We start from the raw sequence: 126001 nt of genomic DNA, 5'->3' as shown, positions 1-126001 counted from the left end.
AACGGAAATCTTACTGATCAACATACAAAATAAAATGTAAAGCAATACTAATCGGCATACAAAATGAAAAGCAGCACTAATCAGTATATGTTAAAACTAAAAATCTATTTATTCAAAGAACGGTACTAAACCGCATACGAAATGAAAAGCAGTACTAATCAATATACAAAATAAAAAGCATATGAGAACAGAACAGAAGACTAACCTGGAGTTGCAGCCGTTCACCTGGAATTAGGATGCGATGAAGATCTTAGATTTTTTTTAAATGAGTTATTTCCAGGTAACTACAAAGTATCAATGATCAAGTTTATATAGGGTTGATGAATGATGAAAATTGATCATGAAGGATGAGAACGAATCTTACTTGCTTCATATTCGCTGAAAATATTCACTGATTTCTGATCAGATTCCTGATATAGGTTGAGTTGAAGGAACTGATCAAGGTTGAGTGAGTGGAAAGATCAGAGGAGAAATGAAGATCAAATATCTAATAATGAGATCAAATATGATTTGAGTTAGAAATAGAATCTGAATTATCTGACATTTGATAATGAATCAGTAGAAATGAGATTTGAGAGGAGAGGAGAGGAGAGGAGAGGAGAGGATAAGATAAGATAGAAATAAGTAAACAATTAGAAGGGTAAAACTGGAAGAAAAAAAACTTAGATTTTTACCTAATTTGGTCAAACATGGGTTTTTTAGAAGAAACTCAAGTATTATCTTTATAACCCAAAGATCAAACGAGGCCTAAATCATTCAAACTAAGGGTATGGTTGAGGGTCTGCCTACTATGAAGATTTCATAAAATAAGTGTTTCCACTACTTTGTGGGAAAACAACCCAGAAACAAAATACTGAGGAAGAGATTTTTTATTTCTTATCTTTTCATTGCATTAAAATAGAATTTCGTTACTTGGAGAACATCTGGAAGATTGGACTTGTTCACTCTAATATTTGTGGACCAATAACACCAACCTCAAACAACGGAAAAAAGTATATTCTTAATTTTATTGATGATTTTGTAAAAAAGATTGGGTATGTTTTTTAGTGGACAAATTAGAAGCTCTAGATAAATTTAAAGTATTTCTAGCTCTAGTTGAAAGAGAAAGTGGTGAGGTGGTGTCAATTCTCCGTACAAATAAAGATGGTGAGTTCACTTTAAAAGAATTTAACATTTTTTTGTGAAATGAGAGGTATCAAAAGATAATTGACAGTTGCTTACACTTCCCAACAAAATGGAATTACTGAGAGAAGAAATCATACAATTATAAACTCAATTAGATAGGTTATGTCAGAAAGAATGGTGCCAAAAAGTTTCTGGCTAGAGGCTATCAATTGACGCGTACATGTGTTAAATAGAAGCTACACTACTGCTCTTGAGAATAAACCCCTGGAGGAGCTTGAAATAATAATATACCATATGTCAGGCACTTAGGATATTTGGTTATGTAGCCTATGTACACATACCAGATCAAAAAAGAGTTAAGTTAGATGATAAGAGCACTAGTGAAAAATAGAGTAATAGCTAGTATTAGCTTCGATTGATTTTAAGACCAATGGCTATTACTTAAGTAATAACGATTGGTTTGAAAACCAATAGTTATTACCATGATTGGTTTGAAACCAATAGCTATTATCCCATTAAACCACGAATCGAAAAGAATGCGCCAACTATTGTTCTTATTATTTTTCTCCTCTTGTGTTTCGTTCTCTTAGGGTTTCAATAAAAAGAAGGTTACATTGTTTCCTTAGGGTTTCATTGTTTCCTTTAATTGATTGGTTCCGCTCTCTATTGTGTATCTTATTTCTACATTTACTAAGCGCCAATGCCGATGTTCGTCGGAGTCGCTACAAGGTCGTCATCGATTCTAATGAGGGACGTCGAAGGAGGTTGAGATCCGCAGAAATCCACTTCGTCGACAACCGATCTCAGGAGAAAACAACCTTATTCGCCTTCGTTGTTCATTCCTGTCCAATTTGACTATGGACATAACTGCAGTTGGAACGAATGGTACTTTGCAATCACTTGTCTACCTCTCTTTTATCAATTCTGCAAGTGCATCATCTCCTGCCATACTAGCAAATGCTGGAAGTACAGATTGGCTTGGTAATGGACAAGGTTCGAAGACCGCCTTGTCACTTGTTGGTTCACAACAGCTGTGGGCATCGGTGAGCACAAGTGCTTGTGGTTCTGCCCTTGGATCATCACGTTCCTCTTGTAGACCATGGGAAAGGAGTGATTTGCTCTGACGACTATCTACATTTAACCCTGAGAATTGGTTCAGAAAACCTAAGGTTTGTGTCTAGGACATTTATTTCCTTTAACATACTTTAGATTTGTGTAGTGCGTCGCAAGTTCTTTATTGAAAATTGTTGATGTCAACTCAGATTCAGAATCTATGTGTTGTGATCAGCATATAAGAAAACTTTTATTCAGAATGTTACGACTTCAAAATCATTTTAGGTTTGTCTATAATGATCTCTTAAACTCGTGATTTTTTTCCCGTTTTTGTGAATTTTTAATGAAATGACGCTAAGTCGTTTTTTCAAAAAAAAAATCATACTGTCTGTTACTTTATAACTAGTCATTTTTGTTCGATTAAACTAGCATCACAGTGGTTAATGTGAACTAATTATAAGAGAGTATTACATAAAAAATCTACCCAGCCTTTGGAACATTGTGTTTCTAGCATCTGTATGATGGATACTATTTAGCTTATTTGGAAGCAACATTTAAAATTGTACTTATTGCTTGTTTTGAGTTTGATTTTTTACACGTGTGAGAGATTTATGTCAAATAAATTTTAAATGCTTCCAAATATAGGCTTTTGGTTACTTCTAGATGAACCAATTATAGTTTGAACACTAATTGCGAAAAATGCACACATTTTTCCTTATGGTTGGTGAGATAGTGTTTTTTCTTATGATTTTTTCTACAACATTCCAATTAGTCACTTTTTAATGGGGTTTTTCACCACAAACTTTTAGTGACAAAGTTGATCTCAGCCAATACAATGGAATTCAATGGCAAGTTTTTAGTGAAATAATGATATTGTGCCATCAGGAACCTTCTTATCATACATCCATCTAAATGTATGATTGGTGTGCTAATATTTTGTAGCTTGCTGTTTTAAAAGATGAGAATGATATACAATACATCCTTCAGAACTCTTCAAAATGATAAAAATATCAAGAAATAGTTTAAAGAAATAATTTGCAGAAGATATGTGGTTTGACTAGTAAATATGTCTTGATTGATTTTAACAAATAATCAAAGGCTTATCGACTATATCATCCTAAGTCAAAAAGAGTGATAGTCAGTCGAGATGTAGTTTTTGAGGAAAAAGAAGGATGGAAGTGGGATAAAAATGAATGCAAAGATGGAGCAGAACATGAATAAAATGATTATGTGCCTGAATATGACTCTGAAAATGAGGAAGTGGAAGAAGCTATTCAAATTGGAAATAAAATTATATTTGCTGATATTCTTGTTGTTAACATTCCTCCTAGCTTCAGTCAAGAGTCTAGCTTTAATGAAGATTCAAGTGACTTAATTAACTCAAGTCTTACTCCACCCGAAAGAAATAGAAGAGTTATACTTGTTGATAATCCTATTGTTAACACTCATCGCTCATCGTAGCTTCAATTAAGATTCAAGCTATAATGAAGATTCAAGTGACTCAACTGACTCAAGTCTTACTCCACCCGAAAAAAATAGAAGAGAAAACAGAAGGACTTCCACATGGCTTCAAGACTATGTTAGTGGGGCTGATATTTTGACTGATGAAGTTGATGTAGCCATGTTAGAGCTGAACCCTTTAACCTATGAAGAAGCTACCAAAAGTTTGAAGTGACATATGACTATGAAAGAAGAAATTCAATCAATAGAAAAAAAATCAGACATAGTAACTTATGGAGCTACCAAAGAATGCTAAAATTATTGGTGTTAAATAGGTTTTTAAAACTAAGCTGAATGAGCTCGATGAGATTGATAAATACAAATCAAGGCTAGTGGCAACTCTCAGAAATATGGAATTGATTATAATGAAATTTTGCACCTATGGCAAGATGGGACACCGTGAGACTGTTGATTGCAAAGTTAGCCCAACAAGGATGGAACTTGTATTAAATGGATGTGAAGAGCGCTTTTTTCTTCACGGAAAATAAATTCAATTTTTTTTTGTTGATCAACCACCATGCTTCATAAAAATAAGTGAAGAACATAAAGTGTACAAGCTTATGAAAGCATTGTATGGCCTTAAATAAGCATCATGGGCATGGTATAATCGAATAGATGGCTACTTTACTCAACAAGACTTTAAGAGGTGTCCTTAGGAGCCTACCCTGTTTGTTAAAAAATGAATCAAAAGGAAGATTGGTGAACGTAAGTCTTTATGTTGACGATTTGATAATTACTATGAATGATGAAGAGTTGATTAGAGTTTTTAAGGAATCTATGAAGAAATAGTTTGAAATAACAAATTTGGGATGAAGTTCTTTCTTGGTGTTGAGATAGTTTAAAGTGATAAAGGTATATATATTAATCAACAAAAGTATGAAAAAGAAATTCTGGCAAGATTTGGGATGATGGATTGTAATTCTGTTAGAAATTTCATTGTTTTCGAGACTAAGGTTGAAAATAATGAAGATGGAGTTAAAGTAGATGCTACTAACTAACTACAAGCAGATGATTGGAAACTTGAGATACCTCACTGCGACAAGACCTGATATCATGTTTGTAGTTGGTTTGGTGAGTCGATATATGAAATCACCTAATGAACTATATTTGAATTTGATTAAGAGAATAATCAGATACATCAAAGTGATAACAAGTATGGACATTCTTTATAGAAGAGAAAAATTAGAAGAATTGATTGGATAAGTAGTTTCATGTGTTTGTCAAGCTGTTTGGATAAGAGGAATCTTAGAAATACTTCATCACTTTCAAAAGAAGAGTACAATCATATATTGTGATAATGTGTCCACTATTAGTTTGTCTAAAAATGAAGTGCTACACAATGGAAGCAAACATATTCATATACATTATCACTTTATTAGAGAATTTGTCTAGTAAACTTATTATGGAACTCGTACATTGCAGGACAAGTGAGGGAGTATGGGAGTCATTGATGTTAACTAGATGCTGATGCAGTCTAGGGGAGAAATTGTTGATTTATTATTTGCTTATTTAGTTAACAATTAGTTTAGAAAAGTTAAGACTTAATTTTATTTTTAATTAATAGTTTATTATAGGGATTAGACTTTTTCAAAGTTAGTTACTTTACTTTTTTACTTTTTTTTAAGTAATGATTTTGTGGCTTAATATTTTCTTAATTTGTATGATAGTTTGATAATGTTATGTACGTATTAAAGGACCAAACTATAATAGGATAAACAAGAAATATTTGATTGATTTTTTTAAGAGAAATATTGAAATAATATTATTGATTGAAATTTTAATATATACAATAATTTATTTATTTATAAAAGTATTGAAAAAGTTCATTTATAAAATTTAAGAATTAATTAATATATAAAGTCTAATTAATATGAAATCATACATTTCTCTAATATTTTATCAAGATCAAAAATTTGAATTAACATTGAATTGGTATTAATTCTTATTCAACAAAAGTATATATATATTAGGGAAGAATATTATCTTTATTCATGAGATTGTGTCAATTTTTCAAATTTATCCACACTTAAAAATTTATTATCTTTATCCACAATCTTGTAAATTGTGTCATATTTATACAAAGGAATAAAAAAATTTATCATTTAATAGGTTGAATCCTTGGATTAGTTAACTTAAATAATAAGAGAATCGCTCTATTAATGTTAAATTAATAACTATTTAAAATATATTAAAAAAAAATTATTAGTTAAACCTTACCAAATTGATTTGCGGCTGATTCAATCCGTCCTATCAAACGCCGATATCAAGTCAACGATTATCCACCCATATCTTATAATTAATTATAACTCGCAAACTCATCATTCTTCATCTCCATGTCATTCATTCACGAGCTATCTACAAATTATTTATAACTAAAGTCGTCGACATTATAAGCTTCAATCTAACACAGCTCTTTTGAACTCTTTAAAAATTTTACTCAATCCTCTCTATAGAAATAGTTTCAAACTCAACCCGTCTCATCTTCACATCCTTATCTGAAATCTCCACCCAAACAATTCTCGAATAATTAGAGAATGCGCCAACTCAATTTCGATATATGCTTGACGATCAATGTTCTTCCTTAAGAACTTGATTTGTTTTGAGAAACAATGGTATCCTATTTGGGAATCATCGACCGAAATAAACTATTTCTTAAATTAAAGAAGAAACAAAGTCACGTTGGAATTTCCCATTAAATGACTTAAATTAATAATAAATAAATAAACACACATGTCTAGATGGTTATAAAATAAATAAATATACGTGTCTAAATGAGATGACAAAAATTTATTGACCGAAATAAATTCTCTCTTAAATTAAAGAAGAAACAAAGCCACATTGGAATCCTCATATTAATTGACTTAAATTAATAATAAAAAAATAAACACATGTGTCTAGATGGTTATAAAATAAATAATCATACTTGTTTAGATAAGATGGCAAATTTCATTGACCGAAATAAATTATTCTTAAATTAAAGAATAAACAAAGCCATGTTGAAATCCACTTGTTAAATGATTTAGATTAATAATAAATAAATAAACACATGTGTGAAGATGGTTATAAAATAAATAAACATATGTATCTAGATGTCTAAATAAATAAACACACGGGTCTAGATGATTATAAAATAAATAAACATACGTATCTAAATGAGATGGCAAAAATTCATCGACCGAAATAGACTATTTCTTAAAATAAAAAACAAAGCCACGTTGGAATCCACCGATTAAATGACTTAGATTAATAATAAATAAATAAACACACGTGTCTAGATGGTTATAAAATAAATATATGTATACGTGTCTAGTTGAGATGGCAAAAATTCATTGATCGAAGTAAACTATCTCTTAAATTAAAAAAGAAACAAATCCACATTGGAATCCTCATATTAAAAGACTTAAATTAATAATAAATAAATAAACACTTGTCTAAATGGTTATAAAATAAATAATCATATGTGTCTAGATGAGATGGCAAATTTCATCGACCGAAATAAATTATTTCTAAAATTAAAGAATAAACAAAGTCACGTTGAAATCCACTTGTTAAATGATTTAGATTAATAATAAATAAATAAATACATGTGTATAGATGGTTATAAAATAAATAAACAAACATATGTGTCTAGATGACTAAATAAATAAACACACGGGTCTAGATGATTATAAAATAAATAAACATACGTGTCTAGATGAGATGACAAATTTATCGACCGAAATAAACTATTTCTTAAATTAAAGAATAAACAAAGGCACGTTAGAATCCACTTGTTAAATGACTAAAACACACTGTCTAGATGAATATAAAATAATTAAACATACGTGTCTAGATGAGATGGAAAAAATTCATCGATCAAAATAAACTATTTGGAATCCACCGATTAAATAACTTAGATTAATAATAAATAAACACACGTGTCTAGATGGTTATAAAATAAATAAATATACGTATACGTGTACGTGTTTAAGTCTAAATAAATAAACATGTGTCTAGATGCTAATAAAATAAATAAACATACTTGTCATGAGATGGCGAAAATTCATTGACCGAAATAAACTATCTCTTAAATTAAAAAAGAAACAAAGCCAAGTTGGAATCCTCATATTAAATAACTTAAATTAATAATAAATAAATAAACACACGTGTCTAAATGGTTATAAAATAAATAATCATATGTGTCTAGATGAGATGGCAAATTTCATCGACCGAAATAAATTATTTCTAAAATTAAAGAATAAACAAAGTCACGTTGAAATCCACTTGTTAAATGACTTAGATTAATAATAAATAAATAAATACATGTGTATAGATGGTTATAAAATAAATAAACATATGTGTCTAGATGTTTAAATAAATAAACACACGGGTCTAGATGATTATAAAATAAATAAACATACGTGTCTAGATGAGATGGCAAAAATTAATCGACGGAAATAAACTATTTCTTAAATTAAAGAATAAACAAAGGCACGTTAGAATCCACTTGTTAAATGACTCAAAACACACATGTCTAGATGATTATAAAATAAATAAACATACGTGTCTAGATGAGATGGAAAAAATTCATGACCAAAATAAATTATATCTTAAATTAAAGAAAAAACAAAGTCACGTTGGAATCCACCGATTAAATAACTTAGATTAATAATAAATATATAAACATGTGTCTAGATAGTTATAAAATAAATAAACATACGTATACGTGTACGTGTCTAGATGTCTAAATAAATAAACACGTGTCTAGATGGTAATAAAATAAATAAACATACTTGTCTAGATGAGATGGCGAAAATTGATTGACCGAAATAAACTATCTTTTAAATTAAAAAAGAAACAAAGCCAAGTTGGAATCCTCATATTAAATAACTTAAATTAATAATAAATAAATAAATAAACACACGTGTCTAAATGGTTATAAAATAAATAATCATATGTGTCTAGATGAGATGGAAAATTTCATCGGCCGAAATAAATTATTTCTAAAATTAAAGAATAAACAAAGCCACGTTGAAATCCACTTGTTAAATGACTTAGATTAATAATAAATAAATAAATACATGTGTATAGAGGTTATAAAATAAATAAACATATGTGTCTAGATGTCTAAATAAATAAACACACGGGTCTAGATGATTATAAAATAAATAAACATACGTGTCTAGATGAGATGGCAAAATTAATCGACGGAAATAAACTATTTCTTAAATTAAAGAATAAACAAAGGCACGTTAGAATCCACTTGTTAAATGACTCAAAACACACATGTCTAGATGATTATAAAATAAATAAACATACGTGTCTAGATGAGATGGAAAAAATTCATCGACCAAAATAAACTATATCTTAAATTAAAGAAAAAACAAAGTCACGTTGGAATCCACCGATTAAATAACTTAGATTAATAATAAATAAATAATCACGTGTCTAGATGGTTATAAAATAAATAAACATACGTATACGTGTACGTGTCTAGATGTCTAAATAAATAAACACGTGTCTAGATGGTAATAAAATAAATAAACATACTTGTCTAGATGAGATGGCGAAAATTGATTGACCGAAATAAACTATCTTTTAAATTAAAAAAGAAACAAAGCCAAGTTGGAATCCTCATATTAAATAACTTAAATTAATAATAAATAAATAAATAAACACGTGTCTAAATGGTTATAAAATAAATAATCATACGTGTCTAGATGAGATGGAAAAAATTCATCGACCAAAATAAACTATATCTTAAATTAAAGAAAAAACAAAGTCATGTTGGAATCCACCGATTAAATAACTTAGATTAATAATAAATAAATAAACACACGTGTCTAGATGGTTATAAAATAAATAAACATACGTATACGTGTCTAGATGGTAATAATATAAATAAACATACTTGTCTAGATTAGATGGCGAAAATTCATTGACCGAAATAAACTATCTCTTAAATTAAAAAATAAACAAAGCCAAGTTGAAATCCTCATATTAAATAACTTAAATTAATAATAAATAAATAAACACACGTGTTTAAATGGTTATAAAATAAATAATCATACGTGTCTAGATAAGATGGCAAATTTCATCGACCGAAATAAATTATTTCTAAAATTAAAGAATAAACAAAGCCACATAGAAATCCACTTGTTAAATGACTTAGATTAATAATAAATAAATACATGTGTATAGATGGTTATAAAATAAATAAACATATGTGTCTAGATGTCTAAATAAATAAACACACGGGTGTAGATGATTATAAAATAAATAAACATACGTGTCTAGATGAGATGGCAAAAATTCATCGACCGAAATAAACTATTTCTTAAATTAAAGAATAAACAAAGGCACGTTAGAATCCACTTGTTAAATGACTCAAAACACACATGTCTAGATGATTATAAAATAAATAAACATACGTGTCTAGATGAGATGAAAAAATTAATCGACCAAAATAAACTATTTCTTAAATTAAAGAAAAAACAAAGCCATGTTGGATTCCACCGATTAAATAACTTAGATTAATAATAAATAAATAAACACACGTGTCTAGATAGTTATAAAATAAATAAATATACGTATATGTGTCTAGATGTCTAAATAAATAAACACGTATCTAGATGGTAATAAAATAAATAAACATACTTATCTAGATGAGATGGCGAAAATTCAAAATAAACTATCTCTTAAATTAAAAAAGAAACAAAGGGAAGTTGGAATCCTCGTATTAAATAACTTAAATTAATAATAAATAAATAACACACTTGTCTAAATGGTTATAAAATAAATAATCATATATGTCTAGATGACATGGAAAATTTCATCGACCGAAATAAAATATTTCTTAAATTAAAGAATAAACAAAGCCACATTGAAAATTCATTTGTTAAATGACTTAGATTAATAATAAATAAATAAACACATGTGTATAGATGATTATAAAATAAATAAACATCTAATGTCTAGATGTCTAAATAAATAAACACGTGTTTATATGATTATAAAATAAATAAAGGTACGTGTCTAGATTAGATGGTAAAAATTTATCAACCAAAATAAACTTTTTTTAAATTAAAGAATAAACAAAGCCACGTTAGACTCAAAACACACGTGTCTAGATGATTATAAAATAAATAAACTTACGTGTCTAGATGAGATGACAAAAATTTATCAACGAAACATTGGAATCCATCTATTAAATGACTTAAATTAATAATAAATAAATACACTGGAATCCACTTATTAAATGACTTAGATTAATAATAAATACACGTATACATGTTTAAATAAATAAACACATGTTTAAATGGTTATAAAATAAATAAACATGTCTAGATTTGATGACAAAGATTCATACACCAAAATAAATCATTTTATAAATTAAAGAAAAAACAACATTGGAATCTACCTATACGTGTCTATATGATTATAAAATAAATAAACAAACTTGTACGTATTTAAATGTCTAAATAAATAAACACATGTAGATGGCAAAAATTTACCAACAGTTCAATTAAAGAAGAAACAAAACCACGATGAGATGACAAAAATTCATCAACCGAAATAAAATTATTTCTTAAATTAAAGAATAAACAAAATCACTGTCTAAGACTCTAAGTGGTTATAAAATAAATAAACATACATATCTAAATGAGATGACAAAAATTTACCAACATTTCAATTAAAGAAGAAACAAAATAATGTTAGAATCACATGTTAAATGACTTAGATTAATAATAAATAAACACGTGTCTAGATGATTATAAAATATATAAATATATGTATCTAGATGAGATGACAAAAATTCATTAACTGAAATAAACTATTTCTTAAATTAAAGAATAAACAAAATCACTGTATAAGTGGTTATAAAACGTGTAGATGAGATGAGAACATCAACCCAATTTACAAAATAATTATAAAGAAAATAGAAAAAATAGAGAAAATAGATTTGTATATCATGTTTAAATTTGAGAAATTGACCTAACTTCACATATAAATATAGTGTTCTCCCCTATATATTAATATTATATATAATAAATAAATAATGACAAAAAGAAAAACTGCACATATAGTTTAAGTAAAGAAAAATTTCAATCAGTTGCTTCAAGCAACAAACAAAACCGTCTGATTTTCTGAACAAAATCATTTGTAAACTTGTGTCCAATTGAAGTTCAGTTTTTCTGATTTTCTGAACAAGATGCTGTAAATTTGTGTCTAATTTAAGTTCAGTTTTTCTGATTTTCTGAACAAGATCATCTGTAAATTTGTAAACTTGTGTCTAATTTAAGTTCAGTTTTCAAATAAAAATCAGAAAGAAAATGTGTTTCCATTAGCCCCATTTCACCTGTTCCAACCGCGTCCACAGCTGGGCTTACGTTCACCTCTCTTTCGCTTCGCCGTCGGAAAACTGATATCCGATTCTAGGCCTACATTAACCGCCTTTGGTTGCTTCTGTTCTTCTTTAACATTATTTGAACGAAAACTTGAGTTTGATGCTGAAATTTTACAAAGATTGCTGCTTTCTCCACGTGCTAGGCCTACATTAACCGCCTTTGGTCCTTCTTTAACAATTTTCAAATGAAAATTTGGGTTTGATGTTGAAATTTTACACACATTGCTGCTTTCTCCATGTGCTAGGCCTACATTAACCGCCTTTGGTTGCTTCTGGTCTTCGTCTTTCCCATTATTCGGACGAAAATTTGCGTTGGATGCTGAAATTTTACAAAGATTGCTGATTTCTCCATGCACATTTGTCTCTGCTTCTGAATGCTTCTTCATTCGTTCATTCTTTATCGTTTCCATTACCACTCCATTATGTAATTGGACATTATCCATTATCTGTTGAGCACAAGAATAAAAATGAGAAATGATACTAAAAAATTCAGCTTGAATAATAATAATAATAATAATAACTAACCGCTTCAGTTGTATCTTTAACTTGCGTTTCATTTGTAGTGACATCAACATTTGTAGTGACATCAACCGAGGTCAACAAACCAACGTTGCTCTCAATGATGTCGGGAACATCAATCCCATTGCAGTTTTCAGCCTTTACAAAATCGTCAACTCGAGCACAACTGGTCTGTGCATCACTCGGGATATGAAGGCTGAAATTCTCCGATGATGAAAACATGCTAGCGTTCTCTGAAATCAAAGTCGCGAGTCCAGACTTGAGCTTCCGTATGCGAGACTGTGTGGTTTCGATCTTTAGTAAGATCGGTTCAAGATCATCTTTTGAATTATTAAACAGCCAATCCTCATTCATATTGAGTTTATCATGGGCAATATCAGTTTGTTCTGTAGAGAAGAATTATTCAATCAATTTAGCAGTTGAATACAAAAAGAAGCAATAACCAATATATACCTGGTTTACAGAAGAACTCTTCATCTGAAATGGAATTCTTATTTCCTGACATAAATAACAGAAATAATGAGAGTGTGATAATATAAATAGATAAAAGTTGAAATTGATTTTTACCAAGATAAGAAAAAAGGCAGTGTTGCGAAACATATGATTTCACGTCGATACTATCTTCAACTCTCTTTCGTTTTCTTCTCTTCATGATCTTTCTACGGGCCATCATGGCCCTCGAGGAAGATGTCCACGAAGAAGACTTGGATGCAAAACCAGGAACTTTCAATTGATCTTCTATTTTCTTCATCTGATCGTATGCTGCGAGTTCTTTGTCGTATTTGGATGCTTGTGACTGAATATCTTTCATTTTCAGCTCGGCCCACTTGCATCGCCACATTAACGGGCGTACGAAGTTCCTCCAGTGAGCAGTCATCTTCTTTTTCCTGATTTTATACATGTGTTATAATGGTTAAAAGTCGCCTAAATTTAATTTCCATGCAAATTGTTAAAATATCGAACCTCGAAGGGAATAATGAGCTGTTTTCGAGACCATCAAAGCCAAAGGTATTATTGTCGAAACAAAAACGTGAATCGACTTCAACATCGCTTGTGGAAACATTCTCTCTTCCAGATGCGCGACTGTCACCAAATGAGCTTGAAGCCTCTGTTGCATCTGGATCATCTTCTAGTTTCATCTCGACGGTATCAGGTTTACTCAATTCCATAATGTCCACCTCCATTTCTGCACCAACTCAATAAACATGTTAAATATGTTCTGCACTGAATCAAAATGATTAAGAAAATACCAAATCAAGACAGATATTATTAGATATATAGTCTTCTAGAATAATACCATTGTAAGATTTTTTATTTGTTTTGTATAAATTTATAACCTATTCTACTAATTTCCACCCATTATATATACTCTGTAAGATCTTTATAGAATACAACCATTAAATGGACCATTGGCCTTAAAGAATATAAATAACTCATGACAATTATCCACACAAAAAACTGCTCTAATACCCCTCAACAAAACAGTGTTGTTGAAGAAAGAATCAACACTTACTCCAGGTTACTTGAGCATCATTAATTACAACTCATATATATGCCAATCGTTTAATGGGAGAAGCTATAATCATTGTTGCGAACTTTATCCATTTGATCCTATTTGCTTAAAACCCTAAATGATGACATTAATTCCTTTTGTCGTTAGCTTGCCACCACGTGTATCAACATAGATGTAACAAATTAACTCCACAAGCCTTGAGATGTGTATTTGTTGGTTATCGATGCTATCATCCTCAAACTTAAGCCTAGAATGCGATTTATTTATCATTTGAGCAGGAACTTCAAGCATTCAATTATGATCAAAACTTCAAAGAAGGAAAATCTAAAGAAGTCACCGAAGAACAAGAAGATGGTGTGGACGATAAGGTCTTTTAGGTAAGTATTCTACTAATTTCCACCCATTATATATACTCTGTAAGATCTTTATAGAATACAACCATTAAATGGCCCATTGGCCTTATAGAATATAAATAACTCATGACAATTATCCACACAAAAAACTGCTCTAATACCCCTCAACAAAACAGTGTTGTTGAAGAAAGAATCAACACTTACTCCAGGTTACTTGAGCATCATTAATTACAACTCATATATATGCCAATCGTTTATTGGGAGAAGCTATAATCATTGTTGCGAACTTTATCCATTTCATCCTATTTGCTTAAAACCCTAAATGATGACAGTATCATTCCTTTTGTCGTTAGCTTGCCACCACGTGTATCAACATAGATGTAACAAATTAACTCCACAAGCCTTGAGATGTGTATTTGTTGGTTATCGATGCTATCATCCTCAAACTTAAGCCTAGAATGCGATTTATTTATCATTTGAGCAGGAACTTCAAGCATTCAATTATGATCAAAACTTCAAAGAAGGAAAATCTAAAGAAGTCACCGAAGAACAAGAAGATGGTGTGGACGATAAGGTCTTTTAGGTAAGTATTCTACTAATTTCCACCCATTATATATACTCTGTAAGATCTTTATAGAATACAACCATTAAATGGCCCATTGGCCTTATAGAATATAAATAACTCATGACAATTATCCACACAAAAAACTGCTCTAATACCCCTCAACAAAACAGTGTTGTTGAAGAAAGAATCAACACTTACTCCAGGTTACTTGAGCATCATTAATTACAACTCATATATATGCCAATCGTTTATTGGGAGAAGCTATAATCATTGTTGCGAACTTTATCCATTTCATCCTATTTGCTTAAAACCCTAAATGATGACAGTATCATTCCTTTTGTCGTTAGCTTGCCACCACGTGTATCAACATAGATGTAACAAATTAACTCCACAAGCCTTGAGATGTGTATTTGTTGGTTATCGATGCTATCATCCTCAAACTTAAGCCTAGAATGCGATTTATTTATCATTTGAGCAGGAACTTCAAGCATTCAATTATGATATCAAAACTTCAATGAAGGAAAATCTAAAGAAGTCACCGAAGAACAAGAAGATGGTGTGGACGATAAGGTCTTTTAGGTTGAACTACCAAATTCTCACATTAACCATCAAAATCTCCACTTATATAATACCTCAACAAAAAGGTGATCATAGCAATCATTCTGCATATTTTGTTCTCTATTTCTATTCAAGAGAATCCTACGGAAAATGATTCTCTTTTTCCTATCGAGCTAAAACAATATCTGGATCACTTTAGTAAAGAAATAGAAATGCACTTGAGTATATTTGAGTGGATGATGCAATTGATAATACACTTTACTCATTGTCTACTGAGTATGTCATTTATCGAGCAAGAAACCGAGCCAGTCAGAAAGACTAGAGATGTGTCTAAACCAACTTATGAACCTAATATCTCTAGTAAGATTATCTATCCCCATGAGTAACTATACACCTAACTATCATTTCTGAATCAAATGAGGCATCTGTGATTATCTTTTGTAGTTATTCCTATTAGTTCACAAAAAACCTTAGCTGATCCAAAAATGAACATTTTATATACAATCAAATACCAGGCAAATTGCAGTATTGAGCTTTTCAACGCTAAACTTGTAGCGAAAAGACACGCTCCAGTCGTAATAGTAGCCAAGATAGACAAAGCCCATATATTTTAAGGAAATCATTGTCAATCAATATGGAATGATTTGTGAAGATTTCCAGAATCCAGTTCAATATGATAACAAAAAACATCTAGAATTGGACTGGATGAAAAATCTGTGTAACTACCAATGATTCATTTTGAAGGTCAATTGACAGACATCCACTAAAAGTTGTCTTTTTCAAAAACTCAAACAAGTTGGGCACATGTGATATCTATACACCAACTTAAGGGCATGTTGAAATCATTGATCGACATTTGACTCAAAAAATACAAATCACAGAAGATATGAGTATATACCCATCATTGATTTGCTGTCAACATGTGTAGTAGGTTGAAATCTAACAACAGAGATATACAAGCTTTTAATTCATCAAAGGAAATCAACCCAGTTCATAAATCAGATGAATCAATCGAAAATAAGATAGATAGTTATAATCAAACGATCCACATTACTACTTTTTGATGAATGTTTCAGAGACAGAATTAACAGTTATTTGTACATGAATTGAAACACAATCAAAATAAGAACTCAAGACAGAATTGTTGTTTGAGAGAGAGATAGAGAAACCTGAAGATGAGGAATGGATACGGGTCGGGGCGGCGAGTAGACAAGTGGGGGAGAGAGAGAGAAGTACGGCGGCAGGGAGAGGAGATTGAGAAAAAAAAACCTAATTCATAATCTTTCTATGATTTTATTACATAATTGTATTATTTTATTATTTTTTTTAATTAAGGAAAATAATACAATACTTTGCCACCATTCAAAATGATCTTAGTGATAAGATCAAACACGTGACATTTTTATCTATTTAATTCAACTTTTAAAATTGATTTATTAAACAATTAATTAAAATTGAACTACTTTTTATTTTATTTTTAAAATTTTAGATAAAATTAATAAATAAAAGTAAGTTTTTCTATTTTTTTAATAATTAAATAAATAAATAATGAACTAAATTAAAAAAAATTAAAAATTAGGGTGTAATCTTAAATTTTATTTTATTTTTTTAGGTGGGTTTCCGCCCACCCGAGCATAGATCCGCCCCGGATAACAATAATATTTTGTTTTTGCGCTCATAAGGATAATAAGTCGTGCTAGAGCATCTCGGTTCGAATCCGAGCAACGACATGATTTCTTTTAAAATAGGTAAAATATATTTTATAATAAAATTAAATGATTCTGTAATGAAATTAAACGACTATTTTTCAAAATTTTATAATATTTTAAACTAGTATAAACAATTTGTTGGAAAATACAACGTAATTGTCGCAAAATATACGGATTTCTAAAGTTTGAAATCAAGTGGATTTATTTTTTATCTTCTGCGTAAGACACTCGATCAGTGAGTTATTACGCACTCTTTTAAGGGTCTGCTTTGTTTTATTTTTCTACGTAATCAATTTGTCATTTACGATTAATATATTATGAAGCTTTTCTTGAACGTATATATTTCTATGAGAAAATAGAATATTTGTTTAGAAGTTTATCGAAAAGAGCAAATGAAAGAACTTTTATAAAAGTTTTCGTAAAACTGAGAATATGTTAAAACTTGTGTTAATAAATGAGGTAGATATCAGAAGATAGTGGTTTTTATTTTATTTTTGATAATTATATCATTAAAATCTAGGAATTCCTAAAATCTATAATAAGCATTGAATCAATAATATTTATCATGAATTTTGATAAACCCTAACAAAAATTACACACAAAAAAAGTCCAAAATCCTAAAGGTGTATAAGAAGAAATTAAATCTCAAGTCATTTTAAATATTATCATTTTCTTTTTGTTTGAAAATACCTAAAATTTGAGTACAACTGAGTTGGAATATAAAAACTTTATTAATTTGTTAATATATATATATATATATATATAATTAAGATATATTTAATTAGAAAAAAAATTACATACAAACAATAAAAATATGTTTTCAAATAAATCTGTAACTTTTGCTTTTGTTCAAACTAAGATTTAGCTAAAAAGCTTCATATATGAGTGTTTTTAAACAAATCTTAAACTTACTTTTCTTTATTTTAGACAACTTGATAAATGTAATTAACTCATTGTGATCTTCTTATTATGGTGTTTAATAAATTGTTTTTTTAATTGCTCTTATGATGTATTTTGTAACAAAAAAAACTAAAAAATGGAATGAAAAATGTATGGTGGCTTCAATTTGATTTCTTTCTCACATAGATGAACAATATTTATATAAAAAAAACATACAAAGTTAATTCTAAGCTAGGTCTAAAACCTTGGAGTATTTACATATGGGGAAATGTTCATTGCCTAGACTAGCTAACAAACAACATTTTCTTTTTCGCGATCATGCGATTTTGCTTTGGTTTTTTCATAAAACCGCGAAGATTTTGGCAATCATCGTCCATATTGGAGTCGGTCTTGTGAACTCTATTGAATTCTTCTACTATAATTGCTTTTGGAATTGCTACGAGTTGGTTTTATCGTGAAACTATGACGAACATTGATTCGATGAGATTTTGATTCGCTCGAACAACTTCCTCGTATAATGACCAACAAAATAAGTTCCTTATCGCGGTTGTCTTCCGACCACCAGCTCGATGGAACACCATCACTATACTCTTCATGTGGCTCTTCATGGGCTATTGATATCTCGGTTGTTTGATCAGGTCCAATTAGACCAGTTGCCGGCATAACCTTAAAAAATCAAAAAACAAAATGATAAATTTTTAATCAATTAAACAATTATTGGTTCGACAAACGATTACCTGAAGCCAACGAGGGAAACCAAAGGAAGCCCTCGGGCGATAATCGGTCTCTTTCTCGTCTTCTCCCTTTACAATGGACAAGCCTTCGCACATAATTCGGAATGTGGCGTGATCATTCCCACTTTTATTTGTGATCTTTAAAGAAAACGCGTCTTGATTTTGAATTGTTATGTCGGTTGTGTTGACAATTGTTTCCGGAACGGATCGCATTGCTTCGAGCAATGAAATGATTTCTCGGTTTTTCTTGACAATGTACCCGGCCTCTTGTCTTCTAATTGATCTATCAACGTGTGAGATCTCGACGTTTAGTTTGCACCGAACCGGTTTGTGATCGCTTTCTATTACCTCCATGCAAGCCTCGTACCTATGTGGGATCGCATTTATAAGTTAAGTATAGAAAAGATCTCGGATTTTCGAGATGGAAGAAATAAGTAACATAACGTAAAATTAATAAAATGACACAAAGTTGTTTTCTAAATAAATAAAAGTAACATACTGTATTATAGAGGCAACGACGGGACATTCTAATCCACAATCGGCTGTAGAAGATGGTCGACTATCGCGATATAGTATCCTATCGCACCACGCTGGTATACGTTTCTTTTCCCCGGAATCATATCCTAGAAATCATAAATAAATATTTTACCATAAATAAATATTTTTGTTTTAAATATAGAAAATATATGGAACACTTTAATTAGGTTTGAGATTTTTGAGTTTTTTGGTAATAAAAGTTATGTTTCACTAATGTAGTTGTTTTTATTGTTGTTGTGCACAAACAAACAAAAAATGATGAGTTTGAACATGTATTTCAAATAATCTATCCAATGAAAAATATTTATTTCTCATTTGGATTTAAATTTGAATGAGTAAAATGTTTACCTCCTAAACCGGGTTTTCCTTTTTCGAATTTGTAAGTAGGTGGAAATTTGATAAGTGCTTCGTGCATCCCTTGAAAAACTCTTCCGGCTTTCATCTCGGCTCTAAGTTGATCTTTCTCCCTGAGCCAGTCGAATGTTCTTTGCGATACGAAGTCCCTAGCCTCGTCATACGATATGCCAAAGAGTCGATAGTTGAAATCCCCGAGGAAAATGACCAAATCAGCCTCGCCCAAGTCCGGCCTCATCTCTTCTTGACCAATATTCCCTTGTGACTATTTATTTGAAAAAAAAGATATGCATACTTAGAACATTGCCCCACCAAAAAAAGCCAATTAGATTAAAAAAATGTGACATACATTCGTGCCGCGAGCCATTTGAACCGCGGTTGAAACATTACCTATGTAAGAATGAACACAACCAAAATGAATAATTATATTTATATCGATTGAGAAGACAAAGATGCACGAGAAGAACCAACATACCGGGAATTGTATTGGATAGGTGAGACGAGCGGGTGAAGACCATGGTTCGATAAATATGATCGAAATCAGCATTCCTACGGTTAACTGCTTCTAGATGTGCGGCCAAATGACAATTAACAAAGCACATAATACGATCATATACTCTCAACCTCAATCCAACTCCTCCCTATTTATATATAGAAAAACATATAATCATTTTCTTTTGTTCCTTTGTTACTTTCGGACATTGAATAATAAACAAAACACAAACCTTGTTACCGATGGCACGACCCAAGCCACAAGCGACGGCTGCAACATCGAGGTCCCCGACATGCGTTCGAATGCTCTTTCTTACCCTAAATTTTGGAAAACATATTAAAACCTAAAACTCTTGGAAGAGAATTTGCCTTGTTTGTAGAATTTTACACTAATAATTAATTACCATATGGCAATAAGCAATGCTGCTAATTGTCTTGACCCTACACGTTCAAAAGTTGTCCCTTCTTCTAAGGCCTTGCCTATGGCATCCTGCCACCATTGGCCAGTCGAGCTCCCTTCAAGTCCTACCTACAATGACAAGATTGACTTCAATTGTGTGCAATATGGAGTTAATTACACATTGGGATTATTTGTAAAGTTAGGGTTAATTAACCATTGAATCCTCAAATCTATAGAATATTAGAATGGGCATAGAGGAAAACTCTTTACTAAACCTAGTTAAATCTTTTAGATTAGGCATTATTCGATTTTGGTTTATTTTGGACGAATTTCAAATAACTATTTAATATTAAATACTTTTTTATTATATATTCTACTCTAGTATCCCCTCTTCTAGTCTAACGGTAACAAGAGATGGACATCCCCAGTTTACTTGAGAGATCTTGGATTTGAGCCCGTTAGACGTCAAGTTCTACGTTTTGTTAAATGGTTAAGTGTGTTTGTGCGCTAGGTGTCTAACTCATTGTGACTACATTTTTTTTTATATATTCTACTCTAGTCTTAAGAAACAAAAAAGTGAAGGGTTCAATTCTAACTGAAAACGTTTTGAGTTGAAACAAGGCAAGTGGGTTGTAAGTTAGTTCTCTAGTATTATTTTAACGTATTAATTCAATAAACAACAAACTTAGTTTTCAATTAGCGTTTGTAGTCCAACGGTTAGGATAATTGCCTTTCAAGCAATAGACCCGGGTTCGACTCCCGGCAGACGCATATTTTTTTTATAAAATCAAAGTGTCAAATTTGATTTTAATGTACCTCAACTAGATACACTCTTAATATATGAAACTTATATTACCTTAAAATAATAACTTTCACTGTAGACAAATTTAAGATTCATAATATAAACTAACTTATTTAGAGGAAATATCAATAATTTATGCAAATATCAATAGTGGAATTGATTGGATTATGGATACACTCATAAGTATCAAGTTTGAGTATAATAAAAACAAATTGATTAGACACTCTTTAAGATTGATAATATAATCTAAGTTATTTTTCCATATATAAATAATTTATGCACAAATAGTGGATATTAGACGCATTTGAAGATTATTTTTTTGGTTAAGATTGTTGAAAGGATAATGAGTTATTTTGATCAAGAATTGCATATATAAATAGCGGGATAGATCTTACGGTTTCCTTTGCAGCCGACATTGCTAGAAAACCCGCGCCCATCTCAACTTCTTGACAACCGACGACAACAATACCGATATCGGAGACAGCCGAGCCTAACCATGTCATGAGTGCCTCATGAGAGGCTCTTCCTTGAGCAACATTCCAAGTCCCAATCAAAATCCTAACATTTTCTTGACTCTTGTACATATTTTCCTTCCTAGCCACTTCTAACCTAAGTATACTATCCATAGGTCCCGGTGACGATATGTACCATCCTCGAATACCACCATGAGTCGCCAAACTAAAAATGTAACTACTCCCAACAACTAACTTTATAACCGGACCATTATGCGCTACCCAACTCGCAATTAAATTCCCATCCAAATCCAACAATTGAACCACGCCACTAACGTAACCAACCCATAACCTAGTCCCGGTCGTGCAAAAGCATTGAACCGCGCATGGATGGTGATGGAAATCTTGCAAACGGTTTGCACTACCATCCCATTGTACTAACAACCCGTTCGTGCAACCGCTCCATATCATACCATCCGCAGTCATGACTATAGCTTCGTTCCTTTTTGCATCTTCTACGAATGCGCTTGTTCCTTTTGTCGCTACTCGTCGAACCGCGTCCGCAGCTCCCATAATGGCGTTGCGAGAACGTTGTAAAAAGCCACCTTGAGACTTCTCCTTTTTCGATTTTGAAACCAACTTCACGTTCATCTCGTCTTCAATGAAGGGAGGTTGTTCTTGAGTTGGACTTGGTATGTCGACTCGGTTCTCCGTATTTCCTTCCACGTTGTATACTTTGAGAAGCTCCCTCGTTCGAGCATCCCTGTCGATATTTAAAAACATTAAGATAACGTTGTTTGTTCGCCGCCGTCTTCATTGGAATAACCGAAAAACATACCATAAAGAGAAAGACAAAGATCCGGCTGCCCATATTTTAGATCTAACTGTATCGGCTAACAAAGATTTAACATCGGAAGATGATATATTACATACGCCATTAACGGTTACTTGATTTCTAAGATCAATGCCCGATCTCTCCACCAATAAAGCCGCCATATGTCTTTCTTCCGATGAAAGTGAAAGAGATTTTTCAATGGCTTCCCATGGCCATATCTTTATAATCCCATTTTCCGAACCCGACCATATGTCCCCTGCATGATCAAAATCCACGTTCAAATCTAATCATAATGACAAAATCATTAAAAACACGAGTGTTCATGACTTTATCATCAAACACTTTCCAACAACAAACAAACAACCCTAACATAAAATATAGCGTTATACAAATTCTCATGTATTGTTAGAAAATGAAACAAAGAAAAAAGATACCATGAGAGCTAATGGTCATGCTAAGAACCGAACCACGATGAGCTTGCCAATATAGACCTTCTTTAAACGGAGAAGATTCATCCATAGCTTGATCTGTTTTCCATGACCTAATCTTACCATCTTTATGTCCCGACCAAACTAGCTTATTTCCCGCATCAATCACTAAACAAATCGTCGGAGAAGTACTAACCGATTCATAAAAAGGCGACGCATCTTCATCTCCCCTCCTCGCTCTCCCACCAACCCCAACCCCAGGCTCATAAGCATCCGACAAATTCCAAACCCTAACACCCGATTCTTGCCCCGCCCAAAGCTGTCCCTCCGTACACGCAATAGTTCTCAAGAACTTGCCCACTTGAGTCTCCCTAAGCGGGTGAGGTCTCAACTCGAGACAAGTCGGTCGCCCAGGGTGAACCGCGGCTCGAGTTGGGACCTTAAAGATTCCGGTTCCTCCATTTGCAACGAACTCGGGGAGAGCATTTGAACCGCCTTCTTCGTTGTCGGTGTCGCTGCGATACTCGTAACGGTTGCTTCCGCCTATGATTGAGGGAGAATTGATGGCGGCGGAAGTAATGGAGGAATCTGGTCGGAATCGATCTATTCCTGTTGGGATGAGGTCTTGATCTAGGCTTTGGTTACGAGCTTGGTGTTGACGTTTACAAAAACCGCTGGTATTGTTTCGAAGTTGTTGGCTGTATGATTTTCTTGGAGGGAGTGGTTCGGTTGGGAGAGACGATATGGCTTCCTTGTCGTCGGATTCATCCATTTGAAAAAATGAAAAACAAACAGATTGGAAGAAGAAGAAGAAGAAGAAAAGAAGAAATTCTGATAATGATTAGTTAGAAGAGGAAGAGAGAATGAGTCGAAAATTGAGAAGAGAGAGAGAGCAAAAGATTGGTAGTTTGTACGGATAGAGATGTCCTGTTTCTTCGTAATCCTTTGGACCATATGTTTTGTCTTGTTGTTGTCTATTCTCATTTGACAAAAATTGAATCTTACTTCAATACTTAATTGTATTTTATTCTATGTCGGGTTGACATGTGTAATCGCATCTAAATATAACTCTTAATAAATTATCTAAGGAAACAACTTTTTTTTCTTTTAAAAAATGATATATATTTTCATGAGAAAATAGAATAACAGTTTATTGGATAAGAAGATTAACAAAAACATAATATTTTTTTTTAAACAAATCTAAGAATAATAGATTATGTAGCCATTGTAGGTAAGAAAAAAAACTTAACAACTCAAATACTTTGTTTGGTTTGAATTTTGGTTTTTGTCTTGTCCTTTTAAATTTCATTCTTAACATCATCTGTGAATAATCGGTGATTGACTAATCAGGTTTTGTTAGTACTCTTTGAAATTGTGCATCCATTCCGTTTCTCTTGACTATGTTGGGCATGTCGACGGCAAACACTTTTTTTTATCAACTCGATGACACTTGGTTCTCATTTTTCGGTTTTGTTGGGCGTTAATTTATTTCGGACTAAACATCAGCTTAGTTGAGTATAAGACTCGTCCATAACAATTTTATTTTGTTGGGACTATTTTTTTGTGTTTTATTTGTTTATTCATTTTATGAAATGAATTTAGTTTAAAAAAAATACTCTCAAATATTTTGGTTGCATGGACGTCGTCTTCCAAATTCTTTCATTCTCTCTTCATTTTATCCGTTGAGTTATTTTAATTCAGTTCGATTGTCGAGGATCAAATTCGTCAACATCTCGCTTCAATTAATTAGGTAATTAGTGAGAAGTAGGTTTTGAATTTGTTGAACGTTAAACTCAATTTAAGTTATTGGTGAATCAATTTCTTTGCATTTCTTTGCAATCTAATGTGTCGCAAAGTTAGGTTATCTCTTAATACAAGTTATTTTAAAATCTTTGTTGATTTCTAGAAATTTAAGAATGTCTATTTTTATCGGTCTCGCGCTCTAGTAGGTGTTCGATCAACTTTGACGTTTCGAAATTTCAATTGACAATTATAAAATATAATAACATCATTGAGATGTAGTTCATCCTCCATTTTTGTCGTTAGTCTTAAAATCTCAATTTCAATAATTGTGACATCAATACCCGCAATCATTTTTGTCCCTTTATAACAATTTGTACACTTGATAGTCAAAATATCACTGCGGCATTACTTTTTCTTCATGGTTGCATCTTTTAACTCACTTTCATCTTTGCAGTTTTTTAAGTTAGTTTAGTAATATATTCGGAATCCTTATACAGCTTGTAATAATAAAAAATAATTCGGTCTGGTATATAACAATTAAGAACGTAGGTTACACACTCCCAAAAACAAATATAGGTATACAAAACAAAAATAATGAGAACAAATTAGGGTAAAAACACATTTTAAAAAACTATTAAAGTCAAAGTATTACACAAATTAATATGTAACACTATTAACATTCAACCAAAATAAAATCAGCAACACTAGAAAAATATAATTTTAATCAAATCAAAATATTAAGATAATCTCAAAAATATTTAAAAAAATATTTTGATAATTAGTATTTAGAACTAAGGCCCAATATGGCCAAGACATATTCTTGTGGGCCTGTGTAAACAGAACTAGTTAAGGGAACAGTCGTATCATTCCGGCCCATTTAGTTATATAGATTTAAATATAAATTCATTATACAAAATTTAGGTTAGGTTAGCTTAGAAGTTTTAAAATTAAATTGTGATAATTTGAATCTATTAACCTATAATTTAAATGTTAAAAGTCTTGTTTAAGAAATTAATATTTCAAATTTAATTATCACTAAAGATTTCTTAAAAGTCTTGTTTAAGAAATTAAATATTTCAAATTTAATTATCACTAAAGATTTCTTAGGGTTACATTATTGTGAGGAATAATGATATGTTCCTAAATTAAAAAATAAAATAGATATAAGTACATATATTATATTATAATTAAGATAAATTATTATTTAATACAATGAAACGAAAATATTTTTGACAAACATTGTATAAACTATTCTGTTTGAGATTCCTCAAACTGAATGTACTATAATGGAAATATAAAAAGCCTTAAAAACCTGTCCCTCAATTGTTATTTTTTCTTTTTAATTTATAAAAAATATATATATATAATAAAATAATTTTGTTTCATCTCGTAATTAGATTGAGGGGTGTTATAGCTATTTAGTCTAAACCGAATATCCGATCGAATTCGAATTCACTTCACCGAATTCGAATTTCATTTTCGATTTTTGAATCGAATTTCAAATCATTTTCGGTTTGATTTTCGAGTTAAGGTATTATCTCGAATATCAAATTCGAATTCGGTTCGGTTTTCGAATTTGCTAAAAAAAATAAAAATTCGAATAAATCAAACCGAGGACCTCGAATAATTCGAAAACCGAACCGAAGAACTCGAATAACCCGAAAACCGAACCGATGAACACCCCTATATATTATATATATATAATTAAGATAATTTATTTTTTTATAAAATGAAACAAAAATATTTTTGACAACCATTGTATAAACTATTCTGTTTGAGATTTCTTAAACTGAATGTACTATAATGGAAATATAAAAAGCCTTAAAACCTGTCCCTTAATTGTTGTTTTTTTTTAATTTATAAAAAAATATATAATAAAATAATTTTGTTTCATTTTGTAATTAGAGCGAGGGGTGTTAGAGATATTTGGTCTAAATCGAATATTCAATTGAATTCGAATTCAAAATCACCGAATTCGAATAAACAGAATTCGAATTTCATTTTCGATTTTTGAATCGAATTTCAAATCAATTTCGGTTTGATTTTCGAGTTAAGGTATCCACTCGAAACCAAACCAAACTGAAAACCGAATTTATTATTTATTATATTATATATTTTATTAGATATAAATTAAATAATTGTGTATTTTATTATATATTAAATTAAGTAAGTTGCTAACTCTTTCAAATTATTATAATAAAGTATGATTATGCAAGTGTTTTCAATATTTGACATGAACTAAATATACGACTTAATTCGAATTCACTAAATTCAAAATAAATTAAATTCAAATTTCAATATTCAGTTCGCTTTTTTAATTTACTTAAAATTAAATAAAATTTTAAAGAGCCAAATAAACACCCTATTTAAGGTGTTTAAATAACTTTTGTATCTCTAAATTTATCAAATAAAGAGATTAACATAATAATTAATGGTCATATGCTCACTTTAATATTATGATATTTTATTATTTTAATAAATATAAGACTTAGTGTTATTGAGTTGTTTTTTTCAATTATTTAATTAATTAAAATATTATTATTTTATCTTTAAAAAATTAAAAAAATTAATATAAAAAATTATAATAATTTAACCATTTAAAATTTAAACAACTTATTTCTTTAAACAATCAATTTTTTAAAAATAACCAAAGGGATAAAAACATAAAAGAAATTATTCTATCTACAAATACTCTAATTTAAAAGTGAAAAATTAACTACAAGTGGGTGACAAATTCAGAAATTAGTTTTTAAAAAAAAATTGAGCTGAGTTTAAGAAAATATATGAAAAATTATATACAAAACAATTAGATAAACTTAAATTTTGTCATTTTTTTAAATTGGAAAAATAAATAATTAATTAAATGGTAAAAAAAATTAGGAGATCAATTCATGACACCTTTACACTACAACAAATAATATTTTTTTTTTCCATATGGGTGAAGTGAAATTCACATGAACCCTAACAAAGATTCATGTCCATAACTATACACAAATATATTCACTTACAAACAAAATAATATTAGTCAAACATCAAAAGTTGGACATTGATCTATCATATAGAACAAAACAAGATATGTTTTTTTATTGTTCATATAAAACTAAACATATGAATACACTTAAAATATATATATTAATAATAAAGTAAAAAAAAAAAAAGAAAAGAGAGATAAAAGTAAATGATGAGAAGATTGAAATTCCTTTATATGTTTCCCCTTTGTCATTGTTTTGCTGCCAAAATGTAAAGCAGAAATAGACATTTCTTGTAAAAATTAAAAGAAGAGCCCAAATTATGTTTCCCCATTTCACCAGCATTATCTGTTATTTACTGTCCCACCCACCCTCTATACTATTATTTTTTTACTTTTTTTTAATTTTTTTTACAGTGTTAGGTTAATTTAAATAGAACAAGGCCTGGTCTGACCATATCAATTATGACTGTTTTCACACATTCTCCCTGTCACAACAGGCCACCATTTTAAATCAAAGTTTCATTCTCCTTCATTAAAGTCTATAGACAACAACTTTTTATTTATTTATTTATTACAATATCAATTCATTACAACGAGATCGTGCTAATCTTCTCGAGTAAAAACCTCGGGACCAATCGACAACGAGAGGGTCGACGATGCTTCACTTTAGACTAGAGGATTTGACCACGTGGCTGAAAATGGGTGCATACTAGGGGGACCGATATCGATAGCACTTGAACTTAGAGTTGATAAACGCGATTAAAATTCGAGTTTTCAATGAAAAAAAAAGTTAGTGGGCTTGGATATTAAAAATAAAGTTGAGGTCAGTTTCATGGCCCACCTAGAAAGAATGGACCAATATCATGAAACAGACAAAATAAATAAATAAATAAATAAAGCAACTTATAAATAATATTATTGTTGTTAGTTGCCTTTAGCTTTTTCATTGTTTTACTTTTTACTCATTTTTGTCTCTTCACAAACACAAGTGTTGTCTCTATCTTTCTTTCATAATTTCTGTATTTTTTTTGAAAAAACAATTATAATACAAAATGGGCTTCAACTGCTCAAACAATTAAAGAATCTCCTAGCTAGATATTCTGAAATCGCTCGTATCCATTCGACGAGAACATTCTCGTCGAGAAACGAGCAAAAAAAAAGGGAATTTGACTGCAAGACCCACGCTACGATCAATGATGAAAGCTCTCAAAAAAAGCAAAATTCGGTATATCCATTTGAATACGAAGACAATAGTTCTTCGGCTTCAATCCTAGAGCTAGAGCTCAATCGAGAACTTGCACTTTTCGTTAGTCGGCCTTGATATGACTCTGCCTCCGCCCAAAATATCCCATAAACTGGTCTATGATCCGAGAATCTTGATTCTCCTCTAACGTATGATAATTGATGAACCCCCTGCCCAAACCATAAGATCCTATCGCACCTAAAACAACATTCAAGAATTCAATCAATAAACGTGTTCATTTGAACAAATAAAAAACACACTAGGGTGGCTCAATTGTACCATGCAGGAGTGCGTCGTTTCTCTTTCGAGTGTAAATTGTCCCCAGAATATCGATCCGAATTGTACGAGTACTTGTATGTTGGCGGAAAGTATATTTGCCCTTCTTTCCAACCTTCGAATACGCTACCCCTTCTTTGTTCTGTCCTCAACTGTAAATGGTAAGACCTTATTAGTGAGTCTTTATGAGTCTACACTCAATCAGTCACATTCGAGAAAGAGTCCAATACCTGGTCTTTATCCAACAACGCCCTCCAGTTCTGCATCTCGATGAGCGCCTTCGCCGACCGATACGAAAGGGCAATTCTGTAATTCAGATCGCCTAGCCAAATAATTCGACTACAGAAACAAAGTCAATAATTAGATTATTCTATATACCAACAAACAAATATTGACTCATCTAAAAACAATCCAGAAAGTGTTCAAATGGGAAGTAGTTAAGCTAGTGTCATTACTCGTGCTCAAGAATCGTTTCGGGAGATTTCACATCTCCCATTTTATGAACTTTCGGAAATCTCGTCTTCTTCAAAATCTCCAAAACATCAGCATTCCTTCTTAACTCGTCCCCTTCCTTCTGCCCCGATGTCAAATGACTACATACAAAGCAAAAGCTTGTTTGATGCAACAACATACTAACCGAAATCGATCCCTGCAATTTCCACACATACAAATAAACCAATAAAAATCGCAATCCAAAATCTTAATTGATTCGAACAAAAACAAAAACGTTATCAATACCTTATTACCAAGATAACCCATCAATCCTCTACCAACACAAGATACTTTCATGTTACTAACATGTTCCCTCAAATCGCTCTTAACCCAAACCGTGATGAAAATTCCAACCATTTGCTTACTCGCAACCAAACAATATCTAGACTGCCTCGGAACCGACATTTTGTAACCGTCCTCAGTCGGAATATAACCGCTGCTAGACGTCGGCGAGAACACAACCGTGCTCGGAGAATCAAACGGTTTTCCATCGTCGTCTGAAGAACCCCACCTCGAAAAATCACTCGCCCTCCTCCCCGACGAATAATCACTCGGTCGCTGCCCGGAGGAATAATCGCTCGGTCTATGACCTCCGCCGGACGAGTAATCACTCGGTCGCTGACTCGAAGAAGAATCAGACGGCCGATAATCACTCGGTCGACGACCGAATATAACACGATCGCAAACGCTGTATCTCCGGTCAAGACGCGGCTGCGAACCAGAAGCATCGTACTCGTTTCTCCAGCTCCGGGGAGCTTGAAACGACCGGCGAGGGAAAAGAGACGATTTCTTGTCCGTCGATCCTTCAAAATCAGCGTCGTATTCAGCTACCGGATTCGGGATCGGAGACGGAGTATAACACCGGTTACTTCCTCCGGCGGCGGCGGCGCTGCTTCCGGGGAGATCGTTTAACGTTCTTCTGATTAACGACAGCCATTTCTTCGCCGGACCATTATCTTCAGCCACCAGAATATTACCGGCGTTTAAAGGAACAACTTCTTGAAATCTAATCAAAATTGTTCGATTAAATCGTGTGAAAAGTTAAAAACAGATGATTAATTGATAATTAAACATACCCAAGAACATATATATCAGCTGGTGGTGCTGAATGTATGAAATCATCGAAATTAAGATCGCTTGAAGGGGATCTTCCGGCAACATTCCATGTAGAAACAAAGAGACTGTAATTTGATGAAATTGAAGAAGATTCAACAAGGGTTTTTCATGAAATTTGATAAGATTTAAAGGGTTTCAAAAATCAAACCTATAGTTTTGCACATTGATGATTTGGGGATGATCAAGATTAACTTTACCACGACGACTGCGGTCAGTTTTCTTGCTTATCTTCTCTGTTAATAATGGAAGGATGACTGAATTAAATGAACTGTTTGGTTTGGTTTGGTTTCAATTTGGAAATGAACTTAATTAAATTAAAAGAAACAAACCTGTTCTACTCCTCTTAAGTGTAGAAGAAGAAGACTCTGATTTCTCTGTGAAATTATTTCTCCATTCTGATTCACCGCCTGAGAATTAATAACCATTTCAGAAACGAATTAAAGAGGAAATTAAATGAAAAAGTTACTCACCGCCATGAACAACATCATCCGCAAGCTGACAATCAGATTTAGTCTTAATGTTGAACCATTTTCTAACAAATTTCTTCGACCAAGAGAGCTTTGAAGACACAAAATGACAGAAAACAGTCAAGAACAAAAATGGAGGTCGACCCATGAAAGAGAAAAAAGAGAGAGAGAGATAGAAAGAGAAAAAACCTTGCTTTTCTTAGAATTAACATCATTCATTGTTTAAGAACTTGTGGGTTGTTGAGAAGACTGAATTCCATAAAAGGGTTTTCCCCAAATTTCTCGATTTCTTCAAGGAAGTAAGAAATTGTTGTTGGGTTTTCTTTGCTGCATGCAGGTTTAGTCTCTCTTAAGCTCTTAAATGTTTGTTTGTTTCTTTGTTTATACCCCCAGATCAGAAGAAGAAGAGAGAAGGGCTGTTCTTCCTTTAGGTTTTCTTTTTGACTAAGAGAGAGAGAGAAGGGTATTTGAAGCTAAAAGAAGTAGCAAATGCAGAGAGGGAGCTCAAGGAGGAAGAAGAAGGAAGGTAGAGAGAGAAAGAGAGAGATGTTTACTTTCTTGGAATCTGGGTCTGGGCTACAGAGCAAAGTATTGATTTGAACAGAATAAAGCGGTGAAGACCCTCTTCTGCTTCTTCTTCTAATCTAAAACCCAAAGCCGGGGCCGGCAAGATTCAGGCAACCGGCAATATCTGATATTTTCTTCTTTTCTCTTTTCACTTTTAAAAGCTAATTACAACAACATTATTTTCTCTTTACTTTTTTTTCCATTCTTATAATATTCATCTTTACTTTCGATTTGCTTATTAATTACACAAATTAAATTTAACTAAAACACTAACAAAAGTTCATTTATATTTCTTATATTAAAAAAAAAAAAAGTTGAACTAATAAGTATTAACATAGTAGACTATATTGTGTACATTCCATTAGATTTGATGTATCATATTAGTTAAGTAATTTGTGAGATATGGGTTTGTTTGGATTTAAGTTTTGGTGAAAAAGAACCATGGGGGATGATTTTGAATAGTTAGATATTTGTTTTTTTTTGTTAGAATGAATTATAGCTTGTTTGGATTGGTAAGAATGAATTATAGCTTGTTTGGATTGGGGTTATTTGTATAATTTAGAAAGAGAAGAAAATAATGATGGTTATAATTTTGAGAAAGTAATGATTAATTTTAGTCAAAACTTTAAAGTGTATTAATATATATAAATAAAATAAAAAATAATAATTTAAAATAAAATGTAATTTAGTATTTTAGTTAATTAATTGAGTAACGTGTTGTAATAATGTTTAACTAGTTTGAGTTATTTAAATAACTTAAATTAGATATTTTTTAAAAAGGAAAATTGAATTATTTGAAAAATAATTATTAGTGTTAATTTTAAGGAAATAAATAGAAGAGAGAGTATTTTAGTATTTTAATTAATAAATTGGATTAAATAGAATAGAAGAATGAAATGATGTTTTTTTATTTTAGGTTATTGAAATAATTTGAACTGAACAATAATTTAAATTTCTATTAATATATAATAATAATAATAATAATAGAAGATAGAAGATAAAAAATATTTTAATAATTAAATTAATGAATTAAGTGTTCAAAATAAAACTAAAAAATATTTAATTATGTTAAATTATTCAAATATCACAATTTGAATAAACAAAATCATATATAATAAGTTAAATAATATGAACCCAAATAATAAAAATTGTAACTGTATATATATCACTAATTAATATAAAATTTATAAGAATTATTAATAAATTATTACTTTTCTTATTTAAAATATTTTAAGTTGAAGTAATTTAAAAAAATATTATTATTTGTTTTAATAAAATAAAAAGACATTAGTTATTTAACTTAAACTTTATAATTAAATAAATATTGATATTAGATAGACCATAACTAAAAAAAAAAGTCTTTTAAAAAATAAATACTTAAAATATATATTTATTAAAGTATTTAAAACAATATATAGATAATAAAAAGTTAATATTTAAATTATTTTTAAAAAATAAACTCTAACAGTAAGAAAAACATAATCTATGTACTTACTTCAAAATTTAAAGTTGATTAATATTTGTAATTTTTTTTGGTTCAAACTTAACATTAATATATTTCATTAATGAATATAAGTTTAGGATAATTATAGATAAATTGTTTCAACTATTTTAAAAAATATATATTTAAGTATTCATTAGATACTTGAAAGATTGATTCTAGATTTTAATTATTTATCATAATATATCAATATGTATTATATAATTAAAAATACTATATATGGATAAGATTGGTCAGACAGATTGAAGGGTTGATGGTTTTAATAATCATATATATTGTACTAGGATTGATTATTATTGAAGCATTAATTTTCTCAAAATAAATTGTTTTATTTATTAGAATAGTTACACTCACAAATAATAAATAAGTATGTACTTAAGTTATTTCCATAAACAATAATTTATTAAAAAGTGTATATAGTGGGTAGTTTGAATAATAATAATAATAAAAAAAAAAGTGGAAGAGATGGGTAGCAATTAATCCAATTATAAATATATATTATTATATTATTAAAATTAAAATTAAAATTAAAATTAATATATTAATATTATTATATTATTAAAATTAAAATTAAAATTATTATCATATATTTATTATTTAATGTATTAGCAATAATTAAAATTATAAATAATTAAAAAATTAATAAATAATTAATAAAAGTAATACAGAAAATAATTATTATTAAACTCATATTTCTATTCTATAATTTATTTATTTTATTTAAAATTATATTATTTAAGTTAATATTTTTAATATTGTATTTTAGTATGTTTAATTTTAATTATAATTATTATATTTATAAAATTAAAAAATTTATTCATTGAATAAAATTGTAATAGGTTTAGAGAATGTTAATTTGAGTAGCTTAAGTCATGTGACTAATTGTGTTTATGTCGTTTCGTGTGTATACCCGTGCTCGTGTCGTGTTTATATTTGTGTCGTGTCTATACTCGTGTTGTGTCTATGTCGACTCCTAACCGTGTTACGATCGTATAAACTTATAATTATGTCGTGATCGTGTTGTCTTGTGCTTGTATTGTGTCAACTCAAGACCCGAGTGAGATAATATCGTATCGTGTTCAGTGTTCTAAATGGCGGTCGAGGCGCCTAGGCGGTCCAACACCGCTCCGCCTATACATGAGGCGGTCAGATTATTTAATTATTTATTATTTTTAATTAATTAATTACTAATATTAATATATGTATATATATATTTAAAAAAAAATTTATCACCCACTATTTATTTAAATTTTGAAATAACTCTTTACATTTCAATTCATTTATCTTCTTCTTTTCTGTTTCTTATCTCATTCACCTCACCTCCTTGATCATCTAATCATTTATCTCTTCTCCAACTCGTCTACATACTTATTTTTGTTAAATGTTACTATATTAGAGAATATTAATTTGATTTTTTAGTAAAATGATAATTATAGAACATCTTTATTATATTTATATTCAACCGCTTAGACACCGCCTAGGCACCCGAGGCAGTAGGCAGTCACTTACCGCTCCGCCACCGCCTACTGCCGTTTAGAACATTGATCGTGTTGTTCCGTACAAATATCGTGTTGGATCGTGTCGATTCGTATTTATCCAACCAATTGCCCAGCTCTAGCCATAACCTTATTTTCAACTTAAACATTCTAAGTTGTAATTGATTTCGTGACATTTAATATCTTAAAATTTAATATATTTTTTAATATAATGACACATTATAAAATATCATTTAGTATAACGGTTAAGTTTATTCAACCACTATTTTTTTTTCTCTTTAAGAAAAGTAATTAAAAACGACAAATAAATAAATTTAGTGAACGACAAAATCCAAAATATAAATGGTGAAAATTTTAATTTTAATTTTTTACATTCAAGATTACTAGCATTACTCCCAAATTCTTAACCTTTTAAATTGAGTAATTTTTTTGGTTGAGAATTACAAAAATATACATTTATCAAGTAAAGTAAAAGAAATATTTTGTAGAGAGATGATGCAAAATTTGATAAAAATCAGTGTTCAAATGGTGAAAAAAATGCATAAACATGGAAAGTTCATAAGACAAATATGGATTAAAAAAAATGGTGGGCAGTGGTCAGTAAAGGGCTTGAGAATTGTGGCTGCCTTCTTTAGGTGCAGATTTTCTTACCATTTGGTCTTCCCTCAAAAGAGAGATAAAGCAACTCAAATTAAAGATTAAAGATTCAAAGAAGATAAAGATAAAGAGAATAATATGTACAATGTGCATAGATGCACCATTAGCAAGTCATCAATGATCTTTCAATTTTTTATTTTTCAAGGAATAACTGTTGTAACTACTTCCCCTCCGAGATTCACTACATGGATTATTCTCTTCTTACCGCTTTTTATATATGGTTCGAGAACAAAAACGTGAACTCAACACCACTACAAAATGGATGATTCTCATATCTACTTTTCTTTTTAACATAGGCTAGAAAACAAAATGTGAACTTATAAGTATACAATAAGACGACTTAGTATTTATCTCTCTATATAAATAAATTTCAAACTTGTTTAAATAAGTTTCAATTGGATTTTATTCATAAATATAACCCTCCCCACACTATCATTAACCTCCCTCCAATGTGTTGCTTCCATTTATATATGTGAGGGCCATGTTTGGTCCCAATTTCTTCAATGAGATCATTGAAAATCTTGTGTAAAGTCATTTCCTTGTCTTCATCAGTCAAAATATGGCCTAGTTGATTTGTACATAAGGACATAATGATACAAGGATAGAGAGGTCATAAATAACAAAATAATTGTCTATTTAAGATAATTGATCGAGTTTAAGCTATATAAGATCAAATAAGTTGAAATCGGACTTAAACATTATTTCATTCCCAAATAATGTACAATCGCACTAACAAGGAAATTAAAAACCATGCTCACAAGATAAGAGGCATATTGCCGACATATTATTCACTAAGAATGAAATGTCGTGTTATACCGCGACAACAATTTAACATGACACGACTATATGAACAAAAAAAATAAATCATGGGTGTCTATCAGAATCAAAGAATCATAAGACAAATAGAAGTATGACATGCACTTATCAAGAATATTTTATTTAGATTGTATTTATGATAGTATTTTGACTATGATCATTACAAATAAGAAATGATTATATGATGAATTTGAAACATTGTTAGTTCTCTTAAAGTTGTCTCGTGTATTTTTTCCACTCTAATCAAATCAATGCTATCTAATCACCCAAATTTTATCAAACCCTCATGATGTATGATGTGTAGGAAATTTCATATATAAAACTTTAATTCTAGTGCAATAGAAACATATTTTCTTTTAAGTTATCATTCCGACCTAACCAACCACGATAGCATATCAACATTAAGTTTATGTCTTATCAAATCCCTAATTATCTATAGGCTATAATACCATTTTGGTGAGATTTAAAATCAATTAGATTATCATACAATGATCAATAAAAAAAATAATCAACTAAAGTAACATTAATTGATTAATTAGATGTGAAGAAGTAAGTTAGGACATTAAGGGTTAAATAGAATTTGGGTTTTATGTTTAAGAGATGAGAGACTTAAGGATAGACATGCCTGTAAATTCATAGTCACCAATGTATTTGATCCTTGAATTCATTTGACAAATTGGTAATGAGTACTATTTGACCTTCATAAGAAGGTCTTACAAATGTTATTATTGTTTAAATTAAATAAGAAAAAACTCCACTTGAATGATTTACAATAATAATAAGAAATTTGAAGTCCTAAGGACAATGGGCCTACACTATGCACTCCTTGTGCATATACTTTTCCTTTTTGATGATTAGGGCATTTTTCATGAAATGAGAATTTTATTCTACAAGGAATGAAAATTTTATATGTAACTCATTGAAGTAGGGCATGAGTATGAGCATGACTCAAAAAGGAATAAGTTGGAATGATAAAATTCATCTATGCCTCACTTCAAGGAAGGAAAAAAGTGGGAAGATAATGATGATGTGATACCACTTTTACTTTCCTCAATCTTTTATATTACAAACCCACCACCTTCATTCAATTTTTTATTTATTTATTTTCCTTTAATTGTTTTCATTTTGTGGGTCTGATAAACCAATTTAAGTTGAACCCAATTAATGAAACTATATTTTAATTTATATAAATGAACATTTATAAGATAAAAAAGAATCACCATTTTGGGTCCACATTCATATTAGAATTTTAAAAAATATTTTTGGATAAATTGTCACCTAGCTAGTGGCCTTTCAACATAATGAAAAATGTTATCCTTTTTATTAAATTCAAGAATATGATATAGACTTTGTTGGGAAAGACAAGTTTTCTATGTTGCTATTTGGATTGTCTATTTCATTTTTTTAGTGAGAAAGTTTGAGAAAAAGAAAGGAGTGTATTATCAAATTAACTAGAGGTTCTCCAACAATTCCAACAATTTAAGGATAACAATTTCTCATATTTATATTCGTTGGTCTTGAATGTTGTAAATAAGAATTTGATTAAGTGATTTAAAGAAGGAATAGAACGGTAAGAAAGAAGAAAGAAAATAAATAATAACACGTGATTTCCTATTATTTTGATAAATATGTCACGTTTTTTTAACTTCTTAAACATAAATTTGAGACATGTTATCTAACTTGGTAATAAATATGTTAGGTCTCTCATACTTAATGAAGAAAGAAGTTAGAGTAAATGATAATTGATTCCTACTTATTTTCTATCTTAATCTATAATTTTTATTTTTTTAAAATTTTAAATTATGTTGAGTGAATAGTATAAACTTAGATAACTTATAATCACAATATGATCCATTTTAAACTTTGACCTGTTGAGATATAGATTGTTTTGTATTATATATTTGTACTAATTTAATTTGGCAATTTTCTCAAATAAGAATTTAATCATGTTTACAATTTTGTATTTTGTTGTATATATAATATAGTTTATCAAAGTGGAAGAAAAGGGTCAAAGACATTTCGATTTGGTTCACTTTAAATTAAAAAAATTATAAAAACTATCATGATCTCCGAATCTTTGCAATTTAAATATTATTATTATTATACAAAGGTAGCATGCATTTTGGGTTTAGGCCCACTTTAATTTTTTTTTTTTTTGGCACTAATTATCTTTTCGCCACATTTTGAAGTATATAATTCCCTGTTTTGTTCGGTTATTTAATTGCAATTTAAGTAGGGTTATTACGAGAACTATTTAGCTAGAAAGAAATTAATGTTTCGATTTATTATTATGATGTTTTCTTATGTTTGTTGTGAGAAATTTATTAAGTCTGAGGGAAGAGTTTATCTATTTTTTTTTTTTAAATTTTCTTGGTTTCATGTTTAGTTTCGTTTGAAAAAAAAACTTCTACTTTTCATAATACAAACCATTTTTTTATACCCGAATTAATTTGTCCACTCTATATAAACTATACTCAATACCGGAAAGTGTTTCTAAACCCGAATTGAATGAGGACAATCTTAATACATCACAATGAGGATTTGAAATCAATATGAAGAAGGATAGTCACACTTCATTTTTAAGTACTTAAACATGGAAATTGGCAAAGAACAATGTTATGAAATTGATTGAACTTGTTGACAAGCTTCAAAAATACATCAAAATGTTAGAAAATTGGATATAAAGGAACATATTAACAACAACAAAGAATAGTCTTAGGTTGTTTGCAACATATCAACATAAGATTACATAACCTACATCAAAATCACTAACTGATAAATCTGGAAATCATATGGAGAAATATTGGACAGACAAATCAAGAATCCAACAAAACAAAACCAGCAAATTCCACCATTTGGGAAATCAAATCCTCACCTATTATCGAGATCAATTCAGTACAGATGGTGAAAAAACATTACCCTCGATAATGATTTTGCATAAATACACAGTTTGCGATCAATGTAACATACATTCATATCAAGAAAAAAAACAGTAATTTTGAAATCCAATACTATAAATCAAATCAGATAATTCTGAGCCAAACAAAACAACAAGGAATCCATCCAATCCACTATCCATTTACTACCCTCATTCATATTTATTTATGAATATAGAAACCATCCCAAGTTTCTCCATTAGAAAAATAAATTATAAACCATATGAATACACATTAATTGTCTGCATAAATATAAAACAAACCTTAGAACAAAGTAAAAAAGAAAGATATTTAATTGAAACCGAAGCAAATCAAGGGCCTCGAGTGGGAGCAAAGCAAAAACAGCCGCCACCTTCCCCTTCCGGTATCATCCCCCCTCCTTTGGTCGTATCAATGGCTTCAAGAAGCTTCACAACCTCATCCATATCCGGCCTTTTCTCTGGATTAGCATCCCAGCATTTCTTCATAATGCTCGCTAACGAACTAGGACAGCATCTCGGGATTTCTGGACGCAGATTCTGTATCATATATTTAAACGTTAGAAAACATCGCCAATGATCACATGTTATTTCAAATAATCTCAAACAAATCAACCATCATTTTCTCATCATCATATAACTCTATTCATAACTAAAATACTAAATACCATCTATTTAAATCTTTTTATAGAAAAACTCATTTTCTTAATATCTCGACCAAACAGATTATTTAAATTAAATAATCCCATGAAGCATTCAAATCTCTAATAGAAAATAGAAAGAAATAAAGGAGCCTCACTTGTCGCACAACCGCATATGAAATATCAGCAAAACTACGATCCATATAAGGAAGATCGCAACAATACGTTTCCCATAAGCAAATTCCGAAGCTGTAAACGTCACATTTCCTATTATAAGGCTTCCCATCTAGAACCTACACGAAACACAAACCTTCAATCAACCTCAATTTCAATAGAAAACGTGTATAAAACTAAAAATAAATAAATTATTACCTCTGGGGCCATGTAACCGAGGGTTCCAGTTTCACCCGTCATATCCTGAGGATTCTGCGCTTCAACACGAGCAACCCCAAAATCCGCAATCTTCAAAGTTCTCTGCGTATCTAACAGCATATTCTCCGCCTTCACATCCCGATGAACAATTTTTTTTGAATGGAGATAGCTCAATCTGCAAAGGGAAGGACCATAATGTAAATACTAATGAACTATGATTAGCGAAAAATAAACTAGGCTTGGCACCCACCCACGGGAGAGGTCTAGAGCAAGTTGGATAACGATCTTGAATGCGAGTTTCTTCTTCCTATTCGAATAAAGAAGCTTCTTTAGATTCCCACCAGGAACATATTCAACAACCACACAACAAGCCCTCGACGGAAGTGTATTCGAATCGCTGCTGGTTGGATTCTTCGAAGGGATCTTTATATCAGATGTTCCCATTGAAGCACCAATAAACTGCATTCAATATCAACAATCAATTCTCAAAAAAAAAACTAGCATTAATAAGATACTGAACAAGCACAATTCAACATACTTTGGTAACATTTGGATGATCAAGTTTCTGCCAAACAGCAACCTCTTGACGAAAAGAAGCCCTTAAAGCAGTCGTTTCCGCGACAGTAGACATACCATCCTCTCCCCAATCCAACAATTTAACTGTAATATCAAAAAATCTTAAAACTGTTCATCATAAACATAAACAAAACAAAACAAGGGGTACCTGCAACATCTTGAGAATCATAGGTACCGCGATAAACTGTTCCATAAGTACCCTGAGCAACTAAGTATCGTAGATTCAATTTCGAAGGGTCGATTTCCCATTCTTCTTTTGGCTTCAGGGCTTCCTTGGACCAAGCTCGACTCAACATCTTCTCAAACCCGATATCAAGATCCTTGATATCAATCTTATCTGCTCTGAAAAACATATCTTTGTTGCTGAAACTTCCTACAGATTTACCAGCCAATGCCTTCTTCTTCGCATCAGTTTGATTAAACATATCCCTGTCACTAAAACTTCCTATAGATTTACCAGCCAAAGCATTCTTCTTCGCAGCAGAAACATCTCCTCCTTTAGAACTCTCTTCTTTAGAACTCGCCTCCATTATATTAATCAAATTAATCCAATCAAAAACCGAAAAGCCACAGAGAGACAAGTTCTTATCTGAGAAACAAATAATAAAATACCAAAATCAATTCAATTTTTCAGATTAAATAATCATATTAATTACAATCAACAGATACAACAGGACCCGGATAACACCAACAACCCTCAAACCCAATTCTATTTTATAATATCCATTATTGACCAGAAATAGGTCAGCAAAACAAAGCTATGAGCATGATGAATATGATCATGATGATGTTAGCAAAGCTCTAGAAACCCTAGATAGATTCAAACCACCGATTCCAACAAACCCATCAAACATTCTTCATTTTAAAACAAAACCCATGATTAAAAACATAGAATTGAGAAAAGGAAAGAAGAGACATTACGAATCGTGACCTAAACTAACCGTCGTCGTTCGTCGGGAAGCTGCCGATCAAACAATTTGGTGCTTAGGATTGTATATAGATAGGGGAAAAAGGAGAATGGTGGGAAATTATCGATGGCGTTTGGAGAAAAGAGGAATCGATGGTGTGGGAGAAATGTGAAGATGAGAGGAGAGAAAGAGAAATAAATAAATTTAAATAAAAATGAAAAAGATGAGAGACAAAAGAGCGGAGATTACCATTAAAGTTTGAACAACAAAATCGAAAGCTTTCGTATAATCCAATTTGAGAGAATCAATGAAAGTTCTCGTTCAAAGACCGTACCTTTCAGGATTCTAATGTACTACGTAAAAATTCCTCAATTTTATTTACCAAAATACCCTCCCCAATTCTTTAGATTTTTTATTTTATTTTCCAGGTCGAAATAGCTGTTTTCTTCACTTTTGTTTTAGGGTATTTTGTTTTTTATTTTTTTATTATTTATAAGAAAAAAAAAATTAATGATAAAGGATGATTTTGAAAAGTTGATGATTATTTTTTGATAAAAAGATTTAAAGGTATCTATCTATATAAATAAAAATTTAAAATAAAAGGTATTTTAATATTTTGGTTAATGATTTGAGTGAGGTGATTATTGAGAAGTGATTATTAGAAAATTAATTTTTATTAAATTTTTTTAAAACCAAAAAAGAATAGAATTTTGGGGTTTAAATTCATATGGGTGTTTTATTTAAAAATATTGAATGTTGACCATAATTTTGAGAGATTGAAGATTTTTTTTAGACAAAAAAATTTAAAGATATTAATATATAATAATAAAATAAATTTTATTTTTAAAAATAAATAATATTTTAGTATTTTTTTAATGAATTAAATAATATAATTGATGAAAGAACGATAGAATTATGTTTTATTGTGATTGAATTTAAAAAATAAAAAGAACCAAACAAGTAATATTGTTTTCTATTTAAATTTAAAAAAGAATATTTTATTTATATATTTTAAATTTATAATTTTATATTATATTATTATCATTTTTATTATTTAAAATAAATAGAACTCGTCTGACCATTCATCGTCATAACTATTTATTTTATTTAATTCCAAGCGCTTTCCATGTAAATTTAATATACGGAGTCACTTTAGTGGACATATTATTATAATTTAAATAACTTAAATAATAAAATAAAATATTTTTATTAAATTTAAATTTTAAATATAAAAAATTATTTTAAGCAAACTTTAAATAACCTATTAAATAATTATTTGTAGCCTCATCAAAAAAATCTCAAATAACTTAATCCTGGTCAATTATTGTTAATTAATCAAGTTATTAAAATATTTTTTTATCTTTTAAAAATTAATTTTTTATATATATATTATTGTCCTTTACATTTTTCTTTATAAATAAAATGACTAGATTGCTTTGATTCAAGGGTTATAGTTGGATTTATACAATTTATGGAGTTTGTTATATTATTTAGAGGGGTTGACTTAACTATTGTAAAATTATTTTGATTAACAATAAATTGTTTTAAATTATTGATATTTTTTGTATGAATTATTTTGTTAGAAAAAAAAATAAAATAAAAATATTTTATGATTTGTTGATATCAAAATACTTATTATTATTATTATTATTATTATTATTTACTTAAATATTATTATTATCTCAAACTATATATTGTCAGCTATTTTACTGATAAACTGATTTTGTTAATTTATTGTTAAAATAGTCAATATAACATTGAGCATATTTATAACCGATTTAATTAGGAACAAAAATATTTCTAATGTGCATGATGTGTGTATGAAATCAGATAAGAATTATTTTGTTGATCTGTTTTATAATCGATTTAATTAAATTTATAAAACAATAGATAATTATTCATTTAATATAATTATATATTTTATATTTAGTCAAAAGTATAAACAATATATATTTGAAAACACCCAAAAAAAATTATCTAAATATTTATTTAATTAAGATAATATTTTAAAATTTATATATATTAATAAATTTAATTTAAAAAAAAACGTTTATACAGTATGATTCCAACTCCATTTATTTTTTAATAAACCTAGATATGAGTTTGGAAAAAAAAGGAATAAAAAACAAATAATATATAACTATAACTATTTAATTTAATTTAAAGATTATATATATCTGAATTTCAACTGATTTTTATTCAATGTAATAATACACCAACCAAGTCAAAGGTTTCCATATTAATAGATATATTTATTATTTTTTTTCCACTTATAGAATTTCATAGACTAACCGTGTGAAGGTGAATGGAATGATAATGATTCCTAAATGAAAATAGATATGAAATGAAACATTATTTGAAATCAATATTGTTTCGTGTCTAATTGTTTAAACTCGCAATCTCATATAAAAGACAAACTTATTTGACAGGTAATAGTGAAAAAACTTATAACAAACCGGTGAATTTTTTTATGTAACAACAATTTTTAAATCGAGAATAATGTATTTCTTAGATTTTAGAAAAGCCATTTCTTAATTAGAAAATAAGAGATGTGGTCTCTATTTGTTGTTGGGGTCAACTGAAAATGAGGTAAAGGAGCCTTTCATTTTCAATGGAGATGAAATTAGAGAATTTCTTATATGTCCCTTTCTAGGTCAAACTTTGGCCAAAATTGACCATGCAAATTCAACTATTAAAGGAGAAAAGAAGCAACCAGAACTATCATATATTATATTACTTTTAATTTATTCTATAATAAAAATATGTTTGTTAATAAATTTATCAAAAAAGTTACATAAGTTTTGTAATCATGTTTCTTTTAATATCAAATGAGGACTCCTTATGTAACCTCATCTTTATACTAATATAATATGTAAAATACAGTATTTTAATTTTTCATTGATTTTTTTTTAAAAAAAATGGGCTCATATAATTACCTTAGGGTTCCCAAAAAAATGAAATATGACATGTCAAATTTAAAAATTATAGTTGATACAATACAAACACACTTAATTTTACCACCCTAAACAGATTAGTATTCTAACCGTATCAATATTTATATATATAAAAGAATATAAATATTGAAATTATGAATCACATCTTTCCAAACTCAAAACCTTACAAGTTTATATTAAAAATTAATAATAATAAAATTGAGAAATAGGGATAGAAGAAATTGGTTTTTACTTGAAAAACAAAACTTTGAAGATTTATTCAATTAATTAGCCCTTATATCACCATATTTGACCCGGATCAGTATAATCAACTCTAGCAACAACTGAGTTATCCCTTATACCACTATATTGTTGACGCCGACGACGGAGATAAGTATAATCGGTAGGCAAAACAAGTTGAAATATATTTTTTTAAGTTTGGCGTTGTTGTACGATTTGTAGGTTAAATATTATAATATATATATATATATATATATATATATATATAAATATGTAAAATTAAAATTATTAACCACCCAAACTCAAAACCTTAAAAAGTTTGATATTACAAAATTAATAATAATAAAATTGAGAAATAAGGATAAAAAGTTTTATAAAAAAAACTTTAAAGGTTGATGATTCAATGAATTAGCGGTATGATTTATGGCCAGATGAAAACAACTTTATGACAATTGAATAATCAAGAGCCCTGTTATACCGAAAAGTAGGTAAAACAAGTTAAAAATATGTTCAATTGATACTTTATGAAAATAAAAGTAGGATTTAGATACAAAATTATTCTCAAATTTGAAAGACTAAGAAAAAAAATTCAAATAAAAGACCAACAACCCAATATTTTTATACTCACTTAACAGGTCGTGCCTTGTGATGCGAGAATTGTAGTTAAGTGTTATTATGTATATATAAATATGTAAAATTTAATATTTTTATTTAATATATATTTTTTAAGGGAGGTGTTTTTCTCACCCCTCCCATATTCCCATCCCCACATTCACTCCACAATTAATACCCAAATTACTTATTTATCCTTATCATTTTTATATATTTACCTTTCTTATTTTATTTAATTTACTTATTTTATTTAATTTATTTATTTTATTTTATTTAATTATTAAGTTTTTTTTATTAAATATAATTAATTAATTAATTTTTAATATGTTTTTTAACTTTATTTATTTAATTAAAAATACAAAATATTTTTATTTTTATATTATAATTATTTAAAATATATTAAATATTAAAATGTGTACTAATTTAATAAAATATAAATATTTAATATTTTATTATATTAATTATATATATATATATATTTTAAAATACTTATAAAAATCAATTTTTTTATAAATAAAATTATTTAACAAATAAATAAGATAAAGTCTTTAATATATTAAATATTAATAATTAGTAATATTAAATATAATGTTTTACTTAATAATATAAACGATAACATTTACATAATATTTTTAATAATATTTTTTATTAAAATATTTCATATTTAACTTTTTAAAATATTTATTTTATATAAAATTATTATTTTATATAAAATTATTATTTTATATAAAATTATTATTTTATTTTAATTAATTTATTATAATTTTATTATTAATATATAATATTTAAAACGAATTATATATCTTTTAGATTTTTTATTTTTTAAATAGAAAAAATATTAATAATTAATTAATTAATTATATTTCATGATAAAAAACATAATAATTAAATAAAATAAAATAAGTAAAATAAATAAGATGAAAGGTAAATATATAAAATTAATAAGGATAAATAAGTAATTTTTGAGATAATTAAGGAAAATAAAATAAGTAAAATAAATAAGATGAAAGGTAAATATATAAAATTAATAGGGATAAATAAATAATTTTTGAGATAATTAAGAAGTGGGATGAGGGACGGGAATATAGGAGGGGTGGAAAAAGCAATTTGCATTTTTTAAATGGCCTCATAATAATATAAAAAATAATAAAATTATTTTATTTTTTCAATCAATTAGATGCGTCACATGATTCACATCATTCTCTCGCTCAAATTTCATCTTCATTTATTTATATATATGAATATTAAAATGATGAACATATCTTTACAAACTCACAACCTTAGAAGTTTGATTTAGAAAAAAAAATAATAATATTAATAATATTGAGAAATACGATAAAAAAAAAAAAAGCTTGGAGGGTTAATTCAATTAATTAGCCGTCAGGACCAAATCAAAACTAAATAGAACCAACTGAGTTAACCCTTCTCTTAAGACCCCTAACTAAATAGAACCAACTGAGTTAACCCTTCTCTTAAGACCCCTATTGATGACTATTGTTAACGACAAAGAGGAGTATAATTTGTAGGTAAAAAATTTGAAGAGAGGGACAACCGTGAATTCAGATATAAAAACTAAATTTTAAATAAGTTAATAATATAACCCGTTTATACTAATGAGTCGTGCGTTGTGACGCACTGCGATGACTCAATGATGGTAGTTAAGTGTTGTTATGTATATATAAATATGTAAAATTCGATATTAATTGTATTTTCTTTTGTTGAGAATAAGCACCGTCAATTATTTTATGGTTAATAAAATGAATGAAACATAGAATGCCAAATTTAAAAATGATAGTCATACAATACAAACGACAAATGGTCAATTTTACGACCCTAAATATTTTAATATTCTAGAATCAATGTTTATATGTGTATATTTATATTTGAAATATCAATACTAAAATTATGTATCACAACTTTATAAAATTATAGCCGATACACAAACGACAAATAATTCAATTTTATAATCCTAAATAGTTTAATATTCTAGAGTCTACGTTTATATATTTAAAACATTGATACTAAAATTATGAATCACAATTTTCCAAAATCAGAACCTTAACGTTTGATTTAAAATATTATTAATAATAAATTTGAAAAATAGTGATAAAAAAATTGATTTTTTATCAGAAAAAAACAATACTTCAAGGACTAATTCAATTAATTAGCCGTTTGGATTTAGGGCCAAATACGATTTAGCGACAACTGAGTTAACCCTATCGTCTCAAAACAGCCTTGTCGATGACGACCAATTATAGGTGAAAAACTTTTAAAAGTGAAACAATGGAAAATTCAGATACAAAATCATTCTACCCACACAACCAGTCGCGTGGTGTGAAATGTGATTTGTAGTTAATTGTTACTATATACAGAGATATGTAAAATTCGATATTTTTCATTTAATATTTTTTTAAGAACAAACATAAATGAAATATAACATGTTAAATTTAAAAATTATAACTGATAGGACAAAATTTTTTATAACCTAAATAGTATAATATTCTAGAATGAATGTTTATATATATATTGAATATGAATATTAAAATTATAAATCACATCTTCCCAAACTCAAAACCTTCAAAACTTTGATTTAAAAATATTAATAATAATAAAATTGAGAAATAGGGTTAAAGTTAAATGTTTTTTTATTGAACAAAAAAAACTTTGAGGGTTGATTCAATTAATTAGCAGTCTGGGTTTAGGGCCAAACGAAACCAGTTCTAGCGACTGCCTGAGTTAACCCTTCAATCTCAAAAACCCTATTTTGATGCTGACGAGTAGAATCTGTAGGCAAATCAAGTTACGTTGATACTTTCTAGAAGTGAAACAATGGCGAATTCAGATACAAAATCAGTCTCGTCTTTGAAAGATCAGGGAAACCAATTCTTCAAAACTGGAAACTATCTTAAGGCCGCCGCTCTCTACACTCAGGCCATCAAAGGAGATCCTTCAAACGCTACTCTATACAGGTGTGTGTGTGTGCCCGTGTCTGTCAAATTTTATATATACTTGGGCCGCTTGTTAATTGATAAAGCTGGAGACTTGGATTTGGGGGAAAGAGAAGTCTTTTGCTTTTGAAAATTTGAGTTCTATTTTCTTTGCCTTTTCTTCATAGGGTTCTCCAAATTTCAAACTATTAGGCGATTCTTTAGTTGATCTTGTTCCACACTCCTGAATGTAATGTTTGTTTTTGTATGGTCTATCCAGCAATCGAGCTGCTGCATTTCTCAATCTGGTTAAGCTGAACAAAGCACTTGCAGATGCTGAGACAACAATCAGTTTAAATCCCACATGGGAAAAGGTATATTAGTTCCCAAATTTTGATTTTGCATTCGGGTCTTATCTGATCAAACTCAGTTGGTTGTACTTGTAGGGCTATTTCAGGAAGGGATGTGTATTAGAAGCCATGGAGCGATATGATGAAGTGAATATCGTTATACATTACGCATCTGTAATGTGATAATGAATAAGTTCTGATTCTTCTTCTACCTTTAATGTGTAGGCATTAGCTTCTTTTCAAGTATCCTTGCAGCACAATCAACAAAGTTCAGAGGTATTAAGAAAGATCAAGAGGCTTGAACAGTTAGTGAAAGATAAAACAAGAGCCGAAGAAGTGAAGAGCTTGAAGTCTAATGTTGATATGCGGAAACAATTGGATTCATTGAAATCGGATCTGGTTAGTGATTTTTCAAACAATTGTATGCTTACAGATTATTTGCCAACGAACTCTTACCAATGTGGATTTATTTTTTAGTCTGAAAAGTATGGAGACGATGAGCAATGGAAAGATATCTTCACATTTCTTGTTGAAACGATGGAGAGTTCTGTAAAAACATGGCATGAAACTTCTAAGGTTGATGCTAGAGTTTATTATATGGTTGATAAGGAAAAAGCAGATACTGAAAAATATGCTCCTGTTGTTAACATTGAAAAGGTAATTGTGCTTCTCTGAATTCTTGGAATCGTATGATTTGTTTTATAAACTATTTACGTGGTTCACTTCATAATTTCCAGGCATTTGAGTCACCTCACACACACAGCAGCTGCGTTGAATTCCTACGACAGTATGCTGAGGATTCCTTCTCTCATGCAGCTTGCTTAGTTGTGCCGAAGAATATCATATCATATCCCCAGGTGATGAACAATCTGTTATAATTACCTTGGGGTTCTTAACAAACATTTTTCAAAAAATTATTATCGATGTAAAAATTGGTTTATTTGGGTCAAATGATTAAAATATACTTAATATTTTAAAATGTTATAAGATATTTTGGTAGAGGATTTGATGGAAGAAGTGATTGCTGATCACAAAATGGTTTATCGGCTTTGGGTTATTTGGATAGCAAGTAAGTTATTTCTAAACAACATTGTTTGGTATAGGTTATTGAAAAGTGGGTTATTTGGGTAAACATGTATTATGGCATAAATATACAATATAAAAGAAAAACATGTTCTCAGTGGCATCATGAACTAATGAAAAAGAGTCTCACTTTAAAATAAAAAAGAAAAATATATATGTATAATTATTGGTTGATGATTTGAATGATGAGATTGAGTAGATGCATAATTGGACGAGGGGTTATTTGAGACTAATCCCAAAAAACCCAAATCGAACAAGGCCTTAATCCAATTGTTTTTAAGACAAGACTCTTAATTGAAAAATGTGATATCATTTGTGATGAAGGTATGGAAAGGCCAGGGATCAAGGAAATGGAAGCATGGCCAGAGTGACGGATTCTTTGTTCAGTTTGAATCTCCTTTCTTGCGGAAACTATGGTTTGTTCCCAGTTTCTTGGAGAAGGGCCAAACTTTGTGCAAGTAATTTCTCACTCTCTCGGGACTCAATAATTGGAGCTTCTGTCGTAAATGATGACATGCACATGCTTTTGATATTTGACTATTTTTTTTGGTTATTTTTTCAGGGATCCTGTTATCTTGGACATCGCGTCACATGAACTTTTGCCCTTAATATTCAAACAAAGCTAGATTGCATGAGTTCCTGTCAGTTGAGTTTGGGCTCATCGCATCATGCTAACTGGTATGTTGGCGATCAATTTTATGTTCTTTATAGTCTGGTCCTATGTTTTTTAGCAGGCTTTCTTGATTTTCTACATAAAATTGTACTGTAGGCTGTTATATTTATCTTGGAACTCAATATTGGGAGGATTCATTTGGTTTTGGAAATGCTGTTTATTTTACAAATATTTATTATCATTCTCTTATTGTTTCCGCCAAATGCTATTGTATGAAATGTCGGATTTTATCCATGTATTATTAATTGAATAATGCACATTTTTGTCCGTTAAAAAGGTTACATATTCTGCTCATTTTATTTTATATGCTTTGTAAGTTCTTCTGTAAAATTTAGGATGTTTCTTTGTGGGGGAGTATTCACTGATAAATATCCTATGATTCTTGATTTTAGTTGTTTTCTTTTACAGTGTATTCAATTTCAAGTGACATGTCAGTTAGATGAGGATACAAAATATCGATATATACTCCACATTGAGACACTCAGTCTCGTTTTCACAGCATTTTCAAATGTTTTAGGACTACTGTTGACCTTGATGTGTTCCCAATTAGACATAGAAATATCAAATTTGGTAGCTCATTGAACTAGGTCTAGATGAAGTTGTTTCATCACCATGAATGAATCATTCTGTTAGTACATATTGAAATAAGCTGTTTTTGTTTGTTGATACCTTTCCAATCATAATCTCCTGAATGCGGATCTTCACTCTTGGGTCATATATTATGATCTATGAATCATAATGCTCTTTGGTGCAAATTTATCTATATGAACCAAAAGCATACTTTTTTAAGAACCAATTCCCATTGTTTTTGTTCAACTTTTCAAACTAATTTAGTTTGTTTATTTATTTCTAAACTAACTTAGTTTACTATTTAATTTTTTTTTAATTAATTAATTTATTTATATTTAAACTCATTATTATATATATTTAAATTATTATTTTATAAATTTGATATATTTAAATTATTTTTTGTATAAATTAAATTATTTATATTTTGATATATATTTTAAATTATTGTTTTAATAAATTTGATTATTTATACTTTGATATATATTTTAAATTATTATTTTATAAAAAAGTTAGACTAAATACTAATAAATGTATAAATAACTCAATAAAAAAATTAGATTAAACTACTTATAATAAAAAATTGTATCCAATAAATATTTATGAAAAATAATAATTTAAATATATTGGTATAGCTAGAGATGACAATGAGGTGATTCAGGGTGGAAAATACATTTACTATTTTTGCCCCGTTTTTATTTTGGGATTTTTTTATTACCTTCCTTGCTCCGTTCGGTTTCATGGAATTCTCATGGGGTACCATTTATAAAAAAAAATTTTTCAAAATAAAAAATTATACAATAAAATTATATAAAGGGATATTTTAATATAATATATTGAAATTTTATATTATTATAAAAAAATAAACTTACAACTCTTATAAAATATAATTATAATTTTATATATTTAATTGTGTTTATAGTGTTCAGGGCATAATCAGAGTGAGATCGAGAGGGTTGGAGCGAGGCAAAGGACAAACATACCTTCCCCGCTCCATTCTCATTCGATTTCGAGAAAAAACTATCCTAAACGGGATAATTCAGTTTGGGTATCGCGGGACAGTTTTAAATTGTTATCCTTAGTTATGGCAATAGAGAACATATTTTCTGAAAAAATTAGTGAAAGTGGTTGGTGAACTTATTAATTTTCTTATTAAAAAGTTATATAATTTAATAATTGAAATATATATATTAAAATATAAATAATTGAATTTATAAAAATAATAATTTAAAATATATATCAAAATTTAAATAATTTAATTTATAAAAATAATAATTTAAATATATATATAATAATGAGTTTAAATATAAATAAATAAATAAATTTAAAATTAAAAAAATTAAAATTATAAAACCTGAGTTTGAATATAAAATATAATGAATAGGTAAATATAATTATAAAATATAATGAATAATAAATATAATGATAATTTTATATATTTAATTGTGTTTATAGTGTTCATGACATAATCAGAGTGAGATTAGGAGGGTTGGAGCGAGGCGAAGCAAGGGACAAACATACCTTCCCCGCCCCATTCTCATTCGATTTCGAGGAAAAATCATCTTAAACGGGATAATTCAGTTTGGGTACCGCGGGACAGTTTTAAATTGTCATCATTAGTTATGGCAATAGAGAACATATTTTCTGAAAAAAAATTGGTGGAAGTGGTTGGTAAACTTATTAATTTTCTTATTAAAAAGTTATATAAATTAATAATTGAAATATATATATTAAAATATAAATAATTAAATTTATAAAAATAATAATTTAAAATATATTAAAATTTAAATAATTTAATTTATAAAAATAATAATTTATATATAATAATGAGTTTAAAGATAAATAAATAAATAAATTAAAATTTAAAAAAAAAATTATAAAACTTGAGTTTGACTAAGTTTATTTGTAAATGAATGAATAAAATAAGTTAGTTTAGAAAGTTCAACTAAAAACAAAATTGAGAATTTGTTACTTTTTCTTTTTCTTTGTGTTTTTAGTTCATATAGATAGATTTGAAAAAAAAACATTCAAATTTACACCAAAAAGTAATCTTAGGCTATCTCAAAATCTTTTTACCATTGAATATACTCCACAATATGCATTTATTTATGTCAATGAGAAAATTATAAAAAGATGGATATTTAACAAAGTTAAAATAATTATAAAAACCCACCTGGATTAAGAATATTATCTAAGAGACTAATTTAAAAATGTTTTAAATGGAAAGTAAAATTATAATATGATTAATTCGACTAATTTTATAAATTAAAAAATAAGAATTATGAAAAACTCGTCAAAACAGGTACACATATCTATAAGGGCGAGTTCATGGTTTAGGGCAGACCCAACCATTGGGCATGGGAAAGTCCAAGCATTAATTTTCATCTTCGTCAATTGGTCAAAACTACTATTCTTGACCCATCTCGGTCGACTACGGATTAAACCAGAGAAAATTGCACTTAATAGACAATGCAGACTAACCATCCATAAGAGCATCTAAACACTAATATGACCCGATCTTACCAAAATAAAATAAAATAAAAAAATAAAAAATAAATAGGATGATCCAATAATAAAAATTAGGAAATTGTTATAAATTCCAAGAACAAAATTGACGAAGAGGGTTCCAATTCTTGATACTATTTTCTATATTTCAAAGTTTGAAGGTCAATTAGACATATTACAAAAATCTGGTGAGGGTCATATTACATATTTCGTCGTCGTCTTAAACAAGGGAGAACGCAGAACGAAACAGGAAGAACACTGTATAAAATATTTAAGAAACATCAAATTAATAATATTGGCGCCATGAGATGAATCACTCTCTTTCTCATCTTCTCAATCGTTGTCGAAATCTCGCATCTTTAAGATCAATTCACGCCCGTCTCTTGATCGATTCCACAATAAACTCTTCAGATCTCGCCCTCAACAAAATCCTGCGTTTGTATTTCCGTTTCGGTGGAGTAGATTACGCTCGCAAGGTTTTCGAATCAATTCCTCAACCAAATTCCTTTCTTTGGACTTCATTGATTCATGGGTACGTTGAGAATCATCTCTATAATGAATCACTTGCTCTGTTTTCTAAAATGCGGGTTGAATTCGTTGAACCTCTCAACTTCACTATATGCTCTGTAATCAAGGGTTTATCTAGACAGACGAGATTACTAGACGGGGAAGCAGTTTACTCCCTTTCGTTAAAATATGGATTTGGTAATTATCCGATTGTTCAAAATGCAATGCTTGATCTTTATATGAGATGTGAGAAAGTTCAATTTGCTGAATTTCTTTTCTGTGAAATGCTTGAAACTGATTTAGTTTCTTGGAATACAATGATATCTGGGTATGTGAATAATTGCAGACTTTTTGATGCACGTAAGATGTTTGATAAAATGTCTGAAAGGAATGTGATTTCATGGACAAGTATGATTTGTGGATATGTTAAATCTGGAAACATGGAAGAAGCATTGAATCTCTTTAATTCGATGCCTGATCAAGACATGGCCTCATGCATTGTCATGATTTCCGGATTCATCGATGCTGGCGATCTCAATTCAGCTACCGTTATCTTTAATTCGATGAAAACTCGCGATATCAGGAGTTGGAATATAATGATTTCAGGTTTCTTTAAGGCAGGGGATGTTAAGACTGCAGAAGATTACTTTGCGAAAATGCCTAAACGAAACGTTGCTTCGTGGACGATAATGATAGATGGATATATCAAATCAGAAGACACGACGAGCGCTCGTAAACTGTTTGATCAAATGCCCGACAAGAAAAATCTCGTCGCTTGGTCATCCATGATTGGAGGTTACTCCAAAAACGGTCAGCCTCATTCTGCTTTACAATTGTTCGAGTGTTTCAAGAATCAAAATATTCGACATGACGAAACGTTTGTTTTCGCAATCATATCGGCTTGCTCGGCTTTAGGTGTATCCGATGCAGCCGAATTCGTTATTGATAACTACATAGGTCCTTCGCTTTTCTCGAATTTAAGGTTGGTTACAAGTATGATAGATATGTATGCTAAATGTGGAAACATTCAAAAAGCCTTTCAAATATTCAAAACAACAAATCAAAGAGACTTGCTATGTTATAGTACAATGATCGTTTCATTCGCTAACCACGGCATGAACCGAGAATCAATTGCTCTTTTCGATGAAATGATTCGGGCTGGAGTGAAACCTGATGGAGTATCGTTTCTCGGTTTATTAACCGCGTGTAATCACGTTGGCCTTGTGGAAGAAGGTAAAGAGTATTTTAAACGAATGATCGAAGAGTTTGGTATTCTTCCTTCGGAAAAGCATTTTGCGATTATGGTTAGCCTTTTAGGTCGGGTTGGTTCTCTCGACGAGGCCCATATGGTTATTCGGACTATGCCGATGGAGCCCACTTCGGTTGTGTGGGGTGCTTTGTTAGCGGCGTGTGCGGTTCATAGAAGTGTTAGGTTAGCGGAGATTGCGGCGGAAGAGTTGTTTAAGATCGAGCCCGATAATTCGGGTAACTATATTCTATTGGCTAATGTGTATTCGGCTCGTAGACAATGGGGCGATGTTGCGAGAATTAGGTCGTTGATAAGAGAAAATATGGTGAAGAAGAATTTGGGTTCGAGTTGGATTGAGATTGGATGTGTTGTTCATGAATTTGCTATGGGAGATTCTTCACATAAAGATATGGATGAGTTATACTCTATGTTGGAATTAGTTAACCAAGATATGATGTTTTTTAGAAAAGTGTAGTATTTATTGAAATGAATTTCAAATCTACAAAGGTTTGAAAATGTCTTATATCTGGATTTGGGATTAAAACAATTTTACTTTGATTGAGATTATGAAAAGTTAAGGTTATTTTTTGAAAATATTTAGACATTATTAAAGTGAAATAATAATGTTTGAATCTTATTAAGAACATTTTGATTTAAGTGGTGTATATGGAGATGTACAATTAATAAAATATGTTAGGCTAACATCCAACCAAAAATTAGGTTACAGTACTATTTTTTTTTTTAATTTAAAAATAAAGAAAAGCAATATATTAAAATGGACAGTTGTATAAGAATAGATTCCAAATTGAATATAATAATTATAAAAAGATAACAGACAAGTAATAATAGTGGTTAGAATAAAAAAATGTTTGTTAATTGAAATGACAGAGCACAAAAGATCCTTTAATGGCTCCATAAGATTTTATCCTTAAAGTTGTTCCCTTGACTTAGTCAATGTCCACCCTTTTCCCATTAACATAAATGATTGATATTTTTTATTTTTATTTTCTTTAAACAAATTAAAATTATATGATCAATACTATATATCAACTTTAAAATTAATTATTATTACTTGAGTTATACAAAATATCTTAAGTTTAAGTTAAAATTTATGATTATGAAATTGTGCTAATTTACTTAAAAAATTAAACTCTATTTTTTTTACAAACTAATTAATAATACTATGTCAAGATGTAATAATTATTATTAAAAATCAAATAAAACTAATGAACACCTAAATTGATATTTATAGTTTAAATAAGTTAACTTATGAATTAGCTTGAATATATTTAATATTATTTTATTAATTGAATTCATATACCCAAAACTAAATAATAATTATGTAAATCATGTAATATTGAAAATAATGTATTAATTTTAAAATTAATTAACTTGACAAAAACTAATGATTTTATAAACTAATTAACTCAGCTTTATTAATAACATTATATATATATATATATATATATATATATATATATATATATATATATATATATATTAATTGGTTGGTTGACCTATACATAAAACTTAGAGTGATTGGTCTTGAAATGTAACATATTGAGCTTAATAGAGTTTTATATGTTGAATTCAAATAAGTATGCTCAATAAAAATAAAATCTTTTTGATATTATTTGTATTTGTGTTTTAATTAAGTTAATAGAAATCATCAATAAATAAGAAAATAAAATGTTTGATCTTAAACAACAAACTATATTGTATACATTATAAAAATACAACATCAATTAAATATTCTTCTTAAACCATGGGTTTTCATCTCTTCCAAAGTACATGATATGAACAAATATTATAGAGACACTAATAAAAAACCTAAAACCCTTAACTCCTATGCCAAAATTGCCATGCATGGTCCTATCGAACTCGATCCATCAAATTTCCTTCGCTTCCATCCCTTTCACGATTCTTAATCTCTTGCACGATGACTTAAACATCCTGCATTATGTAATTAAATACGTTAAGTAATTATTTTTTGAGTACAAAAATTCGAATTATCTCTATAAGACATAAGATAATAAGACTTACTCCCATGGGACATCTCCGACCAACATCCAATCACCATCCTTATCTTCGTACGTTGGTGAGTATTCCGATCCCTTGTATCCTTCTCTCTCGGAATATTCTCCTATCGTCAATCTAAACATACTTCCCAACGCCTCCAAAAGTTGTGAGTAACCGTTGTACATTGCAAGATCCATCTTCCTCAAATAAGGAGCTCCATCCACACTCACTTTAACATAAATTCCTCCGGTTTCTATTTGATCAACCTTAGTCCTTTCAATAATCATGTTGTTTTTTCGGTAAGATCGGATTGGCGGCCATCCAACAACTTGTGCCCTAAAAAAATCATTATTTACATAACCATAAGTTTATTATATACCTAATATATTACTTGTGCCCTAAAATACCCATTAATTACATAACCATAAGTTTACTATAAACCTAGCTAATATATTGCTTAGATCGATCGAAAAGGAAACCATGAAATGGGAACTTACTTGGCCGGAGGTGGGGCAGCCGGAGAGTCTTCGCCGGCAACTTGTTCATCGCCGGCGTCAGGCAATGATCTTTTGTTGTTTCTGATTGTTGGTTTTTCATTTGTCCATGGAAGGCCAAGTCTAAGCTCTGTATCCTTGAGATTCAGATCTCCTTCATATGATAAACAACTCTCCATTTTTTGCAATTAAGAAGAAATCACAAGAAGCAAGGTTCTTAGAGAATAGAGAAATTAAGAGAGATTCAAATAAACAAGTTTTTTTCTTGATGTGATGATGTTTGTTTAATATATAGAGAGAAGAGGTATAATATGTTATATATATATAAGGGTCAGTTTGGTTTAGCTTATTTGTTAAATGATCAAATACAATTTAATAGTATTAAACTTATTTAAATAACTTAATCCATATAGGTTGTCATTCTTATTTGTTTTAAATTATTCAAATATTTATTCATTAAACGCCTGAATATATTTGATTTTATTCATATACATAGACAACAACTTATTCGCTAAAACTACTTATTCAACTTATTATATGTATATTAGTGTTTGGTATGGAACATCATTTCACTCACCCTCTTAAAAAAAAATCAAATTAAAAAAAATCAAATTAAGCCCTTGTTTGAATAATTAATTAATTTTCAAATAACCCATTTTAATTTTTTTTGAATAAAGTTTATTCTATGTAGTAAATTATCCTTATATTATGATATTTTTTAATGAGAGTTATATATGAATACTCTCAAGTATTCTATGGAAATAACTTATTTTTTTCATAACCTAAGATGAACTGAAATATTCAAATAACATGAATCCAAACAAGGCATCTTGGATGAATAAAAATGAAATTAAAGGTTGTGGGATTTGGGTGTTTGATAATGTGATATGAATGGTAAGTGCAGAGAATAGGGACAAAGACAAGGAAGGGTGTCGGTAGCCATTGCAGCAGGTTTAAGGGAAATGCCCTAACTTTTTGGGGACAATACTGGGACAAACCCTTAAAACTTATTATTAATATGTAAATCAACGGTCAAGATGTATCCTTGAACAAATCAAAGCCCTTGAATTTGATCATAATCATCATAATATTCCCTTTCCCCATGTGACTAACTCATGGGTGTTTGGAGAAATGGTATGGGCATCATGCATTCATGTTGGGTCTCTTTTAATATTAATTTTATATAGTTAGTTACAAATTATTTTTTAATTTTTTTTTGGGGTAGTAGTTGGGTACATTCAATTAGGTCATAATTAATGATGAATTAATTAGGCTTACATTTTAATCATACAGATTCAATGGATGAGTATAACATGTAACGATATTTTCGATATAAACATAACGAAATTAGAGAATATTTTGAAAATAATAATAATAATAAGGAATATGAAAATAGGTTAATTGCCGGCAAGTTGGGTCCTATAGATAGATAATTAATTGTATGTGAACTGGCTCGATGATGGGGTGCCAGAGAGTCAAACTAAACTAGCTGGCTCGGTCTGGCTCATTCATGATGGGTCCTATATATATATATATATGTGCTGCAGACCAACTTAACTCCAATGGGGTCCTATATTGACTAGTTTGGCTAGCTAGATTTAATTCTCCCCAAAATTTGTCTTTTTTTCACTAAAAAGGCTAAAGCTAATAAAAACTCGGTTTCATGGGAATTCAGTGAATGAAAAGTACATGATTTTGTTACTTAACCTATGTTTCGAGAAAGTTATTTAAAGAATTCATTACGTTATTTAAATAACTTTCTTCAAATTAAAATTGAGTTATTAATTAAAAACTCTTAAAACTCGCTATTAATATATAATGGATATATATATATATATTTAAAAAATGGTGTATTTCAAAATAATAATTGAATTGATAAAAAGGATATGTTATAAGGCATTGTTCTCTTGGTTTTATTTTAAAATCCAAACAATTTTCAATCCATCACTTTTTATCAATCACATTATTCATTTCATTAATCAAAATATTAAAATATTTTTTATTTTAAATTATTATTATTTTTTAAATTTTATTATATATATATATTTAAGTCTTTTTATCAAAAATAATCATTACTCCCTCAAAATTATTACACATCATTCAATTTTTCTCTCTCTTAATTTTTATAAAAAGCCATAACGAACCAGACTTAAGATTATAAGTGATGTGAATGATTTAATCTAATATAACTCAGATTTTAATAACTATCCATGATAGCTAAATTGGCCATGGTCATACTTAATAAATGAAAGCTTTCAATTTTTTGGTGGATTATATTAGTCATCCTGAATTAAATTGGATCATTTTTTTAAAAATAAATAAATTCAGACTTATTATGTAAATTATATTCAATCAAGATGTTATATTCGACCATATATTCGGTTTAATAATTATTTAGATATTCAATCGTATATATTCAGATGATTGATATTTAACCTGTTATTAATCATAATATTAATTAGCATATTTTGATTTTGGATCATATTGATTCCATTATTTGAATATTATATGTTTTTATATGAAAACTTTATATTCAAGACTTATGAATAGAATTTTATTTTTGTTTAAATTGGTAAGTATAATATATCTTTGGTTTGAATTGATTTAAATAGTAATTTTTTATTATATATATATATATTTTAAAGAGTTATTTATTATTTATTCAAATAAAGAAAAACACCAAATGAGAAATCTATATATTAAATAATACGACAAATTTACAAAAATAAAATTTTAATGATTATCTAATAACTTTGATTTTTTTTTAGGGTAACTCAAAATAACTCATTCCATAACTATGATTAAATAATTAGAACAAATCATACGTTCTCATAAAAATCTTTACCACGATTTTTTTTGGTGGGTATATATATAATTTCTCTAAATTTTATCTTTAAAAAAAGAAATTGAATTGCAGTTGAACAGTAGTACTTTTGAAATAGACCATGAGAGAAATATATGGGCCTTTGTGTCTTGTTTGCAAGATGGGCTGATATCCGCGTTTCATTAAATTCGTTTCACTATATAATTAGATTCATGACATGAGGCTAATTAAATAATTTTGCAACCTTTATCTTTATTTTAATTTTAATTTTAATTTTTATCATTTTTTTTTTATTTCAAGTTTTATTAGCATAACATTTCAAAATCAAGGCTTCTTTTCAAATTACAACGTTTTTTTTTTTAGTGAAAATCGATATAAAACCCATCGAGTTAGACTTGTCAAACCCTTGTAATCAAATGTTTAAACAAAAGATATATTTTTCATGAAGGCAATGTTCCAGCCAATTTGATCATGATCTTCATCAGAAAGTGGTACCATTATATAAATATTAATTGAATCAAACTTAAATGAATTTATTGGTACCACAATTGACAAGAGAAGGAATGAATGTCTATCCTTTTTTTTTTCATTCTTTCATCAATTAATGTCTCATCATATCTTTAAATTGATTCCTTACCTAAATCGAACCACATCTTTCCAATTAATCTGACCCTATGGAAACCGATTCACGCCTTTAAGACTAAGAAAATAACTACACGAGAAGCTTGCGCCACCAACTAGCTAGATAGAAATTCTATAATGCTTATTTATTGCGCGTAGTCAATTTCGTATCAATTTCAGATTTATTTAACGACTGGGATGTCTTTGTTCTTATTATAAACGTGACAAGCTTCGTAACTCAACTCGTAAAGTTTACAAAATGTCATATTCCATAATACCCATCTATGAGTTATTTTGGTTTAGTAATTCAAAGTTTTGGACATTATAAATTTTCTTGATGAGCTAGTTACAAGAAGATAGTAGTTCTTGTTTAATAGGTTAATGGTCTAGATATAAAACTACAATTTACTTGATTTTCAAAATAATTTATTTAATTTATATGAGATTTTTTAAATAGTAAATAATAAAAAGTCAAACAAAAAATAATGAGTCTTCAAAGTTTTGACTAGATTGTTTTGAGTTGAAACTTGAAAGTGGATTCAAATTCAACCCATCTATGATCTACCTTGTCTAGTTCACATTATTATTTTTTCAGAAAAAAATAATATTTATTTATTTTAGCATACATAACCTTTACATGATTAAATTCAATTACAATAATATTGCTAGCTAGTAACTAATTTTCTAAAATATAATTTTCAATAAGTTCTTCATTCAATTCCAATAATTAATTAATTAGCTCCCTTGTCCTAACTTAAAACTCAAATAATTCATTCAAAATGTATTTCCATCGTCCACCTCTTGACACTCGCCCTTTTGTGGGTCGGTTATCGGACCTCGGGCCCTTACAACGTGTTTAGTCATGTGATCAATCAATTTTGGCGAAAATGTGTCGTATTAGAAATTTTGACAACTAAATCAAATTATTATAACGGTGAATCATTTGAAACTTCAAAAAGATCGTTATTGATTCTCCGTCAAACAAATTTACCGTTGGATTAGACAAGATGAGGATTAAAATTGAAGTCGATCCTTGGTTCTAGGCAATGGTTTCCCCACCATGGAATCCATTGTCTGGCCTTCAACCAACATCTCGAATAAATATATATATTACCCTTGTGGGTTGTGGGGTTCCACCATGTTTCATTTTCTTAAATATTAAACATAAACTAATTATCAATAATTAATTATCCACCAACTCTTAATTATATAAATTCACTACTCAATTAGTTAATTACCGCCTATAATTTGGAATAATCAATTCGTTCGATTAATTAAGAAATTTATCATCTTCGAGTTCCTGGGCATATAATTATTCTCAATAAAAACAAATAAAATGAAATTATTTAGAATAAACTACTTAAGGTAGGAAGTTTATAATCAATAAAATTAAATTCAAGAACATGTGAACTAGGATTTGAGGTGTTTTTGGTAATTATAAAAGTATTAAATAGTTCAATTTCAGATATATTTATAGGGAAAAATATATATAACAAGTACTGGGATCAGTCATGGGCATGTGCTAGGGTTCTTTATTTAATTTGGTTATTAATTAATTAAATAGTGTGAGTGCAATATTAAATTAATTATTTAATCAAGGGTCTTGTGTGAAGTCTATGCATGTGGACTTGTATTTTTGCAATTTTTATTATATATATAATATATATCTGAATTAATTAGTTAGTTGAATGATTGGACCAATTATATTATATATAAGTAATCCCATGCATAATAATAATAAGAGTAAAAATATATAGCTTTGACTTGACCTTGAGAAAATTCCATGAACTTGTTTTTATAATATAAATGGTCAAACAATGCTAGATGCCAATTATATGTTAGATCAAAAGATTTACTTGTTCACATTTACTTTAAAAAAATGAAAAATGAAAAAAAGGCAATAATATAGTTTAAACAAAGTAGAGTAAAAAAACCAGTCATATATCATGTCTAAAGTTAATTTATAACCTAATTTATATAAATTAACTTTAAGTAATAAGTTGAAATGGTAAAAACTTGATGTCACCCACTCATCTCATAATAAATTGTACTTAAAAATTGTGTTAAAAGTTTTAACAATGATAAATTAACGGTCAATCTATCGTTATCGTCGTGAGTAGTGTGTGTTTTTTCATGAAAAAAAAAGTTTTGACAATGTTATTTAACGTCAATAAAAGTTCTTGTTTCATTATATTTAATTATCTAATTTATTTTTATTAGTTAATTAAGATAATTATCATTAGTATTATAAAAGATTGCAATGATACAAATATTTGTCTAAAAAATTATTTATAAAAGAATACTATACCTTTTATTAAATCTATAACAAATATAAAAGTTAATTTGTCTGCAAAATAATACATTGAGTGAAACACAAAATGATTGAATATGTTATAACGTTTTTTAAATAATGATAATTTTATGCAACATTTCATATATTATTTGTGACGATTTGTTTCATTGTATATATGCCTAACTAACGTAGGTTCATGTATATCATTAAGTAGTATTAACTATTAACTTTTTTTTTCAGCTATGAAGACAAGTTGATGTTACTATGAACACTTACCTAGTGCCTTAAGGTTATCTTCTATTTTTGTTAGTTTTTGTTAAAAACAAATGTCAACAAAAGGTTAGACCTCATGTTTTGATGGATTAATTTATATTTTTAATTGTTTGTAACTCATAATACTTTTGTTCATTAAGTAATAATGAGAATTATTAATAGGTCATTGTCTATAATGAGTTTTGGCTTCTTAATAGATTCTTAACCACATGCATAATCTCATTATAAGTCATTGTCGTTAATGAGTTCCACCTTCTTAATAAATTATCAACCACATAAATAATATTATTATAGACAATGAACATACGCGTTTGTCTTTCGCGTTTATCTCCTTCAATATCATTTGTGTCGACTAAAAAAACATGTCTTCCACATTGATGTTGGACACACTTTCACGACTATGACCACGCCTAAATCAATCACCGGTTAGTGCTCAAATGGGGAATTATTACAACATCATCAAAATTTAAAAATAGTGTAAGCCTTTAAGGGATTATTTGTAGGTTTTAATTATATCTATTACTATACATATGAACATGGTCCTCCCCTTATTTGAAAGAGATTTAACTAACCTTACTTTTGCCCCTTTCCCTTTATTTGAAAGAGAATTAGAAACCTCCAAACATTATAACTCAAAGGAAACCTTTATCATATAAATATATTTGCTAAGTTAAGTTGTTGTTCAATCATATTGTTATGTCCATTCTAACTTACTTTACACATCTCATCATAAAGGATTTTGATTAGTACTTATATATAATATAATTGACCAAAGTGGTCCTTTATAACTCCAAAAATATTTTGGGGGTTTTCCCCTTTTATCACATGGTCATGCCATGAGGACCACTTCCTAGAAACCCTTCCAATACTAAGTTAAGTTAAGATCATTGTGTTAAAATAACACCAAAAAAGGAATGTGAAAAATGAACAATCCAAAGTTATCTATGATGGAAGTCACTTTCTTGGTCAATGTTGGATATGTAAGAATAAATTAATTATAAAAGAGCAAATAAAATAGATTCTTGTTTTGTTTTGTGACTATGACTCTACTAGGGTCAAATTCTTGCTAATTTCAATTAACTTTTTTAGAAAAAAATATTAGTTATGTTTATCATTAAGTTTGCTTATATTTAGAACTACAGTAAAATGATTGATGGGGATTTCAATCTTAATATTTGATTGTTTATCGAGATGATCTAATTGAGATATCGAACTTAATAATTTGAAGGGGATCGATTGAAAAAACAATGAAAGATGGGAGGTTTAAAGGATGTTGACTAGGCAAGGGCACAACTAGGGTTTGAGATGTTCCCCTTCACCCTCAAAGATGTGACTTGTCTCTTACTCACCACCATTCCTTCTAAAGACTTTACAACCATTGTATCTGTTCATTCATTCATTCTTTCATCTTCTATCCATTCATCAAATTAATACATAAGAACTACATCTTTTTCTTATTTGTATCGATGTTTAATTCGATCCATGCCACCGCATGAATGTGCATCATATACGTCTCAATTTGAATGCCTATCGATGGTACGTACCATTATATGATCCGTACATTAATTGTTTGATTTAATTTCTCAATAATTATTATATACAATCTAAAGAACATCTTATACACTACCCCATCTGTATTTTGTGTCATGGAAAATTCATTAGAAAGATATTGATGCAAATGTTGGATGATCAATTATTGAAATGTATTTATTATAATATGTGAATGTAACTAATTAATTGTATTAAATTGTTATTTCAAAACAAAATAATTAATATTGCATGGCAGGCAGTTTAAGTAGTGAAGGAAATATGGCCAGGATGGAATGTTTGGGTGGGGGTGACCACACCGATACAATGCTGGACCATCTCCTTAAATGCATTCAATCAATCAAATCACATTTGCTTCTCCATTCATTCACAACATTTAAATCTTACAATAACTTCTTACCTAATCTTGCAATTCAAATGGAATAAGTTTTTTTTACTTATATTGGAAACACCTAAATTGATAGAAAGAAGGATAAGTGGTGTAAAAAAAAGAAAGTATCGACGTTTAACTAAATTGATAGAAATACGGATAAGTGATGTAAAAAGACGAGAGTACGACACATAAAACAAATTTAATTACCCAAAGTGGTTGAGGATGTTAATTATTAACATATAAATATTGAAGATGAAAATGAATATATAAACTTGAAAGTGAAATGAATGATGATAATAAGAATAATCATTTGAGGTAACACAAAAGCAATCAATTTGACTTGACTATGGATCTCACTGAGTTTTGGTCACTTGATGAGAGATGATTAAATATTGTGAATGACAATATTGACTAACTATATATGTTTGAAACTAGTCTAAGTAACCAAGAATCGTCATTATGTTACTCTAAAATCTCATATCTTTTTACTACCTCGTTGACTTCCGCATTTTCAACATCCACATTGACAATTATATTCATCTCGAAGTTCAATTCAGAAGTGCCTCGTTAAATAGAATTTTGATATGAAATTGGTGTAAAAAGATGGGTGAATATCCTTGTTATGTGAGGTTCTATTAGGTTTGCCCCTTCTAATAAGCAATACATTAAGAACCCACTTATCGAGAAATTCACCTTTCGAAATCTGATATATGTTAAAACATCGGTGACCAACACCCAAGTTTCGAAGCATCAAGCATTAACAAAATCAAATTGCTTAAAAGCTATTTAGAGTACCAACTCCCAAGTCATTTTCTCGTGAACATAAATTATCTCTATATAATTTAACAACCACCTTATAATTACTTTAATAAGAAAAATAACTAATAAACATATTAGTCAGTTCATTGAACAACAGTCTTGTAATTTAATTAGAATATACAAGCAATTAAATCAATAGTAATATGTATTTGAAAACAATATTTTAATAGGTACACATGTTCATATTAATAATAATAATTAATGATAAATAAATAAATAAATAATGTCAGATGGCCATGGCCGAGGGGGAGCAGTAGCACCACCTTCCTCCGGCGCATATTCCGCATGCAACCACCAGCCAAGTACTTTAAATAAAAAGAGAATCATTAATTCATGTTCTATAAAGAATCTTAATTAGCTTTTAATTATTTAATTAATTATTAGTTTAATTAATTATTATTATGATGATATATAATGAAAAGGGTATATTTATTTATTTATAGTGGCGGTGTCTTGTACATTTATATATATATAAGTTCTTCTTCTTATTATGTTCCCTCCAACATTCAACCGACCCCATTAATTAAGGAACAAACAATCTACCCACCTGCATATATGTGTACTTTGATCATTTCTATTAATCTTTTTACGGATCTGGTTTCCTATTTTGATCAAACATACATATATACATTGCAAATTCATGGTACTAAGTGATGTTAAATCCGATACAAATGTTCCTACTCTTTTCTAATTTAAAACTTCATCCCAAAATTAATTATTCAATTGTCCCATTCTTTAATTTTTTTTCGTGAAATATTTGATCTCTTATATATAACTGTTTAACCAAAATATGTCTTATAAACAAATGGGAATAACATTATTGAAGTTTGAGGTGTAATAAGTAAAAATAAATAATTTTATTTTTACTTTTTATTTATTAGGTATATTTTATATTAAATAAAAAATATAATAGTTGATTATGTTGATTAAATATAATAGTTTTGTCATTATTATTAATAAAAAAATTAACTTAGTCTAATTGTTAAATGTTAGGTTAATAAATGTTTTGCTCTGACCTAGAATCGAAAATGATCCCAAATCAAGTTCAACTAATATAAATGATTTTTTTTTATTATTTAGAAAGTAACTTAAACATTTTCAAACAATACTCTTTATAAACCTATATTTTTTTAATTGGTCAATGTATATTAATATAAAATAATTTAAATCGTTTAAACACAACAACACACAAAATTATAACATTAATAATAAAATTACAAAAAATAAAAAAATCACAAAAACATAAAAATAAGAAAATAATACTAGCAACATGGAAAAGAAAAAAAAAAAATCAGCCAATCAAATTGCACCACACTATTCCTTCTAAATTATCTCTCCCAAATTCTTTCCCCAAATCATTTCTCTATTATTAATAAAACGGATGTGACGACTAACATAAATCATTAATAAAAAAAAATCATCCAATTTTATTTTGTTTGCTTTAATAAAAACTAACATTCTAACCTCTAAAAGTGGGCTAATATTCTAATGACATTGAAAATGAAATTAACCTAATGGGTCCATATGAATTGAATAATTAAAGTAAAAAAAATAGAAATATTTCAATTTATTTTTATATCAGGTTGTTTTTGGACCACAACAAACGGTATGAATATTAAATCTCCGCCGTATTAAAAAGCTATCCTCAATTGTAAAGAGGTATTATTTTAGTATATTATTAAATAAATTGAAAACCAATTGGCATTATTGGCTGCTTTGATCCAAGAAGATTATCATACATACACGTGTCAAAGATATAGCCCTTGAAACTCGGCCTTACTGTACACCCTCTTTGTATATATTCTACATCCCCTCCCCTCCCTCTCTTATTTCTCTCTCTCTCTCTATAAAACAAATTACATAAAGAAGAAGAAGAAAGTTAGCCGGAAAATGACGAACTTGGTCGGAGTTGATCACGTCAGCATGAATCTGAAGGAAACTGAACTCTGTCTTGGGCTTCCCGGAGCTGAGGCGGCGGCGGCGGCGAAGGTTAGCGGGAAGAGAATGTTTGCTGAAACTGTTGAATATTTGAAACTCAACATTGAAAGTGGAAATGAATCTTCAAATGACATGGATCTGATTAAGAAGGAAAAGATGTTAACTTTGGAGAAGAACAATCAGATTCTCGATAATGATCATGCCAAACCACCCGCCAAGTAAGCCAACCAATTTTTCCTTTTTTTTTTATTTATTTGTAAAAAAATTCAATGATTCATAAATATGACAACCCAATCTTTAGGGTTGGCCATGATGTATGCATAAAATTATTAATTATGAAAATTAGGTTATTATCTTAAATAGAAACAACTTAGGGTTTAGCCCATCACGTGGGTTGAGTCGGCCTAAGAGACCAAAAAAATGTCATGGCATAAAGGTCATGGTTCGAGTCGGCCTAAGAGACCAGAAAAGTCATGGGTTATAGGCTCCTCTTTTGGAGGTGTGTAAGCTAACCTTCTCCTTAAGAACTACTAGAATACAAAAAAAAAATCGACTTGTAAATTTGTTTGCATCATTTTATTCATTAACTAATATACTAAAATACCCGGTAATTATTTTTTATGTTTGGTAGGGCGCAAGTGGTGGGTTGGCCTCCGGTGAGGAACTATCGTAAGAACGTGATGTCGACAACAACTACTCAGAAGATGAGTAACACTGAGGATGAAAAGGCGGTTAACATGAGTGGTGGTGCATCTTTTGTGAAGGTGAGCATAGATGGGGCGCCTTACCTTAGGAAGATGGACTTGAAAATGTACAAAACCTATCGCCAACTGTCGGATGCATTGGCTATGATGTTCTCTTCTTTCACTGTTGGCGATTGTGGATCTCAACAAGGAATGATTGATTTCATGAATGAGAGGAAGCTGATGGATCTTCTCAATAGTTCTGAGTATGTTACTACTTATGAAGATAAGGATGGTGATTGGATGCTTGTCGGAGATGTTCCTTGGGAGTAAGCTCTTCTTCCTTGTCGATAAATCTTTATGTGTTAACTTTTTAGTTATTTTTTGCTAAATTGTTGCGCGATAACTTCATGCATGCAGGATGTTTGTGGATTCATGCAAACGCTTGCGTATCATGAAGGGATCTGAAGCAATTGGTCTTGGTAAGTTAATTACTAATTACTTATTAATGACCAATTTCTTATAACTTACTTAATCGGTCCTCGTTTCGATTAATTTCAGCGCCAAGAGCTATGGAGAAATGCAAGAGCAAGAACAGGAGCTAATCGAATCGATAAAATACGAAAAGTTGGGGGGTGTGATGCAAAATTATTGTGAATGTGTCTTGTTTGTGATCTGTCTGTTGTTTGATAATAGAATTATTTTTTAATATTATTATTATATATAGGAGTATTATTATGAAATTAATATGTGAACCACTTTGTTGTAATGGAGAAGATGAGAAACTTAATTTGCTATTTTATGGTATGTCTTTGTTCATGGTCAGTTATGCCCTTAGTTTCCTTAATAATCCCCACCCCCAATACCCTCTCCCCTTATTTGTTATTGCCCTGGGTATTTTAGACTTTGTGTTTTGTTGTTTTTAATTATAATTATTGTTGTTAGTAATTCATGTTTCCTTTTTTATTCTCTTATACTTATTTTGTACATTTATACCAAGAATGTGTATTTGCATAATTATATTGACCCAATCCATGTTTAGGTCGAATAAAGACTGCCCAGGGTTGGGATCCGCGGTTACCCTCCTTGTGAGAGGGCACAGGACCATCTCGTAATAGAGGATACCCGCCTATCACTCAATTGAGTATAGCTAGGTCGAATAAAGACTGTCCGCTTATCACTCATTTGATCTTTCCCGATCTGTTGAGTATAGGTCGATAATAAATTTTACAGATAAGGTCAGATATGGCCGAGCTTAAACCAACTAATGTCAAACCTAAATCATTCTAATACTTCATACTCAAGATCTTAAACAAATTTACCATTGTGTATAAAAATGAAATAAAAATTGACAATAGAGAAAGAGAATAATTACTAATTTTGGAATAATATATTGGTAATTAATAGAATTAATATTTTGGGTTGTGATTTGATTTCATTTTATATATATGTAACTAGGAACATGCCCATGTGCATATGCTTCTGGTTGCATTCATTCATTCATGGCAATGCCCTAGTATACCAATCATCTTCAAATTCTAAAACAAGGGTATTCAAGCCTGGAAAGAAACAAAATGCATAAACCTAGTTGGATAAATCGAGCCGAAAAGAAACATCCAACCGATAGTTAAACGAAGTAGTAAATACTTACAAAGTAGTGTACAAAACGACAACTGATTAGGTCTAATAGTAAAGTTTTGTTTTAAGAGACAGGACCGAGATGGTTACCTCGTTCTCAAAACAAAGGGAAGAAATAATGGGACATGGGCTTTACCTAATTCCTTCTGGCCCTTCTGCGAGTTTCATTGAAACCCGCAGCAGCAGAGGGGGATCAATTTCCGTTATAAGCGATGTGGCTAAAAAGACTGATAAAAAATATTTCCTTGCCTACATTAAGATTTAAAATTTGTGGTCTAGTGAAAACATAATTTTGGTTGTGATTTGATTTCATTAGATATGTGTAACTAAGAACATGCGATGTGCAAGATTCTAGGTGCATTGATTCATGGAAATACCATAGTATAACAATCATCTTCAATGCTAAAACACGGGTATTTTCAAGCCTGGTTGGATGAATCTAGCCGAAAAGAAACATTCAACCGATAGTTAAACAAAGTAGCAAATACTTACATACAAAACGACCACTGATTAGGTCTCTAACACAGTGAAGTTCTGTTTAAGAGACAGGACCGAGATGGTTACCTTCCAAGCTGACAACAGCTTGAAACTCCTTCTCGATCTCAACATATTTAGTCGCAATCACCATAACGCGAACCACCAAGTCTCTCTCAATCTTCGACATCTTATCATTCATGAATATAGGGTTTTCTCCAGGGACATAACGATAATCAGGCATTTTCTGATTCGAGAGGTAAAGATTCTCGATAGGTCCACACCTCAAGAACACTCCATGCTTCATGATCTTATGAACTACGCCTTCCAGAACCTCGCCTCTGAATATCTTAAACGTCAAGCAGCTGAATTTAACAGGGAAAAGCACATCACCAGTGTGTTGTCTAACTCTTCCTTCTCCGATATTATCCAATGTGTTAACTGCAATGAAATAACCGAGATCTTTCGTTGCTTTCTTCAGCGCAAACTCTTCTAAGAGACGTGTTATTATGGCTCGTTGTAACATCAATCCTTTGGAATCTAGGTTTTCAGCTTTGATTATCACATTCCATGATAGATCTACCTTCAGATACATTGTTCTCGTTTTCTGTAAAATTAAACCTAAATCATGTATATCTTTTGAAGAAGATTCATGTTAAACCTCAAAACTATCGATCTGCTGAGGAGAGTGACTACATGCATGATGTTGAAACGATATAACGAATATTGGATCATTTGAAATATTGTATGCGATCAAATTTCCTAACTCATATACACTTATTGTGCGGTTTCTTAACATTTGCAGCATCGATCTATAAAATAAGGGATCTATGAAATTTGGAATCAAAGGAATTCAAGTATTAACTACTTAGGAACAAACCTGGAGTTCCGGCGCCGGAAAATCTGGACGGAAAACGGCACTACGACGGTAACTCCGGCGGTAGGGCGACGGCGATCTCCGTAACTACAGAGTACAGGGAAACAGGGGAGAAGGCTTATAATTCTAGAATAGGTTTTGTGGAATTGAAAGAAAAAATAATTGGACCATTGTTCAGTTGGGCCTTCATGGGCCTAATGTTATTCTTACAATTAACGGGAATGGGATATTATATCGATATAAAAAGTAAAACCGTCAAAATAAAGTGTACATAAATCATTTTGTAGACTCGTTAAAATTAAAATTTAGGGTTTATTTGAAGTAACAAGAGTTTATATTTAATCAATTTTAAAAATTTATATATTAAAATATAAAATTAATTAAAAATTAAATATACTTAAATATCACTATAAAAAATTATACTTATAAAATTAATTTATTTAAATAAATATTAACTTTATTTTTAATTTTTAAAAATAAATTTGATTCTTAAACGTAAAATAGTATAAAATTGTAAAATCGAAATTATTTATAAGCTTTGAAAATCTTGTTATCGTAAATTTAAAATTGTGTAAGAGTTTACATATTTAATAATTTACTTAAAATCAGATTCGTTAAACTCATTAAGATTTTAAAAGTTAATTTGAGATCATTAAAAAATTATTAAAAAAAATGCTCATAGTTATCTTTACACGATTTTCTTAGGATATCCCATTCCTAATAATTTGAATACCTGATTCTTATAGGCATCCAAAATACTAAATGTCAAAGTTTTTTTTTTTTTTTTGTCAATTTAAATTAAAAATGAAGAAAAATATAAAGAAAATTTAAATTAATATTAGAAAGAAATAAATATTTGGGTAGAAAAGTTCTAAAAAAATGTTATATAGAATAATTTTAATATATATGAGCTATTTTTATATATGATAAGTGTATGGGTCTTGGAGTTAGACAAATACCCATCTTGAATTCGCTCATATTAAATTGTTGTTAGCAATTGTCATGGTTATAGATATCTCCATAATAAAATTTTATTATTAAAATAAAACTAAATTTTTTTTTAAAGAAACAAAGGAAATTGAAGTTATATATATACTTTTATGGCATTAATACAAAAAGGATTCATGTTACTTTGCAACACTAATATATTAAGTAAAGATTGTTTATTACACTTATTATTTCATATTGATAGATTTCTTAGCATTTCACATGGATTCCTTATCCCAATCCATAGATTTGGTCATAATCATGAACAAGGACTGCACAATCTCGTCCATCCTAGGCCGCTCCGTCGGCTCTTTCATCGTGCAATTGGCCGCCATTTCTAGCACAAGCATGGCAACTTCTAGAGGATAATTTCCATCCAAAGATGGATCCATCAAATTCTCCACCATATTCTCTTTATACGTTTGTAGACTCGATGCCAAATTTAACATCCCGTCATGCATTAACTCACCAGCTTCCTTCCCGCTTAAAATCTCGAGCAAGAGTACACCAAATGCATACACATCGAGTTTTGTGGATATCAAACCATTCTCCAAAAACTCGGGAGCCATATAACCCGTCGTCCCAACAATATGCCTAGTGAGGATGAAATTACCATCTTGCCCTTCAGCCGATCTAGCGAGGCTAAAATTGGCAATCTTTGCCCTAAATTCACTATCAAGGAGGACATTGCTACACTTAATGTCACCATGGATATAAGGAGGGGAAGTGTAGTTATGAATGTAGTTAAGCCCCATTGCAATGTCAAATGACACTTTTACCCTTGTAATCCAACTTAGTATCTTTTCAATACCACTATTTGTTGTTTTTGTTGTTATCCAATCACTTAAGGCTCCATTTGTAGCATATTCATAGACAAGATAGCAATGACCATCTTCTAGACAAACTCCTAAAAGTCTTATCAAATTTGAATGGCTAATCTCCACCGTCCACCATCTTCTTGATCGCGACTAATTCACCGTCGATCTTACCCTTGTAAACGGACCCTTTTATCAAACTATCCGACCCGAAATTTTCGGTTGCTACCCGGATTTCGTCTAATGTGTATAACTTCATTGACCCAGGCACTATAGCTGATAAATCGTTCAAAATACCCTCTTGCTTCTCCTCAAACCCGACCCGGACCCGGTTACGAGATTCGTTTTTCCTTCTCCTAAGAAAGAAAATGAAAATTGTTGCCCGATCATCAATGCTAGTAAAGCTCCGAGAACGAAACCCCCAACCCCAAATACCCATTTCATGTTGTCGGATTTGTTGGCCGGAAGGGTGGGCGGCGGCGGGGGAGGGGGCGGCGGCGGAGACGGTGGGGATAGGATTTGAGAAGAATTTGGTGGGTCATGCAAGGGGACAAGTAGGGTAGTGAAGGGATAAATGATACTAGTTGAATTCAAACTATTTGCTTCTAGGGTTTTGTTATAATTCGCTCCGAATCTAGAACTGATTCGAGAAACATCATTTCCCCAAGTAACGGAATAACTAAGTAAATAATTGACACCGGCGATTGTCTGGTTTCTTGTCGGACAAGCGCAACGGAGAGGAATTGACATCCTCGTACCCACGTATAAGTCGGAGAGATTAGGGTTTGCGGCACGGATTGCGCCGCAACTTGAGAGACCATGTAAGGTGTAATTTGCAATGGTGAAATAGGTATCGCCATATTGAACAACGTATGTTGTGTTTGCTTGGTATTTCTGACCTGAACATGAACAGTCAACAGGAACAAGAACAATTTTGTCTGTTTCAAAAGTGGTGTTACGTGGGACGGAGTTGATTCGACTGATCTGGGCAGGTCGGACGGAGAGGAGGGTGGAGATTGATGAGACTGAATTGTATGGTGGATGAGATCTGAATGTGAGATAGGCTTTACATGATGTTTGAAGACCGTTGCAGGTGTAACCAAAAGCAGAGACATTTGTGTTGTTGTTTTTGGGGTTGCAGAGTGTTATGAATCTGCCGACGTATGGTTGCTGGGAATGAAGGAAAGAGGGGAGAAGGAAAGAGATGAAGATCAAGAGTTGCAGGGAAGGAGAAGCCATTGATGGGTAATGTTTAATTCTTCGAGCTGATTTATGGGCATTTGATTTGATTTGATTTTATTCGATTTGATTCACTGTTGTTTGTTTGTTTGTTTTATCTCTAGTCAACATTTGGATTTCAATAGTCAACCAGTTGGTTTGGCCATTTAGAACTTGTTTGATGTTGGTTATTTTGAAAATTCTTAGTGGGTTTTAATAAAATTTGACTAAAAATAAGTTATATTTGTGTTTTAAGTAAATTTTAATTTGTGAATTTTAATTTCTTATGAATAACTCTACCTTGAATGACCTTAGTGAGTTAATATAGTTGATTTGTTATAATAAATAAATGTCAAATTTAGATTCTTAATAATTTCCTTTTAAACTTAAAATTTAAAAATTTAAAGTTATACAAAAACTTTATTTTTTTAATGATTTTAAACATTCTCATAACTAACAATTATAAATAAATTTATAAAATATCAATATTACTAATTTAATTATCTAATTAATGTATCAAATTAATGTGACTAAAATTCGATAATTAAATTAGTTATAAATTAGTCACCTTAATCTACCAATTTGATCATAAATAAACTTTAAATAATTTTGTTCTTATGAAAAATTAGGTCATTTGTTAGATAATTTGATCATAAATAAACATTAAATATTTTTTGTTGTTAAGAAAGATTGTGTCATTTGTTAGATAATATCAATATATTAATAAAATAAATATATTTTTAAGATAAATAAAATTTATTATATTAGTTGATAAAGGTAGTAAATTATTTAAATAATCAGTATAAAAGAAATAAATATTAGTGCCGTCGCTTTCTATTAGGTAATGGTTAACATCTGTACAACTTATATGATTTTCCTAGAAAAGGGGTCATTATATATTTTATATTCTAGTCTTTAGGTAGAAAGACCTAAAAAAAGCAACACTTGTGATCATTTGAATTCATCTTACATAATTGTTGAGGTATTAATTAATAGGAATATCTTATCAGAAAATATTTCTTCATATTTTTTTTAGTCATTCAATAACAATATTTAAATTGTTACTTGATAGATAAGTTATTCAATTAAAAACATGAGGTCATTTAGGTTAAAACAACTAATTCTTTGTTCATCGTTCAAATGTTGAAATACATAATAAAATGAATAATTCTTAATAGATTTTTTTTATCATTGAAAGAATGTAAATATGTGTGAAATCATTTAAATAAAATGTTATGAATTGACAAGAAATAAATAATTTGTATATGAGACATTATTAAAATTTGTTTACTAAATTAGTTTTTTAATAGTCAAATATTACATCAATGATCTCATTTTTCAATGAAATTCTATTCATTGGGGATGGCATTTGTATGGAAAAAATAAATATATTATTGCATATAGTTGTCATATGTATGATATGTAAATGAAATTGGGTGAATAATATTTGGAGTATGACTTAGATATTAAGTATTTGATGCTTGAGTCAATGAGAAATTTGGATGGATACAATTCATATGATATATTTAGATTTTTGGGTAATTAGAAATCGTCGAATTTTAATGATCGTAATTATTCAATGCATCTTATTTGTAATGTTATTATTACGACATTTGTATGAAATTCGTTTGGGAAAGTAAATGAATTTAATCATGGAGTTAATCGTCTTTCTCAAGAATTTACAAGTTCGATAATATGTTGTTTGGCGATGTATTTTCATTATTCTTCATTTTATTTTCATATTTTTGTATATTAGTGCTTAAATATTTTTATTATCTTTTATTATACATGGATTATTTAAAAAAAATATTTGTTCAGATTATAATTATGAAAATTATTAGTTTTTTAAATAAAAATATTTTAATATTATTTTATTAATCTATTGACGAGTGAAGTGAGAAAAAGATTAATTGCTTAAAAATTATTTGAATAACTTTAAAGAAAATACTATTTGACTGTTTGTAGATAATAATTTACAAGATTAAATTAAAAAACTAATAAATATGAAGAAATTAAGTAAATTATTTTCTAAAATTAATATCAAATAATAATTAAATATTATTTTAATAAAAATGGAGAAAAAATAAAAAATAATAATAATAAATATTGAAGTAATTTATAATAAATAAATTATTTGATAATTATTAAATAAGGTAATGTAAAAATATTATTTAAATGGAATTATATATATATATATATATATATATATATATATATATATATATATATATATATATATATATATCATTATACATACTATAAAATAAGTAATCAACTATTTTTTTTATTTACTTTTCAAAATCGGATAAATTATTATAGATTTGGTGTAAAACTATTTTTCAACCTAATGTTTTGAATAGATTTTTTTTTTTATCAAATGAATCTAACTAATTGAATAGAAAATAATATATATAAAGAGGATACTCACATCTCCGGTATCTTTTTTTCGTAGTCGTATTCATTGTCTTCATTATCGTCTTTATTTCCTACATCGTTCTCTTTTTCTTTGTCATCCAAGAACGGACCCAGAAATTACAGTTAGGGTGAGTTTGAAAAAATAATCATAACATATAGTTAAAGTAAAGGGTCAAAAGTAGCTATTATGTAAATAATAATATTATTATTATTTTTTAAAGATTGGAATATATTACTTTAAAATTCATTATTTAAATAAAATAATTATTTATTATAAAATATAATTTGTATATAAAAAATAAATTTTTGAAAAATAAAAAGTACATATAAATTATAAAAATACTAAAAATCATATCAAACAAATTTTAAAACACAATTAAAATTCAAATAATCATTCAAATTAAACAAAAATAAAGGAAATGTATCTAATTTCTTTCTTTCTCTCTCAAAAAATTAGGGGTGGGCTTAAGGACGCAGGAATTACACTTAGAGTGTGCTTGAAAAAAAAATTAAAATTAGTAAAAACAATTTGGGTAGGGTTGAATAAAATAATGAGAAAACTATAAATTTAAAAAATATTAACGTGAGTTTAGACTTTTTTTTAGATTTATAAAAAAAAAATAGTTAATAAAAATAAAAAAATGAAGGAGCCTTATCCCTTTTTTACAATATTTTTTTTTTTTAAACCTTTCATAGCCCAAATATAAATCTACTCTAGAGTCATTTTTATATATAAGAGAATATTAAAAAATATATGTTATGAAACCAAAATAAATTTAATAAATAAAATTTTAATTAAATTTTTATACAATTAAATATAATAAAAATATTTTAAATTCAATTTGTAACAGGTAAAATAATAAAAAAAAAATTGTCTAACCAAATAAAATTACTTAAAATACTTTCTTATATATATTTATATTGAAAGTCGGTTTCATGTAAAAAAAAAGTGAAAATAATTATTATGTGAATAATAATAATATTATTATTTTTGAAATATTAATTATTTATTATAAAATATGATTTGAATATAAAAAAAATAAATAAATTTAAAAAATAAAAATATTCATATATTATAAAAACATTAAAAATCATATTAAAAAAATTATAAAACATAACAAAAATTTAAATAATCATTCAAATCAAACAAACAAACAAAAAAATAAACCTATTTAACCTTTCTTTTTACTTTCTCTCTCTCAAACAATACTTAAAAGTTAAAATCCCAAATTACATATTCAATCTAATATCTTACATACTCAATCTAACACCTCACTCAAAATTAATTATATATAAAAAAATAAAAAATTATCAATGAGCTTGGGGTGGGCTTAAGCCCACCTCAGCCCCAATGTGTATCCGTCCTGTCGTCATCATTATTAGTCTAAACAAGAGGCACTTCGTTGGTTAAAATGCCTCGTGATCGTCTTGATCATCTCCTTCGTCATTGTCTTCTTAAGAAGTTTAGAAATAAACCATCTTAGTTAATTATCTCTAAAATATAGTTTTTATCTAAAAATTTGAATACAAGATACAACATAGGTTGGAAGATACGATGTTCACCTCTTCGTCGTCATCGTTTTCATCCCTATTTTTGTCATTTTCTTCGCTGTCTTGAACATAAGAGGTTTTAATGGTTGGAGTAGTCAGTCTCGTGGTCGTCTTCATCTTCGTTTTTATCCTTATGAGAGATAATATAATGAATTTGGTTAAAATACCCCTCAACTTCTTTAATTTAACTATTTATTTAGTTCAAGCTCTCTCAATTATTTCATTTAATTTTTTAACCCGTTTTTTGATTTTTGGGTCAACCAATTCGCACACTCACCTGTTTTATCTCACAAAATGAATCTAACATTGGAGCGTGGAGACATTTTAATCTCCAATTAAGTGATATATTGTTTAATTTTGGTTGCTAAACCTATATGTTCTTTCTCACAAAAAAAAATAGTCAATTTTGTTATAAGAACCCGCTAATCTCTAACATATGTTTGGTTCTTTAATATACCCATTCTATTTCACAAAATAATCTAAATTTGAGTGTTATTATATATTATAAAAATTTAAATAAAATATTAGTAAATTAAAATTATAAAATCAACTTAAATATGATATTTTAAATAAAATAATGATATAAAATGAGAATTTAGTGTAATGAATGATGTTAGGAATGATTGAATAAATTTAAATATAATAAGAGTAGAAAATTTTATTTTTCAAGTCCAGTCATGTATTGTCACGTTATTTTCGACACCATTAATATCACCAAATTTCCGTTCTCTATTATTAGTTTTTTAAAGAGAGATAATTTAGTTTCATGAATGGTGTCGAAAATGATGTGATAACATATTATTTGACTTAAATTTAATAGGAAAGAGAAATTTAATTTTATAAAGTTCAATCATTATTATCACATCAATCCGACATGTTTCGTGATACCAAATTTTTCGTTTTTGTGTCATGAATGATGTTAGAAATATTGTTTAAACATGTTATTGGACTTAAATGAAATATATTATTTATAATTTTAAAAAAATATATATTTATATAAATATTTTATTTAAATTATTTTTTAAATATAATAAATAAATTAATTATTTAAATATAATAAATTATTATTAAATAATTTGGCTATTATGTTATTATTTAAATAAAATTTAAAAGTAGAAAAATAAATAAATAAATTACGTGTGTATAAGTTGATTTGACAAAAAAAAAATAAAAAATAATAATTACAAATCATATATCCTTAAGTTGAGTTGAATGTTAACCTACTTATAATTGCAAAACTCAAATATATTTAGGGATTTAAATATATTTTATACCTAATAACCTAATAATGATAAGATTGAGCCAGCCCAAAAACTTCTTGATGTTGCCCTAGCCGCCGTCTTCTTCAAATATCTAAAAATCTGTAACTATATAAGAACCAAAAAAGATGAAAATTAATCATAAATTGACTTAAGATCTGTAATAATTCATTTTCTTCTTCCGATTGCCCAATAATAACAACCAATAAAAACATATAAATGATAAAATTGTAAAATTCAAATTTATTTAAGGACTAAAATTAACTTTATACGTAACCCTAATTATAATACAAATGGGCCGACGGCCCAAACAAACTTCTTTTATTTGACCTAATTACATTTCTTAGTTCTTGTAGCGGCCTTCTTCAAATATTTTAAAATCTATAAGAACCAGTTGACAAGTACCATAGAGGACACCAAGAAAATTAAGATGTCGTTTGACGTGATGATCGACCATAGACATAGTTCTGATTCGGAAATGAATGCCAATGATGGTTCAGTAGATGCCGATGATGGTTTATATAGAGAGGGTTAGGGTTGGTTCCATCTTTTCAAGCATGAAACTGTTAGTGGAAGAAAAAAGAGAAACATAAGCCAATTACCGTCCACACCGTTCTAAGCTGTGAGTGGAATGATTTTCACCATATGAGATTTGATTGAATCGACCTCTTACAACACTCGTCGAGAACAAAATGGGTTAAAGAGTAATGTCAATTAACGGAGATGTATTCATCGATAATCTAATTAAAACATTAATAATTTGTTTTTTTTTCTTGTAAGATCCTTGTAAGTTAATTATGTTTTTGATGAAATGAAATTTTGTTTTTGTTAGAGGTTGAATTGAAATTTGTATTTTTAATTGATTTGTTAATGAAATAAATGTATTATATGGTTCAACTTAGTTTTAAATAGTGATTTTGAAATTTGTTCAAGGTTGTTAAAATGAAAAAAAAGTTATAAATTTTGTTTGATTAATAAGTTGTTACATTTACTTAAAAAAATTATTATTTAATATATATTTTTTTTTTAAATCTATTTAATAATATAAGTTTATATTTAAATATAAATATACGTCATTTTATATGTATATAATTCTTTTAAAATTAATAAAATATTTATATTAAAATTGAACTCATCTTTTTAAACTCCATCATATCTATTATTTCTAGATTTTTTTTTTTTTTTTGCTAAAAAGTGACGTTCTTTCTTTTTATCTATTTTTTTATTTTAATTAAAATTTAAAATTATAAATAAATAAAATTTATACAAACTGATTTATTTAATTAATTTAATTTAAAATAAATTATTTTTTAAACTTAAATAATTTATTAATATTTAAAATTAAGTTAATAAAAAATTAAAATTATTTTGAGTAAAATTATTAAAGTATTATATATTTATGATATATAATTTGAGAAATGATATGGACAACCCAAAAAACTCATGTGGCCTTCTGAAAAGAGAAAAACAAAATTTGAAATTATTGACAAATAATCAAGCTTCCTTTGAAACTATTTCTCGATCAAATCCATAACCACAACCCTTCATATATTCATTCGAACTCAAATTGTTTGTCTTCAGAGTAAATCTCTAACTTGTAAACTCCAATCGAAGCTCTTCTTCGTTGGATCTTGCATAAGTTTTTTTAACTGAAAAAACGTTGAACATGTAATTCATAAACGCTGAACATGAGTTCATATGGGCTGAATATGAAATTATTTTGAAAAAAGACTAAATTTTTTTAACTAAAAAATACGTTGAGCATGGAGTTCATAGACGTTGAACATTGTGTTTATAGAGCTAAACATTAATTTTTTTTTTGAAATAAATCTAAATTTTTTAAACTGAAAAATACGCTGATAATAGAGTTCATAATCGCTGAACATGAAGTTAATATGGGCTAAAAAAAATCTAATTTTTTTAACTAAAAAGGCGTTGTAATAAGCGCTGAACATTTAGTTCATATAGACTATGCATGATTTTTTTTTGGAAAATACAAAGTTTTTTTATCAAAAGAATTTCTCTTTTGGACTCACTGCACGATAGAAGGCAACAACACATACACCCGTCATAAGGCTAAGGAGGCAACCAATAAAAAGCAAAGCCCGTTCTGGTGGAGCACTTTCGGTGAGGATATCGTCTCCATAATCTCCGCTGATTGCTCCAGTACGACAATCATCATACGTGGTGCCTGCCCGAGCGACTATAATTGAATGACCGGTCATAAAGACCTCGATCCAATATATTAAGCAGATTTGTGAATTCTTTATTGCTCATATTCTCGCTATGATGCTCTATATCATTCTGTATAGCTAGTGTGTCAATGCAAAAGAACATCATGATTGTTATATTCACCTCCGGACATGATTTTTCTCTAATCAACATTTGAATTTTTAGAGTCAACAAGTTGATTTTGGTATTTAGAACTTGTTTGATGATTTTTCTCTAGTCATTGTTTGGATTTCTAACTTAAGAAAATATGCTAGCATGACATTATAAATGAGAATTTTAGTTTCTTATTAATCATTAATGTACTTTGAGATACTTTAGTGGGTTAATGTGGTTGGTAAATAAATGTCAAATTGAGTCTCTTACCGGGTCAATTGAAATTTTGACATCATCTTACAAACTATACCATTTGAGCCCCTTATTATTAAAACTAGTATGTATTTCATGTATTTGCACAAGTAATAATATAAAAATCGTGATAAAAATATTACGGTATAAATATTAATGGGCAAATAAACCCATAATCCGACCCAAATATCTATTTACTCTCACATATATATTCAAATTAATCACACTCTCGACCTGGCTATCCGGACATTTTAAAAATTAAGCATCATTATACATATATAGATTAGTTAGTTAAAAAGTTGAACTTATATTATTAAAATGTCCCGCGTTCAACAAATTTGGTGTTGAATTTAAAATATAAAATGTTATTAGTCTAGTTGGTTAAAGAATTGTATTTTTTTTGTTAGGTTGCAAGTTCGAACTATACCTATAATATTTTTAATTTTATTTTTAACCGTTTTAAGTTTATGGACGGGTCAATCCATAATCCGACCCAAGTATCTATTTACTCTCACATATATATCTAAATTAACCACAATTCTTGACCCGAAAATCCGGACACTGTAAAAATTAAGCATCATTATATATATATATATATATATATATATTAGTTAAAAAGTTGAACTTATATTGTTAAAATGTCCCGCGTTCATCAAATTTGATGTTGAATTTAAAATATAAAGTGTTATTAGCCAAGTTGGTTAGAGGGTTGTATTTGTTTTGTTAGGTTGCAAGTTCGAACCATACCTATAACATTTTTAATTTTATTTTTAACTGTTTTAAATTTATGGGCGGGTCAACCCACAATCCGACCCAAGTATCAATTTACTCTCACATATATATCCAAATTAACCACAGCTTCGACCCGGCAATTTAGATACTTTAAAAATTAAGCATCATTATATATATATATATATATATATATATATATATATATATATATATATATATATATATATATATATATATATATATATATATATATATATATATATATATATATATATTAGGGATGACAACGGGTACCCTACCCGCCGGGTAGTGATGTACCAATCCCCGTACCCGATTTCTACATTGTGCCAGTTTACCTTCTGTCCTATTGTTCTAACCATTTCTCATACCTTTAATGTAATGAACTTTTCGTTGTTTTCTATTTTCCAGCATATTTCATCAATTCTTTCATTGAGTTGTTTTTATCTCATTAGGTTTATGATTTTATCACCCTCATAAAATATGTCTCAGAAGTGAATCACATTTACCTTCATAGACGTCTCTAAATGAGTACTTTATATTTGTATGAAAACAAATATATTATGTCAAGTTGTTGTCATATGTGTCATATACAAATGAAATCGACGACTCACTTAATTTTACATTGTTGGGCGACTAATATTTGGAATTTATTTGGAGTATGACTTAGATATTACGTATATGATGCAACTAATATAACATATTTAGATTTATAGGTGACAATCCATATTATTTTCTTGTGGACTAGTTATCTCGTTAGAAAAAAATTCTCGAACTTTTAATTATCGTAATTGTTAAATGAGTCTTATTGTAATGTTATTATTATGACATTTTTATGAGATTCGTTTGAAAAACTAATGAATTCGATACGAGAGTTAATAGTATTTTCGAGAATATGCTCGATAATATCTTATTGGGTGACGTGTTTTCATTTTTCTTCATTTTATTTTTATATTTTGTTATTTTTTTTCGTATCATTTTATATGATAGGGCTTAAATATTCTCATCATCTTTTATTATACATGTATTATTTTAAAAAATGTTCAAATTGTAATTATGAAAATTATTAATTTTTGAAATAATTTTTTTAATATTTTTTTATTAACTTATTGATGAGTGAATATGTGAAAATATGATTAATTATTTAAAAATTATTCAAATAACTTAAAAAAAAAATACTATTTGAACGTTTGTAAATAATAATTTTACAAGATTAAATTAAAAAATCTAAAATGTTAAATAAATTATAACTAATAAAGATGAAGAAAGTAAATAATTTAATTTCTAAAATTGATATCAAATAATAATTAAATATTAATCCAATAAATATGGAGGAAAATAATAATAATAATAGAATAATAAATATTGAAGTAATTTATAATAATAAATTATTTAATAATCTATAATACAAGGACTTGCTAATAAATATTGAAGTAATTTATAATAATAAATTATTTGATTTTTGAGAACCAATTTTCCATCCCAACTTGTTTGTTCTTACAAAGTGAGGTTAGTTTTTGTACGGGAATCAACTAATCTCTGATTAGCGTTATTATATATATATAATTATAAATTATAATATGTTAAAAAAAATATAACTAAAAAAAATATTAAAATATTGAAATTATAAAAATAATTTAAATATAATATTTTAAATAATAGGTTCATTCACTTTTAATATATTCTTTTTAATTTAAAAAAATATGTCTATATAAAAACAATATTTATAAAATAATTAGTCTTTAAAAATTTTAAAATAATATATATAAATCTGTTACAAAATTTTTAATAAAATATTATAAATATTTTATTTTATATTATTTTATAAATTTAATAAATTAATTATTTAAATATAATAAATTATTATTATATAATTTGGTTATTATTCTGGAAAGGTTATTATTTAAATAAAGTTTTATGAGAAACAAAGTAATTTGTTTAGATATCTAATCCAAAAAAAAAAATATTAATAATAAAATTTAATTTAATTAATTAAAAATTATATATTTTATGTTAAATATATTAAACAATAATTCATTTTCTTCCTACCAGATAAACAAAGATATTCCGCTCCTTATCCGGTTACCCAATAATAACAACCAATAAAAACATATAAATGATAAAATTGTAAAATTCAAATTTATTTAAGGACTAAAATTAACTTTATACATAACCCTAATTATAATACAAATGGGCCGGCGGCCCAAACAAACTTCTTGAATTTAACCTAATTACATTTCTTAGTTCTTGTAGCCGCCTTCTTCAAATATTTTAAAATCTATAAGAACCAGCTGACAAGTACTATAGAGGACACCAAGAAAATTAAGATGTCGTTTGACGTGATGATCGACCATAGACATAGTTCTGATTCGAAAATGAATGTCGATGATGGTTTATATAGAGAGGGTTAAGGTTAGTTCCATCTTTTCAAGCATGAAACTGTTAGTAGAAGAACAGAAAAAAAAGCCAATTACCGTTTCACACAGTTCGAAGCTGGGAATGGAAGGGTTGAATTTGCGATCAGTGAGGTTGTACTAAGGTCGAGATAAAACTTGATTATCGCGATTTTTTATATGTTTATTGATTTGTTTCTCACTTTCGTCGAGAACAAAGAGATCCAGTGTTATCACGGATGGAAGAGTAATGTCAATTAACGGAGATATGTTTATCAAATAGTCTAATTAGAACATTAAGAATTTTTTTTTTTGTAAAATCGTTGTATCTTAATTACTTTAAAAATGAATAAGGCTGTATAATATGTTTTTCAAAATGAATAAGGCTGTATAATATGTTTTTGATGAAATGGAAAAATGTATTATATGTTTGAACTTAGTTTTAGTATAATGATTATATGGATTATTCGGAAATATGTTTTATTTGATCATTAGAAATTTATTTTTATGTAAGATGAAGGTAACTTAATTGCTTTTAAATGAATGTTATTGTATAACATATTTTTATTAAATTAAATATATTTATTAGATGTTGAATTAAAATGTGTTTTTTTTATTGATTTGCTAATGAATAATAGAGTTCCTATGATGAGAGAAACTCATTAGAGACTTGTATTATCTTCATTTGATAAGCTCTATAAAAAACACCAAATAACAATTGGCTATTAATAATTATAAAAAAAATGTTAAAAAATTAAATTGGTTAATATTTGAAAATATATAATATATTTAAATATATATAATATATACAATATTAATAATTACTAAGTATTATTATAAATTTACATAAATGAGGAGTTTTAAACCTAATAAAATATATCAAGAATTAACTATTACAATAAATTAGAATGTTCTTTTAGATTAAAATTAGAAATAAATAATATATTTAAATATCTATAATATTAATTATTAAGTATTATTATAAATAAAACTGAGGAGTTTTAAGCTAATAAAATATATCAAGAACTAACTATTAAAACAAATTAGAATATTATTTTTTGAATAAAAGATAAATAAATAATATAAGAATAATTTGAATCATGACTAGAGTGAAGGCAACATATTTGAAAATTGATGGAAGGTACGGCAACTATCTATAGAAAGATCAATAAGAAAAATTTGACATAATCAAACCCTTATTATTTTTTTTAATAAAATTAATAATTATAATATAAATATATACATATCTTTAAACCCAACGAATAAATTAAAGTAAAATATTTTTAAACAATATTTTTTGTAATTTTTTAAATATATATATAATTTATTATCTATATGTAAATAATTATATATCTATATTATAATTATCAATCTTATTACTTATTATTATAATATGTTAAACAAAATATAACTAAATAAAATATTAATATATTAAAATTATAAAAACAACTTAAATATAATATTTTAAATAATAGGTTAATTCACTTTTAATATATTCTTTTTAATTTAAAAAAATATAAAAACAATATTTATAAAATAATTAGTGTTTAACAATTTTAAAATAATATATATAAATCTATTACAAAATTTTTAATAACATATTATAAATATTTTATTTTAAATTATTTAATAAATTTAATAAATTAATAAATTATTGAAATATAATAAATTATTATTATATAGTTTGGTTATTATTTTGGAAAGGTTATTATTTAAATAAAGTTTTATGAGAAACAAAGTCATTTGTTTAGATATTTAATTCAAAAAGAGCAAAGAAATAATAAATAATAATAAAATTAAGTTTAATTAATTACAAATTATATATTTATGTTAAAAATATTAAATAATAATTCATTTTCTTCATATAAACAAAGGTTTTCCGTGCATACGGTTGCCCAATAATAACAACCAATAAAAACAAATAAATGATAAATTATAAAATTCAAATTTATTTAAAGACTAAAATTAACTTTATATGTAACCCTAATTATAATACAAATGGGCCGGCAGCCCAAACAAACTTATTGAATTTGACCTAATTACATTTCTCAGTTCTTGTAGCCGCCTTCTTCAAATATTTTAAAATCTATAAGAACCAGTTGACAAGTTCCATAGAGGACACCAAGAAAATCAAGATGTCTTTTGACGTGATGATCGATCATAGACATAGTTCTGATTCGAAAATGAATGCTGATGATGGTTTATATAGAGAGGGTTCGGGTGGGTTCCATATTTTCAAGCATGAAGTTGTTAGTGGAAGAATTGCCTCCACAGAGTCATAATGTCTCATGAGATCTGATTCTCCCGAATTTTCTTACGACCTTTACCACCTTTACCGAGAGTAATGTCAATTAACGGAGATAGTTCATCAATATTTTTATTAGTACATTAGGAATTCATTTTTAAGCAAGATAATGTAACTTAATACTTTTAAATGAATATTAATGTATAATATGTTGTTGATGAAGTAAAATATATTTGTTAAACTTTGAACTTGTTTTTTTGTTGTTTGTTTCGAGATCTATTGTTTAATTGAGAGAAACCAACTAAACGCTAAAGGTACAAATAGTTTGAACCCTATTTAATAAAATTCTTTTAAATTCAAGCCTAATTAATAATTTGTTATTAATAATATGTTAAAAAATTAAATTGATTAATATTTGTCAATAAATAATATATTTGAATATCTATAATATCTATAATATTAATTACTAAGCTTATTATAATTATAAATATAATATATAAAAAAATTAATTAAATTGAAAATTTTTAAGCCTAATAAAATATATCAAGAATTAATTATTAAAATAAATTAGAATGTTCTTTGAGAATAAACTTAGAAATAAATAATATATTTAAATATCTATAATATATATCATATTAATTACTAAGTGTTATTACAAATATAAATAAAAAATATTTATTAAATAAACCGAAGAATTTTAAGCCTAATAAAATATATCAAGAATTAACTATTAAAATAAATTAGAATATTCTTTGAGAATAAACTGAGAAATAAATAATATAAGAATAAGTTGAATCATGACTAAAGTTGAATTGTGCAGCATTTTGAAAATTGAAAGAAGGTATGGCATTAAGTAAAATATTTTCAAAACAATATTTTTTATAATTTTTTTTAATATATATATATATATATATATAAAATTTATTATATCTATATTATAATTATCAATCATATTAAAAAAATATAAAAAAATTATTATTTATTTATTATTTTAAAATAGAATCATTAAGTTAAAATATTAAATATTAAATATATTCTAAAATAATAATTAATACTTAAATTAGTTATCACTAATTTTACAATTTTAGTATGTGAATTAAAAATTAATAATAATACCTATTAATACGGTTGGCTAATTATATTTTCAAGATATATCCTTATAAAAAATATTTTTATTACATAGTATATTTAAAACTTAATACATAGTATATTATTACATATTTGTTTAAGGTAAAATTTAGATTTTAAAAAAAAATAGTAATTTGATTTCTTTTTATATAAATAAACTTATTTTTAAATTTATTTGATTAAAATCTTTATAATTTAATAATATAAAATTATAAATAAAAAATATTTTGGTTGAACAATTAATTGATTTATTATATTAAATTTAGAAAGATTTAAACTAGTTTAGTGAAATCTAACCTCATATATTAAAATATATTTTAAGAGTAAAGATTTTTTGATTTGAATAACTTGATAAGTTTGAGTTATTTGATAAATGAAAAATAATAAATATTATATTATATTTTTTCAGAAAAAAAAACTGAAAAAAACCAAGATCAAACAAGCTCCTAAATTATGTTAGAATTTCCAAATCTATATACGCTACTAAAATTTATAGTCAAATTTAATGATATACTTGGTGTCTTCCTATTGTCAGTGGCTATTACTCCTTTCCAGCTCAATTAGTCTTGTTTGAGATATTAAAAATCTATTTCATTTTAGTTAAGGGTAGCATATACTATTAGAATGTAGATTAATTAGTTGGAGTCTCGCGCTAAAACTGTATTCCTCCTAAAAAAAAGTTGCACGTTTTCAAACTAGAGTTTCATCTCATCTTTATTTTCACATACCAAAAGAGTTAACGCATACGCGATAATGTAATACTCCTTAGTCGATAACTCAACCATATTTATTATGTAACTAGGGTGCTTTCCAGCATAATATGGGAGTCGTGCAAGGCAACACCGACAATTGTAGCAAAGAAAACTTTACGGAAAGATATGAAGGTCAAACAATGGGTCACAAACTTCCTAGCAAGTTATTTTTAGCTTCTTCAAACTTATAAGAATGGAAGGAAAAACTATAAACAATTAAATCTATTGCAAAAATGTTATTTACTCTACTTGCACAACTTGTAGCACTACAAATGATTATCTCAAATAGTCTTCGGCCTCATTCCCATATAATTAGAATTTAACTTCATCAAAAACAATTCAATAAAAAATTTAAACTAAATTTAGGAAAATATTTTTTTTTTTCTTTTTTCTACCAGGAGTAGTTGTCAAAGATTTCGACACGACAAACAAAGTTTAATTTTTTTTCTCATGAAATGTTCGATTCTTTTGAGAAAACAAGACCCACTTAATCGTTGATGGGTCAAATTTGGTGGTTGTGATTCGAGATCTATTATATTTGGTGGTGATAGATTTGTTATTTAATGACCTTCCTTTCTCTCACTATTTTTTTAGGAATGATAAACTCAACAAAAAATTCAGCGAAAATAAGTTCATAAATTTGAGGTGGCCTGCCACGTTGTTCCTACGTCCCTAAACGGTCATTTCGGAAAAATAAAACAAATTAACATTTTTAAAACTAGGAAGATCCCCGTGCGATGCAGACGGATAAAAATATATTGTTACAACGTCCCGCGTTTATCAAATTTGATGTTAAATTAAAAATATAAAGTGTTATTAGCCTAGTTGGTTAAAATGTTTTACTTGTTTTTGTTAAGTTGCGAGTTCGAAACATACCTATAGCATTTTTAATTTTATTTTTAATCGTTTTAAGTTTATGAGCGGGTCAAACCAGAATCCGACTTAAGTATCCATTTACTTTCACATATATATATATCCAAATTAACCACAGCTTTCGACCTGGCAATCCGGACACTTTCAAAATTAAGCATTATTATATATATATATATATAAATATATATATATATATTAGTTAGTTAAAAAGTTGAACTTATATTGTTATAACGTCTCGTGTTATAAAATTTGGTGTTGAATTAAAAATATAAATTGTTATTAGTCTAGTTGGTTAAAGAGATGTACTTGTTTTGTTAGGTTGTGAGTTTGAAACATACCTATAGCATTTTTAATTTTATTTTTAACCGTTTAAAGTTTATAGGCGGGTTAATCCAGAATCCAACTCAAGTATCAATTTACTCTCACATATATATCCAAATTAACCATAACTCTCGACCCGGCAATCCGGACACTTTCAAAATTAAGTATAGATTTTCTCTCTTCTACCCACATGGCATGCCACGTTGATTTGTGGACTTGCTTTTTTTTTTTATTTTCGTTGAGTTTATCATTTTTCTATTATTTCGTGTGATTTTTTTTGTTTTGATTTATGATTTATAATTTTTTTTTGTTTTTAATATTAGTGTTACTTTAGCTGCATAATAGTTTCAATAAAAAAAATGAACATATTGTTTTCATTTGATGAGTTTGTATTTTTTTTTTTATCTAAATTAATTTTGTTGATAGAAAATATTTATAAAAAAGTAAATTTAAAAATCTGTATTAATTTATATTTATATATTCTTGGATAACTAACTACTAACCATCTATGATTTTGGCGGTTTAAGTATACAATAACTACCAAAGAAACCGTTACACAGTAAAAGGCGCTTTCTCTGTCCATATATTCATTCATTCATTCATTCATCTCTCTCACTACAATTCAATTCAATTCAATTTGCAGAATCCATTACCAGAAACAGAGAAAGTGATAATGGAGATCGTACCGACTTCTAGCAGCAGTATCGTCATGGAGATGAAGAACATTAACATCGATTCTAAGAAGATCAAGATTCAAGTCTCCAATACCAAGAAGCCTCTCATCTTCTACCTCAATCTTGCTAAGGTTTTCTTTCTCATCATTTCAGTTTCATTTCAATGTTGAAGATCTTGTTATTTGAGTTGAATTGCTTAGGCCGATTCAATTTTAAGATATAGAAGTTAAATTTGTTGTTTATGAACAGTTACTTAGATTTGTTCTGTTATCTGAAATGAAATTCAATCAAGAACTACAGTTTTACAGTATGGATCATAATAATCAACTCGTTTTTATGCAGAAATACATTAAGGTATACAAGTATGTTGTTCTTTCTGCCTTGGGAATGGGTAGGTTAAGATCCATTGAATCATCATCATTATTTGATTGTGTTTTCATCAATGATTGATTGATTGATTATTAATTTTGGTTTTCACAGCAATTCCTACTGTTATTACAATTGCTGAGATTCTGAAGAACAATGGAGTGGCTCTTGAGAAAAGTTTGTTTGTTTGTTATCTTCATTATTTCTTTCATGATTATCTTCGTATGTTTATGATATTGGGTAAAATTTGCAGAGGTTTTGACATCTAGTGTTGGAAGTAAGGATGAAACTAAGGGGAGAATGATTCAGAAACCTAAGGTTTGATTCAATATGTTAGTTGTTGGGATGTGTTTCAAACTCTGATTTCTTTATCTTTTCTTGAATAAACAAACAGATAGAGATTTTAATGGAGAGATGTGAAAATGGGGAAGGAGATTGTTCTTCAGATATTGAGAAAGTTGATAATAGTGAAAGCCCAGAATCATCATCTAACATTACCAGCAGCAAGATCACAACACAACAACAACAAGAAAGTGACAAATCCAATGCTGATGTTGATGCTGATAGTACTGCTGAAAAGGAGAAAGAGGAGGTGAAGATGGAGAAGAAGAATTGTGATAATCAAATCACTTTGACTTCCTAATCAACGCAGAAATTGCGTTTTCATAGCGATCTTTTTACAAAATTCGTTACGTTTTTTCTAATTTCCTTTACTAGTTCGTTTTTTTCTTCATGTTGCATACTTAAATGCAACAACAATCACAAATGTGACATTCTCGAGAATAAAATTGTTTCCTTCTTTTTCACTATATGATTGTCATAAATTTCGAATTCTAAACATTTAAATTCTCAATTTATCATAAAAGAAGAGATCATTAATTAAAAAAGCATGATTGACCCAAAATACACAAAATTATTGATGACTCCAAAGGTTCTTTTCAACTTATTAATTTTAAAATTTGGGAGTGGGGATTTTTTAATTGTAATTGTTTTTGTTTGTACATTCTTTGGATTATTTGAAATTCCAAAATTTGTTTCAAATTTATTAAATATTATCTTGACAACCTGAGGAACCAATATATTCAAGCCGAGGAAGTTAATATAATTAATATTTTTTAACAAATATGGAATTAAATTAAATATGAGGACTTTCCAAACCAAATGTTTGAGGAACTATTTGATTTTTATGATAAAGTTTCGGGGCTGATTCAATATTCTCTTTAATCTTACATGGATAAGATTTGTGTGGGCCCCTTTCCCAAGATTAAGATATGTTTCAATTTATTTAAAGGAAGTAGGTATAATGAAATTAGGTTTAAAATAGGAATTGATCTGAATTGTATTATCACATTTTTATTAATAAGTTGTTTTGTTTTTATTTATTTAGTATGTTTTATTAAGTTGTCACTTTTATTTTCTTTATTGTAATTAGCCTGTTTTGTTTATCTATAATTATTTTCTCCCCTCTTAAAATTCATTTTTAATTTAAATAATTATGACTTACCTAAAAAAGTACAACTTTCCAAATAGTTGAAAATTTTGATTATCAATTTTTAAAATTAAATAAATTATTATTTTTAGATTTTTTTAGAACAGGTCACGATTTTATTTATAGTACGATTAATCTTTGCAAGTTAAATACATATCCCGCAAATTTACTCAACCAATTTAACCTGACAAAACCTTTAAACGAAGTTGAATTCAACCTTTGAACTCAGGACATGAGGACATGAGTATTCATCTCCAACTAAACTAGAAGAGGGTCATATTTTAAAATTTAGTACCTAAATCTAAAGTTCAGGGTCTTTTAGTATTTATTTTGTTTTCTTTTTGTATAATATAAAACTCTCCCCTTTAACACCCCAGGAAAAACCAGAGTTCAATTGCCAGAGACAAGAACTACTTCCAGCTGCTGTTTAGTCAAGGTTCTCTCTCACTGATACAGGTTTATTAGAGATGAATTACTGATCTGTATTACCTCGCAAAGCCCATGAATTTGTAGTTTTTATATATATTCGATAGATCCTAGATAGCTGTGATCAGTTTGCATCTATGTTCATTCGCCATTTCTTAGCATCAATCACCGATTCGATTTCCCCTCTAGTGTAATTATTTACTTTTTTTCAACTTGTTTGTCATGTTCATTTGTGGGTTTTGATTCAATCAGTTCTCTGCTATTTTAATTATGTTTCCATTTGTATCAATTTCTTCCTTAGCTGAGATTCTTGGTTTTAAATCTTTTGAATCAGATTAGGGTTTGATTAAGTAGACGAAGAAGAATCAGATATGGGATATAATCATTGGTCCAATTTGATCCGTAATGTTGTTTTCAATGGTAGAAGAACCTCCACATTGTTTCCAAGGGCTATTGTTTCTCCTAATTTGGGATCATTCTCTCAATTTCATACTCCTCCTTCATCATCATCCACTGAAAATGATCTCAATTCATCATCATCCTCTTCATCTATGGCATCCTATCATGTCAATAGTGGGTCTTCTTACATGCGTGGTGCTGTTTTCTGGGAACCTAACAAGCCTCTTTCAATCGAGGATTTTCAAATGCCACGCCCCAAAGCCGGTGAAGTTCTCATCAAGACTAAAGGTTGAATTACCTCCCTTTCTTTGTTTTTTATATGAACCCTAAAAAGCCCATCATAAAACATAGTATTAGTCATGTTTTAATGGATGCAGCTTGTGGGGTTTGTCATTCCGATCTTCATGTCATGAAAGGAGAACTCCCATTTCCTAGCCCTTGTGTAATTGGTCATGAGATCACAGGTGAGGTGGTTGAACACGGGCCACTCACAGACTCGAAAACCATCGAAAGGTTCTGATCAAACTATGAAATTATTATACAAAATTATCCCAACATTATGAAGATTTCTTTTCATTCTTTTAGATTACCTGTTGGAGGACATGTTGTTGGAGCCTTTATAATGCCTTGTGGTAACTGTCACTATTGTTCAAGGGTAACCTATTCAATCTAATCATCACCCTCGTGTTTTTCTTTTGTAAGGAAATGTCTCACTAGTTAAAAAAATAAACAGGGTCAAGATGACTTGTGCGAAGATTTCTTTGCTTATAACCGAGCGAAAGGAACACTTTATGATGGAGAAACGAGGCTATTCCTCAGGAATAGTGGTAAGCCTGTATACATGTACAGTATGGGAGGACTAGCCGAATACTGTGTTGTTCCTGCAAACGGTTTGTGCATCCTCCCAGATTCATTGCCCTACACAGAATCCGCCATTTTGGGTTGTGCTGTTTTCACGGCTTATGGTGCTATGGCCCACGCAGCCGAGGTTCGTCCTGGAGACACAATTGCAGTTATTGGAATTGGTGGTGTTGGCTCAAGGTAAGTATAATAATACTAATATGATCTTTTACATGTCACCCACAAAGGGTAGCTCAAGTTGTAAGATTATGTTACAGAGGTCTTATATTCGACTTGGGATGCTGTGTTATGATATCCGGAGAAAAATATAACTTAAAGAAAAGGTGATAATTAGTTTTTGTTTTGTATTATATCCAGTTGTTTGCAGATAGCTCGAGCATTTGGTGCATCGGAGGTTATTGCTGTCGATGTACGAGACGACAAACTGGAGAAAGCTAAGACCCTTGGAGCCACTCAAACCATAAATTCAAAGAATGAGGATGCTGTTCAAAGGATTATTGTATGCCATTTTACTACCCCATTTGAAAAGAATTTTTGGTTCTATTTATGCATCTGGAAACGTTTCTAGATACAGAAATCAAAGCTTGCTAGTTTCATCTGAGTAACTTAATTTTTGAAATTTCTTTACAAATTTGAGTACTTTTTGTTGGTTTTGTAAGGAACTAACAGGGGGAAGGGGAGTGGATGTTGCTGTGGAGGCATTAGGAAGGCCACAAACATTTTGGCAATGTACTCAAAGTGTAAGAGACGGAGGAAAAGCTGTAATGATTGGTTTAACGAATTCTGGCGCTAAAGGGGAAGTGGATATAAACCGTCTTGTTAGAAGACAGATAAAAGTGATTGGTTCGTATGGAGGAAGGGCAAGGCAGGATCTTCCGAGGTTGATTAAACTTGCAGAGAGTGGCGTGTTCAATCTTAAGGCTGCAGTTTCGAGGAAGTGCACTTTTGAAGAAGCGGCTGGAGCTTACGAAGATCTCAACAAGGGAACTATAGTCGGAAGGGCTGTCGTTGAGTTAATGTAAAAGGTTTGTTTCTTTGTCTATCTCCAATTTAATAACTTCCATCAAATAATAATGACCTTGTTTGTGTAATGATGGATTATATTCCAATAAAATTAAATTGGAGAGGTTGTAAGTGAAATAGGAATTAGATTTGATGCTAGAATTGTTCTCTGTGAAATATTTGGTTCTAATAATGTTTTATTTTCTTTGAGATAATTGTTAGAATTGATTTTATGCATTTTGGGACTAGTTATTATCATAACTACTACAATGGGTAGCTTTTGTTACAAATAGTAAACTCATTCCAAATTAATTAATTTTAGCAAACTTATAATAATGATATTGAATGTATAAATCAAATTAAAAATTATTTTCTGGACACAATTTAATTTTCATAGATTAATATGTTTTGGACTAATTTAATACAGTTTTATCCTGTTAATTCATTGAACACATTTACTATATTTTTTACCATTGTATCAACATATTTTTAATTGGTGAGTATTCAACTAAATTAGTAACAGAGGATCCTATATATTTGTCTCTAATTATAGTATTTCAGGCAATCATAAATAAATTAGTATTAAAATAAATAAAATATTTAATATCAAATTAGTTAATTGAGATGATATTATTTTACTTAAATATTATCATCTATTAGAAACTCTTTCTCAATCAAAATTCAAATCTACCCAACCTAAATTATTAACTGTGATTAGATTAAGTTTAAAATTCATATAAAATTAGAATATGACTGTGAGTTATTGCATGGAGCTGCCAATTAGCTTGATCACCAAAATGAAAATTATAAATTCATTTAAATATTTTGTTATTAAGTATTTAGTCAATGAAATCTCGAACTCATCAATAAATGAATATGCTGATAAATCAAATTAGACCTCATATCTCACATTTACATTTCTCCTCAATTCCGAAAACAAGAATGAAAAAACTAAAATTTTAAATTGGTTTTCAAAAAATTCGAAAAAAAAAGCCCACGATCAAGAGGATGGACTCCAAATTGAGCTCATCACCAAAATCGTTGAATTCAAACTAATTTTATTTTGAATTTTATTTTGAAAACCCTAGTAGATGGGAAATTTGAGGAAATGACCCCAAAATAGGGGCTAAATGCGTTTGGTGCGGGCCCATGTTTTTTATAGCGCTGGTGACCCCCAAACTTTTTAATGACCATTATACCCATGCGTCACGCACCCTCCAGATGCGTGACGCACCCTGAACCCTATAAAGACTTAATTTTTTTTTCATTTTCGATTTATTTTCTCTCTCATCCAGCCCCATTCTTCCCCGTCTTCTCCGCTCCGCCGTAAAACCCTACTGGTGGCGGAGAAGACTTTCTCTTCTTTTTCATCGCCGAAGAACCAATCGAAAAGGCACCGTCGACCATTCCACTATATTCAATGGCCTAGAGCTGAAAAAAATAACTTCCAACGACGAACGACGACGGCCGAAGCAAAATTTTTCACTATATTCGTTTATATTTTGTTTACATATGATTGTTTGTGTTGATTTCCTATACATATTATTGTTTGTGTTGATTTCCTTTACAGAACGTCATTGATTTGTCCTGATTCGTTGAATGCAGGTTGGTTGGTTGGATGCGTCACGTAGATGCGTCAAGTAGGATGCGTCACGCAGGTGCGTCACGCAGGTGCGTCACGTAGGATGCATCAAGTAGGATGCGTCTCATTTGGTTAGCACATTCTCTGCCTAACGCTTCTTCTAGTTCCTTGTTTTATCGTAGACATGAGAAATATATACCAACTTATTTAGGTTTCCGGAGGAAAGATCACTAGAATCAATTATTATAGATAGTTATTGATTTATATCTAGGGTTTGAACATAGTGCCGATTTTCCAGCAAGCACACTCCCGTGGACGTGTAGTATCATATAGCTGTGGAATCTCTATATATGGTTTGGAACCTATTGCGCCCCCTTTTTTTTGTAACTATTGCTGTATCATTTTGAAAGTTATTTTGGCATGTTATTGTACCCTAAATAACTCATCTTGTGTTTTATGATTTGTTCATATATGGTGGTGTAATCTTCATTGAAAGCAGTATTTTAAAAGCATATTGCAGTTAATCAGCTTCTAGATTAGTGGTGGTTATTAGTAGAGTTATATTTTGGTTAGAATGGCTATATAGCAGATTGAAATAGTTAACAATTTAATCAATGCAGAAATATATATAAAGGTGCCTAGACCTTTAAATTGATAAATTTGAGACAAAAATAAAATTGCATTCTTTATTAACAAACTTTGTCCTAATGCAGGCGCTTTATATGATACGTGGGAAGAACATTCTTCTTTTGATTGATTCACATTTGGAAGGAAATTTTTCAACTGAAGAGGCTACTGTTTTTATTAATATAGCTTCAAAATGTTTGCAGTATGAACCAAGAGAACACAAGAGACCTGGTTGCTACCCTTGCCCCATTGCAGAATAAACCTGATGTGAGTCCATTGTCTTTCTTTCACTCTAATTATAATTTGTAGCAATTAATACAATTATATCAATTCCTCCTCCATTCCATTAATACAATTATATCGATTCCAATTCTACAGTAGTTGGAACTAAGGTAACAACTAATGAGGTATTCTTTTTTGCTAATGCCATTTTGGTGCAAACACAAACGCTTATTTGTTTATTTGATTTGTTCCAGCTTTCTTTTCAAGAATGGACACAACAGATGAAAGACACGTTGGATGCAAGGAAGCGTGGTGACTTAGCATTCCGTGATAAGGATTTTAGAACTGCTATATATTGTTATTCTCAGGTATATAAAAATAAAACATTTTGGTATGTAATATATGTAGGTTTGGTTGTTTATAATTTGATTATGGTTATAAAAATGTTGCAGTTCATAGATGTGGGAACGATGATTTCCCCAACTGTATATGGAAGACGAAGTCTATGTTATCTTATGTGCGAGCAACCTGATGCAGCTCTCCAAGATGCCATGCAAGCCCAGTGTGTCCTCCCCGATTGGTCGACTGCTTTTTACATGCAGGCGGTTGCCCTTGCGAAGCTGGACATGCACAAAGATGCAGCCGATATGCTTAACGAAGCTGCTGCCCTAGAAGATAAGAAGCACAAAGGAGGAGGAACTGGCAGATGGCATTTTTTCTATTTTATTTGATTCCTCTTCTTGTTAATGTTATGGTTGTTGTTGGCTTTGACAGAACAATTGTTGTGTTTATATATATATATATATATATATATATATATATATATGCAAATGTATTGTTTTAGGGTGACATGTAATTTTTACAGAAAAATCATAGAAAGGGGAATTAGGAAACATAAAGTTCATCTTTTCCATCAATAAAGAGGCTCATGAACTCTTCACCATCAAAAGTTTCTTTCTCTATGAGAAGTTGAGCAAACTTATGGAGAATGTCAATTTGGCTTGTGATTATTTGTGTTGCTCTCGAGTATGCTTTATCCACCAGCTCCCTCACAATATAACATAGAAACAAAAGCTTGGCAAAAGAATAAGAAATAATAATAATAAAAATCAATCTTCATAATCTTCATAAAAAGAAAACCAATGCAACTCTCTTCTCAAAACTCTCTCTTTTCACTTAATCTTCCTACAAAGAATAATGATAATCATAATAATAAAACAAATAAATAATTCACTCAAATTTTTGATAATCTCATTCATTCAGCTGCATTCTTAGTCTTGTGTCGATACAGAACCTTCTTCATCTTCTTCTTCTTGCTTCCATTGTTATCAACAGTAATAACAATCTTTTCAAGTTCATTGTTACAGAATGTGTTTCGAATTGGTCCCTCATTTAAACCCAATTTCTTCACCTTTTGAATGATAATACTATAAGAACCTTCATCACTTGGAACAAACTCTTCTTTATAGTTCACTTCCCATCCCAAAACTGTCAAATCCCATTCAAATGTTGTTCCAATCTCTGGTGCAGCTATCTCAATTGTTTCAATTGATCCACCTTTTACTATAAGCTCTTAAAACCATTGTTATCTTCAACCCATAACTTTGAATCATTCTTATCTCTCTTGAAACCTCCATATTCAACAGGAATTTCTTCAATTGGAATGAACCTGTTTCATCAATTGGTTAAAGATCACATTTTTCATCTTCTTTTGTTCATCATTATTGATAGGAATAGGATAGACTTACTTCAGAAGAGTCTCTGTTGTTCTTCCCGGACGGGCGACCACCATTTTGCTCTTGGTTCTTTGGGTTAGGAAAGGAGAGAAAAGGGCGTTGAATGCATAGTACCAGAATGGGACATTGATGAATATCTGTCATCCAATCAAATCAAAATGTTTAATTTTTTTTTGTAAAAGAGGAAGATGAATGGATTAAGGATGATTAGAGCTTACGTTTCTGGCTACGAATTCTGGGTAATTGTCTTGGAGAAGATGAACAGCTTGTTTTGTGGCGAAACGAAGCTCTTTCTTAGATGGGCCAGGAGAGTTTTTCAGATCATTGATTTGAAGCAAGGAATTGATACCTTCTGGTTTGAAATCGAGTTCTTGGATACCTTTCTCCATTAATTGAAACCTCCATCTTAAAAAGTTGTCTCTTTTCTCCTCTATTCCAAAGGCTTTCTGGTAACTGCGTTACGCAACTGCGTGACGCACCTGCTTGACGCACCTGCTTGACGCACCTGCGTTACGCAACTGCGTTACGCACCCGGATTCCGCCGCAACGGTGACATTCACCTACTCAATCCCTAATCACTAAACCCTAACAAACAATGCATCGAAAGAGAGAAATAAAGGAAGGAGGAAGAATACAGTTTACAGATTATGAATATATAAAGAATCTGAAATGCAAAAAGCTACAAAATGATCCATTTGTGGTAACCTGTAATCTGTAATCTGAAGGATAGCAGCGAACATCTCCTTCGTTGGGATTCCGCCGTCTTCGTCGGGGTCTTCGTCGGGGTCTTCGTCGGGGTCTTCGTCGGGGGTGATCTTTTTAGAGAGAAGGAGGAGAATGAGAAGTGAAGAAAGAGAAAAGAAAGAAAGAAATGGGAAGAACTGGATTTTTTTTTATTATATAGTAAGGGCATTGTGGACTTTTCACAATGCCCTCGGGTGCGTCACGCATCCGGAGGGTGCGTGACGCAATAGGGGTATTTTCGGCAGAAATTTTTTTTGGGGTCATCAGCGCTATAAAAATTATCCACCCGCACCAAACATAATTAGCCCCCTCTTTGGGGTCATTTCCTCAAATTCCCCTAGTAGATTATATTTATCTCGAATCTCGTAAAATTAGAAAAAGAAATATAATATTTTAATTATACCTTAATTATATGTATTATTAAACACTTATACTTCTATAAGGAAATTTGAACCAGTAATACTGGACTCCGGTTCAAAATATCGAACCGTCCGGTCCGGATTCAGCGGTCATCCCTGTTACCGAGATCTCTTACTCGCTGTTGCAAAACCAGTTTGAGAAACCGCTGAAAATGAGTCTGGTTTCTGGTTTTCCGGCGAGGAATCATTCCTCCCCTTGAAGCGCAACATTACTAGTTCTCATTCTCTTTCTAACAAACTCTCTCTTTCTCTCTCTCACACACACACTATGGAACTGATGCCGGTCATTCATTCTCCGAAAACAGCTCCTCTTATCCAACGCCATCGTCTCTGTTCTTCATTCTCTCTTTCTTCTCACATTCTGATGCTCTTTCTCTCTTCCAGCTTTACTTTAGCTCTAGCTTTCGTCCGCTCGGAGAAGAATGGTACAACAGTCACTCATCTACAGCTTTGTCGCGCGAGGAACGGTTATCCTCGCCGAATATACTGAATTCACTGGCAATTTCACCACCGTCGCCTTCCAATGTCTCCAGAAACTTCCTTCCAGCAACAACAGGTTCACATACAACTGCGATGGCCACACCTTCAATTACCTCGTTGAAAACGGATTCAGTAAGTACTTTCTTCTATTTGATCCGATCTGATCTGATGTTAGTGATGCTCTTTCCAAGGAGATTCAAAAGATAGATCAAAAGATCACACCAATAACTATATGAATATTTGTCATTTTTGATAGATCTCTTAGCATTAGGATGATCTTAGAGCAAATTGAGATAGATAAGAACTTTTCATTTCCACTTTTCAATTTGAATGTACTGTTCTTATCTTATCTCCAATGGTTGATATCTAAATGATGTTATAATGAAAATGGAGACTAAAAATTGAAACATTGAAAAGTTCAGGTTGATGATCTAAATGATGTTATTTGGATAATCTAAAGAGAAACAAAAACAAGGAGAACTTGTTATATATTGGGATTGATTCGATCGTTCGATCTTAAGTCAGAAGGAGCTCTAAATGCTTACCTATACATCTAGCCATCTAGGGTTCTTCATCTTGGGAAGAAGGTGTTGATGTTTACTGATCGATGTTATGATAAAAATGGAGACTACAAATTGAAACATTGAAAAAGCTTAGGTTGATGATCTAAATGATGTTCTTTGAGTAAAGAGACATCAGGTTACATAAGATATAATGAAATCAATTTAGTCGATGTTTTGAATGATGTAATGTAGATTGTTTAGTCTATGTGTGATATTGTAGCAATGATCATATGCAGCTTATTGTGTCGTGGCGGTTGATTCTGCTGGGAGACAACTTCCTATAGCGTTTCTCGATAGAGTTAAGGATGACTTTACTAAGAAATATGGTGGAGGGAAAGCTGCAACTGCTGTTGCGAAAAGTCTGAACAAAGAATTTGGGTATTTCTTATCTTCTTTGTGGGGTTCTTTTTCTATATATATATATTCAGTTATGGAGTCTTGTGTTTTATTATATATAGTTCTAAGATAAAGGGGCATATGCAATACTGCGTCGAACATCCAGAAGAGATGAACAAACTTGCGAAAGTGCAGGCACAAGTTACTGAAGTCAAAGGTGTCATGATGCAGAATATCGAGAAGGTAATTGTCATGTTGTTCACTTCATCGAAAGCAATTGGTTTTATGAAAATGTATTGGGCAGGTTCTTGATCGCGGAGAGAAGATAGAGCTGTTGGTAGATAAAACAGATGATTTGCGATCTCAGGTTATTTTATGCATGAATAATTATCAGTTTTGGTTTATTTACTCAGGTTTGGGGATTGAAATTTGAATTGTTGAGGAATTTTCAGGCACAAGATTTCAGGACACAAGGGACGAAGATGAAGAGGAAGATGTGGTTAGATAACATGAAGATAAAACTGGCTGTTTTTGGTATTGTGGTCGCGATAGTTCTCATTATTTTCTTTTCAGCATGCGGAGGCTTCAAATGTCTGTCGTGATTATATCGTTTCGTAAGTGTAGTCGGTTTTTGGCGAAATGTCTTTCTATCTATTGTGGCATTTGAATTATTTCCTCTTTTGAAGAAGAACGAGTTTGAAAAACAAATTTATTTGTCTTGTAGAGGATCGGGCTGTTTTTTTAGTGCCTGTAATAATACGATGATAGTCGGACTACTAATGCTACTATACATATTTATTCAACATTGATGGTTTCATTTACTCATGTTATTAATATAGGAAATAATTTATTTTGCTTAGACTTTTTCTATTTGAAGTTTAGGTCTTTGTATCAATAAATTAGATAAATTATAACCGTATGTCACGCGGGTGACCTGGTTCGATCTCCGACAACGGCATTTATGTGCAAACAAATTCGACAATGGTGAATTATCTCGCATAGTTGGTCTTCGAACTTTAGTAGTATGAGAATGATATTAATACACCGGCGTTCATCGATCCTTAGATAATGAAAACCTCTTGGCTATCTCTAGGGGTGAGTTCGTACATTATTTTCTTCCATTTCCAACAATGGAAATGATCTTCATCTCTTGTTGGATAAAAAGTAAAAACACAGGTAATTAGCAAGCATATTATATGAGGGTGTGCGTTTTAAGACAGATTGTCCCCAAGCTCCGTTTATTACTCAATGTGTGAACAAGACTGCAGTAAATTGGTGGACTTATACTATAAACAGGGTCAGATGAATTGGGTAAGAGACAACTACATGCAGGGGGCGGAGTCAGGATTTCAAACCTACCCGGACTAATTTTTACTAAAAAAAATCTTTCCGACTTAATTTTATAATAATATAAAATAAACAAACAAAATAAACTAAGTTTATTGTCACCGGTGCTTTTTAGTGACGAGAATTACTCAATAATGACGGTAATTTATCGTCGTTATTGATAAATGCATACGGGATATTTAGAGCTACCCGGGCTAAGGGGCGCACCGGCGCTTTAATAATATAATATCAAGGTTAGGGTAGGGGCTGAGAAGCTGTTGCTTGCTTCTACTTCGCGAGCCTTCACTGCCCCTTCCGTTCTGTAACTTCCATCTTTCGTCCGTCCACGAGGCTGTAAAAAGAGATAAAAGGGGAGGGCTGGCTTGTACTTAGCTCCCTCACTACATGATCTATGAATTGTCGAGTAAGAAATAATGGAATTACAACTTTACAGTGGGTGTGTAAAAAACAAAAGAATGAAGAATTTCCAACAAAAACAAACATACATGATCAAGAATCTTAGGCCCACTTTATTTCTCAATCTAACTCTATTAATTATTTTTCTCTATTCTAATTAATTATATATCTTTTTTCTTTTCTCTATTCATTTTTAAATATATATATTTACATATTTTACATTAACTTATTTATTAATATTTTTCTAGAGCAGTAATAATAAGAAAGCGAGTAAATTAAACTTTTTTTTATAAAAATTAATTCTTATTAATTAAAGGAGTTACAAATGTAAAATTAATTTGTAAATAATATAATATAACGTTTTTTTAAAATCGGTTAAATGATAGTTTAGACATTAAATTATAATATATCTTTGCAAAAATTAAAATTACAACGAAGATCAACAATCTTTATTTTTTTTTTTAAAGTGACTCAAAGACGAACTCGTTTGAGTTCCATAATAATGAGAGTGAAAGTAGAACAAAACGAACAAACCAATTTATTTATGTCAAAAATATTATGGGCGAGTGAAATTAGTTGTCTTTGCCCGTGAGTCGGTAAGCAATGTCGAAAAAGTTTTGCCTAGTCATAACTGATCAAAATAATTATAAACTCATACAAAATACAAGTGATGATATATATAGTATTGATTGAATATTATCGACTTAATATAGTTTATATTATGAATTTTGATTTTTTTTTTTACAAATATACTATGTTTTTAATAAATAAATTTGTTTTAAATTATAAAAAAATGAATAAATTTGTTTAACTATATTTTCTTTTATTTAAAAATATCCAATGTGAAATAATGAATATATAATTTCATTATTCAAATAATTGTTAAACAAACCTAATATCTAATCTATCAAATAAGTTGGAAATCTTAATTGAGTATACAACCGAATTTATATTTATTCAAAAAATCAATCAAATCAATACTTTCTTTATGCAAGTTTTTTTTGGTATATATCAACATGTAATAATATTATTAACTTTTTCTAAAGCATATATTGGAAGATAGCATATAGAATATATGTAATGAGTGTTACATAAAATTATTGAAGATTCTTTGATTCTCTCTACTTTTTTTAGCTATATTTATTATAGTACACTTATGATTAGTATTATTATAGATTTACTATTAGGATGGCAATTGGGAGATTTCAACGTGCTATATAACCAGCCAATATTTATGCAATAGATTTGTTTCCACGTTTTCTTAGTAAAAAAGAAAAAGTAAATTGGCTCATCATATTATATAGCAAGTCTATTTTGAATGATTTTTTTTTTTAAATTTTTCTACCGACACTCATTTTCACTTTAATTTCTTTTACATGATTATATGGGTAGAATTAACTCCATCTTTCTAATTAGAAGTTGGTGCAATTACTTGCAGTAACATCTTGTTTTGCTTACCTTCTACACATTACTTATTGTCAGTCATTGCTTTTATTACACTCAAAATCCTTTATATATCACACATCTATAATGTAAAATACAAGTCATATTTGAATAAAATATTCACTCTCCACTCTCAAAAGCTCAATTCTCTACATGGTATCAGACCTTCTGTGGATTATTCTTCTATCTCCGTCTTTAGATTTAACGGCGACAACTACCTCGAATGGGCAAGCTCCGTCAAATGAACATTCGAGGTAGAGAAAAACTGTAATTTCTTATCGGAGCCACCATCGCTTCTAAATCCGGTGATCCCACCTATGAAGCATGGGACACCAACAATGGCCTTGTCATGTCATGGCTTGTTAACTCCATGACTCCTGAAATGGCTAAAATCTATGTCAACGGGTATGAAACTGTAAAAGACACACTAGTAAAAAAAGACCTTATAACGATTGGTAAACCAATTGCTATTAACTTCCAAACCAATCGCCATAGGTCTATAGCGATTGGTCATATATCAATCGCTCTCAATCGGCAAAGGGCTTCTCGCAATTGCTTTAATTGGCAACGACGATTGGTAAAAAACCAATCGCCATTACCCAATAACGATTGGTAAAAAACCAATCGCCACTTCCTTTAGCAAAATTAAAAAAAAAATTATTTTTTTAAAATTTTATTCTTTTAGCAAGAAAGTCTTTAACATACAGCATCCTTCAACATAATTGAAAAAATCTATCAATTCCATATATAAATTCTAAATTCTTGAGAATAGTCTATACAAATAAACTAAAAAGAATTCACTAGTACAAAATGTTTGATATACAAAAAAATAGATAACAAACCATTAACTATGTGTTGTTTCTTGTGAGGCCATATGCTTGGTATTCTTTCCATGATAATAAATGTTGAGAGATTCCTGTAATAGAAGACCATAAAAGCAATTTGTAATGAGTGTGACAATGCCATAAAGATTGATGGATTGATGACTTACGTAATAGTGTTTTTTGTTATGTACCATGTTAACAGTGGCGCTAACGCCTGCAATCTGGAAGATGTCGTTTGTGTAATTGAACAAGTTTGGGTATTCTCTCAACTGCATCATGTACATTTGGGACGTCGTTAATGAAACTTACTTCAAAACAATAATATGTCCCGCCTCTTTAAGATTGAACTCGACATTCTCAATCTTAAACAAGAGACTCTCATGGTAACCAAGTATTATACCGCGCTATGCATTTATTGGCAAGAAATCGACGCCGTCGAATCACTTCCTTGGACGAACCCAATCGACGCTGATATCTACCGCAAACACTCCGCTCAAAAGAGGTGTTTTAAATTTCTGTCCGGTTTAAATAACAATCTTTATGGTGTTCGTTTATTCATTATTTCAAGGAAGCCACTACCATCGGTTAAAGATGCATTTTCTAAGAATTATCACGAAGAAGAAAGACTTCATCTCATGATGCCAGTTGGCATACCAAATCACATGGTAGCTATCGAATCTGAACCTGCCGCCCTTCTTACCAAACAATCCGTCCCCAATGCTTGTCGTGGGGGTAGACCATGGTTCGACCATTGCAAAAAAACTGGTCACACCAAAAATAAATGTTGGATAATCTTCAGAAAACCCGTCGATTGAAAATTAAAGCATGAACGTTCAGCCACCGCCACTCAATCGCATCCGCTTTCTAGTGTTGTCGCTCACTATGCTGCCTGACAACCCTCTTTTTCTACGGCTTCCCCTTGACCAACGTCCAACTAGATGCTCTTTGTCAATTTCTTGTCGCTAATCCCGGGTTGCTGCAACTTGCCTCTAGAAATAACAATACCAGTTCTTTCACTGCAAATGCCTTCGGTAGAATCAACTTTGGCTGTCCTAAAACGTTTAACGCCCACTTAGGTACATCTAACTCTAAATATTAGATTGTCGATTCAGGGGCTTCAGAGCACATGATAGGGAACCTATCTCTACTACATGATTTTCATATTCAAAATCATTTGTCCACCGTTCGCATGGCTAACGACGTGTCTGTAAGAGTTATAAGAATTGGATCGGCTTTTTTAACGCCTAACATTTGTTTAAAAAATGTTCTCTATGTTCTAAATCTTGAGTGCAATCCATTGTCAATTAGAAAGATTTGTCATGATTTAAAATGTCTTACCAAATTCTATCCGAATGGTTGTGAATTTTAGGATACGGAATCGGGGAGGACGATTGACAATACTAAGTTGTGTTCAGAGCTCTACATTTTGCAACCTAGTCTACCTACGGAAAATGTCTCATGTTGTTCAACTTCCCTTTCAAATAAATGTGTTGAGATAATGTTGCGGCATCGTAGAATAGAATATACTAGTTTTTTGTATTTGGAAAACTATTTCCGAAATTATTTATCAATGAAGTCGCTAGTTCTTTTCATTGTGAAAGTTGTCAATTTGCAAAACACACTCGATCTTCTAATCTAAGCATTACATACAAACCTTCTAAACCATTTTCATTAATTCACCGTGATATGTGGACCTTCTCGCACTAACTCTTTAAATGATAAACGATGGCTTGTTACTTTTATCGACGACCACACTCGTCTCACTTGGCTTTTTCTTATGAAGGAAAAATATGAAGTTTGTCAAATCTTCAAAGACTTCTTCGTCCTAATACAAAATCAATTCAAATCCACAATCCAAGATTTCAAAACCAATAACGGACGCAAATTCTTCTCTTCCAACCTCGACGACTTCTTAAAATCAAAATGCATCATCCATTTAAGCTCTTGTGTTGATACTCCCCAACAAAATGGAGTCGATGAAAGAAAAATCCGTCATCTACTCGAGGTAACCTGATCCCTTCTAGTCGACTCAAATGCTCCCAAAATATATTGGGGCGATGCCATATCCACCGCTGCCTACCTTATTAACCGTATGTCATCACACATTCTTCAATTTCAAAGTCCAATTGAAACTCTCATAAGAATCTTTCCCGATTCCAAAATTGCATCCAAATACACTCACACAAAGATTTTTTGATGCACCTCTTTTGTCCACATTCACAATCACAATCGGAACAAACTCGATCCTCGAGCCACGAAATGTATTTTTTTAGGATACTCACCAAATCAAAAAGGGTACAAATGTTAATGTCCTCGCTCCAAAAAGACTTTCTACTCTATGAATGTCTTATTCTTTGAAGATCAACCCTTCTACCACCATGTTGAGGGGGAGAATCTCAACAATCTTCAACATGATGGTCCTCTCAAAGACATTATCTCTAATACATTCGTACCTGTACCCGAATCAATACCAGAAATATCTTCTTCAATCGAAGTCACATCCGAACCCACAACCACTTCTTCACCAATTTCACATCCACCTCTCGAAGTTACATCCGAATCCACAATCACTCCTTCACCAACCTCACATCCACCTCCTTCGGAAAAAGAGCTAAAAGTTTACATTCGACGAAGAACACAACTTGCACCCGTCCATGAATCCTGCTCGGGCCTGAGTCCAACAGAAATTTTAGGTACGATAGTTAATCATGATATTCCTCCTAATGACTTACCCATTGCTCTCAGAAAAGGTGCTAGGTCATGCACAAATCACACGGTCTCGAAATTTGTTTCATACAAATGTCTATCGGAGTCATATCAGACCAACATTGCCGACTAGGACAACATGAAAATACCTACACCCATTCATAAAGCATTCGAACAACTAGAATGGAAATGTGTCGTAAATGAAGAAATTTACGCACTCATAAAAAATCATACATGGTCCCTTTGTGAGCTTCCAAAGGGAAAGAAACCCATCAGATGTAAATGGATCTTCAAGACGAAACATAACTCAGACGGGTCGATTGAAATGTACCAAGCTCATTTAATCGCCAAAGGATTTCCCCAATCATATGAGATGAATTACTTAGAAACTTTTGCGCCTATGACAAAACTCAACACTATCCGAATACTTCTATCTCTATAGGCTAAAAAAGATTGGGAACTACACCAACTCGACGTAAAAAATATCTTCCTAAATGGAGACCTTGATGAAGAAGTATACATGAAAGTGCCTCCAAGTATTAGTGCTTCACTTAACTAAATCTCTATATGGTCTCAAACAATCACCAAGGGCATGATTTGAAAAATTCTCAATCTCCATCATCGAGAATGGCTTCTCTCAATTCCAAGCCGACCGACCACACTATGTTTGTCAAGATTGCTCCGAATAAAAAGATCACAATCCACATTGTCTACGTTGATAACATAATCATAATCGGGGACGATGAAAAAGAGATTCAAAATTTGAAAGAGTTAATTAGTAGCCGATTTGACACCAAAAATCTCGGACCCCTCAAGTTTTTTTCCTAGGAATGGAACTTGCCCGATAAAGAAGAGGAACTCCTTATCTCAAAGGAAATACACCATAGATCTTTTAAAGGAAACCGACATGCTTGGGTGTAAGCCTGCCGACACCCCCATGGATTCGGTCCACAAACTTGGAAATAATAACGGCAATATTCCAACTGACAAAGGTAAATACAAGCTGTTACACCCTAATTTCCTACTTTCATGCACCTTATTTCAACGTAAAATCGATCATAAATGCAGAAGCGCTAGGGTGCCTATTCGAGATGATCATTGAAAATGTTGATATAAAAGTCGGTCCTACGGTCTCGGTCCCTCCTCCCACACACATCTCCCGCACCATGCTCCACTCCAAATCTTCCTTCACCTGTCATAAAATCCGTTGGCTGGATTCCTACACCACATAAGCATAGTGAGTCTAGAGACCCAACAAGTTATATAAGAAGACATTTTACCACATTGCATCCGTGAGGGTTTTTAAGGGCATCTCATCAGTCAATCATGTACAGTTTCATACTTGATCACATATTGGGACCCTTAGCCTGGAGAGCTGATCCTCCAGGGTAGGCATTCATTCGTCAATTCCTTCAGCCATATTTTGGGAGCATCAAACCACCAAAGCTCATCCTGGTAGCCATCCTCATGTATCCGTTAATTCATTCATGATTATCTCTTAGATTCCATAGACCTTAACTTAAAAACATCCTTCTTTAGAAAACCATGGACTTGCAATGAAAACATGCTTTGAAAACCATATGCATCGTTTATATAAAATACATGAATAAATAACACTATGTGAGTTTATAAAACATATAGAAAAGTACTTGCCTTAAAATCCTTCATTTGTAGGATCTTCGATCAGACCACTCGGTCCTAAGTCTTAGCCAGGACCGAACGCTCTCGGTCGGAAAAAGTAGAATTTTGGGACGTGACACTAGCGACTCGTTGGGCAACTCCTATACTTATCTCACACTCGTCCCGACATTGGCTTCGCAGTGAGCGTTGTTAGCCAATTCATGAATCGTCCCTCCGAAGATCACATGAACGCAGTTTTCAAAATTCTAAGGTACCTAAAAGGTTCTCTGGGAAAATGCCTTCTATTCACAAGTAAAGACGAAAAGTTAATTCATGTGTTCACCGATGCCAATTGGACCGAGAATATTACCGACAAAAAATCCACCTCTGGATATTGTTCATTTGTATGGGGCAACCTCGTCACATGGAGAAGCAAGAAATAACCTGTTGTCGCTCGGAGTAGTGCTGAAGCTGAGTATCGTTCTCACTCGGAATTTGTAAAGGAATTTGGATACGCCGCATCCTTAAAGAGTTAGGATTGCCTCCAAATGGACCTATTCAAATGATGTGTAACAACCAAGCTACAATCAGTATTGTAAAGAATCCGGTTCATCATGATAGAACCAAACACATTGAAATTGATTGTCACTTTATTTCAGAGAACGTCAATAAAAGGTCTATTACACCCCTCTACGTTACATCACACAATCAGGTGACTGACATACTCACCAAAACTCTTCCCAAGCCGAATTTCGAGGAACTATATAGTAAGTTGGGCACGTTCAACATCTACTACCTAACTTGAGGGGGGTGTAGAATTAACTCTATCTTTCTTGGAAGTTGGTGCAATTATTTGCACTCAACATGTTGCTTTGCTTACACTCTACACGTTACTTGTTGTCAGTCATTGCTTTTATTACACTCAAAATCTTTATATATCACACATTTTTAATGTAAAATACAATTCATATTTGAATAAAATATTCACTCTCCACTCTTAAAAACTCAATTCTCTACAATATGAAAAAGTGAAACATAAAAGGTTCTAACATCTTAACTTTGACCAAACTTTCAAGAACCTTAATATCCTGCATGTGCATTATATGATCACGCACACCTTTAATTCAATGCGCTTGGATTATGGATGGCAACATGTATCATACCCATTGGATAGTGAGTTACCCGTCTTTGAACCTATTTTTTTATTTTATTACCTGACTTCGAACCCGATGAGTATCTTTATTTGTGTTCCCATTCTCGATTCGTTGGGTGCCCGATCTCCACGGGTGCCTGTACCCCATTATTCGATTAAATATTTATAATATTTAGATGTTGAAAAATAAGAAATATAACTTTAATACTAATGATATAAAAAATAGAAACATTACTTACCAATACTTACGTTGTAGTGGTCGAAGAATATAACATTATTATTGTTATTATAATTGAAGACGAAACTAATAAGAATAATAATATGTTGAAGAAACTAGAGTGAATAATGTTGAAAAACTAGAAAGAATAATTTTGAAAATTAAGAACGAAGGGAAGGAAATAATGTTGAAGATTATGAATAAGGAGAATAAAATAACATATTGTTATTAAAATATATAGTAATGAGTAATAAATATTTTGGTTGATATGAAGTGTAGGTGAGTATAATATATGATATATATTTATTGTAATAATTAAGAATTTGAAATCATTTTAAAAAAAATGAGAAATGATTGTGAGATGAAATTTGAGAGAGAGAATTTGAGAGGGATTACGTTGCGCAATTTGATTCGCTGAAAAAATAACAAAATATCTAGTTTCGAGTTTAGGTTTGGCACACTCCCCATCTTCGATCGACCCCGATCGGGTAACCTTCTACATTCTGATCATCCCGATCCCGACCATCGGATATTCACAAGTATCGAGTATACGGGTATTCATTGACATCCCTAGTTTGGATGATAAAATTTTCATAATTAGTGTGCTAGAAAAAACCTTATTAAAAGTTACAAACTGCTCATCGATGATCTTAAAAAGGTGTCTCATATAATTATTGTTGATATAACCACGAATGCTAGCTCATATTATAGTTTTTATGAACAAAACGGAGAGACAATTAGTTCAATCCCACTTTTCATAAAGAGCAATATCTCTTTTATTGCTATTTTATGTAACTAAAGGTGTGATTTGTCTTTGCTTGTAACATAATTAATGTCCATCCATCCCACTTGCTTTATAGATTGTATAATGGCAAATTAAGAATGTTTATTAAATAATTGAGACCCAAAAATATAAAAATATGTTTAGCAATGTAAATCACACTTTAATAATAATAATAAACTTAGTTACCAAATACGTGCCTATAGTCTAAAGTTTTATTAATTAGATTTATTTTGACAAATTATATATGTTATAACATAAATCTAGCTACCAGAATTGTAGGTGGACTAAATTCAATAAGATTTAATTAACAAAATAATTATTTAGCATTAATTTAGCGCCACAAACACTTGTATGTCCTAAAGTCTTATTCAATTTTGTATACTTTATTGTGTTACATTTTATATTTTTTAAGCCATTCATACCTTCAATATAATATGATATTTTTAACCTCCACCCTCTATAATCGGGAAATTTGAGAAAATGACCCCAATAATAGGCCTAGATGGGAAAGTGCTAGCGCATAAATTAAATAGCTCTGATGACTCTTTTTTTTCTGACGAAAATGTTCTTATTGCGTCACGCAGGTTGCGTGTTACAATTTTTTCTTTTTATCTTTTTCAAAAAAATTTAATTATAAAATTTTTTTTTGGAAGAAAATGGCCTAGTTGCATCACGTAATCGCGTCACGCAACCCCAGTTGCGAGACGAAAACAAAAAATCATCTCGTGATTCCGGTTGCAAAATCGTTCAAAAACAGTAAAAGAGCCACTTGCGGCTCTTTTTTTTAAGATGCTGTCTTGATTTTCATAAAGGATTGAACATAATAAATAACACAATTATTCAAAAAGAAAGCAACACAAATAGTAGTAGCGGCGGCGGCGGCGCCACTCAAACGGCAACACTATGAAGAACCAGCGTCTCCACCGTAATCCCCGGCCCAAACCCAAACAGGACTCCCCACTCAAGCCCTTCTCCGGTCGTCTTCAACCCTGCCTCCTTGGATTTCCTCCTCATCTCATCCATTATAAACAGCACAGTGGCGCCGGACAAATTTCCATAATCGCTCAACACTTGTCTCGTCGCCCTAAGCTTCTCCTCCTTCAATCCCAACTTCGCCTCCACCTGATCAAGAATCGCCGGCCCGCCTGGATGAGTGATCCAGAAAATCGAATTCCAATCCGAAATCCCAAACGGTTGAAACGCCTCCTCTAAGGCTTTCTCAATATTAATCGATATAAGCCTAGGAACATCTCTAATCAAATGAAACGTCAGCCCTACTTCACGCAGATGACCCACAATCGCCCCATCGCTCTCCGGTAAGATCGTTTGCGCTGCAGTCACCAACTCGAACAACGGGTTCTCCACCGGCAAGGGATCCGCTCCGACTATGACGGCTGCCGCTCCGTCGCCGAACAATGCCTGGCCGACTAGGCCGTCGGGATGACTCTCATTTGGACCGCGGAAATTGATAACGGACATCTCCGAGCAAACGACAAGAACTCTGGCGTTCTTGTTGTTCTCTGCAAAATCCTTGGCTAAACGGAGCACCGTTCCTCCGGCGAAGCATCCTTGCTGATACATCATTAGACGTTTCACGGAAGGACTGAGTCCGAGGAGTTTGGTCAGCTGGTAGTCTGCTCCGGGCATGTCTACGCCGCCGGTTGTGCTGAAGACTAGATGGGTGATGTTTGATTTGGGTTGTCCCCATTCTTTGATAGCTTTCAAGGCAGCTTCTTTTCCCAACTTGGGTATCTCAACCACCATAATATCTTGCCTTGCATCCAATGATGGCGCCATGTTCTCGCATAATATTGGGTTTTCTTTCAAAACCTCTTCCGTTAAGTACATGTAACGTTTCTTCACCATCGACTTCTCGCCTGAAAAATTACGATAAATCTTCACACTCGGATCATTTAGGGTTTGACAATGACTTCTATATTATTCCTTTTAATAATAATCAAGAAGAAATAAATTATTGCTTACATATCCGTTTGAACTTCTCCTTCAACTCGGTCTTATGTTCGCTGTTTGTGACACGAAAATAGTAATCGGGATAAGTGCTTTGATCGACGCAGTTTGAAGGTGCGGCGGTTCCAATGGCCAACACAGTGGCGGGGCCTTCGGCCCGCTGTTCCTTTCTGACTTGCCCGACAGTTAACATATTGGATGGAGAGGTGGTTACTATATATTGAGACTGTGAAAATGTTGTTTTATTATGGGGTTATTTATAGGTTAAATGTGAATGTTATGAGATAGATGACTTTATTATATATGTTGTTTATCATCAATCATCATATCATGGCATGATACAAACGTGATCATATTATATTAAGTCCTCATTCTGTCATAACAAACTTTTCAAAATAACTTTAAAAAAAAATTAAGGTCTTATTCCATTGGAATTATTTTAAAAAAAAAAATACAAATTTAATCAATTAATTTCCTTGTTTAATTAATTGTTTTAAATTTTCTTTAAAATATATAATGTCCAATATTCAAATAATTGTTAAAATAATTCTGATATATCAATTATGTAAAAATTAAGTTTTTGTTTAAGATATCACCGAATATATATATATAATGATGCTTAATTTTCAAAGTGTCCGGATTGCCGGGTCAAGAACCGTGGTTAATTTGGATATATATGTTAGAGTAAATGAATACTTGAGTCGGATTGTGGATTGATTTATCCATAAACTTAAAACGGTTAAAAATAAAATTAAAAATACTATAGGTATGTTTCGAATTTGCAAACTAACTAAACAAATACAACTCTTAACCAACTAGATTAATAAAAAATTATATTTTAATTCAACACAAAATTTAATAAACGCAAGACGTTTTAACAATATAAGTTCATCTTTTTAACTAACTAATTTATATATAAAAATTTAAAAATAAAATTTAAAATATTATCACATTTTCACCATAATTCTTTTTTCCGATTTTTATACAGCGGAAATGCATGGACTAAAGAATAGTTTCAATCAAGAACTATCCACGATCACACCTATCTTCATATAATTAAGATGTTCATATATGTAGTGGGTGCTACATACAATAATTATTTATTATAGTGTTTTTTTTATTATTATTATAGATTTATTATAAGGTGGCAACCAAGACATTTCCAAGTGCTATTTATAATAACCCACATGTTCCAGCCAACACATATTATTCTAAAGTTTCTTCGGTTGAGTTTTAAATTGAAAAAGCAAACACATGTTATTCTAAAATCTAACTAATGAAATATCATTCTATCCACCTCTCTTATTAAACAAACAATTTAATTCTTTAAAAAAAACACCTTATATCTTAAAAATAATTATTTTATCATTATATTTAATATCTTAAAGTATTTTACAAAAGTAAATACACCTCTTTGAAAATATCACCACAAAATATTTTTAAATAAGTATATTTGTTACAATAGATCCAAATCTAACAAGCTTAAGGACTCCATAGTGGATTTTAAAAATAATATATATATATATATGAATTATTTAAAATATTATGATTATGGATGATTTTAAGAAAATGAGATTTTGTTATGATGGAAAAATTAAAATATATTAATATATAATAATAAAATAATATTTTTTAAATATAAGATATTTTAGTATTTTAATTAATAAATTAAATAATATAATTAAAGTCACTAAGAATTAGAGATCCTATCGAGTTCGGCGATTAGAAAATAAATAAAAATATTGACGTGAAGAAGAAATTTTTAAGCATATCTTCACGCACTCTACTTTTTATTGAATTTTAACATTTTTAAACTTATCCTACAATGTAATCTCAGTGTTAAGCCATTTGTTTGTGGACAAATTATTTCTGTAATACATAAACAGGCCATGGCATAAAAATGCGGTCAAATATCAAGCCTGTCTAAAAAATATGGTCAAATGTCAAGCCTCTGAAAAATAGAGGTCGGATGTCATGCCTAACTAGTTTTTTGGGTCTCCCATTCAAAAAGTCATTTCTAATTTTCTCGAAAAATAGGTCATAACTAATATTTTTGGAAATCATGTCATTACTGATTTTCTCAGTAAAAAATCAGCCTACGACTAAAAAAACCCAACCATTAGTCCCTATTTTCGATCGCGTGTTCTTGGTCAAGAACACTACCTATGAATCACTCTAAATTGAAAATTAACTTTAACACAAATGTTAGTTAATATTGTAACCCTGAGAATCTTGACCCGGAAAATAGATTAATCATTCGTCACGAGATAGTCACAAATTTTAATCAAAACAGTTTGTTTGTTTTTTAAAAAAAAAAAACTAAAAAAATAAGATTATTTTCTAGAAAAAATCAGGAATAATTCAAAAAATAAATTTAAGAGTATTTTTCTTTCTTTCATTTTATTGTAGTTAATCTAAAATATTTGTTTCATTTAAGTACTATTTATTTTTAGCAAATTTGGTCCGAAACCTGAAAATTTTGCCATGTCGTGGTGGGTTCCATTTACTTTTCTAAACTTTGTATTACAATGGATTTGTTTTATTATGAAAAAATGAAAATAACCATATTTCTAAAACAAGCCCAACATAAATCTTATTTATTGATAGAAACAACATTTATTTTAGTCCAATTATAACATAACATTAAATAATGGACATAGCAAATAAGCACACTACTACTACAATATTCAAATAAAACAGAGTAATGGTAGAAGAAGCAACGAAACACTCAAACGGCGAGAACCACAGTCTCCAACGTAAGCCCCGGCCCAAACCCAAACAGGACTCCCCATTGAAGCCCTTCTCCGGTCGTCTTCAACCCTTCCTCCTTCGATTTCCTCCTCATCTCATCCATTATAAAATACACACTCCCGCCCGACACATTTCCGTAATTGCTCAACACTTTCCTCGACGCCCTAAGCTTCCCTTCTTTCAACCCTAACTCCGTCTCCAACCGATCAAGTATCGCCGGACCACCTACAAAGGCGGAGATAAAATTAAAAATATACCCGTGTTAAAATTTTTCATAAAATCTATCCGAGTTAGAATAATAATAATATCCAGCAAACAAATAAACAAAATATTGTTAAACGTTAATTTTTTTAGCGACGAACAACTATCAATAACGACGATATTTATTTTTCGTTGTTATTGACATCTACCTATCATATATCCGCACATGCCTACCTGGATGAGGGATCCAGAAAATCGAATTCCAATCTGAAATCCCCAACGGTTTAAACGCATCCACTAGGGCTTTCTCAATGTTCTTCGATATAATCATAGCAACATCTTTACTCAGATTAAACATCAGCCCTACTTCACGTAGACAACCCACATTCGCCCCATCGCTTTCAGGTAAAATCGTTTGCGCCGCAGATACCAATTCGAACAACGGCTTCTCCACCGTCAAAGGATCAGCTCCGATTATAAGGGACCCTGCTCCGTCGCCTAACAACGATCGACCGACTAGGTCGTCCAGATGAGTCTCGCTTGGACCGCGGAAATTCATCAAGGTTATCGCTGTGCAGATGATGAGAACTCTCGCGTTCTTGTTGTTCTCAGCGAAATCCTTGGCTAATCGGATCGCTGTTCCTCCGACGAAGCATCCTTGCATATAAATCATGGTACGTTTAACTGAAGGATTAAGTCCGAGGAGTTTGGTCAGATGGTAGTCTGCTCCGGGCATTTCGAATCCGCCATTTGAGGCGAAGATCAGATGGGTGATCTTTGATTTGGGTTGTCCCCATTCTTCGATAGCTTTCAAGGCTGCTTCTTTTCCCAGTTTTGGTGTCTCAACCACCAGAATCTCTTGCCTTGTATCCAATGACGGCGCCATGTGCTCGCATAATTCTGGCTTTTCTTTCAAAATCTCCTCGGTTAAGTACAAGTGTCGCTTCTTTACCATCGACTTCTCGCCTGATCAAGTTTTAGAAGAAAATTAGAGTTTGGGTGGACTTGTAAAGAAATAAAAAGAAATTATGGATGAAAATGATGAATCAACGTTGATTTTGATTGATATTTTAGAATTATAGATTAAAAAAAATTAGAAAATTAGGGGTGAGTGATTTCACCTATTTCTCTAAGTAAAAAGATTTGTTTACTCTAATATTTTCGTTTTTAGACTCCGTTTCGTTAACGATAGGTACTTGAGTATCTGGGATCTCCTATAAACCCATGTAGATTCGCAATAAATGTCACGGGGATGATTCTCTTTCACGTTTTAAGTTAAAATAAAAGTCTGAATATTAAAAATAAAAATGTAGCTAATCTAACTTAATATGTAACCAAAATATTAAAGATCCATAACAAAGGTAAGTCTGTATTCTTTGATAACCGGACAAAGTACTATGACTGAGATTAGTTCTGAAAAAACTGTGATATCTAACCTATGTTCACTTGGTGAGCCGTCTGATGGGCAACTATCGACTACGGTTCGGAGAGGACTCAGTGACCCTAATTTGATAACTCGACAACGGACTATGACCGAGGTTAGGACTTGAAATGAATGAGTCTTGTTTAGAAACATTTGGAGTTAGAGGATTAATTAAGGATATGAAAACGTTAACAAATTTATTAATTATCTTATCCAAACATTCTAAATAGATATTAGACAATGATGACATAAAACATATTTCCAACTAAATTTATAATCAAGAAGAACATGAAGATTACGTACACATGCGCTCAAACTTTTCCTTCAACTCAGTCTTATGTTGGCTGTTTGTGACACGAAAATAATAATCCGGATAAGTGCTCTAATCGACGCAATTAGAAGGAACTGCGGTTCCGATGGCCAACACAGTGGCAGGCCCCCTAGCACGCTGCTCATTCCTGACTTGCGCGAGAGTTACCATATTGGCTGGAGAGCTGCTTACCATATTTGAATTCTGAAATTGATGTTTTATTTGAAATGGTTATTATGTGGCTTTATCTATAAGAGAATGACTTACTATATATATATATATATTTCAACAAGATACTCGAATCATCATATTATTATTTGCTTAAAGTATAGAAAATATATAAAATTTTGAACTTGTCATCATGATACACGTTTTCATAATAAATTTTCTAATTGTTTTTGGAAACGGGTATCTGAGTTGAATATCGAAACAAAATTAAAAGCTGTTTGAAAACACTCTTATATGAATGGTAGCTGGGCATCTGGCCCAACTCCAACCACTTCTCTCTATTTATAGTTAGAGCTTGCTAAATGAATTATTTCAAATAATATAATTAGTTTTAAATAATTTTAATTTGTATAAATAAATTAAAAAATTAATTATTTGAGTAAAATATATATGATAGGTATAAACATATAATAAATAATATTAATTATAAAAAATAAAAAATATTTTAATATTTTAATTAATAAATTAAATAATATAATTAATAATTGTTTATAATTTTGTGTTTAAAATAAAAATATAAAAATAGTACAAAAATAAAAAGATCATTTTATTTTTATGATATTAGGTTTATTTTAATATTTTTTTTTTCAATTCTTTAATTTATTATTATTATATATATGTATTAATTATTTTAATAATATTATACCTCTTTTCCAAGTATATGTTATACCTATATTTTTCCTATATAGTTCTTTAAAATTAAACTTATTATTTTCATAACAAATCTAAGCGGTCGTTATTAAAAGAATTATTTTTAAATAGTTTTCATAATATTACGTATATTTTCAAATATTTAAATAATTTAACTAAATATTTTTTTTGTATTTTTTTTTTTATAAATTTTGAATTTTATATACAAAATAATAATTTTCAATTATTTAACTCAATTAGTTATTTTTTTATTGAATATTATTTTTAATCCGGATTTAATGTCTAGTTGAATAATTTTATTTTTTAATTAAAAGAGCTATGACAAACCATAACATGGCCTTCCGATTACCCTTATTTTTTTTTTTTAAATTAAATCCGTAACCTTTTAATTTATTTAATAAACTCTTCCAATCTACTATGTATTAATGATATTATAAGTGATGCGAGGTAAAATGGACAGTCTGATGATGAGGGGAGTGAAAAGGGCCGATGTTGGGGGTAAATGTCCGTCTTTTTTATATCAAAATTTAATATAATAATTTTTTTTCTAATGGAAGAGGTGGGGTATATAATACACATGGTGATGTTTGTACCGACCAGAGATGCTGGGTATTTAATAGTTGGGGTTTGGATATTTTAAATCGAAATTGAGGTCGGGTCAGACATACTCATGAGGAGGGGAGAAGGTACCCGGTTGGGTACAGGGTCGTGGATGAGAAATGTGCGAAACTCAAACCCGTTATCAGATACCCAACTTTATTAGTATTAAAAGTATTTTTTATTATTAAAACTTAATATGACTTTTCAAAATTTTCATAATTACAAATATCTTATAAATACATAATTTAAGTTGATCTTATCCACGCTTCATTCTAAATATCATCATAAATACACTACACGAAAAAATATTTATCTACGTAAATAAATATTGATCTTCAACCTATTTTAATATCAAAATATTACATGTTCTCATCATTCTTCATATTCAACCTTTTAATTTTTTTTTAAAATTTTAACTTATTTTTTTCACTCTAGTTTATCTTTTTCGAGATCTACCAAATAAGTAATGTTTTTATTTGAATTTTTAATATTTCGATATTATTAATTTTAAATTTATTTATGTTTTTTTTCTTCGAACTTTATATAATCTCATAATTAGTTTTTCAATCAAGTAATAGGGTACCCGTCATGGATCGAATACCCGACGAATCAGGAATAATGATAGAAATAGAAAAACTCGTACATGATCGGATAGTAAAATATAAATCGGGTTCAAGAATTAACACTTCACTACTCCGAAGGTACCTACCCGCGATAGCCATTCATAATACCAACTATTTGACCATGACCATTCTCTATTTATTATATTTATTACAACAAATTTTGTATTGATTATTTTCTTTTAAAACAAGAAATAAAAATAATATATATTTTAATTAATACTTAGATGCATTTTCAAAATATAATTTGTTTAAAAGAAGTTCTTAGAATATGTATAATTATTTTTCTATATTTAATTAAGTTTGAAATATCTCCTTATACATTATTTATTTATAATTGATTTTTATATCTAATTTTGTTTTAAATTATTTATTAAATATTTATTTTTATTTGAAAATCTTTCTAGTACATTTATTTTTATTTCAAATTGTTTGGCTCTTAAAACTGGTCCCATATAGTATGAAGTCTTTAAAATATTAAAAACACTTAGAAATAAAAAAAATGAAATAAATAGGCCTAAGGGCCCTTGGTCTGGGCATGGAGTGGATAATCGATTAATCGAGTGGGTTCAGGAACGGTTTAGGTGGACTTGGACGCGATCTTGGTAAAAGTCAAAGTGGTTCGGCCTCTAGTCAACAAGGGGCGAGACACACGGGTTGAATGGGCGAGGCGCGAAGGTGACTTTGGTGTAGGGCCAGTTTGTCCGAGTCAACCTTCTTCTTGAACCTTGCCAAAATCAAGTTTTAGATTTTAGTTTTTGGCTAAGAGGCTACTAACCAAAATTGAAACATGGGGAGCTTCGTCTCCCCATTTAGAACACGTCTATCAAGTCCATAGGTCATCATTCAACCGACCAAGGCCTCGTCGGTGCCTAGTAAGAAAATGACCTTTTCAAAGAAAAAAATGAATTTTATTTTTCATGCTTCTAATTCATAATTAGAACTTACAAAAAAAAAACATCCTTAAGTTTGTTTGAGTCGGAACCAACTGACAAACGAATTTTAAAATTGAAATCCAAATATTTTTAGAAAAATTCAAATCCAAACAAACATGCTTCATATGCTTCGAAATTGGTTTAAAATACTTTTTAACATCGTTAACAAATGATTAGAATGATTATTGAGTAGTCATTCTTAAACCCAACAATTCGATTTTTAAAAATTTTAAAATTAAAATTTGATATTTCTAATTTAGGCGGATCGATTCAAATTAATTCAAAAAAAAAAAACTTACAAATGATTTTAAGATCAAACTCAAATCAATAAATTAATCATCCAGTCAACCTAATGTCAATCACACTTGATTAAGGGGCTGTACTTGTTTTTTAGTTAGGTTGCAAGTTCGAAACATACCTATAGCATTTTTGATTTTATTTTTAAACGTTTTATGTTTATGGGCGGGACAACCAAAAATTCGACCAAATTATCCATTTATTCTCACACGTATATATATATTCAAATTAACCACAACTCTTGACTCGACAATCTAGACATTTTAAAAATTAAGCATCATATTTTATATATAAATATATAAAGTAAAGTTTATTATCTAATTTAAGTTAAGGCTAAGCTGAGGACTCTTTAACTAAATTAAGAAGTTTGTGAAAAATAAAAATAAATCGTGCAATCAAACAAAAATATTAAAAAAAATGTAAATATGTTAATATTTGGAAAGTTTACAATATAGGTTGTACAAATTAATAAGATATTTATAAGTGTATTGAAATTTTGTCAATATATTATAATTTTTTTTTGTAAATGTAATATTTAACATCACTATATATGTATCAAACTTTATGTTAATATTGGGATTAAACAAAGAGAAATTAGCTATTCAAATTAAAGTTGTTTAATTATATTTTTTTTTAGTAACAAAGGGTTGTTATTAATATTTTTGGATCATTTTAAATATATTTTCATACACCTTTTAAAGAATTAAATAACTTAATTCAATCAAAATATTAATATTAATTTATTTGTATTTTATTTTATTTTTATAAAATTTAAACAAATAATTATTATTTTTTTAATTTAATAACACAATTGTAAAAGTCCTACATAATTGAGTTCGATTCTAATAAATTTTTATAATTAAATTTGTTTGAAATTGATATTATATTAAAGTTTTTTTTCTTAATTTTATTTAATTAGTTATTTTTAAATTAATTTAAAAATATGAAATATTAAATAAAATAATTGTCGGTCCCAATATATAATATATTTCCTCCACTAAATATACCTATTTTAATATAATTAGAGTCGAATTTAAATTTATCTAAAAAAAATAAAAATAATATCATTTTTGTTTTGAAGAGTGAGATTGGGTGACTGAATATATGTATGTTTGAGGGTAGGCCCTAAGAATCTGATACCCACGTTGTGGCCCATTAAATTAAAATATTATACTAATTAAAAATAAATATAAAAATATAATTATAATATATATGCCGTATAAAAAAATCATAATATATATTAAAAATATTATATAAATAAATAAATAAATTATTTAATATAATATATATTAATTAATAATAAAAATTGACGCTTCTGCTTCTGGGTGGGATTATTATTATTATAATTATTATAATTATAATTATAATTATTATTATTATTTACTTTAAGATGACAAATAACATTTCCAACCGACAAGAAATGCAATATGTCCCATCCCCAATCCAATCCCCAACTATTTACATTTACAAGACATTTCCAACCGACAGGATATGCAATATACACCCCAATTCTAACTAAGGGTACCCTAATCAATCTCCAACTATTTACATTTACAATATTGACCTATTTACAATTTTTGTAGTTTCTATATGAATATGAAGAGCTTATTAGGTAGTGTTAAATACTATGCACCGTTATTGTTGTTAATGTTAATATAGTTTTGAGACAATGAGTCCACAATTGAGGATATTCTCTTATGAATTAAGAGGAAGATTACCATTTTTTAAAATTATTTGGGTGTGATGACTAGAACTAATGATTACATGGACTTGAGTTTGTGTGCTCAACCATTGAACTATTTCAAATGAAGTTAAGGCGAAAGAGA

General features: G+C 29.6%; 14 protein-coding genes, 1 non-coding gene and 3 pseudogenes across 18 annotated transcripts; 8 read left to right on the top strand and 10 right to left on the bottom strand.

Annotated features, from left to right (window-relative positions):
- Positions 1–11910: 11910 nt before the first annotated feature.
- Positions 11911–16831, bottom strand: LOC124933441. Its single transcript, XM_047473843.1, has 6 exons — positions 16742–16831; positions 13547–13769; positions 13151–13470; positions 13037–13081; positions 12590–12969; positions 11911–12510 (listed from the first exon to the last, which is right to left on the bottom strand). The coding sequence occupies exons 2-6, from the start codon at positions 13765–13767 to the stop codon at positions 12013–12015; spliced, it is 1464 nt and encodes a 487-aa protein (XP_047329799.1). The 5' UTR covers positions 13768–13769; positions 16742–16831; the 3' UTR covers positions 11911–12012.
- A 1667-nt stretch (positions 16832–18498) lies between these two features.
- Positions 18499–23987, bottom strand: LOC124934518 (annotated as a pseudogene).
- TRNAE-UUC lies at positions 21398–21469 on the top strand. Its single transcript has one exon. It is a non-coding gene; the product is annotated as a tRNA-Glu (tRNA).
- A 4944-nt stretch (positions 23988–28931) lies between the features above and the next one.
- LOC124936363 (type IV inositol polyphosphate 5-phosphatase 7-like) lies at positions 28932–32238 on the bottom strand. Its single transcript, XM_047476859.1, has 10 exons — positions 31713–32238; positions 31527–31614; positions 31386–31463; positions 31205–31289; positions 31017–31121; positions 30187–30946; positions 29904–30097; positions 29679–29787; positions 29452–29600; positions 28932–29370 (listed from the first exon to the last, which is right to left on the bottom strand). Exons 1-10 carry the CDS (start codon positions 31740–31742, stop codon positions 29136–29138), a joined length of 1833 nt encoding a protein of 610 aa, XP_047332815.1. The 5' UTR covers positions 31743–32238; the 3' UTR covers positions 28932–29135.
- A 7384-nt stretch (positions 32239–39622) lies between these two features.
- LOC124934236 (serine/threonine-protein kinase STY13-like) lies at positions 39623–42320 on the bottom strand. 3 transcript variants are annotated; one of them, XM_047474735.1, is made up of 7 exons: positions 42221–42320; positions 41212–41652; positions 41026–41147; positions 40738–40946; positions 40488–40662; positions 40274–40408; positions 39623–40014 (listed from the first exon to the last, which is right to left on the bottom strand). In XM_047474735.1, exons 2-7 carry the CDS (start codon positions 41591–41593, stop codon positions 39808–39810), a joined length of 1230 nt encoding a protein of 409 aa, XP_047330691.1. In that variant the 5' UTR covers positions 41594–41652; positions 42221–42320; the 3' UTR covers positions 39623–39807. The 3 variants fall into 3 exon arrangements, with proteins under 3 accessions (XP_047330691.1, XP_047330689.1, XP_047330690.1); XM_047474733.1 differs by lacking the exon at positions 42221–42320 and adding an exon at positions 41995–42146; XM_047474734.1 differs by lacking the exon at positions 42221–42320 and adding an exon at positions 42005–42134.
- Positions 42321–48458: 6138 nt separating this feature from the next.
- On the top strand, positions 48459–50986 carry LOC124934343 (U-box domain-containing protein 70). 2 transcript variants are annotated; one of them, XR_007099063.1, is made up of 9 exons: positions 48459–48725; positions 48964–49057; positions 49130–49180; positions 49259–49432; positions 49511–49690; positions 49771–49890; positions 50441–50574; positions 50679–50794; positions 50886–50986. XR_007099063.1 is itself a non-coding variant. In XM_047474864.1 (8 exons), the coding sequence occupies exons 1-8, from the start codon at positions 48586–48588 to the stop codon at positions 50740–50742; spliced, it is 957 nt and encodes a 318-aa protein (XP_047330820.1). In that variant the 5' UTR covers positions 48459–48585; the 3' UTR covers positions 50743–50986. The 2 variants fall into 2 exon arrangements, 1 of the variants encoding a protein (XP_047330820.1); XM_047474864.1 differs by having other exon boundaries at positions 50679–50986.
- A 3150-nt stretch (positions 50987–54136) lies between these two features.
- Positions 54137–56139, top strand: LOC124935767 (pentatricopeptide repeat-containing protein At4g02750-like). The gene has a single exon (XM_047476190.1). The coding sequence runs from the start codon at positions 54170–54172 to the stop codon at positions 56090–56092; it is 1923 nt and encodes a 640-aa protein (XP_047332146.1). The 5' UTR covers positions 54137–54169; the 3' UTR covers positions 56093–56139.
- A 1153-nt stretch (positions 56140–57292) lies between these two features.
- Positions 57293–58406, bottom strand: LOC124936253 (auxin-induced protein 22D-like). The gene is made up of 3 exons (XM_047476736.1): positions 58134–58406; positions 57661–57972; positions 57293–57570 (listed from the first exon to the last, which is right to left on the bottom strand). Exons 1-3 carry the CDS (start codon positions 58307–58309, stop codon positions 57507–57509), a joined length of 552 nt encoding a protein of 183 aa, XP_047332692.1. The 5' UTR covers positions 58310–58406; the 3' UTR covers positions 57293–57506.
- Positions 58407–68708: 10302 nt separating this feature from the next.
- LOC124936206 (auxin-responsive protein IAA14-like) lies at positions 68709–70327 on the top strand. Its single transcript, XM_047476686.1, has 4 exons — positions 68709–69037; positions 69451–69831; positions 69923–69984; positions 70064–70327. Exons 1-4 carry the CDS (start codon positions 68772–68774, stop codon positions 70105–70107), a joined length of 753 nt encoding a protein of 250 aa, XP_047332642.1. The 5' UTR covers positions 68709–68771; the 3' UTR covers positions 70108–70327.
- Positions 70328–71500: 1173 nt separating this feature from the next.
- LOC124936243 (DNA-directed RNA polymerase V subunit 7) lies at positions 71501–72602 on the bottom strand. The gene is made up of 2 exons (XM_047476727.1): positions 72495–72602; positions 71501–72221 (listed from the first exon to the last, which is right to left on the bottom strand). Exon 2 carries the CDS (start codon positions 72207–72209, stop codon positions 71679–71681), a length of 531 nt encoding a protein of 176 aa, XP_047332683.1. The 5' UTR covers positions 72210–72221; positions 72495–72602; the 3' UTR covers positions 71501–71678.
- Positions 72603–73558: 956 nt separating this feature from the next.
- On the bottom strand, positions 73559–75577 carry LOC124937042 (annotated as a pseudogene).
- Positions 75578–92426: 16849 nt separating this feature from the next.
- Positions 92427–93458, top strand: LOC124934517 (uncharacterized protein At2g34160-like). Its single transcript, XM_047475054.1, has 5 exons — positions 92427–92580; positions 92792–92840; positions 92930–92992; positions 93069–93133; positions 93210–93458. The coding sequence occupies exons 1-5, from the start codon at positions 92449–92451 to the stop codon at positions 93456–93458; spliced, it is 558 nt and encodes a 185-aa protein (XP_047331010.1). The 5' UTR covers positions 92427–92448.
- A 1198-nt stretch (positions 93459–94656) lies between these two features.
- LOC124934010 (alcohol dehydrogenase) lies at positions 94657–97205 on the top strand. The gene is made up of 7 exons (XM_047474465.1): positions 94657–94760; positions 95065–95417; positions 95507–95642; positions 95715–95784; positions 95863–96170; positions 96348–96489; positions 96650–97205. The coding sequence occupies exons 2-7, from the start codon at positions 95102–95104 to the stop codon at positions 97010–97012; spliced, it is 1335 nt and encodes a 444-aa protein (XP_047330421.1). The 5' UTR covers positions 94657–94760; positions 95065–95101; the 3' UTR covers positions 97013–97205.
- Positions 97206–99405: 2200 nt separating this feature from the next.
- Positions 99406–100169, top strand: LOC124934516 (serine/threonine-protein kinase BSK1-like). Its single transcript, XM_047475053.1, has 3 exons — positions 99406–99468; positions 99678–99791; positions 99876–100169. The coding sequence occupies exons 1-3, from the start codon at positions 99406–99408 to the stop codon at positions 100152–100154; spliced, it is 456 nt and encodes a 151-aa protein (XP_047331009.1). The 3' UTR covers positions 100155–100169.
- A 509-nt stretch (positions 100170–100678) lies between these two features.
- On the bottom strand, positions 100679–102532 carry LOC124934515 (patellin-4-like). Its single transcript, XM_047475052.1, is given in 5 exon segments — positions 100679–101002; positions 101005–101092; positions 101172–101296; positions 101378–101612; positions 102426–102532. Coding segments are annotated over 5 exon segments (879 nt in total).
- LOC124935736 (putative vesicle-associated membrane protein 726) lies at positions 102409–104522 on the top strand. The gene is made up of 5 exons (XM_047476155.1): positions 102409–102934; positions 103602–103743; positions 103824–103944; positions 104006–104068; positions 104154–104522. The coding sequence occupies exons 1-5, from the start codon at positions 102745–102747 to the stop codon at positions 104301–104303; spliced, it is 666 nt and encodes a 221-aa protein (XP_047332111.1). The 5' UTR covers positions 102409–102744; the 3' UTR covers positions 104304–104522.
- A 10520-nt stretch (positions 104523–115042) lies between these two features.
- LOC124935707 (chalcone synthase 3-like) lies at positions 115043–116370 on the bottom strand. Its single transcript, XM_047476126.1, has 2 exons — positions 116175–116370; positions 115043–116068 (listed from the first exon to the last, which is right to left on the bottom strand). The coding sequence occupies exons 1-2, from the start codon at positions 116350–116352 to the stop codon at positions 115080–115082; spliced, it is 1167 nt and encodes a 388-aa protein (XP_047332082.1). The 5' UTR covers positions 116353–116370; the 3' UTR covers positions 115043–115079.
- A 2360-nt stretch (positions 116371–118730) lies between these two features.
- LOC124935706 lies at positions 118731–121039 on the bottom strand (annotated as a pseudogene).
- Positions 121040–126001: the final 4962 nt, after the last annotated feature.

The sequence above is a fragment of the Impatiens glandulifera genome, chromosome 4 (assembly GCF_907164915.1).
Source record: "Impatiens glandulifera chromosome 4, dImpGla2.1, whole genome shotgun sequence".
NCBI classification, from domain to species: domain Eukaryota; kingdom Viridiplantae; phylum Streptophyta; class Magnoliopsida; order Ericales; family Balsaminaceae; genus Impatiens; species Impatiens glandulifera.
The sequence above is the reverse complement of the archived record's forward strand: the minus strand, read 5'-3'. Positions and strand labels throughout refer to the sequence as shown.

Coding starts and splice junctions, on each gene's coding strand:
- LOC124933441 (XM_047473843.1), bottom strand. CDS start 13,767: ATGGAGGTGGACATTATGGAATTGAGTAAACCTGATACCGTCGAGATG. Junction 13,471..13,546: donor AGCTCATTATTCCCTTCGAG/GTTCGATATTTT, acceptor GTATAAAATCAG/GAAAAAGAAGATGACTGCTC. Junction 13,082..13,150: donor CTGCCTTTTTTCTTATCTTG/GTAAAAATCAAT, acceptor TATTTATGTCAG/GAAATAAGAATTCCATTTCA.
- LOC124936363 (XM_047476859.1), bottom strand. CDS start 31,742: ATGAATGATGTTAATTCTAAGAAAAGCAAG. Junction 31,615..31,712: donor TTAATTCTAAGAAAAGCAAG/GTTTTTTCTCTT, acceptor GTGTCTTCAAAG/CTCTCTTGGTCGAAGAAATT. Junction 31,290..31,385: donor ACTTAAGAGGAGTAGAACAG/GTTTGTTTCTTT, acceptor CATTATTAACAG/AGAAGATAAGCAAGAAAACT.
- LOC124934236 (XM_047474735.1), bottom strand. CDS start 41,593: ATGGAGGCGAGTTCTAAAGAAGAGAGTTCTAAAGGAGGAGATGTTTCT. Junction 41,148..41,211: donor TGATTCTCAAGATGTTGCAG/GTACCCCTTGTT, acceptor TTGATATTACAG/TTAAATTGTTGGATTGGGGA. Junction 40,947..41,025: donor ATCATCCAAATGTTACCAAA/GTATGTTGAATT, acceptor TATTGAATGCAG/TTTATTGGTGCTTCAATGGG.
- LOC124934343 (XM_047474864.1), top strand. CDS start 48,586: ATGGCGAATTCAGATACAAAATCAGTCTCGTCTTTGAAAGATCAGGGA. Junction 48,726..48,963: donor TCAAACGCTACTCTATACAG/GTGTGTGTGTGT, acceptor TGGTCTATCCAG/CAATCGAGCTGCTGCATTTC. Junction 49,058..49,129: donor TAAATCCCACATGGGAAAAG/GTATATTAGTTC, acceptor TTGTACTTGTAG/GGCTATTTCAGGAAGGGATG.
- LOC124935767 (XM_047476190.1), top strand. CDS start 54,170: ATGAATCACTCTCTTTCTCATCTTCTCAATCGTTGTCGAAATCTCGCA.
- LOC124936253 (XM_047476736.1), bottom strand. CDS start 58,309: ATGGAGAGTTGTTTATCATATGAAGGAGATCTGAATCTCAAGGATACA. Junction 57,973..58,133: donor GCTGCCCCACCTCCGGCCAA/GTAAGTTCCCAT, acceptor TGATTTTTTTAG/GGCACAAGTTGTTGGATGGC. Junction 57,571..57,660: donor GTCGGAGATGTCCCATGGGA/GTAAGTCTTATT, acceptor TACATAATGCAG/GATGTTTAAGTCATCGTGCA.
- LOC124936206 (XM_047476686.1), top strand. CDS start 68,772: ATGACGAACTTGGTCGGAGTTGATCACGTCAGCATGAATCTGAAGGAA. Junction 69,832..69,922: donor GTCGGAGATGTTCCTTGGGA/GTAAGCTCTTCT, acceptor TCATGCATGCAG/GATGTTTGTGGATTCATGCA. Junction 69,985..70,063: donor ATCTGAAGCAATTGGTCTTG/GTAAGTTAATTA, acceptor GATTAATTTCAG/CGCCAAGAGCTATGGAGAAA.
- LOC124936243 (XM_047476727.1), bottom strand. CDS start 72,209: ATGTATCTGAAGGTAGATCTATCATGGAATGTGATAATCAAAGCTGAA.
- LOC124934517 (XM_047475054.1), top strand. CDS start 92,449: ATGGAGATCGTACCGACTTCTAGCAGCAGTATCGTCATGGAGATGAAG. Junction 92,841..92,929: donor TCTTTCTGCCTTGGGAATGG/GTAGGTTAAGAT, acceptor TGGTTTTCACAG/CAATTCCTACTGTTATTACA. Junction 92,993..93,068: donor TGGAGTGGCTCTTGAGAAAA/GTTTGTTTGTTT, acceptor TAAAATTTGCAG/AGGTTTTGACATCTAGTGTT.
- LOC124934010 (XM_047474465.1), top strand. CDS start 95,102: ATGGGATATAATCATTGGTCCAATTTGATCCGTAATGTTGTTTTCAAT. Junction 95,418..95,506: donor AGTTCTCATCAAGACTAAAG/GTTGAATTACCT, acceptor TAATGGATGCAG/CTTGTGGGGTTTGTCATTCC. Junction 95,643..95,714: donor GACTCGAAAACCATCGAAAG/GTTCTGATCAAA, acceptor TCATTCTTTTAG/ATTACCTGTTGGAGGACATG.
- LOC124934516 (XM_047475053.1), top strand. CDS start 99,406: ATGAACCAAGAGAACACAAGAGACCTGGTTGCTACCCTTGCCCCATTG. Junction 99,469..99,677: donor CATTGCAGAATAAACCTGAT/GTGAGTCCATTG, acceptor GATTTGTTCCAG/CTTTCTTTTCAAGAATGGAC. Junction 99,792..99,875: donor CTATATATTGTTATTCTCAG/GTATATAAAAAT, acceptor AAAATGTTGCAG/TTCATAGATGTGGGAACGAT.
- LOC124935736 (XM_047476155.1), top strand. CDS start 102,745: ATGGTACAACAGTCACTCATCTACAGCTTTGTCGCGCGAGGAACGGTT. Junction 103,744..103,823: donor AGTCTGAACAAAGAATTTGG/GTATTTCTTATC, acceptor TATTATATATAG/TTCTAAGATAAAGGGGCATA. Junction 103,945..104,005: donor TGATGCAGAATATCGAGAAG/GTAATTGTCATG, acceptor TGTATTGGGCAG/GTTCTTGATCGCGGAGAGAA.
- LOC124935707 (XM_047476126.1), bottom strand. CDS start 116,352: ATGTTAACTGTCGGGCAAGTCAGAAAGGAACAGCGGGCCGAAGGCCCC. Junction 116,069..116,174: donor GGAGAAGTTCAAACGGATAT/GTAAGCAATAAT, acceptor GTAATTTTTCAG/GCGAGAAGTCGATGGTGAAG.